General features: G+C 35.2%; 7 protein-coding genes and 2 long non-coding RNA genes across 19 annotated transcripts; 3 read left to right on the top strand and 6 right to left on the bottom strand.

Annotated features, from left to right (window-relative positions):
• Positions 1–1583: 1583 nt before the first annotated feature.
• LOC130463479 (uncharacterized) lies at positions 1584–3555 on the bottom strand. The gene is made up of 4 exons (XM_056832619.1): positions 3396–3555; positions 3121–3305; positions 2537–2819; positions 1584–1885 (listed from the first exon to the last, which is right to left on the bottom strand). Exons 1-4 carry the CDS (start codon positions 3553–3555, stop codon positions 1584–1586), a joined length of 930 nt encoding a protein of 309 aa, XP_056688597.1.
• A 39406-nt stretch (positions 3556–42961) lies between these two features.
• LOC130463906 (uncharacterized) lies at positions 42962–45259 on the top strand. Its single transcript, XR_008924125.1, has 2 exons — positions 42962–43499; positions 44809–45259. It is a non-coding gene; the product is annotated as an uncharacterized lncRNA (long non-coding RNA).
• A 5795-nt stretch (positions 45260–51054) lies between these two features.
• Positions 51055–51943, bottom strand: LOC130464249 (uncharacterized). Its single transcript, XM_056833723.1, has 2 exons — positions 51450–51943; positions 51055–51162 (listed from the first exon to the last, which is right to left on the bottom strand). Exons 1-2 carry the CDS (start codon positions 51904–51906, stop codon positions 51128–51130), a joined length of 492 nt encoding a protein of 163 aa, XP_056689701.1. The 5' UTR covers positions 51907–51943; the 3' UTR covers positions 51055–51127.
• Positions 51944–53387: 1444 nt separating this feature from the next.
• Positions 53388–62156, bottom strand: LOC110784703 (receptor-like protein kinase HERK 1). Of its 9 annotated transcripts, none has more exons than XM_056831626.1 (8): positions 61654–62156; positions 60691–60787; positions 56913–59389; positions 56743–56807; positions 56147–56311; positions 54919–54990; positions 54292–54395; positions 53388–54193 (listed from the first exon to the last, which is right to left on the bottom strand). In XM_056831626.1, exon 3 carries the CDS (start codon positions 59360–59362, stop codon positions 56921–56923), a length of 2442 nt encoding a protein of 813 aa, XP_056687604.1. In that variant the 5' UTR covers positions 59363–59389; positions 60691–60787; positions 61654–62156; the 3' UTR covers positions 53388–54193; positions 54292–54395; positions 54919–54990; positions 56147–56311; positions 56743–56807; positions 56913–56920. The 9 variants fall into 9 exon arrangements, with proteins under 9 accessions (XP_056687604.1, XP_056687602.1, XP_056687603.1 ...); XM_056831624.1 differs by having other exon boundaries at positions 56147–56308; XM_056831625.1 differs by having other exon boundaries at positions 56147–56282.
• A 4520-nt stretch (positions 62157–66676) lies between these two features.
• On the top strand, positions 66677–70256 carry LOC110784715 (uncharacterized). 2 transcript variants are annotated; one of them, XR_008923644.1, is made up of 6 exons: positions 66677–66816; positions 66969–67874; positions 67989–68020; positions 68122–68270; positions 68463–68533; positions 68750–70256. It is a non-coding gene; the product is annotated as an uncharacterized lncRNA (long non-coding RNA). The 2 variants fall into 2 exon arrangements; XR_002532348.2 differs by having other exon boundaries at positions 66686–66816; positions 66978–67874.
• Positions 70257–85236: 14980 nt separating this feature from the next.
• On the top strand, positions 85237–87634 carry LOC130464153 (uncharacterized). The gene is made up of 3 exons (XM_056833586.1): positions 85237–85392; positions 85859–86972; positions 87389–87634. The coding sequence occupies exons 2-3, from the start codon at positions 86148–86150 to the stop codon at positions 87500–87502; spliced, it is 939 nt and encodes a 312-aa protein (XP_056689564.1). The 5' UTR covers positions 85237–85392; positions 85859–86147; the 3' UTR covers positions 87503–87634.
• An 88-nt stretch (positions 87635–87722) lies between these two features.
• On the bottom strand, positions 87723–91565 carry LOC110794666 (uncharacterized). Its single transcript, XM_056833583.1, has 10 exons — positions 91433–91565; positions 90538–91181; positions 89817–89972; positions 89448–89678; positions 89292–89350; positions 89091–89206; positions 88863–89003; positions 88467–88610; positions 88154–88357; positions 87723–88073 (listed from the first exon to the last, which is right to left on the bottom strand). The coding sequence occupies exons 2-10, from the start codon at positions 91131–91133 to the stop codon at positions 87957–87959; spliced, it is 1764 nt and encodes a 587-aa protein (XP_056689561.1). The 5' UTR covers positions 91134–91181; positions 91433–91565; the 3' UTR covers positions 87723–87956.
• On the bottom strand, positions 91477–97117 carry LOC130464152 (uncharacterized). 2 transcript variants are annotated; one of them, XM_056833584.1, is made up of 7 exons: positions 96531–97117; positions 94602–94787; positions 94421–94516; positions 93973–94090; positions 93792–93887; positions 93031–93612; positions 91477–91740 (listed from the first exon to the last, which is right to left on the bottom strand). In XM_056833584.1, exons 2-7 carry the CDS (start codon positions 94784–94786, stop codon positions 91516–91518), a joined length of 1302 nt encoding a protein of 433 aa, XP_056689562.1. In that variant the 5' UTR covers position 94787; positions 96531–97117; the 3' UTR covers positions 91477–91515. The 2 variants fall into 2 exon arrangements, with proteins under 2 accessions (XP_056689562.1, XP_056689563.1); XM_056833585.1 differs by having other exon boundaries at positions 93792–93884; positions 96531–97115.
• A 5221-nt stretch (positions 97118–102338) lies between these two features.
• Positions 102339–105417, bottom strand: LOC110784737 (ankyrin repeat-containing protein At5g02620). The gene is made up of 4 exons (XM_021989187.2): positions 105080–105417; positions 104373–104846; positions 103869–104278; positions 102339–103514 (listed from the first exon to the last, which is right to left on the bottom strand). Exons 2-4 carry the CDS (start codon positions 104710–104712, stop codon positions 102627–102629), a joined length of 1638 nt encoding a protein of 545 aa, XP_021844879.1. The 5' UTR covers positions 104713–104846; positions 105080–105417; the 3' UTR covers positions 102339–102626.
• Positions 105418–144179: the final 38762 nt, after the last annotated feature.

The following is a 144179-nucleotide window of genomic DNA, read 5'->3' as shown; positions in this document are numbered from 1 at the left end:
GCTTAGGCTAAGGGTTGGAGTCAATACTCAGAATATGAATTGTGTTGTGTCTTTCACGTCGAATTTAGGGCTGTATTTATAGGGAAGAGTTCGTGGAAAGATAGAATTGCAGAGTTCTAATCCATAAAGAATTAGGAAAAAACACGTACCCAGGTATTTTCAGCGCCCAGAGCCAGGCGTTGAAAATAGGGTCTGGGCTGTTTTCTTAGTCAGATTCGGATTCCTGAAATCCGTAGAGTTTGAGACTTAATCGAGTCTTTTAGTGCGTATTAACCTTGCGACGAGATGCGTCTGGGCCCGTTACAAACTCTAGGCTCGTTAGGATTTTAATTAATACGTAACTCTTATTTCCGAATCATATTAGGAATAGGATTCTCGTAGTTTTCTATCTCATTTAGGATTTATGTTGGAATGCAACACCTAATTCTGACAGGTTTCTATCCTTTATGATTTGCCACTTTTAGAAGCTACCTTTTACGGCAGTTACTATTTTTAGCAGGTTTCCATAAATAGCAGTTTTTTATAAATATCAGGTTTCGGGTGAAATGAAAAGGGGAATTGAGATTCGTTTATTTTAAGGAGATGCGTTGTCAAGTGGAGATTTATGTTTTCATCATCGAACCTTTCCCTTTCGGGAATGGGGACAAAAGTAGGTGTCTACACCCTGGGTATCGCAAATCCGGGGATTCTGGACGGTACCTTGCTGGTTGGATTGAGTCAGCTATTCCTTGGGTTTTAGTCTCCAAGGAGTAGTTACCTCGGATTTATTTTAGCTTCGGATTGATCAGATCCGAAGTTGCATGCATGTATATATATATATATATATATACATATATATATATATATATACATATATATATATATATATACATATATATATATATATATATATACATATATATATATATATATATATATATATATATATATATATATATTATAGTAATAGAACAAAATACATTAGAGATATGTTTAATGAAACACATGGTGCCAGTGGCTTTCCTCTTCTTATTAAACTTACTCGTTAAACTTACTTGGATTACAAAGGGGGTAAGGTCATACAAAATATTTCTTGAGAACATCGGCATTCCAATGGTTCTTCAAGATTGTTCTGTCTAACTGTTTAAGCATAAAGGTGCCAGTCCTCTTTTCGAAGTGGATGATGTATGACCCTTCCCATGTTGCCGAGAGTTTCCCATGGATCCTTCCCTTTTGAACTGCAGCAGCATTCCTGAGCACTAGGTCGCCGACCTTTAGAGGTCTGGCATTGACTCTTCGGTTGTAGTGTTTGCTAACCCTCTGCTGGTAAGCTGCGTTGAGAGTTCTGGCTTCGTCCCGAGCTTCATCTAGTAGATCTAGGGCTTCGGTCAGAAGTTGATCATTGCTTTGTCCGTGGGTCCATCATACTTGTTGTATGCTTGGACCCTCAAGCTTTCTGTTCCGATCTCTATAGGGATGACAACTTCGGAACTGTATACCAAGTGGAAGGGCGTCTGTCCCGTGGCTTCTTTCTCGGTGGTCCGAAGGGACCAGAGTGTTCCAGGGAGCTCTTCTAGCCACTTACTCTTTTCGTCCTCGACTCTTTATTTGAGTGCGTTGAGTATGAGCTTATTCGCGGCTTCGGCTTGGCCGTTACTCTGAGGATGGCATACCGCCGAGTAGGCGAGGTGGATACCGAACTGTTTGCACCACTTCTGCAGTGGTGTGTTGTCAAATTGCTTTCCATAGTCGAAGACCATTAGCCTCGGTATACCAAACCTTGTGATGATGTTTTGCCAAATGAATTTGCGGACTTGTGGCTCAGTGATGGACGAAACTGCTTCGGCTTCAATCCATTTGCTGAAATAATCGACTCCTACAATCAACCACTTCTTCTGGTTCACAGCTGAGGGGAATGGACCGATGATGTCCAAGCCCCATTGTGCAAATGGCAAGGGATAGAGTGTTGATTGTAAAGTCTGAGCTGGCTGATGGATTGCTGGTGCGAACTTCTGGCATTTCTCGCACTTTCTTGTCAGCGCTTTTGCCTCGGAAACCATGGTGGGCCACCAGAACCCGGCTCTTAGTGCCTTGTGTGCCAATGCCCTGCCTCCGATGTGATTTCCACATATGCCGAGGTGGATTTCCCTTAGGATGTAATCGGCATCTGTTGGGCCGACACACTTCAGCAGTGGGGCTGAGAATGACCTTCTCATGAGTTCTCCGTTGGCATCAATGACGAACCTTTGGTTAAATCTTTTTAACTTTCTTGCTTGCAGCTTGTCTTCAGGAAGTTCTCCCCTTTCCTTGTATGCAATGATTGCGTCCATCCAGCTTGGTTCGGGACGTAGATTGCAGACTGTGGGGGGTGGCATGTAAATGCTTCTCTCTTGGTGTACTTCCACATGGACCGACCTGTTTAGGTCGATGAGCGTTGAGCTTGCAAGTTTGGACAGTGCATCCGCTTGTGTGTTTTGACCTCGGGGAATGAGGATGACTTCAAAGGATCTTAACTTTGACGTTAAGGATTTAATCTTTGCTAGGTAAGTTGTCATACTTGGCCATTTGGCTTCATACTCCCCTCGGATTTGGTTGGCTACGAGTTGAGAATCGGTTTTGAGACAAACATGTTCGGCCTCCAGGGATAAGCATAACTCTATCCCTGCGATCGCAGCCTCATACTCGACCTCATTGTTGGTTGCCTTAAACCCGAACTTCAGGGCATATTCAATGCTTTTTCCTGCTGGAGGTATCAGCACCACTCCGGCTCCTGAGCCATTCACTGTGGAAGATCCGTCAGTGTAGACTTCCCATGTTCTTTTGGTGTCATCCAACATTTCCTGATATGAACATTCGGCCAAGAAGTCAGCGAGTGCTTGTGATTTAATGGCTGTCCTCGGCTGATACAACCAATCTTCCCGACCTCTCTATCTTGTCCAGCACTTTCTCCAGTGGTTGGTCAATTAGCACCACTACTTGATGGGAATCGAAATAGGGTTTAAGCTTTCGGGCTGCCACCACCACTGCGTATGCTACTTTCTCAATGAGTGGGTACCGGTTCTCGGCATCTGTTAGGGTTCGGCTGGTGAAGTAGATTGGCTGTTGCTTTTTCTCTTCTTCCCGAAGGAGTACTGCGCTTACTGTCCCGGGACTGACTGCGACGTATAAGTAAAGGGTTTCCCCTTCCTTCGGCATGGCTAAGGTCGGCAGTTGGGCCAGGTGAGCCCTGAGCTGTTGGAATGCATCCTTCTTCTCTTGTTCCCACGTTAGCTCGGGGTCCACTTTCCTTGGGACGCCTTTCTTTTTGACAGGTTCTACTTCTCCTCCTGGGAGGGTTTTTGGTTTGAGAGCTTTGAAGAAGGGTGCCCCCTTGTCCGAAGCTTTCGATATGAATCTCGAAAGTGCGGCTAACCTGCCTGTTAGCCTTTGCACGTCTCTCTTTGTCTTCGGCTTGGGTAGGTCTAATGCAGCCTGGACCTTGTCCGGGTTTGCATCAATTGCCCTTTCGCTCACCATGAATCCGAGGAACTTTCCCGCTCTTACCCCCAAGACACACTTCTTCGGGTTCAACTTCATTTTGTACTTCCTCAGGTTGGCGAAGGTTTCGGCCAAATCTTTGATGCGATCTTCCTCCTTCACACTTTTTACTATGGAATCGTCCACATAAACCTCGACGTTCCTTCCTTTTTGATCGGCGAAGACGTGATCAACTAACTTTTGGTAGGTGGCCCCGGCATTTTTCAATCCGAAGGGCATCATTCTATAATTGAACACTCCCGCGCTTGTGATGAAGGCGGTTTTTGCTCTATCATCGAGGTGCATGAATACTTGATGGTACCCCGAAAAGGTGTCCATGAAGCTAAGCAATGCATGGCCACTGGTGGAGTCCACTAGCTGATCTATCCTCGGGAGGGGATAGCAGTCTTTCGGGCAAGCTCGATTCAGATCCGTGAAGTCAACGCACATGCGCCACGAGCCGTTTGCTTTTTTGACCAGGACCATGTTGGCTAGCCACTTGGGGTACATGCACGGTTCAATGAAACCTGCTTCTTGCAGTTTCTTCACCTCTTCGGCGATAGCTTTGTTCTTCTCCGAGGAGTAATTCCTTTTTTTCTGTTTGATTGGTCAGGCCTCGGCATTGACATCTAGCTTGTGACATATCATCTCCAGATCTATCCCTGGCATATCGGCTGCCGACCATGCAAAAATATCTTTGTGATCTCTCAACAACTGGATTAGATCGATTCGGAGTCCCGAGCTTAGGCCTCTGCCTATTCGGACACTTCTGTCTGAATCATCTTCTAGGGGGACGTCCTCCATTTTTTGATCTGGTTCGGGAGAGGAAGTTTCTGGTCGAGCGTCAACCTCTGCGGGTTTTATCAGACTGCTCGGCACCGCTTTTCTCCTCTTTGCATCGTTTTCCTCTTTCAGGGGGATACTTTTCTCATCCTCCTCTTTGTGACTGTCTCCTAGCTTCGGCTTTCGAATGGCAGTGTGACAGGTTGATCTTGCCACCTCCTGGTCACCTTTTATCCATTCGGCAAAACCTGCGTCCGAGACGTACATCATCATCTGGTGGTACGTGGATGGGATTGCTTGTATCTTATGGATCATGGTTCGTCCCATGATGACGTTATATACCGAATCGCAATCCATCACTAAGAACTCTTCTCGGATGTTTCTCGCCGCTAGGCCTTAGCCAATGGTAACGGGGAGGGTGATCTTTCCTCGTGGAATTGCTGCGGATCCGTTGAAGCCGATCAGTGGGTAACTGGCCTTAGTCAGTGACTCCTCTCCCTCCTTAAGGATGAGTTGCTCGAAGCAGTTTCTGAAGATGATGTTGACGGCGCTTCCTCCATCGACCAGTACTCTGTGAACGTTGTGGTTATTGAGATCGATTTCAATTACCAACGGGTCGTCATGTTTGTACTGGGTTCAGAGGCAATCATCAGCAGTAAAAGTCATGTTCGGGGGTGTAGGCTGGTTCTCCCCTACAGTGTTGAAGTTGACTCGGTGGGAGAGAGCCCTCAAGTGTTGCTTGCTGGCGTGGCCGGATCTTTGTCCTCCGAACACCACAAGAATTGGCTTTTTCTTTTGCCCTTCGGTCTCATGGACTCTTCTCTGGGCTTGCTCTTGTAGTTTTCCTGACGTTGCTTTTTCTTTTTCTTCCCTCTCCGTTCTTCGGTCGAGCAAGTATTGCTTTAGGTAGCCTCGGCAGATGAGGTCCTCGATGTTGTCCTTCAGCGAGTTGCACTCCTCGGTGGTATGGCCGAAGTCATCGTGGAACTCACACCACTTGTTCTTGTTTCTACGAAGGGGGTTTGATCTGATCTTGTCTGGTAGCTTCCACTTTTCATCATCCTTGTGGAGGCTGAAGATTTCTCTTCGGGGTATGGTGAGTGGAGTGTAGTTGGTGTATTTGGGTTGAAATTCACCCTTCTTCCTGTCTTTCCTTGGGCTTGCCTCTCTCGCGCCCACCTTCTCTTTCCCCTTTCTCGAGTTGCCCTCGGACTTACTCTGATTCATCTTGGTATCCCTCGTATCCGAGGGACCTCTCAACCTTGATGTTGCCTTGTTGAACTCTTCCGTTCTGATGAACGCATCTGCTCTTTGAAGTACGTCGGCTATTTTGGAGGGGTTTTTCATTGACAGTTTATCTCGGAATTTCCCCTCCCGGAGTGCGTGCTTCAAGGCGAAGATTGCTACGTCTGGCTGCAGGTTCGGGATATTAGTTGATTCTTTCATGAATCTGGCCATGAAGTCCCGAAGACTTTCATCTCGTTCCTGTTGTATGGAGGTTAGCTCTGCGGTAGTTCGTTCAGGGCGATTGTTGCTCACAAATTGTACGCAGAACCTCTTCTTCAGCTTTTTTCAGCTTTTGATCGATCCCTTCGGCAGCGACCTGAACCATTCTCCTGCAACTCCTGTCAGCGTGGTTGGGAAGTATTTGCACCAACAAGCCTCGGAGTAGGGGCTTAAGAACATTTGCTGCTCGTAGGAGATGACGTGATCCCTCGGATCCGTAATCCCGCTTAATGTTAAGTGTGCTGGTAGCCTAACTTTAGGAATCTCCTCCATACCAATATCATTTGAGAACGGGGACGATGCTGGGGTCATGATCCTCTTTCCTAGCCTCGCCCTGATACCTTTGCTCCTCGAGTTTCCTCTGTGGGATTGTTCGTGGGCGTGTAGGGGGCTAGGAGTTCGATCACTCCTCCTTCTCCTTCTCGACTGGCCACTGGCTTCGGTTTGCCTGCTGGATCTACTGGCACTGCCTAGCCTATCATGGACCGAAGGGTGTTTTTCAAGGCTTTGAAGTGTTCTTCCCCCTAGACGGCGCCAAATTGTTCAGGTGTTGAAGTGGATAGAACAATGGGCTTCGAATGAAGGCCCTTTCGAGTGTGTTGAAGATCTTGCTAGCTTGAGTGAGTAGTGTCCGAATTCACCTGCACAAAGACAATATTACTAGCCTCGGGGGTGTTTCCGAGGAAAGCCCCTCTGATGCCTAAGTAAGAACAATGCTCGGATTCTAGAGAGAGTAGTCTTAAGGCAATAAATTGGACGTACCTTGAGGTGTGAGCCTTGGCGGCCTATTTATAGTGTTTGCATAATAAATGCCCATAGGTCATTTATTGCTATTGGGCCTTGGGCCTTGGTTGACGGCTGAATAGCCTTTTGGTTGTGGCGGGTTTGATGTTGTTGTTTTGAGCCATTGGGCTTTGGACTTAGTCGCCCAATTGATATTCAATTGGGAGCCCAAACAGTAGGTTTATCAATAGTAGAGGTGGTTTATGTTAGCATTGCTGTTGTAATAAGTAATTTCTTGAAGTTATTGAATAAGGTTGTCAGTAGAAGAGGATTTTTTTTACTCAAGATGTTTTCGATGGTATTGGTTTCAATATCTACAGGCACCACATTGTGGATGACAAAATTAACAAGGCTGACATTCATTTCCCTGGTGTCATTTTCTTGTTGCTGTCATTTTGGGTTCATTTGTTCACTCATCTAGTGCATCTGACAACAAGAAAAAGCTATGTGATCTGCCAAGTGGTTTTGAAGACAAGGCAGAGTACACTTTTTTTCTTGTATTGTTTTTCATCTTATAAAAAAGTTACATTTTTATGAAATAGAATAGAGGTTTTCATTCTAAGACAATTTTATCAAAACAATCAAATTTGACGGCAAAAATTCCCTAAAAAAATTTGATGTGTACTGAATTTCTGATTATATATAACTTCAAAAGAAGGTGTGGTTACCTTCCTGAAACCATCACAAACCTACAAACTAAAGCAATACAAAGAATAAAATAAAGAGGGAAAATGTAAACCTTGATCCAAACTCCAAATCTCAAAATTAACAACTAACAAATACATGAATCCTAATTTAAGATGTCAACATCAATTAAAGATAAATTACTAAAAAGAAAAATGAGAAATTTGAGATACCTTGCACGAAGAAGAATCAAGAGCTCGCAAGTTTTCTGGTTTCATTCTCTTTCTTACTTCTGTAAACCCCAAAGGCAAACAGTAAATTTCAAAAACATTTCATAATTTATTTGCTTAAATATTGCTCAAATTAAAATAGTCAAAATAAATAATGGGAACCTTAGTTGTGTCTTGAACCCCACAATTGGTTATCCTGGATGAGTAGAAGGCCCAATCCAAGTAGAAAGACTGCTCGGACTTCCTCAAAGGCAAACTCTCTCTCAAAGCGGCCTCATCAATGTGGATGACAATGATATCAGATTTCTCAAGATCCCCAACCTCATCTTTGATGGCCAGGGCAATCTGATAGCAAGTCTCGAACCTGGAAGAGGTGGAACAGAAATGTGTTTACATAATAATTAACATACAACAGTACTCTGTTTGAAAAAATAACATAAATGCATGAACAAAACATTGTGTCAGGAACACATTGTTACCTAGGTTGATCTTTTCGGACAAAAGACCAGTTCAAAATCGTTACAGGGCCAGTAAGCATCCCCTTCATGGGCCTCTTAGTCATGCTCTGGGCCATTGTAGACCAGAAGACTGTCATGGCATTCGGCCGACTTACATCACCATAGATGATGGGAGGCTTGAAACAACGAGACCCATAAGATTGGACCCACCCGTTAACAGTGAAAGAAAAACCAGATAGTTGCTACCCAAAGTACTCAACCTTTTTGTGTTTGGATTTTGATTGTTTCGACCTTTTCGTAATAAATTTCGTTATTTTACCAAAAAAAAAGATGAACATAATAATATGATCCTCAAACCTCAATATATTTAAAACCAGTACGCATATACTTCCAGTATGATATACACTGTTCAAAACGCTGGATTCCTCACCAAATGAGGGCTACTCCATAGGCCTCACACTGCCTGCCTCACACTGCCTGCCTCCCCCCCCCCCCCCCCCGTCCAGTTCGAACCACATAGTTTGTATTTTTTTTTTTAAATTATACATACTGGTCAACAAAAGGTCATATGGTTAATAACATTAAACACATGCTAAAATTGCTAATGATACCTGTTTCATTTAAAAAAGGCCACATTCATTTGCACTTAAGATTGGTAATTAGTTTGTAAACCCTAAAAAAAGACAAAAATCTAGGGACATTTGAACCAAGAACACAAAAGTTCATAAACATTCATTTGCACTGAATATTAGTAATTAGTTTTAACCCCCCCCCCCCCCCCCCCCAAAAAAAAAAGACAATAATTCAGGGACATTTGAACAAAGAAAAAAATCGGAAATTTGAATGAAGCAGTTGAACTTAGAACCCAAAAACCCAGACATTCAAGTCCAACCAAGATCAAATCTAAAATCGATAATTCATATGAAAAACAAAAACAACATCCATATCAAAGAATAGCATAGAAAAAACCCCAAAATAAAACATCAAACCACAGAAATAACGTCCAGATCAATGAATCAAAGCATATAAAAGATTTAAAAAACACCATATTAAGCAATCTATAGCCGACTTACTTAAATGGAAGGGAAAGAAAGACCCTCCATGGAAAAGAAGGGAAGACACCATCCAGCTGATCAAAAATCCGCGAACATCTGATTGTTTTCTGAAAAGCTAAAACCCTAAATTTGCAGAAATCTCCAGGAATTCATGCCCTAAATCCTAGAAATATATTTCCCGACTCACCTTCAGTAGCAATTGAGGGGAAGGATGCTTCGTTGATGCTTGGTGAGTGGTGACTTCTTCATCGCCATTGTGAGAGTGCGATTTCAGAGAAAGTGAGGAGAGAGAGTAGCAGGGTAGGAGAAGAGGATGAAGAAAAACGAAGAAGGGGCCATGGAAAAGAAGAAGGGGTAAAACCATGCTTACACTGTCTGTAAGCTAAAAGACAAAAACGAAATAGGCAAAAAAATGGGGGCAAAACCGTAAATTGACTATTGTATGAATAGTAAATGGGACTTCTCTCTTTTATAAGTGTTAGAATATGAAACTATGTATATCTTTTGTTTTTAAATGTGTGGATATAGTTGCATTAAAAGTTAGATATGATTCAAAGTCTATGCAGGTTCATTTAATACGAAATTGCTTCATACGAGTATTTTCTACCCTTTCTAAAAAAAAGTTTCTTTTGCGAATTACGATTACACAGTCTAATAATATTGCAAATTAGTTTTAAACCCGTGCGATGCAAGAATTTGTATTTAGTATTTTGTAGCATTATACTGTACTTCGAATATGTTAAACATTTATAGCAAATAAATTACTATTTCTAAGTCCACTTAATTAAACTATTTAAGTATTTGTTTAATTGATAAGTTTCTATTGTAGATCTCATTATTACGCAGTCGCTTTTCATCGGCCGAAATCATTAGAATTTCCTACGTGGCTCTCTAATATTGGACTTGTGTTTGATTTTGGATAGAATTTTATTTTAATTAGATTACTGTTTGATTTTGGATTGAATTTCATTTTAGATTTCTTTTTTAATTATTAGATTATTTGATTTTGGATGGCGGAGTATATTATTAATTATTTAAGTAAAATATCTACGTGGCACCTAATTATTTATCTACGTGGTACTCGCCTTTTTTAATTCAAAAATAAATAAGAAATCTTATTTTTCATTGGCCGAAACCAATAGATTTCCTACGTGACGCTCTAATAATTTAGCAAATATGCCTCCTTTATGATTTTGGATTGAATTTCATTTTAGATTTATTTTTTTAATTATTAGAGTATTTGATTTTGGATGGAGCTGTGTATATTATTAACTAGGTTTAAAGCCCGTGCAATGCACAAAACTATTTTTTTTATTTAAGATATTATTTGTTTTTGAAGGATAAGATATTTTTTTATATCTTTGTGTTAAGGTGATAGACATTTTTTTTTCTAGAAATCAAGTCAAACCTTAAATCATTTCCACTAATATCACTCGTTTTAAAGCACCTGATAAAAATGTAATCCACATAACCAATTCCTATTAAGAATATAAACTATGTACAATATATATCTTCAAAGAATTACACAAATTCAGCTTGATTATGTTCGAAAGGTGTTACTCCTTAAATAATTATTTAAGATAACAAAAATCGTAATTAAAGATAACACATACCCCACCATCACATATTCACCAAAGTTCCTTAATTACCGTGCAGATAGTAACCGTAAAGATCACTTTTATCTCAATTTCCCTTATTTTATTCATTTTTCCTTACATCACCCACATTTTTACACTCCGTCACTTACTTTATCCATTCTTTATTACATTCACCCATCTTTTTACACATTTTTTCCTTTTTCTCTTAATATTTGTGCAAATAGTAACCATAAAGAACATTATGAAATGATTATTTAAGATAACACATACCCCACCATCACATATTCACCAAAGTTCCTTAATTACCGTGCAGATAATAACCGTAAAGATCATTTAGGAACGGATCGAGGTAGTATATATTAGTGTTTGATTTTGGATGGAATTTTGTTTTTAATTATTATAGTGTTTGATTTCGGATGGAGTTGTATATTAGTAACTAATTAATTAAAATATCTATGTAGCACCTAATTAATTATCTACGTGGCACTCTATGTTTTAAAATTCAAAAATAAATTAAAAATCTTATTTTTCATTGGCCGAAACCATTAGATTTCCTACGTGGCGATCTAATAATTCAACAAATATATATATACATATATATATATATACATATATATATATATATATATATATATATATATATCTAGTGGATTAATTAATTAAAATATCTACGTGACACCTACCTATTTATATACGTGTCACTCGAGTTTCAACATTCAAAAATAAATTAGAATCTTATTTTTCATTGGCCGATACCAATAGATTTCCTACGTGGCTATCTAATAATTCAGCAAATATGTCTCCTTTATATATATATATATATATATATATATATATATATGTATATATATATATATATATATATATATATATATATATAATCGGGATCTGGTGAGAACGACCCCTTAAGATAAGAACTGAGAACTAATCTCAACCGTCGATCAAACCAATCCTACGACTCACGATCTACCCGACCAAGGCAAGAATATTAAGGGTGAATAGGTAATTTCGCGAATTTGAATGACATCCCCTTTCAGCTGATTCACACCTTTTTTCTCTCTCTTCCTTTCGTTTTCTCTCCCCTCCTTCAAATCCTCTCTGTAGACTTCATCTTCTTCCATGCTTCGATTTTCGCTGTTCCTGCAATTCGTCCACCTTCTCGCGATTTCTTCTCTCTCAATTCGAGCAGGTAAATATTGAACTTTAGAATTATTTTTTCCGGTTCTTGTTCTTTTGATTAGGGTTTGAATTTTGTTCGAGTTTTTGGATTTAGGTTTACGTATTGTTTTTCAGCAAAATTTGGTCGATTGTTTTGGATTTAAGTTTTATTTTGGTCGAATTGATTGAACATGGAATTAATTTGGGCTTTTAAATTTCTGAATTTGGTACATTGTTTGTGATTTTGATTTTTAAAATTGGGGTACTCAAATTGCGATTTCGATTTTATTGTTGATATTAGGTGTTTTGTGATTCAGAATGGTGAAACTTAGGTGTTATAGCTTCTACTGATGCTCTTCTAATATCAGAAAAACATACCTGAATACTTGAATTTAAAGCACTAAGTTTGTTTGGGTTCCTTGTCTTCCTTATATACTCGAACACCTCTGTTCGGGGAAAATGAATTTCAACATCTCTGTTTAGTTGAAGCTCCCAATTTAGGAGCTAGGAAGCAGGATCACTTTTTTGTTATGCAGGGTGTTCATATGCAATCTGAGATAAAAGTACCATTATTTCACTACTAGCCTTAAGTCTTAACCTTAGGTCTGACAACTGCCAGGATTCAGACTAGATGCCGTGAATGGATGGCTAGTGTAGCAGGTCTGATCAGGCTAGTAAGCTGGGATGTTGTATGGTGATGTTGGCTTGATGTTTTTGAGGCTGCGTGCTGTCTTTTCTTTGTTAATTATGGTCAACTTTACCAGAGTTGACTTGTTGTTTGTATGCATTGTTTTTTAGCATTATGAATGTGGTTTCAGGGGATTTGATTGGTCAGTCGATACGAACCTCATTGTTGCAGGTCAGTCGAGGATGGTATGCTGAATTGATTGATTGTTGACTAGTTGTCCTGTTATTGTGGTTTTCAGTGCTTGCTATTTGGGTTGGTTTGCTGGCCTTTGTGGATCCGGGATGCCAAACACACGAGGCTCTCATTTTCCAATGAAGTGTGGGAAGTTATTCAAGCAGAGCTAGGTTGCTGTGGAAACAGTCGTGGGTGCAACATCAGTTAGTTTGCACCACCAGCTCTAGGTCTTCCATTACCCCTGAACCAAACTCAAAATAGTTTCGCATTGAGTTGTACCAACAGGCAAGTAATGCTTATTAGTTCAATTGGTAGAGCGTTGTGCGATTGCACAATGATGTAGGTTCGAATCCTACATAACAACTCTCCTATTTGATTATTAATTCTCCTATTTGATTATTCTTTACTTTTGAATCAAATTTATTTACTTTTACAAGTTTTTTATTTACTTTAGAATTGAATAAAAGGAAAATTATTTTAACTTGGTTAGTTTTTCCTGACATCAGGCTCTTATAGGCTGTTGAGAGAAGCACACCACAACCAATGAATTTTTTTACCTAAGGGCTCAAGAAGTTACTGCCAAAATCAAGTGGAGCCGATATTAGTTCTACTACTCAATGGTTCTGTACTTTTGAACTAATTTTGTTTACTTTTACGAGTTATTTATCTACTTTTAAATTGTACAAAAGGAAAATCATGTGAAATTATTTTAGAGTAAAGAGATTAACTATATTTATTTGATTTCAACTGTTTGTCTTGTTTTATTTACTTAAACAGGAAACCTTTCTTTTAAGGGGTGGTCGTATTTGCAGCTACCAAGTGAGTAGAGTGAAGCTAGATTGTCGCTCATAATTCTTGATAACACCTAAAAAAGTTGACCACTAATTAATCAAAAAAGACTAAGAAAGGTGTCTCTAATAAATAGAAAGAGAAGATTCCCAAAACCTTATACCATACTCCAGGCACACACACACATTGATATCGGGATAAACTTTTTGCTGCTGTGTTGGTTACGATCCATTATTCCATTCTAGAGTACTATGTGAAGAGACTACATTTAGGTTATGCCCGTTCCCTACATTTACTACCCATTATTCCATTCCGTATAGGTTTGTCTTTGTATGAATTGACTAATTAGTTTTCTGCTTTTATTATTTACTTTTTGTATGTTTTTATTTGCTTTAAATTTAAAAACCTTTACTTTGAATTTATTTAAGGAAATTTTGGTAATATTAATCCAACCTTTTGCCGATTTTCTTTTATTAAGCCCACCTACGACATATTTTTTAATAATCCCACCTTTACCACCCAACGTCTTTTATTGGGCCCAACACGTCATAAACCTATTGTCGGCGGTAATATATCCCTACGTGGAAGTACTCTCTCTAGATGTATTCAGTCATCATCATCAATTCATCACCATCTCGATGATTTTTTCACCAGTTATCGGTCACTTAAGCCCAATAAAAGTCGTTGGGTAGTAAAGGTGGGATTATTAAAAAATATGTCGTAGGTGGGATTAATAAAAGAAAACCGGCCAAAGGTTGGATTAATATTACCAAATTTTCCTTTATTTAATTTACTTTTTGTTCTAATTTAGAGATACATTTACTTTTTAGTTATTATGATTCACTTTCGAGGTACTTTGATTTACTTTTTAGTTTCTTGTATCAACTTTTGAGTTTTTTTTTAATTTACACTAACAACCTATGTAGGAATCGAACCTGCATCCCCTATGCATAGTGCATAGTGCTCTACCCGTTGAGCTAATAGGTTTTCACAAAACATTTAAGCGAAATTGTAATTGACATTTCATTGTTATTTAGTTTACTTTTAAAGAGATTATGTTTACTTTTGGAGAGATTTAGTCTACTTTTAGAGTAACTGCTAGCGAAACCAGAAGCTCGACTGCATAGACTACTAGAGCTAACAACCACAACTAAAGCTCTACACAGCAAACAACAACTACTGCTAGACTCAAACCAACAGACAAGATTCCCCAATTTAGATCAGACTGCAGCACCAAAACATCACAATCAGCATGAACGTAACCATCAATCAACAATGCAGCAAAACATACTTTAATCTTCTCAACAAACAACAACAACAACAACAACAACAACAACAACAACAACAACAACAACAACAACAACAACAACAACACAATTCAGAACACAAAAGAGCAGAAGCAAGCAGAGCAACAATCACAAATTGTTACAACATTTATCTTTCAAAAAGACAGCAGACACCAAGCCAATACGATTTTATTTACTTTTAAGTTTATGTTATTTACTTCTGAGTTTATAATATTTTCTTTTGGGATTTTTTTGAATTGCTTCATATGTTTTCATTTATTTATATCAAATTTACTTCATCCTACTAGAGAACGTATTTCATATCTAAAACCCTAATCACATCGACAACAACACATTGACTCCCTATGTAGCTAATAAACTTCAATAAAGTATTTAAAGGGAAATAAACACGTAACTATAGGAATAATCTAACCAAGAATAAGGCTCCAACGCAGGTATGACTTGTATGAGTAATTAACTAAGTACATGAGGCTTGACAAAACTCAGCCATAGCATCGAATAGGGTCATTGCACCCTTTCTCAGTGGATTGCCTGAAACCAACTCGGCCTCCCTTAGCAAGGTACTGCTGGCTGTACTCTTCAGCTCTGTAGAACTTCTTTGCCGGCAGAATCTCGGTCACGATTGTCCTGTTCAATATCTTTTGTTGAAGGTCCCTTGATTCAATTGCAGCTTGTTCTTGCTCAGGTGTATAAAAGTATTTTCCTGATCTGTACTGTGTCCCTGCATCATTCCCCTGATACGAAAAAGGTCAAGCAGTTAGAAGCAGCTCATCTGCAATCCCTTCCCCCACTTCAAATGTAAGAAAAATATGATCTTAATGTTCATGCAATATGATCTTCTAGCTTAATATTTCAGTAGGATACATTTACAAAGTACTCTGTATGTTAGACTAGACATCAACCATATAGAACAAACAACTTCCAAAACACAGCTCAACACTGGCAGCAGATCACCCATACCAACATCTCAAACTACATCTCAAACTAGCAATCATAGCACAAAAAAAAGAACCAGGCTGCAAACCAGACCCTAAAAGTAAACAGAACAAGTTAGGGTAAAAACTAATTGAACACACGACTAAAGTTCAACACAATCTTGTCATAGCCTACATACATCTTAAGTACAAGCCATCACCTACCTCAGCACACAGTCTCCCAAAAACCACTAAGAAACACCACAACCTTACTGCATTCACACATGACCAAGTTTGACAACGACTGCAGCAATCAAAAGCTTCCAACAACTCTAAACCTAGTCCCGAGATTGATTTTAAGCCACCAACACTTAACAAACTCACACTGACGTTGGCCTGCTGCTAAGCAGAAACAAACCAAGCTCACAAAATGTACACTCCAAACTCAAGCCAGAAAAAAAACAATTCCCAGCCACGAGCACTTACCTCTATCTTTGAGAAATTTTATCAACATGTCTAAACATTGTTACACTTTCTAGTGTTTAGTTTACTTTTATAGAGATTTAGTTTACTTTTGATTGAGCATTTTTATAGATTTGAAATTCATAGAGAGCTGCCATTTAAATCAACGCAACACTTTCTAGTGTTTGTTCCAAAATCAAAATAACCAGAAGAACAGGAATAATATTATTCATTCATGAGTTAATTGTAAGTCTACTTTTCAAGCAGCATTGTAGAAGTAATTTCCACATCAAACAAATTTACATAAAACAATAAGTTAGAGATTAGTTTCTTATCAATTAGGCCTAAAACTGAACTTGAAATTCACTCGCAACATTCTTAAATTCGGCAGAAATTAGAACACAAAAAAACTCAACAAAATTGGCTAACAATCACTAAATTCAGAATTATAGGTTGTGAATTTCAAGCAATTGTTTCAAAAATTTCAAATTAATCATCACTAACAACAAAAAAAAACATCAAATATTTAGCTAAGATTACAAAGGAAATTTCGAGCTTAAGCATATCATATAATACCTGCTTTTGAGCTCCATTTCGTAGACTCGCGTGACGAATGAAGGGCCGCAAATAAAATTTGAAGTTAAATCACCAGATTAAACAAGAGTCCTTCGAATTTGCAGTAAATTGTGACGAATCCAGATTCTTTTTTGGTGTTGAAGAGAGAGATTGGAGAAGTTTTAGAAGAGAGAGAAAGTATCGATGTTTGTTTTTGAAAAATTAGAAGGGTAGGAATAGCTGACGGTTTGGATTAGATCATGTCCGTTGATTTCGATTCAATCCGACGAATGAGAGAGGTTCTCATTATAAGTAGGTTCTCATCTATATATATATATATATATATATATATATATATATATATATATATATATATATATATATATATATATATATATATATATATATAATGAGAACCTCTAATAGTTGTTGGATTAAAACAAAACGGACGGAAAGTAAACATAAGATCAAGAAAAGTAAACACAATATCGACAAAAAGTAAACACAAGATCGGAAAAAGTAAACACAACATCGAGTAAAAGTAAACACAATATAATCAAAAGTAAACGCAACATCGACATAAAGTAAACACAAGATCAAAAAAAGTAAACACAACATCGAGTAGAAGTAAACACAATATAATCAAAAGTAAAATATCGACATAAAGTAAACACAAGATCAGAAAAAGTAAACACAAGATTAGAAAAAGTAAACACAACATCGGATAAAAGTAAACAAAAAATAATGAAAAGTAAACACAACATCGACAAAAAGTAAACACAACATCAGAAAAAGTAAACACAACATCAACAAACGAATAAGAACTAAAAACCCTAATTTCAATTGTTCGAAAATAAAAATTGAAAAGGGGATTACTTGGGCAATGGAAGAAACGAAAAACAAATCCCAAAATATGAATTTAGAAGAAGAAGATATGAGAAAGAAGGAGGAAGAGATTGAAAGAGAGAGAGAGTGAGAGAATTCGTAGGGGAGGAGGGAGGAAGAGAGAGAAAGAAATTCTGAAAATTGAGGGGTTGGGGGAGGTCATTCAACGCAGGTAAATTACCATTTTACCCTTACTAATTTTGAAATTGCGGGTAGCTTTACAGCCATTAGATTCAATTGATCAACGGCTGAGATTAGTTCTCAGTTCTCATCTTAAGGGGTGGTTCTCACCAGATCCTGATTATATATATATATATATATATATATATATATATATATATATATATATATATATATATATATATATATATATATATATATATATATATATATATATATACTAGATTTTAGCCGGTGCGCGAATTAATTCTATTAAATTGTTAAGTTAAAATAGAACTCCTATATATACCAACTATTATATTTTATATATTAGATTAGATTGGTTTCTTTAAATTTTGGATTGAATTTCCTTTTAGATTTAATTTTCATTATTAGAGTGATGAAGTTATATATGTGTAATATTAGTAATCAATTAATAAAAATATATACGTGACACCTAATTATCTATCTACGTGACACTCGACTTTTTTAATTCAAAACTAATTTCAAAATCTTATTTTTTTCGGAATCATTAAATTTCCTACGCGGCTCTCTAATATTGGATTAGTGTTTGATTTTAGATTGAATTTTATTTTAGTTTAGTGTTTGATTTTTGATTTATTTTTAATTATTAGAGTGTTATGAAGTTGTTTATGCATAATCTTAGTAGTTAATTAATAAAAATACCTACGTGACACCTAATTATTTATCTATGTGGCACTCGACTTTTTTAATTCAAAACTAATTTCGAAATCTTATATGTCATTGGTCGAAACCATTAAATTTCATTGGTGGGCTCTAATATTGGATTAGTGTTTGATTGTGGATTGAATTTTATTTTTGATTAGTGTTTGATTTTGGATGAATTTTATTTTAGATTTATTTTTTAATTATTAGGGTGTTTGATTTTAAATGGAGTTGTATATATTAGTCATTAGTTAATTAAAATATCTCCGTGGCACTCGGATTTTCAATTCAATAAATCAGAAAGCTTATTTTTCATTGGCGGAAACCAATAGATATCATACGTGGCGCTCTAATAATTCAGTAAATATGCGTATTTATATACTACCTCGGCTCCGTTCCTGAAAGTTCTTTACGGTTTCCGTTTAATTCCGTTCCTGAAAGTTCTGTACACTTATGTTTTATTCTGTCTTTGGACATTAAACTTTACTATCTTACCCCTCTTACCCCACAACATTTATCACTTTTATCTCAATTTCCCTTATTTTATTAATTTTTCCTTACATCACCCACATTTTTACACTCCGTCACTTACTTTATCCATTTTTTATTACATTCACCCATCTTTTTACACATTGTTTTTCTTTTTCTCTTAATATTTGTGCAAATAGTAACCATAAAGAACATTGTGAATTGGAGGTAGTATATAATATTAGATATTAGATGAGAATAAATTTGGTGAATGAACTCTTATAAATTATGAATATTTTCATAAATAAAAAATAACATATTCAATTTGTAAATTAGGATATTAAAAGTTTCCTCCTTTTTCATAACATGTAAAATACTGTATATAGGTTGAAAATCTTGTTTTCCGATTCAAAAATACGACACGTTAGCGTGCCACGTCACACTTAAGACACGTTAAAGGTCGCAAGTTGCGACCTTTATCACTTTATGTTGCGAAATAAAGAGAAGGAGAGGAGAAATTGGGAGAGAACAACTGTGTGTTTTATTCCATGAACAATGGAGTATATATACATATAATAGAATAGGGTTTGTTTGGGAAACAATAAACCCTAAGATCTAAAATATTCTGGAAATATACTAGGGGTATAATGGGCATCCACATAATATTCACAACACTCCCCCTTGGATGTCCATTATTGAAGATTATGCCTTGTTAAAACCTTACTAGGAAAACCCCGTGGGATAAAAACCTAGTGAAGGAAAAAGAGTACATTATTTTTCATAATACGCTTGAGATGTTGCCTCATTAGAAACCTTACAAGGAAAACCCAATGAGACAAAACCTTGGTTAAGGGAAAAAGAGTGCAACGCGTATTTCTCCCCCTGATGAATACATTATTTGAGATCTTCTGGTGCAATCGATCCAATATTGTTGAGTAGCTTCTCAAATGTAATAGAGTTCCTTGAAAATTGATTCTTCAAAGTTTAACTTGAAATCTCCGATTCTCCACTTGAACAGATGTGGTGAATATTTATATCACCGATGTTTTGAAAATAATACATGTTAGATCATGTGCTTTTCTCTATCTAATTCGATACATTTGTTTTCGAGTTTTTCGATGCATAATATTTTAGCTTCACCTTAGATAGATACATTTTCTTGTACAAAACTTATCCATACATATTGGACATATATACCTTCTTCTGGAGGTCATAAATTGTAGTTTTCAATCAATAATTATCAAAGTTTCTTTGGTCATGGAAATACATGATAAATAACAATATCATCGTCCAACTTAAATGTATAATATAGCTAATAATGTTATTTATACTATGGTTCTTCTGGACCATAAAATAAAATCCATCATAAGGACATTACATACTTTTATCTTATATTTTAAGATGATTCATATTTGTACAAGAATTCTTCTTTGAATAATTGAGTATGTATATTTCATAACTCTTACGTATTCAAACTTCAGGTTGAATTGTCATTTCAAAAACACTCTTTTAAAGTTTTGATAAAATCTCATCAATGTTGTGATGTTCATATGCAAACTCACAGAGCTAGATGTTTAAGAACATCATGTAAAAGTTTTTCAAGAACTTTTCTTATTTGCATGATTCATAACATACTATTAAATCAATATTATATTTCTTTTGCAACTACTAGGCCAATGAAGCAAGAATCTCATCTTATAAATTTCCATAAAGTTGCAAATCCGTCTTACCATTCTTTGGATTTATATTTCATATAAGACATCATAATAGTTTTGAAACATGTTATATGAAATTATAACTAGAAAATTCTATATCATACCATGATAAAACATAAAACAAACTAAATGTATGATGAATGATGCATTTACCTATTAACTACACATGTATATGAATGTAAGACTCAAATGCAAAACACTGTACATTGTGGATATTTGAAATCCATAACTTGTTGGACTTCAGGTCCATGAGCTCATTTGATCATTATAGTTATGTCTACCTCTAAACAGATATAGATTTACGATCCCCTATTCAAAATCCATTATTTCTCGCATATGCATTATATTTCGGTCACATCATCTACCGGTATCATCAAAATTCTTCAACATATAGTTTGCATGCTATTCATCAATGATATCTGAGTACTTATTCAATAGGTACCATTCATTTTTTTCTCACGGACCATCTATTATTGTTCAGATATCTATACCACTTCAAGGGTATTTATATACTATATAAAGTGTTTTCTTTATTTTCAAAAATATTATCAACTGCATTATCTTGCCATCCTTTTCATATAATCACTATGTTGGAACCGTATATATAATCTACACTTCAGGTGTAGAGATTTAAATAAATATTGGCAAGATATATATTTCTCAACACTTACTATATGTAACATAGAGCATTATGACTATCATATACCTTTGTGTTTCTAGACATTGTAAAACTTAACATAATTAAGTCATAGATATTAATGTCCAAACATATTTTGAGGACATAAAGTTGGCATGTACACACTTACTCATATGGGGATCAATCTATTATCTTCCAATTTTGCCAACTTATTATAGCTCGTCTATCCCCTAAGTTGGGAAAATATTTTCAATATATTATGGGGCATAAAACCTTCACCAACTAATAATACATTTTTCAACGTGTATTTTAATAAATGGTTCATACTTTCATTATCTTCTGTAGATCAACCTTGATCATGGGAGTAGATGCATTGTGCGGTTGTATTTTTTCATATTTTCTCATTTTGTACTGACGTATGATTACCCCAATCAAGAGATTTATGATACTTAAATCAATTACAAAGCACTTGTAAACTTTTTGGTGATATTTAAGCCACCTACTATTATTCTGGTGAATTTCGGGTCACTTACTATCATGGTGAATTTCAAATCACCTATCATCATACAATTTTCAAAATCATTAATATCGCTTGTGTTTATTTTCTCAATCGATTCATTATAACTATTCGATTGAAATACAACTCAACCTCATCATTTTGTCCTGCCTTTGAATATATACGACGTATGAGGGAGTGTCAGCACATAAAATTTTATTTGACAAGAATTTTCAAATTCTCATAACGGGTGTTCTTAAACCCGGATGGCTTGGATTATCACATCACTAGTATATAATATCATACAAAATATTTCATTCGATAACTGCTGGTTATCTTCTCAAAGTGATCACTGTAATTATAGAATACTATAATTTGGACATATTGTGATGTGATATAACGACACAAACTGGTGTCTCAATTATAACGGCAAGACAATCTAAACAAAACTTATGAAGATAGTTTGTACTCTTCAAGAGTATCCATTACAACTTTGGTACATATCACAAAAGTATACATCTTCAGAATGTAGTATAGTACTCATGCTCATAGAGCGAGTCAATAAGACATGATCAAATATTTGTACCAAGTTTAACATATTGTATTATAATTCTGATCATATACTACTAATTTTTATTATTTGAGAGCTATTTCCCATTAATCCTTGCATGTATTCATGTATAAATTTGGTTCGGAGATCGCACTACAATCAATGTCTATTAGACATATGCTTCACTATCTTTATACACCATGTTTATCTACAATTTATTTCCTTGTGATGAGTACTAATAAAACTCAACAAGATGTTTGGGTGTAATGGGCCCACTATATTTTCTTTTTCCGCAACCACCCAAAATATAAAATTTGAGTCTTCTCATCATTAACTTTTACATGATTTTCATCATTTACAATCTCACTTCTAGTGTGTATATATGTATTTTGAAATTACATTCATACTCATTTATTCACCCATGACATACTATATTTTACTTTCACATTCACGATCATTGTTATTGACACTATCTTCACCATTACTAGTCATACAATTTCTTATTCACTTCTATGAATGATTTACCTAGTTGAGCGTGATCATAATATTTTTCTTCAAAATTTCTTTATTATATTCATCCACAAAAAGATAAAATATGAACTAATTAAAAACTCTCTTAAATCTTTCTCAATATTATCATGTTTGCAGGACAACACTAGTTTAATGAAAGATATATAGGGCATCTTAATTGACAACATGATTTAGAAACTATTATAGTTTTCTAGGTCATATTTTATTGTACTTCTCCAAAAGGTATGTGGGCATTTAATGGTCAAATGTCCAGACTTAAGGCATGAACCTATTTCGATTTGTAACCAAAAGTCAATGGTATATTTGCATTTCAACCTGTAACACCCTTGATAAATAACTTTATTCAAGGAAGAGCAAGACCACATATTTAAGTTTTTCAATATTATCTAGTAAATTCTATCATAAATTCTACTTGGTTCAATAGACCAATGCCTTTTATTCTCCACAGCGGTAACATACATTGGTCACATTCTCTTTTTATATTTTTTCTTGTTTGTTACCATCTTTGTCCCACTTCTTGTGGGATTATGAGTTCCTTGAGAGAACCACATCGACCTTGCCCTTATCTGTATCCATGCTCACACCATTACCACGTCCTCGATCACTATTGTTGTGTGGTATTTTTCTTTCCCATTATGAGATATCACATTCGCTTCAGGGAAAGGAGTAGAACCAGTTGGACGTGATTCATGATTTTTCATTAATAACTCGTAATTTTTTTTTTCAGTCACAAGGAGACAAGATATATGTTCGAATATTTCTTAAATCTATTTTCACAGTATTCTGTCTGCATGACAACATTATTTACGTGAAAAGTAGAATAAGTTTTCTCCGACATTTCTACATCAGTGACTTCCTCTTCACATACTTTCAACCGAGAAGTAATTGTATACATTGCTGAATTATATACATTGACATACATTTTCTTTAAATCACGTAGTCTTTATATGCAACCAATAATGACTAGATTTTGATAATATCAAAGTCATACATTCTCTTTAGATAGCTCCAAAATAGGCCACAAATTGAAAAGAAAATATAGAAACTAAAGACAAAAATAACTCAAATTGACATTACACTGTTACTCGAAAAAAACAAATTAATTGACCAAAAAAACAAAACTAATTCACGTCACAATATCCTATCACGAAACACCAAAGTCGAAGAGAAATGTTGTATCATTTTTTTCGGGAAGTAGAGGGCGAAAATTTGGTGATCAACACGGTCAAATTGATGCATAAACAACAACTTAATTATAAATAATTAGGAGAAATATAATTTTACCAATAAAATTTGACCGAAGAAATAAATCAGGGAGTTTCCTAAGGACTTGTATATTGATTACCATATTCCTCAAGCCAAAGGAATAAATATATATTTACACTAATATAAACCTGGTCCATGCTAACTTAGCGTGGACCAGGGCAACGGAGTAATTTGTATGGGTAATATATGTAACTGTCACGTGACAGTTATTTTGTAATTTTAAATAGTAACTATATGCGTATTACAGTAACTATGTGTTTTAAAGAGTTACTATGTGTTTTGAAGAGTTTTAATGCGATTTGTGTCTAGCCCACTTTATATACGTTTTAAACTTTTTTATTTTTCAAAATTTCAGATCTACATTCTGTTCATTCTCTTTCATTTTCTCTCTCTTCATTTTCTCTCTATGCTTTTCAAAATTTAGCCCAAATTTCTAGGTTTTGTTCGATTTTCTTCGTAATTATCTTAATTCTTATGATTGGATCTATTAGATGAGCAAAAATTGGAGGAAGTAGTAGATCAAGAAGGAGGTGCATCGTTGCCGAAATCGAATCGAAGAATTTGCGCTCGCCTACAAATCTTCGCAAGAATATTTAAAGATTTTGTTGTTTTGAAGAAATTAATGTTTGTGTTTTACCGAAGTATCGTTTTCACTTCGCGAATTCGATCAGTGACTTCACGATTTTAAATAGTAACGATATGAGTAATACAGTAACTATATGGTTTAAAGAGGTACTATGTAATTTTATTGGTTACAATATGTGTACAATAGTTACTATATAATTTTAATGGTTACTATATGTGTACAACAGTTACTATATGTGTACAATAGTTATTATTTTGTTGAGTGATTCGAAATGTTTGTTGTTTTGTTGAAATTAGGGTTAGTGTTTCACATAGTTAGTATATAAATGATATAGTCACCTTTAATTTATGTTGCGAAATAGTGTTTTTAATAGTCACTGGAATGTTCGTTGTGTTTATGTTAGTAGTAGTTTTTAGAGTAACTATATTTTTTTTAAAAGTTACTATAACTTTAAAACAGTAACTATGTGTTTAAAATAGTCACTATATTTTTTAGAAAGTTATTATAAGTTTAAAACAGTAACTATGTGTTTAAGATAGTTATTATGTTATGAACAGTTTATAGTGACTTTTTGATAAATAATAGTTACTATACGATTACATTATGTACTATGTTATTTAGAGTATGCATGTATTTGTCCGCTTCTTAGATAGTGACTATATAATTATAATGGTTACTATATGTGTTCAATAGTTACTATATTTTAATAATATTCACTATATGGTTTATATAGTTACTATATATTTGATATTTGTATAAGAAAATAATACGAAGTATCAATCACATGTTATTCCAGGTCCTAAAGTTGCACTAGAAAAAAGAGACAAAGGCTGTGAACTTTAAGAAGTGATGCAGCAAAGCACAAGAGGTAGAAATAATGTTTGTTGTTTGTGTGAAATTAGGGTTAGTGTTTCATATAGTTAGTATATAAATGATATAGTAACCTTTAATTTATGTTGCGAAATAATGTTTTTAATAGTCATTGGAATATTCGTTGTGTTTATGTTAGTAGTAGTTTTTAGAGTAACTATATTTTTTAAAACGTTACTATAACTTTAAAACAGTAACTATGTGTTTAAAATAGTTACTATATTTTTTAGAAAGTTATTATAAATTTAAAACAATAACTATGTGTTTAAGATAGTTACTATGTTAAGAACAGTTTATAGTGACTTTTTGATAAATAATAGTTACTATACGATTACATTATGTACTATGTTATTTCGAGTATATTTTTGTCTGCTTCTTAGATAGTGACTATATGATTATAATGGTTACTATATTTGTACAATAGTTACTATATTATAATAATAGTCACTATATGTTAAGCTAGTTGTTGTGTGATTATAATGGTTACTAAATGTGTACAATAGTTACTATATTATTATATTAGTTACTATATGTTTGAAATAGGTACTATGTTTATTTTATCATGATTTGTTACCATATGTTTATTTTCTTCAATAGTTACTATATTATTTATATAGTTACTATATGTTTGAAATAGATATTATGTTTATTTTATCATGACTTGTTACCATATGTTTATTTTCTTTAATAGTTATCGTACATTTTATATAGTTACTATATTTTTGAAATAGGTACTATGTTAGTTTATTATGTTATGTGCAGTTTTTATGTTATTCTATATTTTTAATGATATAGTTACTGTATTATGGATAGAGTTACTATATTATTATCACATCAACTATGTCTGCAACTATGTGACTAAATGGCCATCAATAATGTTTATTGGTATTATATCTTGTATTATAGTAACTATATGTTTGGTATAGTTTTTTATGTATATTATAACGTTCTTTTTATGTTCTTTGTTGTCTTCTATGTTATTAGTAATAAGAGTTACTATGTTATGATCACAACACCTATATGATCATAACAATTACTGTATCTACAACCTTGCTCGTATATGACTATCATTAATATTAAGAGTTACTATATCATGTATAATAGTAAATATATATTTTTAATAGTTATTATCTTATCATTATGTTCTTTTAATGATCTTTCTTTGTATTCCATGTTATTATTAATAAAAGTGACTATATTATTTTGACAGTAACTATATGACTATAACAATAACAATAACTATATATGCAATTCTGCAAGTATTTTACCATCGTTAATTGTAAGAGTTACTATATGATGCATAATAGAAACTACACGTTTTACATAGTTACTATGTTATTTTTTCATATTTAAATGTTAAATTATTAACTTAGTTTAAATATTATTGATTCAGAAATACAAAGATGATGCACCCAAAATTGAAATCGTGCAAAGAATAAATTCTGCAAGGAAAACAAAAGCAGGAGGAGAAGAATAAAATCCTGACAACAATGGAAACCAAGAACGTGGTAGAGGAAGGACATGATGTGTTGGTGGAAAAAAGAGACGTGGTCCACGTGGACGTGTCTGAAAATATAGTTACTATTCTGAAAATATAGTTACTTTACAGAACTTATAGTTTCTATAATTTACTCTTTTTGTCTGCAAGAATGAATATATAGTAGTAATTGTTTTACAGTTAAAATTACTTTTCTATATGATATGGTTACTCTTTGGATATAATAGTTATTCTTATCATTATTATGTTTATAGTTATTATTCGGGAGATATAGTTACTTTTCAGAACCTACAGTTTCTATAATTTACTCACTGTTAAAATTACCTAATTACCCTGGTCCATGGTAATCTTATAGTGGACCTGGTCCATGCAAGTGGAATTGATAAATATAAGTATACTGCTGGACAATATAATCAGACAAAACATATCTTTCGAAGCAATTCAATGTGATACACGTTTATTTGATATTATGAGCAGTAACTAAATTAATTTATGAAAAGTTAAATTTGCGGCAACAAAAGAAACTTATGAAGATATGAAGATATGATAAAGCAATACATTATTGTTGCCATGGATTGCAAGCCCCAAAACATGTGAACTAATTATAATCGCAATCCCTAAAATATTATCGAACCATAATATAAATTTACCAAGTAAGTATGGATCAAATTTAAATAATCAAAACAATTAAAGTAGACTTACATTAGTAGATAATTCCCTTTGTTTTCCTTTTGTAATTCTTGTTGTTATCCTTCCTCGGTTAGCGATGGTGCTGATAACGTGTTGCGAAATAAAGAGAAGGAGAGGAGAAATTGGGAGAGAACAATTGTGTGTTTTATTCCATGAACAATGGAGTATATATACATACAATAGAATAGGGTTTGTTTGGGAAATAATAAGGGTCTTACTATTCGTCGCCCGCATTTATGCAAAACGCCCACCTCTATTTAAGTAAATATCCCTCTTGTCCTTCTCACCCCACCTCACCCTCACTCACCCCACTTCCCCACCCACTTACCCCACTTACCCCACTTTCTCTCACTAGACCCACCATAAAATTCCGGCAACCACTATTTTTGTCGTCTCCACCTTAGCCACCGCCATAATTGGCTGGGCCACCACCACCACCTCAATTCATATTATTGTCACTTTCTCCACTCAGTGAGCTCAACCACTAGCACCACCACCGTCGCCGCCACAGCCACCACCACCACCGATGTCGTCATCATTGTGATTGTTGTGAAATTTAGGCTGAGAACGTAAATGGACGACGACCTTCCTTCAACACCTCTGTCGTCGTCGGCGGCTTCAGCAACAACTTGGGAGGTAAAATAATTTTTTTTCCAAGAAAGCAAAGGAATAGGGCTGGAAATCTCATTCCTCCTAGGCATAGAAGTAGTATTACCAACCCTATTCCATGCATAAGAGGGAATCTAATTCAATGGAATGAGATTGTTTTTCCAATTCTTCCTGGACAAGGAATAGGGATGATAATCCCATTCCAGAAATATAAAATTCCTTTTCCTTATTTTCTTTAATTAGTTTTTAATTTAGTTTTGTTAATTTGTTGACTAGAATTAAATTATTTGTTTATTTGTTGACCATGATTAAAATTGTTTGTTTATTTCTTGACTATAACTACGTTAATAATTAGATAAGTAAAAAATGTTCAGTTTTATTTATTTGGATAAATTATTTATTGATGATATAATTAATAAATGACTTTTTATAAAAATAACCTATTTAATAATAAATTATGAAAACATAATAAAAAATATTAGAATATTAACTATAATAAATTTGACAAAGAATTAGTTAAGGAACGCGAGGTAGCAAAAATGAAAAACACGGAATAGGGTTGATATCCCTATCTTGTTGTCCTAGGGTGGGAATAGGGTTGGGAGCCCTATTCCGTGTTTTGGATAGGAACAAAAAAATGTTAAACACGGAATAGGGATGAGATCCCTATCTTGTCCTAGGGCTGTAATTGGAATAAGAGCCCTATTCCGTGTCGGTTGATGCGACATAAATGATAACACGGAATAGGGCTTAGATTCTCATTTTGTCCTAGGGTGGGATTGGGAAGTGAGCCCTATTCCGTGTTGGATAATGGGACAAACAAAAGATGGAATAGGATTCAGATCCCTATTCCAGCCTAGGATTGGAATAGGGTTGAGACTCATATTTTGTCCTAGGGAAGGAATAGGGGTCTGAGCCCTATTCCATGCATTTTTATGTTTTATTCGTGTGTCCACCGACATACTTGTTTAAGATTCTTGGATTCTTGGATATTCGTGTGTCCACCGACATACTTGTTTAAGATCCACCGACATATTTTGGATTTTTGGCTTTAATTTTTGGCTTTTTCTTAATTAGGTTGTAACATTTAGTTTGTTTACTCGGTAACTAGAATTAAGTTTTTTGTCGACTAATATGTATTACGTGCATCATATTGGCTTGTTTTCAGGTAAATAAAATAAAAAATTATTTAATATAAAAAATATTAAATATGTTTTGTTAACAAAAAAAGTAAATTGATTTTATTAATGAATGCAATTGTCAATTAATGTTTAAATGTTTAATATTGAATTATATAGTTTAGTTATTGTGCATTATAGTAACTTGGGTTATTAATTATTTAATGCTCAGATTCCGTTGCCTGATGATTATGGTGGTGATGGTAAAGACTATTCTGATCATTTTGTTACAAATGACATTTTTTCGAGTTTTGAAGAAGCGGCGGAATGGGCTAAACAAGTGGCTATTAGGTTGGGTTTCTTGTTGACAAAAATTTCGTACAAACAATTCAAGGATGGTCGAGGGTATCGTTATTTGAAATGCGACCGAGGAAGGAGAAAATGTGCTCGAGATATGGAGGCGGCGGAACGACTAAACACAAAAACTAAGGCGTGCGGTTGAAAATTTGAAGTGAAATGTGTCCAACGCATGGATTTTGCGTGGCAAATTGTTAAGCGTGAAGGTCATGGCACGCACAATCATAGTTTGGTTGTGTATGAAGAGGGTCATCGAGGCATAAGTGGTCTAAGTCCAGGAGCTAAGAATCTCATTCTTCAGATGAACAATGCGCACGCCAAGCCAAAAGTGATTATGTCCGCCGTTCAAACAGAGTATCCAGATGATCATCCTAATATGAGGCACATTTACAACTACAAAGATAAAATAGACGGGATGCAAATGAAGGAAGAAATCCCGCTCAACAATTCTTGCACCTGGCGAAAGAGCACAAGTATGTTCAATGGATCGTCGTCGAAGAGGGGAGTAGGGCGATAACTCACGCGTTTTCCCACCCTTCAATGGTGGAAGTTCTACGTACATACCCATTGGTCATTGGCATGGACATGACGTACAAGACTAACAAATATGAATTTCCTTTCTTGGAGATTGTTGGTGTGACAAACTCCCACCTCAGAGCTCGAGGTCTCCAAGCTGTTATCTCCTTGACTGTTGCGTGAGGCCGGGAGAAAACAAGAGAAATACTCATAAATCCACGCCTGAAGATGCGTGAGACAACCTCCGATGCTAGCACTATCAGCCCGTGTAGCCACACCGATCTGGCGAAAAAGATAAGCTAAGCAAGCCGATCCCCAAGAATAACCACGGTGTGTGTGAAGCTGTGCAAAGGTCGATTTACGGGGGAATTAATTGGAATTTCGGCAAACAACGGTAATTTAGGTAACTTAGTACTCTTGTTTTCTGGGTTAAAGATTGAGAATTTAAAGCCAATATTTTGGGTTAAAGATAGATAATTTATGGTTTTAGTTAGATTAGTTTTGTTTGATTACACGATTTAGTGGGCAAGCATGTTTGATTATTTGATTAACCTTTACAAGGTTGTCAGGACTCAAGTGTTAGACATGGATCTAGTGGGTAACCTTAATTAGTCTAGTTAATTGGTTTAATTTATTATCACAACTAGCTCTTGAGCCCGTTCCAAGAACGGGTAATTAGTGGTTATTGAACTGTCTTTTAAAATTCTAATTTTTGTAGGGCTTGTATTTGAGTAGAAATACATGATTTAATAGAGGTGAGAAATTTGAAGGTTAAAAGAATATATAAAATTAAATTATAGATGAATTAATAATAGTGTTAAAGAAAGAGATGAAGTGGAAAAGATTGAATAATGTTATATGAATTAAAATTGAATGGAGAATATGAAGTGAAAGAGGTGCTAGTGTTGTAAAATATAAACATGAGAAACAATTGAAAAAATAAATGATGGATGAAAAAAAGGGATGCCACATGTCAAAGGATGAATGAAAAAGGGGGATACCACATGTCATCTAAACATCTATGGTTTTGCTTTTTATAGACTAGGTATAGATTACATAATTGCAATTAAACTAATATGACAAATTTGGTAATACTCTGCTGCCCTTTACTTGTTATTGTTGTTAAGGGTTGTAATCGCAATTATTGTTGTTAAGGGTCACAATTGATGTGGATTAGGGGTTGTAAACACTATGAAAATAAATTTGATAAATTTCATTTTTCTATCAAAACAGTTATGCTGATATAATTGTACTTGGCTTATTGTAATGTCGAACACTGTTGTTACGCTTCGATTTTGGCACGGAGGAAAGTTTAAGAAAGATGGAAGAGGATTCCAGTACGTGGGAGGTAAAATTAAAACTTTTCCAGTTGATGCAGATGAATTATGTTGGTGGTATCTGTTAGAATTAGCACAAAAATGTGGGTACAAAACAATTGATAGTATATTGTACTCAATTCCAGATTTGAATTTGGACAGTAGTTTAAGACAGGTTTACAATGATACTGAAGTACTAGAAATGGGTGCTTTAGCTCTTAAATTTAGGACCATTGACTTATATGTTGTTGATGAAGTGAATGTACCAAACCTTGTAAAAACTCCCCAACCTACAACAACAAATCCTTCTTTTATGGCTAAAAAAGCTACCCAACCTAAAGAGTCTTCCTTACCAAAGAATATCACCCAACCTAAAAAGCCCACTCCACTTTGGAAAAGTCAAATTAAGAAAGTGCAAAATAATCCTCCCCTTGCACAAATCCCTTCACCAGTAACCACAAAATCCCATCCATCTAACATCAAATACAATGATATACTACCTATACAAAGCCAAACAAAGTCCACTAACCAAACACATCTTGATGACTATCACACATGGTATGATGATAGGCCAGAAAGTCCGATTCCATGGAAAGATCTAATAGGTGAGAACGAGGGTGACTTATCTCCAGACAGAACAAATCCACTATATGAGCCAGAAAGTGAAGAGTATGATGGTAGTGAATCTGAACCTAATGATGATGTTGATGAGATTTACATAGAACAAGAGGAGTTGGAGGAGATTGAAATGAATTTACGTTGTTAGGGTAATATGTTACTGGGCCTCGGCTCACGATGTTGCTTTTGTTTTAGGTACGAACAAGATCATGGGATGCCTTAGAGTGAGGATGCAACCATCAAATTCACGATCGTTGTTTAGTAAAGATAACTATGTCTCACTAGTATTAATGGATGTATTAACTAAACTCTAAGTTTAATTTCAAGTATCGAGTTAGATTTTATTATTAATCTTTAATCAATGTTAGGATTATTTGTTAAGGCTTATTTAGATTACAATGTAAATATTAAAGAATTAATCGAAGCTAAGTATATTTACTGTTACTAAACCATATTTAGTAAATTAAAAAGGGTATGTCGCCTTGTGTTTCCCACGAGGGAGATACGACATGTGACGCTCCGACTAAATTAGGGTTTCCGCTGCTAATTAAAGATAATTAACCTAATTAATGGTGTTAGAAGTCGGGGCGTTACATTTACGGTTTATAACTTCAACGTTTGGATAACGAAAGCCCACCATCTAATATTAAAAAGGTATTTATTAAATAGTGCATTATTGAGCATTAATCGATTTAATAATTTATTCTAATTACCATATTTATTATTACAAATTATTAATTACTAATTTTTTTATTATATATTATTTATTATTAATTTTTATCCATTACTTAGTTTTTATTTATTACTAATTATTAATTACTTATTTTTTGTTATATATTATTTATTATTCATTATTCATTACTAGTTTTATTTTTATTTTTTATTACTTATGTCATTTATATTATTACTAATTTTACTTATGTTCAAAACTACGATTATTGTTTTGAACCGTAATATAGATTATTTCTTAATTATTAGGCAATAATTGTTTAGAATCGCACTTTAATCCAAATGCCGGCATACTAGTTTCCTTATTAGCCGACATAATTCATTTCTAATACTCCGTATATATTTGATCCATTTTTCAATCTTAAATAAAACAAATTAGTGGGTGTTTATGATTACTAAATGCCTATATATTAGGCCATTGTCATAAATATAGTTGGGCAAACAAATAATAAAAGAAAATGGGAAATAAAAATCTGATAGGATAAACAAGTGTTGAATAAGCAATTGTCATAAATATAGTTCATTCATGCAATATGTACAAACAACAAATGGACACATTTTTTGAACAAAACCACACGCAACTTTAAAGAAGAAAGCAATTAAAGAAAATTATAATAAAATAAATAAAAGTAGGTACTCCCTCCGTCCCAAATTAGTTGTTACACTTTCCTTTTCCGTCCGTCCCAAATTAGTTGTTACACTTCTAAATTAGGAATGACCCCACAATTATTATATTGTCTCTCTCTTCCCACTAATTTTTTTTGTCCCCACGCCCTCTCACATTCAATTAAAAAAAAATACACCACTAACTCCTATCACATCTACTTTTTCAATAAAATAACAATTGATAACCAAACAACCACTTATCACCTAAAACTTTGTGCAAAGGTAAGTGTAAAAACTAATCTGGGACGGAGGTAGTAATTGATAACACCCATCTAAATTCATGGACAACAAACTGACATGTGCATGCAACAAATGCATGGAATAGGATTGAGATCCATATTCCATCCCTAGGTTGGAATAGGGCTAGTATTCCTATTTCCACCTAGGAGTTGGAGTAGGAATATTAACCCCATTCCATTGCAAAAAAGTAAAAAAAATATTCTTACTGCTATTCATATAGGAACTGACCCACTACTCCACTAGGTAGGAATAGGAATTATGACCATATTACTATTATTAATTACTTACTTCTTTTTTTTATTATTAATTATTTATTTTCATTATTTATTATCACTAATTATTAGTTACTCCACTAAATTTCCGTTACTAATCATTTATTATTCTTATTTATTATTGCTAAATATTAATTATTTATTTTTTGTTATATACGATTTCATTATTATTCACTATTAATTACTGTTTTTTTTATTAATTATTACTAATTATTAATTCATAATGTTGCGTTTTTATTTTGATGTCAGAGAAAAAAAAAAAACAAGAGTTAGCGCGCGTGTTGGATGCAATCCCTATCAATGTTTGATGCCAGCGAAACAAAAAAAAACAAGAAACATGGAATAGGATTGAGATCCCTATTCCATCCCTAGGTTGGAATAGGGCTAGTATTCCTATTTCCGCCTAGGGGTTGGAGTAGGAATATTAACCCCATTCCATTGCAAAATAAATAAATAAATAAATAAATTTCTTACTGCTGCTCAAATAGGAATGATGGCCCTATTACTATTATTAATTACTTACTTTTTTTTGTTATTTAATAAACATTACTATTATCATTTAATTATTTAATAAACATTACTGAATTTTTATTAATCCGTATTAATTATTTATTTTCATTATTTATTATCACTAATTATTAGTTACTAAACTTTCGTTATTAATCATTTATTATTACTAAATATTAATTACTTACTTTTTGTTATATATGATTTAATTATTATTCACTTTTAATTAGGTTCGATTTTTTATTAATTATTATTAATTATTAAATCATAATTTTGCATTAATTAAAACAAGAGTCAGCGTGTTGGCAATCCCTATCATTATCAATGTTTGATGCCAGCAAAACAAAAAAAAAAAAAAAAATGGAAAAAGGCCATGATCCCCATTCCATTCCTAGGCTGAAATAGGGCCAATATTCTCATTCCTACCTAGGAATGGAATAGGATTCTTAGCCCTATTCCATGTAAAACACGGAATAAGGTCGAGATTCCTATTCTGTGTTTTACATGGAATAGGGTTGAAATTCCTATTCTATACCTAGGTAAGAATAGGATTTCTGGCCCTATTCTGTAAAAAAAAAAATCAAAAGAAAATAATTCATACCTGTAACTCGGCTGTAGACGACGGTGGAGGCGGCATCCCCTCTAGTTGACCCGACGAGCTAGCCTTTGACTTCTTCTTGGGACCCTTTTCTCACTACAAGAAAATTTAGATACAGAGGCAACACCTTGAGGCAATTCATTTTTTATGGCCTCTAAAAGTGCCTTTTAGCATTAGTTAATTATGGTAGCCTCTAAAAGTTATTTTTAGGGTCGGTGAAATTTAGCCTGCCCCTAAAAGTACTTTTTAGCATTAATAAAATAATGGTTGCCCCTAAAAAGTTTCTTTAGCATCAAAAGAAATTAAGTTGCCCCTAAAAAGTACCTTTTAGCATTAATGGAATAATATTTGCCTCTAAAACTATTTTTTAGCGTCAATGAAATTTTCGTTGCCACTGAAAGGTACTTTTTAACATTAATGAAATAATGGTTGCCTCTAAAACATTTTTTTAGCATCAGAAAATAATGGTTGTCCCTATAACCTTTTTTTTTTAGCATCAATAAAATTTACGTTGCCCCTAAAAAGTATTTTTTAGCATTAATGAAATAATGGCTGCCTCTAAAATATTTTTTTTTGAATCAGAAAATAATGATTGCCTCTAAAACTTCTTTTTTAGCATCAATTAAAAATTTGTTGCCCCTAAAAAGGTTTGTTTAGCATTAATGAAATAATAGTTTCCCCTAAAAAGTATTGTATAGCAGTAGGATTCCGTGTACAATAATTAAAAAAATAATTACTATGTCAAAATTAAAGAAATAATGTTATAATAGAGAAATGTTATAATTTTAATTCATGGTCAACTCTAATTAGACTTATTAAGTCAAAATTATTGAAATAATGTTATATTAGAGAAAACTTAGATTACTAAGGCTATTTTAGAGAAAGTGACAAAATATTTGTTATCAATGAGAATTTGCAAAAGTATAATGCTACCAAAGAGAATTTCCCTATTTTTTTTTATTGTTTTAATAAAGTAATATTTGCCCCTAAAACCTTCTTTTTAGCATCAATGAAATTTATGATGCCCCTAAAAAGTATTTTTTAGCATTAAAGAAATTTTCGGGCAAGTCTTTGATTTTTATTGTTCGTTTTTTGCTTTTTATCCATATTTTGTGCTCGTAACCGTGATTTTTATATTCTTTTGTTCATTTCTCCGACTTATTTTTCATGAATTAGGTTTCTGATTTTTTTTCCCCTTGGATTAATAAGGGTATAATAAACTAAAGTAAACGATCAACCAATAGGAGAATTAATAGTAGCATATGTAGGATTCGAACCTACATCATTGTGCAATTGCACAAAGCTCTGCCAATTGAGCTAATAGACTCTTTTTATTGGTATAGTGTCATGGTAGTTTTAAGAAGAATAAATAAAGTGTAGTGACATATTAGTTTACATAGTCTTTTATTATCTTAAGTGAGCCCATGCGAACCAGAATTTTATCTAACCCAACTGATCAAAATAACGAGCAATGATCAACAACAACCCCACATACATTGTTAATTACAGTTGGACCGGGATCTACCAACGTGAGATTCTGACTGTCTCCAACAGTCATTATAAACTATAAAATGAAATATATATCATGTATATACTCAGTTGCAAATGGAAATGAAATATTTTATGCGTCTATATTCTACTCATCACTGAAATCCTGAATGTATGACCTAACAAATGGCCAATAGTGTCCAAACAAGATTAATCCACACATTAGACCCAAAAAAGGATACCGTATGGAAAGAACACCAAAGACCTACCCTCATAGCTTACATACTATCACGTGTGTCAGTGACCGGCAATGTGAAGATCCGTTGACTTCAGTGAGCTTTTAGATCTTCGACTTGTTTGCAGACTTATCAAGAAATTTTGGTTTCTCATCTATTTGGCTGCTGTTATCATCATTTTGCAAACCAATTAAAAGGAAAAGTTATTGCAAGGCATATAATGTTCAAATAAGAGTGTTCTTAGCTATAATGATAACAAATTTGAAACGGAAAACAAAGTCTAAACATAAGACATATACCATAGCAAACATGGACGGCACAACATCAGTTCGATCTGGAATACTGGATCCTATCGCAGCACTTGCAGCAGGAAATATGCCAAGTGTAGGGCCCTGGATAAGCAAACAGCCAAGTGAGCCAGCCATACTTTAACTTAGGAACAAAAAACATTTTCTTTCATTCTGTTTTGGTACGAAGTAAAAGGAACTCAAGAAGCATATTGACCCCTCACTAGAGAGAGAGGTCGAAGAAGAAGAGACTGTAAATGAGTAAAACCAGAGTAAACAAGAAAATGACATCACAAAGTACCTAGAATATCAGTGAATGAACAATTAACAACACAATAGACCTCATCCAGCTAAACACAACGATTTCATCATAGATAGTTTTAAAGTTAAATTTTGTACTAAGCAGCATAACAAAATTGAATATTGTACTGAAATTCCAACTAAAAAATTGATCGAGAAAATAGACTGCCCAGGCAGATAGCAAAGGCAACACATGGGATAACATGCTAAAGCAGGCAGAATTACAGGGCAGTATATATTATAGATGATAATGCAATAAGGATTTACAGCAACCAAGAACAGTTAACAGCATAGGTTATTAATTAACAAAAATCTGGAAGGCGTTAGATCAAATGAAGTGAACTTACAGTACCGAGAGTGAAGAACAATGCTCAAGAGGAGGTATGATCCCCTAAATGAAGTTCTTTTCTAGTATCAACTCTTGTATAGAAGTAGCTTTTCCAACTTCAGCAGGGGTTCTCCCATTCAGCTTGATTTCGCTTAAATCAAGAACATTCATCGCCCTTAATTCCACAACATTACTTGGAATAGTGCCTGTCAAAGTTTCTTGACAAAGCCAAGAACTCCAATAGCACAATCAGCTGCTGCACATGCAATTGTCCTCCCAAAATCATTAAATGCAGATGTAAAAGTCTTAACCAGAGATATGTAATATGATCTACATTGTTAAATAAATCAACAAGACTGGAACGGACTTGCCTCTATTTTCTTGGTCCCTAAGACAATATCTGATCCGATAAAGTCATCACTGGAAATCAGGGTATGGTCACCTTCAAATTCTTACAACACATAGCGTGTGTGATCTACAGCCATAGCCGCAGGATCCTACAGCCATACAAAAATCAAATCAGGAAGAAAGTGGTAGGTTGCTTAATAAACAAAAACGCAACACAAAAAATAAGATGCACTCGCTTATTTGTAGGTTCAAATGGATAGCGGAAAGCTCATCAATGTGCTTACGCGATTTGATAATGTCATGCACCACAGTCCTCTAGCTAACTCAAAAACTCTAAACTTTCCTAAAACCAAACTGATCAGAATAACAAGAAGCAATGTCAGCAATACCTCTACAACTATTAGACCAGCAGCAGTTGCGGCCTTCAAGTCAATGTAATCGTTTCAGCCTTCAAGTCAAGTCAACCATTCCAAGTGTTTCTAGCACCTTAACAACAAGTAGTAGTGAAGAGTTTGATAATTTCTTCTTGCCCAATTGTTAGAATGAAAGAGTCTTACCTTGCTGCAATACATGTTCTGGAAATAATTTTATTTGTGACATCCAAAGGCTCAAATCAGACATAATTTTACATAAACAACATAACTTTCAGGCAATGTATAAAAAGGCTCAAGGGTCACCGAGGCAATTTAACCTCTATGACAACACTTGATAATATGTAGAATTGTTTTAACTGTGTCAGTGATTAGATTGAGCTATACTTGATAATATGCAGGATGCTATACCACGCATGGATCCATGATCTTTATACCATCAATATTTTCATTTTTAAAGTGTAGTCTAAATGAATTCACCTGCCATAATTTTTCAGATGAGATAATGATATACACAAGCGAAACAAATACAACAAATAGCAGAAATTCAACTATGGTCAACTCTGATCATATAGTTTGACATTCAAATTGAATAAATCAGTAAATAGCTTCAAAACCTAGTTGAACCTTCAACTGTAATGAACTTATAACGGATTTCATCGTCATTTCCAACACAGTTGTAATTCATGAATTGATAAGCAAAACCCTAAATAACTGAAATTCAAAGTCGAGTAGTTCTGTTAATTGCAATAGATACCAGTAGAACCTTCAGAATTGGTGAACTTTGTTGTATTTCTGATAGCATTCTAAATGTAAATTTAAGCAAAAACCTAAAGTTTGAAATTCAAGTCGGTCAAATCAATAAATTGCTTCAGATTCTAACTAAACCTTCAAAATTAACAAAAACTAGAAACAATTGAAACATGAACCTTTGCATTTTCAGAAGAAAAAAAATCAACAACTTCAATTTGCTCAAAGATCGATAATACAGTAGATCTTATTCAATCAATAACAAAAATCAAACTTCAAAGTTGGAAATCGACTCACCTGCTCGAGGCCCCGATAACAACCCAGTATATATAAAAACTCATTATAATTTTTACATACACAAAATTAAAACCAGAAATCATGACAATAAAGCAGAAAACGTATTTCCTCACAAATAAGAATCAAATTCAAACACAGAAGACTAATCAAACTATAATCAGCGTATTTAAACCCTAGAAATTCATGGTCCGAAACGAATTTGAGAAAAGCGGAAAATTAGATAAAGTATTCAATGATAAAAGAAGAAATACCTCATCAGAGACTTGCCGCTAATAAAATTACCGATTGATCTTCTTCAATAGGGCAGGACAGTTCACAAGAGAGTAGGAATTGAGGGAGAGGCGCGGTGACCTGAAATTTCTGGCGCTCAATAGTGTTTTAACTCCCACTTTGGTGAAATGTTGGGGAAATATCTTGGATTAAGGGTTTAGGAAGGAGTAGAGGAAGAGCGCTGAATAGCTAAAGAGGTTCCTTTGAATTCTTTTGGGAATTTTATGCCCGCGCTCTAATCCCGCGTCTCTTGTAGAAATAATAACAACAAATTTATTTTATTTTAATTTTAACCTATTTTTTTTGTTGGAATGTATAATGACTAAACATGTCAAAAATCGACCCAACCCGTACCCGACCCAAAAATAATGGATCATGAATAAGTTTTTGTGATCGTAACCCGATTTTATCCGAATCTGAGCAACCCGAAAAATAATGGGTCAAAACCCGACCGAACCCATTTTGGACCCGACCGATTGAAAATCATTATATTTATAGTATAAATGAGATTTTGAGAAAATTTAAGCAAAATAAACATGTTGTTTTTACTATTGTTCTGTGTGATATGATTTTAATTTGAATTATACGACATTTTATGGTTGAATTTGACTAACTATAAACTTGTGTAGGAAAATTTGTTAATTTGTGCCCATATTTTGTATATTAATCACCTACGTTAATGAAAATATAATGAGCATTTCAAAATCTCTCAACTCGTTGGGTCGACCCGGACCCAAAAGTTCTGGGTCTTGAACAAGCATTTGTAAACCCGGAAAGTGACCGACCCGATATAACTCAAACCCGAAAATATTATTTTACAACCCGACCCCACCGACCCATTTGACAGGTATAATAATGACGGTTGAATTTAGTAACAACAACTATTGTTTGTTTCGTTCGGATATTGATCGGTCTTGGTTTGACATGGTTCGCCAAGGTAGAAAAAATTAAAGACGTGAAAACAATCAGTCATACGTTGACCGTCCCTTTTGACGGTCCCTTATGTTTTAAAAACCGCTCAACCTCAGATTGTCGCGCATCATATTTCAAGTTCCTAAATAAGATGGCCCTTGTCTTGGAAAATTTTCAAATTAGGGAATCGCCTAATACCTCTATGACGAGGAATATACAGGTGTAAGGAGCTGCAGTGCCACAGGGAGTGGAAGTAGAAGAGTTATCTAGATTTCTATTGGTTTTGTGCTTATTTTTTTCAATATTTGGTAAGCTAACCACAAGCTATTCTAAGAACCATTTGTAAACTTGAAGAGTTGTTACACTCATAATTTTGTAAAATGATTACAGTATACTCTAATCACTCATACATTGTATCATGTAGGAAATTTACAGCCTTTTTAACTTCTATGAAATTCCTCGTCATGGCAGCCACATATTGCATTCTCTATACCTATGTTTGTAAGTACTTCAACACTGTAAACCAAATAGCAATTCAACTAGTTAATAATATCTTTCAAAACATTAGTGAAGATTAAAAGTAAGATACATTTTTTCTTTAAAGTATATATGTAAACAAATTTACAGCCTCTGCAGGTCTGAATCACCTTCAGTTTTGCAAATTGAACAGTTTTATAACATCTATTACTATATACTAAAAGAGACACCAGGAATGACACGTGTCAATTCCTGGTGCGATTTTTTCCCGCCAAAAACCCTATCCTAAAAGAAAATATATCTACTTTATTCTATTTTTATTTTCTCTCCTTTTGTATAAATGTTTATAAATAGAAAATATTGTAGGATTATTCAATATTTATATGACATTATTAAACAATTTTGGTAATATTAATTTAGTCTGGTCGTCATATCAATAATAGAAAATATTCTTACTCAATATTTTGTTCATATTAAGCATATCAAATATTAATTTGGTCAAACAATCATATAAAATATATAATATATAATAGAGAGAAAATAGTATATTATATGATAAAATGAGTACGTTCGAAATTTATTAATTACACAATAGATTTAAGGAATAAATATTTCAGTTAAAAAAGATGGTCAATTAATAATTTTAAAATAACCGTGCGTGCACGGGACCTAATCTAGTTATTTATATTAGGCTTTTGTTCATTCACGGCTATTTTCGTGCCACATCACTTCAGAGATTATCTAATCGCATAAAATTCAAACCCTCTTCGTCTCCAAATGCCCTGAACTCACCCTTCATTTTTTTCTCAATTTTCAAAACATGAAGCAACAATAACCTCGTAATTCTCCACTTTTCTAAAAAGTGCTTGATTTTTGAGGGTGAGGATTTTAAAATAGAAGGGGTAATAATTTGATTTTATATAAACGAAGATCGTAAAAATGTAAAGATCAATTGGGAATAATAAAGTTATAATTTTTCTGCGAAAATTTTGATGTCAAGAGGAGAATTTTTTTTTAAGAAGGGACATAAAAAAGAAGGACAGAGGAGAGAGAAATTTTGATCTTATAGTCTTGAATATGAGCTTGTTATTATTATAACTAGATTTTAGCCCGTGCGATGCACGGATTCTATTAAATTTTTATGTTTAAATAAAACTCCTATATATATATATACCAATTTATATATATTATATTAGATTAGTTTTTTTATTTTTCATTGAATTTCATTTTAGATTTTTTTAATTATGGAAGTGTTTATTTTTTGATGAAATTGTATATACGTAATATGAATAATTAATTAATAAAAATTTCTACGTGATACTTAATTATTTATCTACGTGGCACTCGACTTTTTTAATTCAAAATTAATTTTGAAATCTTATTTTCATCGGCGGAAACCATTATATTTCCTACGTGGCGCTCTAATATTGGATTAATGTTTGATTTTAAATTGAATTTTATTTTATTTTATTTTAGATTAGTATTTGATTTTGGATGAATTTTATTTTAGATTTATTTTTTAATTTTTAGAGTGTTTGATTTTAGATGGAGTTGTATATATTAACAATTAATTAATTAAAATATCTACGTGGCACCTAATTAATTATCTATGTGGCAATTGATTTTTTCAATTCAAAAATAAATTAGAAATCATATTTTTCATTGGCCGAAACCATTAGTAATCCTAGGTGGCGCTCTAATATTTCAGCAAATATGCCTCCTTTATATATTTGCTATATAAATTGTATACTCCCTTTGAATGCCTACTACATATTTGATGAAATGCCACTTTGAATATCTCCAGCTTTATTGGCTAGTCTATTCTTTATAAATTCAATAGATTGTCTGACTCTTTGCTGGTAATTGATTCTTCTAACTTTCTTGTTAGTTTAAAGAATTTCATCTCTGGATGCTTGAATTTTGAACTCTGTTGTAGAACCAATGCAATTAAAGAGAGTGTAGTATGATGTTAAATTACGATCATGATTTGTTTGAAGGGATGTAGTTTTCTAGTAAAAGGTGTTATGGATTCATTAGTGCTAACTCCTATAGTAGGTTACTGGGCCACAAAGTCTAGGCTTGACCATCTCTTGTGCCAGTTGTTAACTATACAGATTCCTAACCACTGCAGGCTGAACTACTTCGCTCAAGTAAAGCCAGACATTGTACAGCGCGTGTATGGCATCATCAATGTAACATCCATTACGATTATTAGTTAGAAAGGGCGGCATAGTTTCGCAAGTCAAGGGCAAGGTGACTTGTGGCTGACTCGGTAAGTTATAACTCCTTTATGTTGGCAATTTCATCACTGAGAAAACTCCTAACAAGCTCTACTATTTTTTGACCAGTGCATCTAAATTCTGCCTAAATGTCTTATACATATTAATGATTGCTTGAATGGTTTCAGAATTTGATAACTTAAGCAATAAAGGATAGGAGATAGTGTGTTGCCCGTATCCAACTTTTGTTTTACTTCTGATTGATGAGTTGTCTTTGCTTAGTGTCAGAAGGCTTCCCATGATTTCATTATTAGTTGTGTACTTCATGGCTTGTTGTTAGGCACAATTTGAGAGTGACATGGGTTCTGATAGTTTTTGGTGCAGGCAGTTGGGGAGTGTCTTGTTTGTGATCCTGCAGTATTCTGGAGTCAAAATTATTTATTCCTGCACTGCTGGTCTTGTGGTTGTTTTGAAATCATGGATCAGCTAGGTGGTTCTGAGATTTTGTTGATGCAATCTTGCTTCAGTGTTGACCTGCATTGACTGATTAGCAGCTGCATTATATTGACTATTCTCAGGAGTGTGGTTGCTGCAGGGAGGGGGAGTGGGTACTAATGCAGATTTGGTTTAGCCTGGATTCCTAGTAGTGGTTTCAGTTCGTCTAAGTAGTAGCTTTGGGTAGCTCACTAGCTGTAGCATTAGGTATTCTGGTGTGCGATATTTAGAGTGTTTAGGTCTTTGAGTGTGTTAATATGTCAACTTAGGAGCCTATATTAATCCTTAGCCTCATGAAGATGGTAGGAAAGCTAACTAGTTTTTTTAGTAACATAACTGAAGTAAGTAAATTAATCGAACTTAGTAGTAAATAAAAAGTTGCAGAAGTAGATATACAATTAAATGGTCAAAAGTGATAAATGAGTATAGAAACTTCGAGTAATTAAGCAAGAGTTGCAGGCCCTTAGTTCAAGTATTACTTACACAAATAAGCTTCTGGTGAAGCAGATAGTGGAGCCAAAATGAGCATATCCTACCACTGACTATAAAAGCATCCATCATTTAAACCACCAATCCAACTGCTTCACAGACTGCAGACCACAATAAAGCAGACCACGTAAGTACAAACCCTCAACAACTACTAGAAATGAACTAGGAAAACCCTGCCTGACATGAATCATACCACCACTGATATGAGCAAACTAAACAGACCTGTCGTAACTAACTCAACACTTCAAGGAATAGAAGATGCAACCTTGCGTTAGTTCATTTCCTTTAAATTTTATTAATTGAGTTCATTCTGCATTGATTATTTAATTATCTTTTATTTTAATTATCTATGTAAATGGGTGGGTTCGGGGATTGCAGAGTATTTGATTGAGTATGGATGATTAGTTCTTTTCCTTGTGAGTAATTATGGCTGATTGATGTTGGTTGGAGTTGAATGCGCCACAAAGATAGAAGCATATATGAAATCAGATTGGTATTCTCTTATCTCAATTCCTTACTTTCCTGTTATTCTTTCTCAATTGTGAATCTTCTGTTCTTCCTCCCTCTTTTTGCAGATACCTGAAAATTTTTGAGTGGTGCAGGAAGATAATTAGAAGCGCATAAAGAGAATAACATCGTATTTTTATATTTATATTTTTAAATGATAATTTTTTTTCTCATCTTAATAATTCGTCATTTACTTATTTTGATGTAAAGTCATGTCGTTCGACAATGAGATTTTTGAGAGGTACTAATTATGTAATGACTTAAATTATTTGTAGATACATTTTTTTTGGAGTTAATAATACCAATATTGATTTTCATGAAATACTTTTTTTTACTTTTACTATTCGATCATGATTACTTCTTATAGGTTATCGTACTTGGAAATGTATGAAGTAAAATTGTGTAATTTGAAGCAAGATTATTTCTTATAGGTAACAGTGCATACAAATGTATGAAATAAATATGCTAGCTTTATTTTCGGTGCCTTTAAACACCTTTTATGACAATATCAGATTGCATCTAAATATCATTATTTAAAAATAAGATATTGACTCTAATTATATATAGAGGCATTAAATGGTTGCCCCAAAATATACGTCGTTTTAGAAACAACTGTTTATACGGCCTCTATTTATATTTCGAGGCAAAACCATATGATTGCCCCCGACTTTTTATTTTGTCTCTTATTATATTTTGAGGCAAAATTATATGGCTGCCCCTAAATATATAGTGTCTTTAGAATCAACTTTTAATATTGCCTCTAAATATATTTTGATGCAAGAATATATGTTAGCCTCTAATTATATTTTGGGACAAGAATATACGGATGCCTCTAATTATATTTCGAGGCAATAATATGTGGTTGCCTCTAATTATATTTTGAGGCAAAGATATATGATTGCCTCTAATTATATTTTGAGGCAAGTATAAATGGATGCCTCTAATTATATTTTGGGGCAATAGTATGTGGTTGCCTCTAATTATATTTAGAGGCAAGGATATATGGTTGCCTCTAAATGTATGGGATTTTAGAGGCAACACATTATGTTGCCTCGAAAAGGGGCCTTTAGAGGCAACCAGTAATTAGCGACGGACTTATTAGAGGCATCCACTTTTTTGCTTCAAAAACTCATTAGAGGCTAAATCCCCATTTTTAGAGGCAATTATGACTTGCCCCTGTATCCGATTTTTCTAGTAGTGTCTAACTCGTTCATGGTGGGTGGGTCGTGGATGACGGTGGTGGTGGGTGGGTCGTGGATGACAGTGGTGGTGGGTGGGTCGTGGATGCGGTGGTGGCCCCGGTGGGAAGGGGGTGGGGATATTATGTAGAGAGAGAAAGTGATGTATGAGTTGGGGTGGGGTGAATTTATAAGGGTAATATCGGGTTTTCACCATAAATAAAACGGGCGACGTACGTAAAAGCGGGCGTCGAATAGCGTGGCACAATAATAAACCCTAAGATCTAGAATATTATGGAAATATACTAGGGGTATAATGGGCATACACATAAAATTCATAGCACTTTCGTTTTTCTTAACGATTTAAATAAAAATGTATTATCGAATTTAGTAAGAAGGAAATGGTAATGAACAGATGAACTTATTTAAGTGGTAATCCTTCATTTTTATTATCATCATATATACTCATAAGGGTGAGTTTATCCCTAGTCTTGAAGGGAGTCTTAAGGTGAGTCTCGAGTTTAAGTCTTGGGATAATGTGGTAAAAGTTTACTCCAAGTCTTGAAGTGAGTTTGAAAATCCAAGACTTACTCAAGACTCCACTTTTTTCTCCCCCAATCAAATCATGCCAAATCATCAAACTTAATTTATCTTATTTCACCCTAAAAATAAAAACTAATTATATTTTTATTCACTTTTACTTCAAACTTCATTTATCTGATTTCACCCAAAAAATAAAAACTAATTATATTTTTATTCATTTTTGCTTCAAATTTAATTTATCTTATTTCACCCAAAAAAAACTAATTATATTTTTATTCAAAAAAAAAAAATTAAATCCCAGAATATAAGAAATGAGCAAGTGGAAAATTTAACCCAATTTATCCAAACGTCAAATTCTCAATCTATTCATACTAGTCAAAATATCGATCATCCTTTCATTACACCCGTTAATTAGTGTTGAATCCACTTCCGACATCCTAGACCCGATCAAAAGCTGGGTCGGGCAGAGAGTATAAAAATCTACCCATAATGTCGGGCCGGGCCGGGCCAATGTTCGGGCCAATTTTGTGTGCCCAAAACCGGCTATTTCGGGCCAAAATTAGCGAGCTTTTTGGGCCATTTTCGGGCCAGGCCAAATTTATAACTAAAAATGTTGTTTTGCATTGCCCAAAGCCCGCAATTTTTTTAAAAGTTCGGATCGGGCCCAAAATTTGGGCCGGAATAATCTGCCCAAAACCTGCTAATTTTTAGGTCGGGCCAGCGGGCCGGACCCATGATGATCAGCACTACGACATCCTATATACTTTGTTCATTTGTTGTATATAAGAAAACATAATTTCAATATAATTTAGAAAATGTACCCAAAAAAAATATATATACATAAAGTATTATTTTAGGAGTTAGGTGAGTCTGAGGTGAGTTTGGGGATAATGTGTAAAAATAGGGAGAGTATTATGTTAGTCCGAATAATAAAAAAGTTAGTGGAAAACTGATGTGGCAGAGTCTGAAAATTGAAAGTGAGTCTGGGGATAAACTCACCCTAAGTAATCTCGTAGCAAGTAATTGATAAACTTTTCATTGAAACCAGTATTAGCTTCTTCAACACCGTGGTCAAGTAACAGCAGCTGATGCTCGAGATATATGAGAAAACCAACAGGGAACACCTTGGAACTTAAAAGAAAGGTTATACTTGGTATAGATTATGTTACAAGTCTGCATTGCCAACTGCTGAACCCATCCTACAATCCAAGTATCCAACAACTATTTCTTTTTATCAAATGATAGTATGATTTCCCTATATAAACAGCAATGCTATACTGTCAAATATTGTGCAATCTCGTATCATTCTCATTAATAACACACGTATATATAGTACAACTCAGTTACCTAAACCCTAGGTACACATTAGGTAACTTACCATAGTTAGGACTCTACAGAATATTCACAGAATAATATCTAATATCTTAACATATCTTAACATCCCCCCTCAAGGTGGAGCATGTAGATCTCGAATGCCCATCTTGTTCAAAAAAAACTCAAATTGCGCCTTCCCCAACGCTTTGGTAAAGATATCTGCTAACTGAACCTTCGTCGACACGTACGACGGACTGATGATCCCTTCCTTGATTGCATCTCGAATGAAATGACAATCTGACTCGATGTGTTTTGTCCTTTCATGGAACACCGGATTCTGTGCAATATGCAACGCAGACTGACTGTCGCAATACATCCTCATGCCTTGGTCGTGTGTCACCCCCAAGTCGCGTAGTAGTTGTTTCAACCACTTCAACTCACACGTCAGAGCTGCCATCGACCGATATTCTGCCTCAGCAGACGACCGAGAAACAGTATGCTGTTTCTTGGTCTTCCAAGAAACTGGCGACATACCAAGTGACACAAACCATCCAGTCACCGACCGACGCGTCATTGGACACCCTGCCCAATCCGAGTCGCACCACCCCTCCAACTGCAACGCACTGTCCGACCGAAGTAGTATACCTTGACCCGGACACTTCTTCAAATATCTCACTACTCGCAAAGCTGCTTCCCAATGTGCCTCCTTTGGTGCTTGCATAAATTGAGATAGGACGTGTACAGAGTAGGCAACGTCTGGTCGCGTGACAGCCAAATAAACCAGACGTCCGATCAGACGCCTATACTGCTCACCGTCCGACAGGTCTGGCCCGTCTGCCAATGCCAACCTATGATTCTGTTCCATGGGAAAGTCCACAGGCTTTGCTCCCAACAATCCGGCCTCTGAGATGATGTCGAGGGCATATTTTCTCTGACATACATAGAACCCTTGACTACTTCGTGCCACCTCTAACCCAAGGAAGTACTTCAGAGCCCCGAGGTCTTTCATTTTAAAACACTCCTTCAAGTATGCCTTAAAACTCTCAAGCGCAAACTTGTTATTGCCCGCGATAATCATGTCGTCCACATAAATGAGCACACTCAGCTGCAACGTACCTTTAGACAGAGTAAAGAGCGAATAATCGGACAGCGACTGTCGAAATCCATAGTGCGTCAATGCCGTCGACAACTTCTGGAACCAACATCTAGGTGCTTGTTTCAACCCATACAACGACTTTCTCATTCGACACACTTTGTCAGAGTGATTCTTCTGGAATCCAGGAGGAATCTTCATATAGATCTCTTCCTCCAAGTCACCGTGCAAGAACGCATTGTGGACGTCCATCTGATGCACGTCCCACTGTTTGACAGCCGCGACAGCTAGGAAAGTTCGAACTGTCGCCATCTTCGCGACGGGAGCAAATGTCTCATTATAATCCAACCCTTCCTCCTGATGATTCCCTAAACATACCAATCGAGCCTTCAGTCTCAACAAATTCCCATCCTCATCACGCTTCTCAGTATACACCCATTTACTCCCCAGTGCTTTCTTCCCTTCCGGTAAATTTTCCAACGTCCATGTCCCCTGTTCCTCCAACGCGTCGATTTCAGCAGCCATTGCCTGACGCCACCCCTCATGCTGCATCGCTTGTTTAAAACTCTTAGGAACTTGCCCTTCTTGCAATGCTGCTATATAATGCCTGTGCTTTGACGAAAAACGCTCATAATTAACAAAATATGTGATAGGATAAGGAGTACCTGAGAGTGATGACGTCGTAGGTGTTTTGTCGGAAGTACTATATTTTTCCCGTATTGTATGTATCACACAGTCTTTCAGATTTGTCGACGGAAACTTCGCACGCTTCCCCCTTCCTAACTCCGTATCCTCCACACACTGCCTTGTCTCACTCTCGTCACTACCCGTCGTCTCCTCTACACCTGTCTGTGAGGAGACTACGTCTGAATCCACTCGACTAGGTGTTTCATGTTGTTGTTCCTCCCTCACAGGCGACGACACTCCCCTGTCGTCGCCACTGGTCAATGACACCCCCTCATCAGCTCCCGGATGCGACAACACTCCCTCAGTATCACCTGTAGGCGGCGACACCCCAGCAGTATCACCTGCAGGCGACGACACGGTCTCAGGACCCGTAGTCCCACTCTCATCCAAACTCCAATGGTCAAGCCCCCCATGACCATCATGCACCAGTGGCAACACATCCGATTCATCTACAAAAGGAAACGTCCCTTCATGAAACTTGACATCCCGTGAGATGAAGAACTCATGTGTCTCTAGATCATAAAGTTGCCACCCCTTCCTGCCAAACGGATAACCCAAAAACACACATCGGCGACTCAGTGACTCAAACTTATCCCCTTTACACCGGAGATTATATGCATAACACAGACACCCAAACACGCGGATAGGTACATACGATGGTGGTTTACCAAACAACATCTCATAAGGTGTTTTATTGTCAAGGATCGGGGTAGGTGTACGGTTTATCAAGTAACAGGCGGCCAAAATACATTCCCCCCAAAATTTTATTGGAAGATTTCCTTGAAAACGTAACGCCCTCCCAACATTCAAAATATGTTGGTGTTTTCTCTCGACTCTCCCATTTTGTTGAGGCGTCCCAACACACGACGACTCAAACAGAATCCCATGTTGACGAAAATAATTTTGTAAGCAATTGAATTCAGTACCATTATCACTGCGTACTACTCGAAGGGATCTATTAAACTGACACTTAATCATGGCAACAAAATCAAGAAATGTCGATGCAACTTCCATTTTATTACTCAGTAAATAAATCCACACACCTCTAGAATAATCGTCAACAATGGTAAAAAAATACTTTGCCCCACAAGACGAGGGAGTCTTGTAGGGTCCCCATAAATCAAGATGAACCAATTCAAATGTGCGACTAGCACGACTAACACTAACTGGAAAACTCTCCCTACATTGTCTCGCCCGCGGACATACATCACAAATTGTTTTATTCTTCCTAATCTTATGACTCACATGAGGAAGTAACTGCAACACTTTTTCCGACGGATGCCCCATCCGTTGATGCCACAAGTCGACCACACACTCCACTGCTAGCACACGAACCTTTGGAGCCCCACGGAAAAAATATAGTCCTTCCTGTCGATCACCTACGCCAATCACCATCCTCGTCGAGCGGTCCTGAAGAACACACATTTTGTTAGTAAATTGAGCAGCACAATGTAATTCGTCACTTAATTGAGTTACAGAAATTAAATTGCAGTTCAATTTAGGCACAAATAGAACATTATCGAGCACGAAACCATCCTCCAAGACCACCGAACCATATTGGTTTGAATTTGCAGGTTGACCGTCCGGCAACACAACCTGTTGATTTCTTGATGTCTTGATATTTCTCAGGATTGAAATATCACCCGTCACATGACGTGATGCCCCACTGTCAACAATCCAACGTAAATCAAGATTACCTTGCAACTTGTTTGAAGGTCGTGACAAGATGTCAACTATTTGCTGGACTTGCTCCTTCGTCACCCCAACAAGCTCATGATTGGTTGTCGTCACTGCACCCTGCGATCCGTCTCCACTCGTCACAGTGGTTGTCGCCCCTCCTGTGGCATTGCTCACGGCATTGGCACGAGCGACACCACTGGTCGACGACGCTGCCCCGCGAGCTACTCTGCCTCCTCTAATCGACGTCCTGCCTCCTCGACCAGGCCCTCGTCCTCCTCGTTTCTTCTCATCCCACCATTCAGGAAATCCAATCAGCTGATAACAAGTTTCTTCCTCATGACCCTCACGATTGCAATGACCAAAAAATCTGCCACTGACATCTCCCGACCTCGACCGAGCCTTAGTCTCGACCTTGAACGCCATGACACTCTCCGGACCTCTCGCAGCCTTGGCGCGCATGGTCTCGGTATTCATAACCGTCTGGTACGCCTCGTCGAGTCCTGGCAACGGCGATCGTGCTAACAGTTGTGCACGAATGGCTTCATAGTGATCATCCAGGCCAATTAGGAAATAGTGCAGACGATCTTCATCGTGAATTTCCCCCACCTGCTTCGCTATATTACACGTACAACCCGCACATACACACCTGGGAACTCGTGCATACTGTACGTACTCCTTCCATACCTTCGACAAGCGGCCATAGTACTCCATGACGCCCTCAGACGTGCCCTGCTTGCAACCACTCAGAGCCATCTTAATATGGCAGACCCTGGTGCCCGACACGACGCAGTACCGCGTCCTCAAATGACTCCACAACTCGTGAGCAATATCAAAGTCCTCCAGATTCGAACGCAAACTCTCGTCAATGGTGTTTGTGATCCAAGACACCACCATCGAATTGACCGCAATCCAATGTTTCATCTTCGTCTCGTCCGTAATGGGCTCCTTCACAGACCCATCAAGAAAACCAAATTTGAATTTTGAAATCATCGAGCGACGAACCGCTTTGGCCCACTCATCGTAGTTCGACGCTCCTCGAAGTTTTACAGGGGTGATGACAATACCGGGGCCGTCACCTGACCCAAGATAGTAGTCCAGGTCGACGGCGGCGGCGATTGTCTTTTGTGGTGGCTCCTCGTCATTACCCATTGTTATGCCCTAGGAATTTGTAACTCCTCAGAACGCAGTACTCAACAAGCGAAGGAATTCGCTGTTCTCAAACTCTCTCAAACTCGTGCGGAAAAAAAATCTAGGGTTTTTAACCTAGGCTCTTGATACCATGTCAAATATTGTGCAATCTCGTATCATTCTCATTAATAACACACGTATATATAGTACAACTCAGTTACCTAAACCCTAGGTACACATTAGGTAACTTACCATAGTTAGGACTCTACAGAATATTCACAGAATAATATCTAATATCTTAACATATCTTAACATATACTGATAATCTCAGAACTTAAAAGACAGGAGTAGATTGTTTTTCTTTAGCTACTTCTTAAGTCTGCATTCCCAAATCCCAAGTCCCAACTGCTGATCCCGTCATACAATACAACGACTATTGTTTTGTCACATAATAGTATAATGAACAATGCTTAACTGATAATTATGAATTAATCAGACAAAATTGAAAAATTGTCACACCTTGACATTAGAAATCATTTGCCTCCTCACTTGAACATCTTGCAAAACACTTGAGTACGTAATCCCGAAGTACTCCCCTCGCTGCACATCCGAATTTGGATATGAATAAGTATATCTCCAACCTCCACGCTATTTTTGGATAATAGTTTACTAAGCTCTCTTAAAGCAATACAGTATCATTATTCAAGCACATAGTATAGGCTAACCCAATACAGATAGGCTTTATTCAAGCACATAGTATAGGCTAACCCAATACAGATAGGCTTTAGTTGTAATGTTGTATAGAATATTGCAGCTTGCACAAAATATCAGTACCTTGCAAACAATTAAGCATGCAACCATTGTAATCAGTTTCCACCATTTTATACATATAAAAAGGAACAAAAGTCACAGATGATAAAAATACTTATGGCAATAAGTGAGTTATGATTCATATGAAAATTAATAATTACACATTTACACTCACTAACAAAATGTAGGCAGAATATCATCTTTATCTCTGAAGGTTGAAGTCCACAGAATACAGGAATGTCTCTCGAAATGCAACTCTGTAAGCTCTTGATATCCTTTCCACCAGGTGGAAGAAAAAAACAATGTTGAAAACACAGAGGTCTTGGACAGAAGCAAAACTCAACAATCAATTACTCATGTAGCTGTCTCCTTATATTCACGATTATCATTTACCAGCACTTAGTTTTACATCATTATTTTCAGCAAAACCAAGCCAACAATATGACTTCAGTCGTTATTGATGCTTACTATGTGACATATATATTACACTCAGATCGAGTCTCTTTTATGTCGTAAATACTACTCAAGTCTGTGAAGCATAGCTAGTGTTTGATCCCTACCGTATGCCAGAAAGGATCCAGCATCCTTTTGACCACAACCATGAGATTTTCTAAAATCAGAGGCGCGTTTCTCAGATGATATAAGCACCTTCATCTCTTGTCCCTGACAACCATACTGCAAAGTTGTGATAACATGTCTGAATGTCTGATTTCACCTCAACTTGCATAATTGCATTGGAGGAGCACACTGATTTCTTGTCTACACATTCTAGAAAGTCGCGCACCAACTTTGTTGAATTCACTGTTATTGGACTGGAGGCCATCTGAAATTTAGAAGAAATAACAGAACATGTCACAATTTGCACATATTCACCTACACCGAAGCCCTAACCCCTCAACCAAAAAGTAAAGGCAACCTTACCAGGCACCACCACTCTCTAGAGATGATGAAAGTTCTTCCAGATGATGCATGCCAACATACGCAGAGATGAAGAAAGTTCTTCCAGATAAAACATCCCATGCTTCCTAGTCAGTCAATAAAATTCACAAACTCATCCAACTTTGAAATGTAATGAATCCCTAGAGGCAGATAAATGATGTCTTACATACTTAACGACAGGATTAAAAATGCAGCCTAAGAATTTTTGAAAACAACAGTTGCATGTAGATTGATTTCTAATCCACTTCTAAAACTTCAGAACCCAATTTCCTGCTTAGTTTGATAGCAATGAGAAAGAAAAAGAAATAAAGCAACTGCCTTTTAACAAAATAAAATTTCCTCCAGCATATTTAATTAATAGAACACGTTATTTCAAAGATTATCAACTAGCATTCTCAACCTTCCACATTAATAAATCATCAAGGTTAATTTCTCTGTTGAACCTTAGAGTTATGTCAACTTGTTCTTATAGAAATTCCTACATCCTCTCCCCAAGCATATAAAACAGTACATTTCATCCTACATTTGTGGAAAACCATCAACCTGAGGGTAAGTTGAAGCAAAAAGCACTACTATAGAAATAACGTTGGGCATAATAGAGAAAGTTACCCGGGTTCAAGTTTTGAACATGTTTCTGCAAATCGTAGTTGGTGTATTCCATTCACAGACTTCGGATCCAAACTGAGATACAAGCATACAACAACACGTAGAGTTGCCAAATCATTAAATTAGCACATTGTAAATAAAATTTGACGTCCAACACCACAGACAGATGGAGCAGATGGAGGAGGTCCACAAGTTCGGCTGAACAACAAGGCTAAGTGCATTCACATGCATTAAACAAGGGAAGTTGAACAAGACCATTCGCAAGAAAAAAAATTAAGGAAAATTTCAAGGATTCAACTATTGTAAAATAGTTAATGTAGATTGAGCACCGTTTTACTTAAAAGCAGACACATATCATATTACAGTAGAATGTGCAGGCATTCAGCTTCATTGATAAGAACATGTCCGAGAACTACGTGATGCAACAACATGGACAGTTGCCTGCTCATAAAATTAACTGATCAGCACATGATTAAGGAAAATTTGGCATCCAACGACACATACAGATGGAGGGCGTCCACAAATTGACTGAATAGCAAGACTAAGTGCATTCATATACACTACAAGGAGTCAACTACTGACTAACAGAAGGCATAAGCTGGGCACAATTTTGCTAAAAAGAAAACATGGATAACAAGAATGTGTAGGAACTCAGGTGAACTGATAAGTTTCCAGAGCTACAAGACGTCTAGAATAAGTATCAAAAGAGAACTAATGGCATCCAGCCCCAAAAAACTTCAAAAATAACATGCTTTTAGACCGCACTTAGAATATGACAAGTCTTTTCTTTATTATCCTCCTTCAAGGCTTCAACAAAGCCTTCCATGATCTACAACCCCAAATTTGAGTGCACACATATAGACCCCACAATTTGAAGACATCACACATAAAGGAATTAGCAATGCAATAATGAAGAGATTAAAAATGAAATTTCATAATTTACCCTATTCCTATCAGCTAGCATAATGATTAATTATTCTCCCCATTTATCAGAAAATCACACCATTGAAATTTAACAATTCACCACCGAAGTCAACTTTGAAAATAAACTTTTACATATTTTAAAATTGAAAATTTCCAAACCTACCAAGGCTATCATCATAGACATCCAAAGCAACAAAATCAATACCCGGAGGTTCAAAGCCTCAACTTTAGCTTCTAGGTAGTTCTCCAATCAATAAAATAAAACACTAAGAATCCAAAAAAATAAAAAGTTTCCTTAAAACCATACCTCCAAATAGTTGAAAAAATACAGGACTTCCATCCCCATGCGCAATGTCTTCAGATTCACCACAGAAACTGCATCACCGTCCGTGAGCACATTATACAAATGAAGTATCATACAAAGAGTTTTAGCATGGTCCTTCCTGACAGTGGTTTGATAAAATTCAACCTGCTTTAGCAAAAGTCTACAATTCAAATAGCTGCTATCACAACACGTAAAAGAGAGTATATAATTTCTTCATAGATTTTCAACACATAATTAGGTCAAGACAGAGATAGTAATGACTAATGAGTTAGACATCCATTACAAACTCATTATCATAACTTCAGTTTATAACCATGTCCCTAACAATGTAGCTTATTCACATGGCCAACCTGGAAAATAGTTAAAACAAGTAGAAACAATCACGTTTTTTTGTCTAGATAACTCACGCTGACAACAATAAACTATATTTATCCAGATAAGTGGATCAACTTTTAAAAAGAACAGGAAGTAAAATCGACCTCGACTACCTAATAATACATAAAATGTAACAACTGCAAACATGAAAGCATGAAGGTACATATCTAAAGACAAATTTTAGATAACAAGATATGACTTACTAACACCAATAGCCATTCCTTTTCTTCTTCTTGCTTGTATGGTTGCTGTTGTCAAATTTCTTCTTCTGTGAAAATTACAATTAGAAAATTAGCAAGGGATAACAAGGGTCATCAAAATATAATGAGTTTGTCAGGGACAAAACACAAATTATAAAACTTTTACATTTTACCTGAAATATCAGTTAGCTCCACTAATTGGTGTTTTTCCTTTGCTCTCCCTTGTTGAACTAGTATTACTGGCATCTTCAAGCATCCATTTTGACAACAAGGCAGGTAAAGTTAAGTCCGCGGAAATAAGAGGCTCTGTTCTTGAGCTACTGGCAGCTTCTGGAGGAATATATGAGGTTGTAGTCTTGCTCAACACTTCATCTAACCTTATTAAGATTTTTAACATTGAAGGTCTTTTCTCGGTTGCATCAACCAAACAGTCTTCAACAACTTTTAGATAACTTTCTAGACAGTCTGACTTTATCTGTCCTTCAAGTGCCACATCAATGAATTGATGTGATTTCTCTCTGTTGTCCTTAACCCATTTAGTTATATGCATCTTGTCTACAACAACGGGTCTTCCACACAGAACCTCTAGCAGGACCACCCCGAATGAATAAACATCAGTCTGATGACTAATTTTCCCACTAATGATAGAGGAAGGATCCATATATCCAATAGTACCCTTTGGACCTGCCGTAATCACATGGGACTTGTTGTCAACCGGAAACCTGGAAAGCCCAAAATCTCCAATTTTGGCCTCGAAACCCTTATCAAGCAAAATATTTGCAGACTTGATATCCCGGTGAATTAATGGTTTTCCGGTCCCCTCGTGAATATATTGCAAGCCCTTGGCAGCGCCTATGCAGATATTGAGCCTCTGCTCCCAACTCAGGCTTGGTTTCCCCTTGCCGTAGAGATGACTTTGTAGAGTCCCCTCTTGCATGTACTCATACACCAAGATATTCTCTTGGTGTTCATCACAATACCCTATGAGAGTGACCACATTCTTGTGTCGAAATTTTGTGAGATACTCAATTTCAACACGAAACTCATCATCATCCTGCTCAGAGTTAGGATGGCGTCGTTTAATGGCAACGTCTCCTTCACCAAAGTTACCCCTATACACCTTTCCAAAACCACCCTGACCAATGATTTGATCTTCGGCAAAATTGTGGGTGGCCGCTTGAATGACTGCAAAAGAATAGTGCTTGACAAGGGTAGAAGATGTAGAGCTGACCATGCTTCCGGTTGTGACAGAACCTGTAGCAAGTTCAACCGAAACCGAGGTCCTAGATTGACCTTCACCAACAACACTTCTCCTTTTGTGGACAACAAACAAAGAGGCCAAAACAAGGAGAACAATAACCCCAATAATTGTCCCCACTATAACACGAGTCTTATTCTTGGAACTTGACTGCAATTGGGGTGGACGAGTCTTATTGTTGAAACTTGATTGCAATGGGGGTGGAATAGTTGGTCGACTTAAGGTGTCGATATCACTCATTTTCATTATCTCCAACCCGTTCAAGATAGCATCGGCTTGGTTCCCATTGTCTGTGGTTGGTCCAATGCTTACATGAATTTTGTTATGAACAACGACCGGGGTGACAAAATCTAGGTAAATAGGAGTATCCAATTTCCCATTACTTAGATATGTAAGGTCCAAGTTTGAAGAAACTACCCATGCATCTAAAGCCACATTGAAATACAGTTCGTACGGAGATGTACTTACAATATCGCAAAAGTGAAATCTGAGGAAATATCGGAAACCTGGATCCACAACAAATGTCCACGAGACATTGAAATCTACCACTGGACTAACATGAATCTTAAGCCTTCTGCAACTTCCATATACGTCAGGAGGTGCGTCATCTCTGGTAGCTAGTCCTCTCTCGGCATAACGAACCACTGTGGTGTTGTGGATCGACGTCGAAAAATTCTTGTTGTCTAAGAATTTCTCATCTAGGACCCATGTTCTCCAAAGAGCGTCAACAATATTTGGTCCTCCCATATTCACTCGATAAAGAGTTTCGAAAGCAACATCTACGAGTCCACTGTAGCTTCTACGTGGACTAACAAGGGTGGCATTGTCTTTGATCAAATCGTTGGGGAGTAAGAACACTTCCAACGCGTTCAAGAAAGCCACTGAATTCGAGGTAGAATTCAAAATAATCTCAATATCAGAGTTCACATTAACATAATATTCTTTTATAGTAGGGAATCGTGAAGGCCTAAAATCACGAAGAAGCGTGAACTGTTGAGCAATGACTGTGAAACGTGCGGTGCTTAAATCATGCACACCATAAATGAAAGGGTGGAAGTAAAACCTGATGAAATACCTTCCCGTCTGACTAATTGGAAACTTGTACTCGGCTTTCCCACTAAAAACCCTTGCTGTCTGGTACAACCCCAAATTATTACCGGCATAATTATTGGCTATTGTAGAATTCGATATCGTAGCAAGATATTCAGAGGCATAAGTATCGGCGATGAATACCCTATTATTAATACTAATGTTACGACGTGATCCACAATTTATCCTGAAACTGTCCCCGTATACTTCACACGAAAGAAAAACCAGAGACGGTAAAATAAGAACCCACTTAAATAAACTGTCTCTATAACCCATTTTGTATTGATTAACCGTAAAATTTTCCTGCAAATTAAACCAGAAACCATACTTTTATTACGGCAAGAACCAAGAAGAAGGTATATAAGTTAGCTCGATTATATACCAAAAGTTATGCACAAATGCACCTATTATATATTTCTCAAACGGTAATATATACATATGAATGATGGAAGACTTGGGAAATTAATCAATGCAGCATGATTTCATGGCTATTTGTAAAGTAAATCACTGCCAGTCTGCCACAAAGTATATTCTTGCCTTCCTTATAAATGTACTTGATAATTTAAGCTTTAACCACATTTTAAATGCGACAACGAGTAATAAAATAAACATGATAATTAATATGCCGGGGCGGGCTTTGGTCAAACTCTGACCCTATTTGTTTCGGGCCAAAATATTTGACTCCAAAGCCGGTAATTTGGGCAAATATAGTAGTTTTTTAGGTCATTTTCAAGCCTAGAGGCAGAATTTGAATCAAAACTACCTATGATCAGCTCTATGATAAACTATGTAACTATGTTAACCAAGAGAAAGAACAATAATTTCCCATAATAACCAAAAAATTATTAAACCATCTTAATTAATCGGTATTTTCAAACATAATCTAAAGCTTGAATATAGTACGGAGTAGTGGTTTAGTAGTATTCTTTTCTTTCACCCAAACAAAACTTAAGCAGAAACTAAAATTTTCAACACATTATTTTCTACTCAACTCATAGGTAGACTTATTTTCCAATGCTAAATTTCGTGATTTCTAAAATTCATTTAAGCTTACAAGAAAATACCAATAAGCAAACCTTAAATTATGATTATCCTAATCAAATTTAAAGTCCATCTCTTATTATCTGATGTTGACATTTGGTATGACCTTGACTATCAAAAATAATTAAAAAAGTGGTATACCGAGTTATGTTAATAATGATTATTTTATTAATTAATTTTAACATGTTTTTATCATAATGTAAACATTTTAAGAAAAATGTCAATCAGTTCGCCGGAAACTCGAGAGACGTAATTTACTACTCAGAACAACCTTTGTATTATTATGAGCTCCACTAAAGGATTTCCAATCAATTCTATAATTTACCGTATTAAAATTACACTTTTCATCATATTATTAAGCAATTAAACCAGCAACACACGAGGTAATTAATTTAAACATTATGCACGTACTAGTTAGCAGATTCCGAACAAAATTTACCATTAACCTTCATTTATTACGATTTGCATTAGATATGATGGTTAAGTTAATTAATACCTATTAATTTCAACTCTTTTTTTCATGAATTTTTCATCAAAATAACTTACTTAAGCATCATAAGTACCTTTAGAGATGTAGCTGACAATTAAAATGCTCCGAATAGTAACCTGAAGAATCCAGGGAGATAGTATAAAAAGACGATGAGCTTGATCACTTGAGAGCTTCGAAGCATAAATGAACTCAATTAGTATATACCAAAATGAAAACAATAATATACCAAAACTATGAAACACCTGGGAAATTAATCGGTCTATTTTTCACACAAATCGATGCAGCGAATAATTCATCATACCATCTTAATTAACCGGTAATTCAACTATTTAGTCTAACATTATACCCCTCTAAACGTACAAATGCTTCGTATAAATCTTGAATCCTCATCACATGATTATTTTTTAATTTTCACATGATTATAAATGGATAAAAGGTCTGATTGTCTTAATAATTAATTTGAAGAATTTCAGAATAAAAGCATGTAGAATTAACCTTCTTCTTTAGGTAAGGATTCAGCCCAATCACATTCATGTACGGAGTATGTCTAATTTGCTTGAAAATCTCCCCCGAATATTGGAATCAATCTACTTCATGTCATTTTAAAATTTTGATGGTATAAAATTAAAAGTATAGTTAGAAAAACTAAAGTAGTGGGTCAACCTTTTATTTAAGAAACTAATTATAAAATATCTAATTATCCTAATGATTAATTGAAGTCCATCTCTTATAATTAATCTGATGTTGACAAGTGATAAACTAAAATTTAAAAACTTGCCTAAAATTACACTTTTTGTCATATTATTTGTTCAACGAAACCACAAATATGCCGCAACTTAGCTTAAAAGTGATGCACACACTTAGCAGATTTCCCAGCAAATATACCATGAAATTTTATTAATTAAAATTTCCATTAGAATGTGATAATTAGGTTAATTAATGGAAATTAATTCTAGTTAATACCCAACTCCTTTTTTTCACGAACTCATTGAAAACCACTTAATTAACCATGAAACAAGAACAAGACTTTACATACCTTTCACAATAATGAATAATGAATAATGTAGCTCCTATAAGTAAAATGTGCGCTCCGAAGAAATGAAGAAGAAGACGGATCGAGATGGTGATCGAGCTGGCCTGATCACTTCACACTTAGCCACTTAGGAGTGTTGTTGAGACCGTGTGAGCTCAATTCGAGGGCGTATAGTGTTTTTTGATTTAAACTAATCAAGAAATTAACAGGGAAAAAGAATGTGAAGTAGTAAGTAGTAATTAATTGACAAAGAAGAAGAAGAAGAAGAAGAAGAAGCTAAGTGAGGGAGATGAAGTGATGAAGATATGCTCTAAATAGTTTATAGAAGTGAGGAGATGAAGGGAAGAGAAACTATTATTTTGAAGAGGAGAGCTAGAACTGATAATGGAGTCTAGATAAGCAATTTTGGGTTATTTGTAGAAGAAGAGAACGGCAGGGAGGGGCCAATATTTATCACAAAAAATCAGAAGGAATGGCTGAAACCAAAAGGCAAAGCACACTACTACACAGCAGAAACTAAATTACTTACGTAAGAGCAATATCAAGTTTCTTAATTTAGGAAGTAGAATCTTTCTATTTTGGGTACCATGAAATAACAACCACTAGCTCCATATTTACTTTGGAGATGGAGTATTAAATGAAGGGCATCCACGATACATCAGTGGAATTCATGAAAGTCTAACTTTAAATTAAGTTATTCTTAGCTAGCAATCTAGCATGATTATTTTCTTAGCTAGCATATATGCATGGTAATTTTCCGTATACCTAGGCAACTAGCTAATTTTAAAAAAGCTTGTGTTAATGGGAGTGCATAAGTTTATCTAATAAGTTTACCTAAAGTTAAAAATAAAATTTCAAGGACAGACATTTATTAAGGACCAATAACATGATTTATGTTCTCAGCTATTGTTTCGTTTAAAGTAGATATGCTGGTGGAGAATAAATACGAATGAACTTTTATATTCCCAATTAACTTAAACCAAAGAAATTATCTAATTAAGTTTAATCCACAAACATCAGATAATTAACGAAATAATTAATTTCAAAAAAAGAATTTAGCAAATTATTTGTTCAACCAAACAACAAATACACTGCAACTTTTCCATATTCTTTTCTCTCTCAATCACATTTAACTCATACTACTACAGATTATCAAGTTCAAATCATAATATGACATGTAAATACTTAACGAATAAAGTAGAACATTAGACCACATGGTGGAATTCTACGTGGGATATATAAGTTCAATAATGTTCCCGTACTTATACTTTGATTTATAATGGGTAGAGCTGTCAAAACAGGTTATCAGATCGGGTTTGGGTCGGGTTCGGTCAGGTCATCTCCGGTCTCTGATCACTACAAAAATTAAGAGATAAGAGGGTGGTAATTTTAAGCAAGGAGGACGACTTTAATATCGTATTCATATAAATAGTCAAATAGAGTGAAATGAGATCGTCCTATTACGATACTATCAAAGGGGGCGATATCAAAGTCATCTTTTTAACTAATAACAAGGGAGAAAATTGCTAATTAAGACCGTAAGTTGCCCTCTTTGATAAAACAAAAAGGCGACAACTTTAAATCGTCGTTTTTAAAAAAAATCACTTTATGAGAATATAAAAATAAAATACACGCCTAAAATCCTCCCTATTAACCCATACTCCCCAAAATGGAGAGGAAACCTAAAATCCCAAATAATTGCATCTTTCTCTCTCCTGATTCTCCATCTCTAATTAATGGAAAATTGGTCAACTTTTCTCAATTTTTCGTGTAATACCCCGAATTTTTAAAACTCGATTAATTATGTTTAATTATTTTTATTTAGCTTAAAATCGTTTTAAATCCTAATTTTTGAACTTTATTTTGATTAACGGAGTTTTATTTTGCTTGAATTTTTAATATTGTTACACGATTTATTATTTTTCAGATTTTATGATTTAATTTCAAATTTACGGGCTTACCTACCTTTTTAAATCTTAATTATTTCGTAATTAATAAAGGATTTTAATAATTCGGAACGTTCTTATTTTATTCGAAAACTAAATTTTTTTATCACAATGACATTTTATAAAGAACTATTTCAAAACTTTGTTTTAATTAAACATTTATATTCCAATTAATTTCCTAAAAATAGCACCAATTAGATTAGGGTCAGAAAATTCGAATTTCCGACACTTTACAAATTCATAATCACTTTCTACGACTTATCCAATAATGCATAAACAATTCGAAAATTCACGAAAAAAATTCAGAAAATTCGACAATAATCACAAACATATAAACATGCTAATAAGTACTTTGAATACATATAGCTCATGATACCACTGTAGAGGTTTACAGTTAAATATATAACATGATAGCGAAATAACCCCAAAGCCAGGAAGCATGTATAAAATACAGATCAAGCATTACTTAAGTTTGTAGCGTGTTTTCCCTTAGTTCAACGAACACGAACACAAACACGAACTCCAAATGTTGTTGCTCTACTTGGTTCACCGACACGTTCAGGTCTGTCTTGAGATTGATGGCTTAGACCTCACTCAAGATAGTTTAGCTTTTGGGATGAACACTCTAATGGAGGCACAGAGAGAATTAGGGTTTCTCTTGCCTTAGGTTAGAATATGATGTGAATTGGAATTATAAAAACATAGGTTTTAGGTTATTAAAATAACCTTTTAACCAACCAAGCTAACCGGCCAAAACCGCAAGGCCTTGACCGGCCAGTTTGGCCCACGACAACAACACGCATAGTAGCGCAGACAGCTTTTGGGCCGCGGGCCTTGGTTGCTACTGTTGCTGCCCTTCTTTGTTCCTGCATGGCCAAGGCAGCAAGGCCATGGGCCCTTGTGCCTTGGTGCCTTGTTGCCTTGCTGGTGGGCTTGCTTTCGTGTTTTCTTAATTATCATTCGATAATTCATTTATCGTTTCGTATTTGACGATCCATTGTCGTACGATACGATTATTCGTTTCCCCTATCTTACGAATATACGCAACACGACACGATCCAATGTTAAATCGTATAATTATGTTTTCCGAACTAATTTCCCGAAAAGCTATTAAATGAATTTTCGATTCATTTAATCCGATGATCTTTTACGTGCGAATGGTGTGACCTTATAGGTTCAGTCAAGAGTAAGTTGTGAGCCTAATTAGGATTAGAACTCATTGATCGGAAGCATTGCTCCAGCCAACTGTTCCGATCACTTGATGTCACTGAATTAATTGTTTGTAATCCGAGAAACACTTATGGACCTAATAAGGATGGCTTGGATCTAACCTTATGTTCAGCAAGTAACAGTAAGTGACAAAGGAATGTGAATGAACACTTGTCTGAATGACAAGTGGGAGACTGAAGGAAATATATCCTTCACCCAAGGTACATTAGTGTAGTAGCGAGGTTCAGATTAATTACGAACAATTAATTCAGTGAGATCAAGTGATCGGAACAGCTGGCTGGAGCAATGCTTCCGATCAGTGAGTTCTAATCTATATTAGGCTCACAACTTACTCTTGGCTGAACCTATAAGGTCACACCATTGACATGTAATAGATCCCTGGATTAAATGAATCAGAAATTCATTTAATAGCTTTTCGGGAATTAGTTCGAAAAAACATAATATACGATATGACGATGGATCGGAATCGTATATGTTATTACGTATATTCGTAATCTAGGCGAAACGAATAACCGTATATGCACGACATTGGATCGTCAAAGCATTATACGTTAACGTTAAATAATTGCCAGAAGGCATTAGACGCAAAATACGAGAAGGCACATTGCCGGCCCAACGAGCCAAGCGCGTGCCAGCGCCAAGCAAGGCCCTTTCTTCGGCTGGGCGCGCGCGGGGACAAGCAGCAGCAGCAGCAGCACAACGCACACGGCAAGGCCCAAGGCCCAGCTCGCGTGGCTGTGTGCTCGTGGGCTTATGCGGGCAATGCTGGTCGGCTATAGGCCTTAGTGCCTTGGCCGGTTGGTGTTATAACCTTAAGGTTATAACACCACCCCACCCCTTATGTTTTTCCATACACTTTTACGTAATCAGTTTAACCTAAAACAAAAGAGAAACCCTAAACTATTTTGAGCATCCGTTCAAACTGTTCTTCCCTAAAAGCAAATATCTTGAGTGACTTCTAAGCCATCAATCTCAAGACGGATCAGAACATGTCGGTGAACCAAGTAGAGGAACGACATCTGGAGTTCTTGTTCGTGTTCGTGATACGTTGAATCTAGGGAAAACACGCTACAAACGTAAGTCTGCTTAATCTGTACTTTATACATGGTTCCTGGCTTTGGGGATTATTCCGATGCGTTAATATGTATTTAACTGTATTCCTCTACACATATCATGGGAACTTTACCAGTTCTTACACTTTCATTTATCATGTTTACATTTCTTTTAATGGAACATTAATCAGGAAAAACTCATTCATTCAGGGTAGTTCAATAAAACCATTAAATTTCATTATTTCATAAAATCATTTCTTTCAGGAATAGTAATTCATTAAATCAATACTTTTCATAAAGTTGCATTATCATAAAACAATTCAATCAAATCATACTTGTAATCCCGTAAATCATAAAACAACTTTATAAAACACCAATCGTTGATAACATCATTCATACATAAATACATTTCGAAGGAATTGCGGGTACTAGCAATAACCGTTACCTCAATTTTGCGATTTGCTAAGCCTTTTTCCTTGGTTTATTCATCCTGAGATCTGAGTCCGAATTCTTTCAAAAGGTCCAATTGTTGAATTAATATTAAAACGATAAATAATTTAAAATCAATAATTCCAAAATAATAAATTTATAGATAAAGAATTTAGAAATAATGAATTTAATAAAAATACATTTTTATAAATTAATGAAAATATTATCAAACTCTTAAGATGAGAACCTCTACTATAATGAGAACCTCTAGCCACCGTTAGATTGAGATGAAACGAACGGCCAAGATCATATCTCGCGAATTGAAACAAAAATTCGGATGCGTGGTTCCTTTTCCCTCTCTCCATTGAACTAACATTTTCTCTCTCCTCACTCAATTTCTCTCTCCCTCACTCACGTCAATCTCTTTCTCCTCAATGAATTTGCTTGAAAATACACTTGAAAAACCGAAAATTATATCGTAATTTCGCGAAGATTGCAAAGATTTTGAGGTAATATTACTTTCTTCTTTCGATTTCTTTCGTTTTTGTTCCTTTTATTATTTTTTTGGTCGAATTTGCTTGAAAATAAACTCAACTATCTGTGAATTTTGCTCAAATTTCTGCAAATTACACCACATCATGTTAATCCTACTGTTTTGAAGAACTTTCAGCTTGAAAATTGCATTTTCTGGTGCCGGAGCTTCGATTTTTCCGGGGACTGAACTACTAAGGTGTTTTCTCTCCTCTCTTTGTTTACTTTTGAATATGATTGTGAGTTGATAGTCAATTTTAGCTTGATTTTACTGATTTTTGGAGCAAATTCAGTCGAAATCAATTTCTAGGTATAAGGCTTGATCGAGTTTTATGTGTTTTATGCTTCATTGAGTTTTAGGTACCTTATTCAACTTTAAATTATCACTCAGCTTCTAATTTAGCAGAGTTATTCAAATCTGAATAAAGTAAACTAACATCTCTTAAAAGTAAACTAATATCTCTGAAATATGAAGACACTGCAGTCTAGGGCCCTTGACAGATCCAACTTATTGATGTAACCTTTTCCGAAATGTTAGGAGAGTTAACCAGTGGTAATAATACACTGTGCTGTTAAAGAAATCAGTCTTGGAAACTAGCTAGCAAAACCTGTACAGAGGAAAGCGATAAAGAATAGCAAATACACCTCACAAACAGTCTGCTAATCGTTGCTCAAACACCCTGCAATTTGAACTTTTCCTTTCTATAAGGTTGTGTGCTTATCATCTGCAGGTCTGCAACTCTATGGTCCTAGGAACTATAAATAAATACGGGCAGTTGATATCATCTATGATTTAAGTTGACTTTTAAATTAGTTCCATTTACTTTTCTGAGTTGTTTATCTACTTTTGAAAATGTGATACAACTTGAGATTTTGTTTATGAGATTTACTTTTAAATTAGTTCCATTTACTTTTCAGAGTTATTTATCTACTTTTGAAAATGTGATGTGTGTGTTGTTATTTACCATGTGTTACTAGACGAGATAGGCTCTTCACCAGATGATCTGCAAGAGTTGGTTCACCCTTTATACTATGTGTAAGAACTAAGAAGCCCTTTAACTTCTAGGAATATTTTCAACATACTTCTGCGAACCCTGTCTTAAATGTTGAACATGCATAAACAAAAGACCTAAAATTCAATCAATTTCAGGTGCCAGAGAAGCACCACATTTGTATCAATAGGTAAATCTAATTGCTACTCTTAAATACAAGTAGTAAGTAAGCTCACTTCCACCAAGATAAGTGTTTAAATCTCACTTCTTTTTTCTTTTTCTCCCGTGCAGTTGCACCAATTCGATATGCTCACCTAGCAGCCAGCCAAGTATCACAGTTCCTCAAGTATGAGGACCTATAAGAAATATCATCAGGTCATGGATGTGTGACATCTGCTGGAAGTCTTCCTGTGCCTGAGCTCCCCAAGCTGCATGACAGAGTATGCACCTAAATGTTCTTCTGTTAACCATACTCGTAAAAGAACAATCTAGCCCCTCAATAAAACCATGAAGTATGTAGGATAGTAGGATATTTTGAATTTTATGCATACGGTTAATATTTATGTTCAAATGAATGTGGTGCATTTTTTATGTCTAGTGAGCTCTAATGCGTAGTTTTGTCTGTCTTGCAGATGAACCTGGTAAGCAAGTTAGGAGTGCTAAAAAGATTAGAAATACAAGCAAGTCTCATGTAGCTTTCAAGGTATGGATGCTGCTTTTGTATATATATGTTCCCTGGAAACTTGACAAGTGTGATATGTGGCAATAACTATTTATGTATCTATCTGCTATTGTATGAAACCGTTGTGTGGTTTTATATATGGATGAGTCCTGGAACGCCTGACTATTTATCTCATTTTAATTTCTTTTCTTCTGTTTCAAACAACTACACCTAAAAGTTGTTTCATGCGTCCTCCAGGAGCTATTCTGCACTTGTGATTCAAGCTGTTTCGTGATTTCACTCCAAAGTTTCTCAAAGATATAGGTAAGATTTCTAGATTTTAATTTCTGTAAAATTTTTCTTTGAGCTTGATTCACATAGTGCTTGAATATAATATAATGTATGTTTCTCATATGATTATCTGATTGAACTTATGATCGGTTTTAAGCTTCATAGAAGTGAATCAATTAGCTACACAAATGTGTTAAAAGTAAACCAATTTTTTGCAAAAGTAAACTAAAACTTAATAATATTATCAAATTTTATTTTTAAAAGTAAAGTAGTTAGTCTCAAAAGTAAATAAATATTAGTAAAAGTAGATTAATTAAACTAGCTTAAAGTAAATATTCTAAATTATATAAGTGTCTGTGCAACAACTCTTTTACTCCTATACTTGGCTTGATACTTATTTTCTTAATGTTATCACAGTTTGCAAGAGGAAATAAGTTAGCCTAATTATTGTGAGTTGCTGCCTCTGGTGCTTTTTCTCCTCTGGTGCTTTTTTTGTTATAGGTCAACTATGCCAGAGTTGACATTTTGATTTGCAGAGCTTGTGAATAAATTAGCTAGTTAAAGACTTAAAGTAAATAATTAGGAGTAGGTGTTGCACTTAGTGATCTCACATGTTATCTAACTCAAAAGTAAAGCAAAAACTGAAAAAAAAAAAGAATAAAAATGATACAAAAGTAAATAAAATATATCCATGTTCTGGTTGTTAGGTACTGTAGGTCATGTGACGCAAGTTGATTAGGTTGACTTTGTGCTATTAGTTTCTATTTCAGTCAGGCTGCTGGCTAGTTGTTGGCCTTAGTTGACTAGGGATGGTGCACAATCTGTTGTTGGTCTACAGAGGTTGTAGACCATGTATGTGGATGGCTAAACCTCTTCCCTCCTGCACAGTGCAGTAGCACATTTTGCTGTTCTTTTTGTTGATGCTGGTGCAGGCTTTCCTAATGTGGTTGCAGACCAATTGTTGATCTCTTACTTTCACATGTCTTACATTGCTCTTAACTTGGTACCTTGGGAATGACTTGGGCTAAAAAAAATTAACCCTTTTCGTTCTCCGTCTCTCTATTCTTGAGAAGGCAGCTAGTGGGTTAGGGACTTTAGGCTTTATCTGGGCAATTGTGGTTCTTCTTGGCGGGTTTGCTATAACTTTAGCTAAATCAGATTTTTGGATTACAACAATCACACTGTTGACTGAAGTAACAATGATTTTTAGTAGATGCCATGACTCGAGTGGCAGCGCCAATCCACATGGTCGCTTACAGGTGCTAGGATAAACAATTTCCTACTACTGAAATCGGGCTCCATTAAAATCTGGACCGCACTTAGTTCAGTCTTCAGAGCTCGGAGTTTAGATGGCAGGCGAATAAATGCTAGCAGAGGAGAAAGTAAACTAAATCTCTCTGAAAGTAAACTAAATCTCTGTAAAAGTAAACAAAATGATAATGGAACTTTGGTTGTAATTTTTTTCTTAAATATTAAGCCGAAACCTATTAGCTCAAATGGGAGAGCAATGTGCCATTGCACATGGATGTAGGTTCAACTCCTACATAGGTTGGTGATTCACACGCGTAAAAAAAAAACTCAAAAGTGGATAATAAACTCAAAAGTAAATTAAAAATACTCAAAAGTAAATAAAAAGTACTCAGAAGTAAATAAGAAAAAATAAAAGTAAATATCAGCAGATTGGTAATTTTTTTTTGTTTGTTTGAGAAATGAAATCAGTATTTTTTGCGTTGGTATGTTTAGTGTTGCAAAACATTTTGAGGGTCTGTAGACTTGTAGTAAGCACTCCAGTGCTATAGAGTAAAAATTAAATAAATGAAACTCAAAAGTAAACAACATAGACTCAAAAGTAAATAAAGGAAACTCAAAAGTAAATGAACCTACATGGGATTCGAACCCACATCTTTTGCGCTTTTGCACAATGCTCTACCAATTGAGCTAGTAGGCTAGTGTTTTTAAATATAACAAATAAAAGTAAAGCAAAAACCAAAAGAAGTAAATCAAAATAATTCAAAGTAAAGGTCTCGATTACTTTCTACTTACATTGTTTCTACTTACATTGGTGTGTTTGAGTTGGAATGGGTTCGACTAACATAGACACCCATATACACTCTAGATCAAAATAAACAAAAGAATAACTTGATCCCTATTTTGTAGAGACAGATGTTACTCAGATTGAGTAGTAGGTGTCTGAGATTGGTACATGTCCAAGAGACTAGGCTGTTTTATTTCAGTAATAGAATTCCATGTTTTAGCCGAAGATCCAACACGAGTGCTTGAAGTTAGAATAGGATAGGCACAATTCACAAATACAGTTTCAAGATCCATAAGCATAAAAGCAAAAGGCAATCATCAAAAAACTTGAATGCTACAGGCCAATGATAGCAATAAATCAGAGTCCTTGAAATAAAGACACTTTCTACTTACATTAACTCATTCCACTCTCCACTTCTCATCTTCAAGCAAAGATAGTTGTGCAGCAGAAGTCCAATGGATACAATCAACTGGGCTGTAAATCAGATATCCAGTCAATTGAAGAAACCGGGACTCTATCTCTAATGCATATGACAAGAAAATACTACTATTTGTAGTAACTTGAACATCATTTTAATCAATACACCAGAGCCATTGAAAAAGTGGCCATACCAGCTCTATATTTCTTGTTGAACAAGATCAGACATGCCACATTGCTTATAGGCTCGACTGCTCGAGCCCTTCTAAAGTCTTTCTCGATTTTAAGAACATTTGGTTCCACCAGCAGCTGCCACTCAACAGAACATGAAATGCACACCATTTGCAGACCTTACCTGGACCATACTGCAGACAAAATATGCACAAGACCCCACCAAACCAACTCAAAGTAAAACATACCATTTTTTATGGTTTTAAACATACAAGAAATCCTCCCTTTTTTAAATATCAGATCTTCATTGGCTCTAGAGTGGTGCTAAGATGACTCAATTATTGCTCTTACGAATATACATTAGATTTAAATAATACAAAACTTAGTCAATTGAAAACACTAATTTAACGGAATTAAACAAGCAAACACTAATTCAAAACCCTAATTTGTAAAATCAGTCAAAATTATCAATAGAAGATAAGGAACATGAATAAGGGAACAAAACATTATTCAAAAACCTAATTGAACACAAATCAAATACATATGTAGAGAGAAATGAACATAAAAATCGAAGAACAACCAAATAATCAGCAAAATCGAAGAACTGCGTTCTAATTGAATGAAGAGAGAAATTAAAATAGCAAAAACTGAAACAAAATCCAAAAAATCAAATATGTACCTGGCAAATTAATTAGAAGAGAGTCGCAAAAAAGGTGAAGTTATTTGCAAGAACAACGAGAATCAACGAAGTTGAAGAAGATGAAGCCCGAGTAGGAGAGAGGATTTGCAGGAGGAGAGAGGAAACTGAATGAAGAGAGAGAAAGAATTATGGGAACCGCTAATGTGTGTGAAGGAGGTCATTCAGCTCCGTATATTAACCAAAACACCCTTAATGAATGATTTGAGCGGGTGAAATATGACGCAAATTCGATTATACAGGCGTGTGTATGGTGCAATTGGTGCACCTGTCCCAAAACGACACGCGTTAAAATATAAAACGCGGTTACGCGGGTTTCTGAAGAAGGAAAAGAACAAACGTTGTTTTTTGTTAATGAAAAGAACAAACGTTGTTTTTTTGTTAAAGAAAAGAACAATGACTGCTCTGTTTTATTTTGATTTGGAAAAGAACAAACGTTGTTTTTTATTAATGAAAAGAACAAACGTTGTTTTTTTGTTAAAGAAAAGAACAATGACTGCTCTGTTTTATTTTGATTTTTTTTTCGTTTTTTTTTCGCTCCATTTTTCTGGTATATATATCTTCCTTTTTATAATTTCGAATCAGAAACTATGAAGAGGAGAGAGAAACTATAAAGAGGAGAGAGAAACTGTGAAGAGGAGAGAGAAAGTAATGGAAAATTTAGTTGATCTTTGTACTTCAATTTCAAATTCTATTGATTCTTCTTCTTCAAATTTGATTTCCTCAGCTGATAATCTGATTTGTGAAGGTAATTTTTCAATTTTTTAAAAACGAATTACTTGTTTGTGATGATTTTGATTTCGATTTTCGTTATTTGATCATTTGAATTCATTTTGATTTTGTTGATCATTAGATTTCTGCATATCTGAAATTACTCTGATTAATGTATTTTATTATATATTTTCTTATACATTTTCAGAAATTTTGAATAATGCGTTGGATCAATCGAAAGAAAATGATGTTGATGATGATCCAGAATCTTATGTGGTTGTTGGTCAAGGTATTAGTCCTGTTCTTTTTTTCGATTTTATATGTTCTTTTAGTCTAACGTTTTGTTCTTATATATATTGGTTCTGTAATAAGTGATTGTAAGTAATGTAATAATAATAATTGGTTGTAATAATACAGAAAATAATCATTGAACATGTTGTTCTTTTTTGCTTTAGCTTGTTGTTCTTTTGATATTACACACATCATTTCAAATTGTTCTTTTATCATTTTTGTTGTTCTTTTATCATTTTTGTTGTTCTTTTATTTTTTTTCTTGTTCTTTTTACATTGTTAATAGGTGTTCTACATGATATGTTCTTTTCTGTTGTTTATAATGTTCTTTTTCTTTATTTTATTATGTTCTTTTATTTTTTATCTTGTTGTTCTTTTTTGCTTTAGCTTGTTGTTCTTTTGATATTACACACATCAGATCAAATTGTTCTTTTGTCATTTTTGTTGTTCTTTTATTTTTTTTTTCTTGTTCTTTTCACATTGTTAATATAAGTGTTCTATATGATATGTTCATTTTCTGTTATTTATAATGTTCTTTTCATTTACTTTATTATGTTCGTTTATTTATAATGTTCTTTTCTGTTATTTATAATGTTCTTTCTCTGTACTTTATTATTTTCTTTTATGCTCTATTGTTGTTCTTTTTGTGTTGGTAATGTTCTATTATTTTTGCAGATTTTGAAGAACCAGTTTCACTTGAGGGTAGTGTAGTTAAGGATGATGATGAAGCGTATGAGTTATACAATAGTCATGCTTTTAGGAATGGTTTTGGTACTAGGAAGGGTAAAAAGGAGTATAGGAATGGTACCAAAATAGTTCGGCAGAGGTTCTTTGTTTGTGCATATGAGGGTTTTAAAAAAGCTGATGGTGTTGTGCCTAAATGTTACAAAAAAATTGATAGGAGAACTGGATGCAAGGCATCAGTTCAGTTTGATGTTGATAAGAAAACTGGAGTGTATGTTCTTTCTAAACACTCTCGTGTTCATAACCATTCAATGGTTCCTGCCAATAAGAGATATCTTATTAGGTCACATAGGAACATATCAAAAGAACAGTTGGCCTTCCTTACTACGTTTAGTTGTAGTGGTACTAAGCTTGCTGATGTTCTTCGAGCAATGAGGAAAGAAGTAGGTGGTGAAGCTAATTTAGGATTTACTATTCCTGATGCATATGATGCTGTCAATGCAGAGAAAAAGAATAAGTTGGATGGTTGTGATTCAAATCAATTGATTAGGTGGTTTGCAATTAGACAAGCTAATGAACACGACTTTTATTATGATTTTCAACTTAATGAATTTAATCAATTGACCAACTTTTTTTGGAGAGATGGGAGAATGCGGTCTGATTATGAAGCATTTGGGGATTTATTGATTCATGATACAACATATCGTACTAATAAATACGATATGATATGTGGTCCTTGTTATTCCAGTAGGAACACGCACAAGAGGGGGGGGGTGAATTGTAATTAGAACTTTGATAAAGTTTCTTGCGGAACTTAAGAAACAATCAAGAAACTGAGAATAGAGAAGACAATAACAACAATTGTGAAAACTTCTTGATACTAATCAAGAAGAGAATTCTTTTATTATGGTAATGCCTCGATTACAATAATCTCTCCAACACAAGTTCCTCTCAAACTCGTGTTCCTCACAGTAATCTACTTCGATTACAACTCCTTAACTTCTCTCTCTCAGACTTAAACTCTAAGTCTAAACAGGATAACTCTATCCTTACTAATACAAAATATGATTCGTGTTTGGATAACTCTAGATATTAATAATGCTTTTGTGAGGATATAAGAAACTTAGGAACTTTGAATTAACTAGGACACAAACTGTTTTAGAAAATCTTAGACAAAACGTTTTTAGGAAAGCAAAAACTCTCAGAATGTTTGTGTACTTTAAACCAAAAACGATTTCCCTTTTATAGTGTTTATCCTTAGGGTTAGTTCCCTTCAAAACCTCAACTGCTAACTGCCAGCACTTTGGTCTCCACGTCCCTTGACTTGAGGAACAAGGGGAAGACCACTTCCCACGTTCAGCCATGAAGCAGTTGGAGATTTGACTCAATCAAACCCTAAAACATTTCTTTAAAACAGATTTTATTTATCTACAAAAACTTAGGAGTATTTTTAGGAAAATAAGTTTTGTTTAAATAAAATAAAACGTAAATTTATTTTATATTAAATATGCAAAACTTGTTTTTATTTATGAAATGTTTTCCATAAAAATCGCTTCCAATAAAATAAATGGCCTAATTAAATCATAAGTTCCTTGAGTACTCTATATACCATTAGCATAATTAATATTTACATAAAATTCTAAGTACAGTGGACTACCTAGACTTCATGTCTTCCCTTTGTCTGGAACTTGCAACTCAGAAGCTTCAGACGTTCCAGCCAAGGAACATTGATGAGTTCCTCTCTAGCTAACACAGGAACTCTTGGCTATGAGTCTGTAATAGTTCTTGTGGATATTCGGAACTCTTGATATGTAACTGTGTTGCTCCTCTTGTGACTTCAAACTGGAACAGATACAACTTCCATCTCTGAAACTCCATTGACTGTTCCAAGTGTACCTCAGGAACTTCACCAGTTTATTCAAGTTCCTATCCTAATAGAAACTTGGGCATATGCCTGTTCAAAGTCATTTAGCAACCATAATCAGGAAGTTTGCAATATGTGTGTGTCATCAACCAAAACATAGGAACAACAATATTCCCCCTTTTTGGTGATGACAACACTTGCAAACTTTTTACAAAGAGAGTAAGTACAAACAAACAAGAACTTATACAGACTATTGTGAAACAGAACATAAAAATTGAAAAACAGAAGAGAAAGATTAGAGAGAAGAAAGAGGAGCACCCTTGGCTTACAGAGAGATTCAGAGAGATTGATTCAGGAACTGGATTGAGTGTGCCTTGGAAGTTTGCACCCATGACTTCCCCCTGTTGACATCAACAAAAAGCATAGCACGAAATATAGCCATTCCAAACACAGTGCCCCACGATCAACGTTTGGCAAGTTAAGCTAGCCTCAAAGTATTAAACTAACTCATACAATAAATTGAAAGCAAGCAGTAATGATCAAGACTAGAAAGCATAGATATGTGTAACCAAGCAAGTCAAAATAAGATGGAACAAATACCCAAGTTTAAAAATTATACAAACCGAAAGAAAAAAAATTGTTCCATGGCAAAAGATAAAAGAAACATGGGATAGGGTGATTTAGGCTTGGGATGGGGAACCAGAACCAGCAGTTTCTTCTATCACAGTCTCCTCAAAAGATTCCAGATTGTTGATCTTGGTGAGGATTGTGGCACGAGTTGCATTGGCTTGTTCTGAGTAGTGGTGAAGATCGTTTTGGAGAGTCTTGACACTTGTAACCAATGCACCTATGTGGGCCTGCATTGAGCTAATCCTGTGATTTGTTCCCTCCTGTAGTTCCACCAGACGAGCAACTGTTGCCTTTAGCTCCAATATCTGATCATCCTTTGTGTTCCAGGCACCCCCATGATCTTGAACATGTTCCTGTTCAGATGGAACACAACGAGCTTTGGACTTTTTGGAGGATCTGGGTGTCCTTTTTCTTGGCCTAACAGTTTCAGGCAGTTCCTCTTGATTCAGGGGAACAGCATCCTCCTCTATGGGCATCTCCTTGACATCTCCTTCCTCATTTATTTCCATGAAGACAGGCCCTCTTTTCTTGTTCTCCTTCATTGCTACCCTCATGCTCTTTCTTTTTCCTACACTCTTCCTGTTCCCTCGAGGTAAAGGGACCTCTATTTGTTCGAGTTCCTCCTCCTCCTCCACTTCTTCTTTATCTGCAATTCCTTCCTGATCTTCCTCATCTTGTTTCTCTTCCTTTCCAGCCCTAATGACTTTACCCTGAACCACTTTAAGATTTAATAGATGGAGCATTTCAAGTTGAAGGATTTGGGTGGATTTTAAGGGAATCACAAAGTATGGGCTAAGGTCAACTGAGAAGCTTTTGAAGATTTCTGTGAGAAGGGAGGAGTATGGAATTTTGAATTTGGGGATACATGTGGATAAGTGTTTGATCATGATTGCAGGAAAGTTTATGGGAATTTTCCTTTCAAGACAATACATGAGACATGCATCAAACAGACTTGCTATGTTCCTTTTCTGAGTTCGAGGAACTACACCTCTCCACACAATATTAAACAGTAATTTTTGAAGAGGTGAAAAGCAGTTGTGTGAGGTGGAGGTGGATACTTTAGAATCTCCTCCAATGGAACCAACTATATCTTTCTCATCTACATTATCTATGGTCACTGTGATTTGACCTTTGAGCCACATATCAAAACCCCTATTGGGTGTACCAAACAGCTGTTCCAGATAAGAGGCATCAAATTCGATGCGAGTTCCATTCACTTTACTTGAGCAAACATTATCAACACATGCAAAGTTCTTGCAGAATTCTTTCATAGCTTCAGGAATTAAGGGGGATTTGGCATAGGTACTCAAGAGACTTACCCACTTTTGTTGTTCAAGGATTTCCATCAACTCTTTAAATTTCGTGGCTTCACACCATGTTGAGTTGATTGCGAACCCCTCGACCAGATTGTTTTCCTTTGCAGTGAGTTTCTTGGACCCTTTTACTTCCCCCTGAGTTTGAGCAATCTCCTCTGTTTCCTCGATGTTTTCACCAGAAGCTTCCACTCGTCGTTTTTTGGATTTTCTTGTGGAGGATCTAGGGTTTGAGATTGGGGATTTCATTTCGATGTCAGTGTTGGCTTGTTCCCCCTGAGTGATTGCGAGCATTGGATTGTGGGATCGAAGAGGAATTGGCGATTGAATGGGTGAGGTATCCATGGGAACAGGAGATGAAGGGTTTCTCTTTCGTTTGAGGGATGTGAGATCAGTGTTGTTGCTTGTGAGAACCATGGTTGAGGTTTTATTTTATAGGTGGAGGGAGAGGTGATGTCAGTGGAGAAGGCGTGTGTGAGAGAGAAAGGGGGTTGCATGGATTGATTGTGGAAAGTGAAGAGTTTCTCCTATTTATTGCCAATGGAACCGTTCCAAACATTCTTTGAATATGGGTATTCGGTTTTTAATTAAAAAAAAGATAAAAATAAAAGGGAAAAAAAATTGTGTTTGACTTTGACTTGCTTAATTTCATATTTCTGACTTAACTAGTTTGAAAGGAACTGCTTACCTTGCTCATTTGAAGTGTGAGTGAATTTGCCACGATGGTAAGCTTCAACTATGTTTGCACACAAGATTTTGTGTTTGTAATAGTCTATATGTACCATGATTTTTGCTTTTGCCTTAGAGGAACTCCAATTTGGCAATTACCTTAGCTTGATCATTCCGAGTTCCATTCTCATTTTCTCATGTTTCTCTCTGTTCAAAGGCTTAGTTAAAATATCAGCAATTTGGTGATCAGTTTGGCAAAAGTCTAATTTGATCAAACCTTTCTCAACATTATCTTTAAGGAAATGGTGTCTGATGTGGATGTGTTTGACTCGGGAATGATGAACCGGATCTTTTGAAATACAAATAGCACTAGTGTTATCACAATAGATAGGAACACAATCATAGATAATACCAAAATCTCTTAACTGTTGTTTTATCCATAGAATTTGTGAGCAACAAGCTGCAGCAGCTACATACTCAGCTTCAGCTGTGGATAGAGCAACAGTATTCTGTTTCTTGGAACCCCAAGAAACCATGCATGGACCTAGGAACTGTACCATACCTGATGTGCTTTTTCTATTCACTAAGTCACCTGCATAATCAGCATCTGCATATCCTCTTAGCTCGAAGGATCCACTTCTTGGATAGTAAAGGCATAGGTCATCAGTTCCTTTGAGATATCTTAGTATTCTTTTCACTGCAGTTAGATGGGACTCCTTTGGATTTGATTGAAATCTTGCACATAGTCCTACACTAAAAGAAATGTCAGGTCTACTGGCTGTTAAATATAATAGAGATCCAATCATACCTCTGTATTTTGTTTGATTCACACTTTTCCCATTTGGATCAGTGTCTAATCTGGTAGCAGTTCCCATGGGAGTGTGATTTACTTTGGCTGACTCTAGCTCATATTTCTTTAGGAGTTCCTTCACATACTTTTGCTGGTGTATCATGATTCCCTCCTCGGTTTGCTTGATTTGTAAACCAAGGAAGAAGTTGAGTTCCCCCATCATACTCATTTCAAATTCACTGCTCATCAAGCTTGCAAAATCCTTGCACAAATTTTCATTAGTTGCTCCAAATAATATATCATCAACATAAATTTGAACTACTAACAAGTCAGTTCCTCTAGATTTTAAGAATAAGGTTTTGTCTATTCTACCTCTTTTAAAATCATTTTGAAGGAGGAACTTTGATAATCTCTCGTACCAAGATCTAGGGGCTTGTTTTAGTCCATAGAGAGCCTTATCTAATTTGTAAATGTGATTTGGAAATTCGGGATTTTCAAATCCAGGGGGCTGTTCCACATAAACATCTTCCTCTAAGAAACCGTTTAAGAAAGCACATTTAACATCCATTTGATAAAGTTTAAAACCCATGAAAGCAGCAAAAGCAATTAAGATTCTAATGGCTTCTAATCTAGCAACAGGTGCAAATGTTTCTTCAAAGTCAATGCCTTCCTGTTGATTATAACCTTTGACCACTAACCTTGCTTTGTTCCTTATGATTGTTGCATGTTCATCTTTCTTGTTCCGGAACACCCATTTTAGCCCTATCACCTTCTGGTGCTTTGGTTTGGGTTCCAAGTGCCATACCTTGTTTCTTTTGAATTCATTTAATTCTTCTTGCATGGCAATGATCCAGTCAGCATCTTCCAGAGCCTCAGTGTGATTTCTTGGCTCAAATATGGAGAGGAACGCGTGGAATGCGCAAAAGTTCCTTAGTTGTGACCTTGTCTGAGTTCCTTTTCTGATGTCACTCACAATGAGTTCCATTGGGTGGGACTTTAGATGCTTCCAAGGTTTAGGTTGAAATTGAGCTACTGGTGTTGTGGTATTTTCGTCAGTTCCTTCTATGGCCTGAGTTCCCTGTTGGGGTTCCTCTGGTGTTGTTTCTGGATCTTCTTGGTTTTCTGCTTGTTCCTCTAGTACGGGAACTTCTTGATTTTGTTGAGCAGTTCCTCTTGCTGTGTGTTTGCTTATTTGAAACTCCTCATCATTTTCTGCAGCACGAGATAAACCAATCTCGAAAAATTCTTGTTCCTGTACTCTGTCAGTTTTGTTAGATTCATCAAATATTATATGTACACTTTCCTCAACACACATAGATCTTTTGTTATAAACTCTATAAGCCTTGCTATTTAAGGCATATCCTAGGAACACTGCCTCGTCGCTTCTTTCATCAAACTTCCCCAAGTTCCTTTTTCCATTGTTGTGGACAAAGCATTTGCTCCCAAAGGCTCTAAAGTAAGAGATGTTGGGTTTTATACCTTTTAGTAGCTCATAGGGGGTTTTGTTTAGGATTGCTCGAATCATAACTCTATTTATAATGTAACAAGCTGTATTGACTGCTTCAGCCCAGAAGTTCCTAGGCAAGGAACTGGCTATTAGCATGGTTCTTGCCATGTCCTCTAGGGTTCTATTTTTCCTCTCAACAACTCCATTTTGTTGTGGAGTTCTGGGAGCTGAGAAATTGTGGTCCATACCTTGTTCCTTGCAGTATTCATCGAATTTGTAGTTTTCAAATTCTGTTCCATGATCTGATCTTATATGGATCAGTTGGTGACCTGTGGTTTTCTGGATTTTCTTTGAAAATGTAACAAACTCATCAAACGTTTCATCCTTGCTTGTTAGAAATATGACCCAAGTAAAGCGAGAGTAATCATCAACAATAACTAATACATATTTTTTCCCACTTCTGCTTTGAATTCTCATTGGTCCACATAAGTCCATATGGATGAGTTCCAATGGTTTTGTGGTGCTTACCAATTTCTTAGATTTAAAGGAACTTCGGACATGCTTGCCTTTTGCACATGCATCACACACTTTATCAGTTAGGAACTTGATTGAGGGGAGTCCTCGAACCAGTTCCTTTGATCTTAGTTTGTCAAGCAGCGAGAAACTAGCATGTCCAAACCTCCTGTGCCATAGTAGGGAATTTTCTTCAAAGGCACTGAGGCAGGTTAGATTGTTCCTGGGAACTGTATTGAGATCCACAGAATATGTGTTCCCTTTACGAGTTCCTTCCAAAATAACCTTCCCAGTGTTATTGTTTATGATTTGACAGTTTTCAGAAGTAAAACTTACAGAGTTTCCTTTGTCACAGAATTGAGAGATGCTTAGTAGACTGTGCATCAAACCCTCGACTAAAAATACATTTTCAATGGCGTAGGAACTTGACCTTCCAACTTTTCCAATTCCAATAATTTCTCCTTTCATGTTGTCTCCAAAGGTCACAGTTCCTCCATTGTAGGCTTCTAGTGAGAGGAATTTAGATTTGTCTCCTGTCATGTGTTTGGAACACCCGCTGTCGAGATACCACGAGCTGTTCCCCTTCACTAGAATCTGTAAAGAGATCAAAGGTTAGTTACAGGAACTCGGGTTTCCTCGAGTTCCTTTTCAACTATAACTTCAGACTTCTTAACCCATTTTTGTTTTACATAATTTATGTTTCTTTGATCCTGTTCCTTCATCTTGGAACACTCAGTACTTATGTGACTTCCACTTCCACATGAGAAGCAGACTTTTACACTAGGAAGATCCACATACTTCTTCTTATGACTATTTTTATGGTTAAAGCCCAATCCTTCTGTTCTCTTAGATTGAGCATTCTCAATCCATTTGGGAGGAACTTTAGGTGGTTGTCTCTGTGCCCTGGCCATGGATAGTTCCCTTTCCAGTTTCTCTTTTTGTTCCTTTGTGGTGATCAGATCTTTGTTTAAATTTTCTAAGTCGATGTTAAAAATTCCCATGTTGATTTCCAAGGATTTTGTAGGATCTAAACTTAAATTAAACATCTTATATTGACTGAGTTGAACTTGTAGAAGGATGTTTTCATTTCTAATTTTTTCGAATGACTCATTAATAGAGGTATTTCTATCTAGTAATTCAAAGAACCTGCCTTGGACATCAGATCTAATATTGTTCAGATAATTTATGTGGTCTTTACTGAGTTCCAAGGCTCTATCACTTTGTGCTTTTAATATACTTAGCTTTTTGTAATCATCTAGAGTTTCTAGCAACAGTTCAATTAGTTTTGACTTTGAGAGACACTGAAGAGTGGAGGAACTTACTTCTTCTGATGGAACTTGGTCAGTTCCTTCTGTTCTAGCCATAAGGCAGAGATTTGCAGTTTCTTCATTTGGTTGTTCCTCATCGTCTTCTGAGTCTGTTGCTTCGCCCCATGCAGCTATCATGGCCTTTTTGAAGTTTGGTCTGTTGAAGGTAGACTTGTTAAAGCGATCTTTGACCTGTTCCTTCCCTTTTCCTCTGGTCTTGTCGTTCTCCCACAGAGGGCATTCACGAATTTGGTGATCAGTTTCTCCACATTTGAAGCAACCTTGCTCAGTTTTGGAACTAGTGATTTTCTTGGCAAAGTTCCTTCCTTTCTGGTTTCCTGGTTTGAAGTTCCTATAGAGCTTTCTCATTCTTCTGACCAGCATGGCAGCCTCTTCTTCATCTGGTTCAGATTCATCGAGTTCCTCAGCCTTTAGAGCAAGTCCTCGATTTCTTGAGCTCTCGGGAACAGCAGCTCCAAGATGCAGTTCGTGTGTCATCAAGGAACCAGCAAGTTGTTCAATGTTGAACTTGGTGAAGTCCTTGGTCTCAAACAGTGCAGTGACCTTTGTTCTCCAGCGATCATCTTGTGGCATGCTTCTTAGTATTTTTCTTACCTGTTCATCTGTGGGAATGATTCTACCAAGAGAAACTAATTCATTGGTTATGTTAGTAAATCTAGTGAACATTTCTTGAATAGTTTCTTTTGGAAGCATCTCAAATCTTTCATATTTAGACATCAAAAGGTCAATTTTGGAACGCTTAACTTCATTAGTTCCTTCGTGGGTTACTTGAAGTAGTTCCCAAATCTGTTTTGCGTTCTTGCACCCCATGACTCTGTTGTGTTCATGAGGTCCAAGCCCACAATGCAAGATTTTGACAGCCATGGCATTCATCTCATATTTATCAAAGTCTTCTTTAGAAAATTCAGACATTGGTTTAGGAACTACCTCGTTTTCAGCATTGGTCTTTGTTACCTCGAAGTCTCCAACTTCAATTACACGCCAAACTTGGTAATTTTCAGCTTTGATGAATATCTCCATTCTATTCTTCCAGTATGAGTAGAACTTGCCATTGAACATAGGTGGCCTTTGTGTCGAGTAACCTTCTTCCAGTTTCTCTTGTGAGTTCATACTTTCAGGAACTTGACTCAAACAGGGTTTCCTGTGTTTTGGTGAGTACTGGCTCTGATACCAACTGTTATTCCAGTAGGAACACGCACAAGAGGGGGGGGGTGAATTGTAATTAGAACTTTGATAAAGTTTCTTGCGGAACTTAAGAAACAATCAAGAAACTGAGAATAGAGAAGACAATAACAACAATTGTGAAAACTTCTTGATACTAATCAAGAAGAGAATTCTTTTATTATGGTAATGCCTCGATTACAATAATCTCTCCAACACAAGTTCCTCTCAAACTCGTGTTCCTCACAGTAATCTACTTCGATTACAACTCCTTAACTTCTCTCTCTCAGACTTAAACTCTAAGTCTAAACAGGATAACTCTATCCTTACTAATACAAAATATGATTCGTGTTTGGATAACTCTAGATATTAATAATGCTTTTGTGAGGATATAAGAAACTTAGGAACTTTGAATTAACTAGGACACAAACTGTTTTAGAAAATCTTAGACAAAACGTTTTTAGGAAAGCAAAAACTCTCAGAATGTTTGTGTACTTTAAACCAAAAACGATTTCCCTTTTATAGTGTTTATCCTTAGGGTTAGTTCCCTTCAAAACCTCAACTGCTAACTGCCAGCACTTTGGTCTCCACGTCCCTTGACTTGAGGAACAAGGGGAAGACCACTTCCCACGTTCAGCCATGAAGCAGTTGGAGATTTGACTCAATCAAACCCTAAAACATTTCTTTAAAACAGATTTTATTTATCTACAAAAACTTAGGAGTATTTTTAGGAAAATAAGTTTTGTTTAAATAAAATAAAACGTAAATTTATTTTATATTAAATATGCAAAACTTGTTTTTATTTATGAAATGTTTTCCATAAAAATCGCTTCCAATAAAATAAATGGCCTAATTAAATCATAAGTTCCTTGAGTACTCTATATACCATTAGCATAATTAATATTTACATAAAATTCTAAGTACAGTGGACTACCTAGACTTCATGTCTTCCCTTTGTCTGGAACTTGCAACTCAGAAGCTTCAGACGTTCCAGCCAAGGAACATTGATGAGTTCCTCTCTAGCTAACACAGGAACTCTTGGCTATGAGTCTGTAATAGTTCTTGTGGATATTCGGAACTCTTGATATGTAACTGTGTTGCTCCTCTTGTGACTTCAAACTGGAACAGATACAACTTCCATCTCTGAAACTCCATTGACTGTTCCAAGTGTACCTCAGGAACTTCACCAGTTTATTCAAGTTCCTATCCTAATAGAAACTTGGGCATATGCCTGTTCAAAGTCATTTAGCAACCATAATCAGGAAGTTTGCAATATGTGTGTGTCATCAACCAAAACATAGGAACAACAGTCCTTTTGTTGGAATGAATCTCCACACTCAAAATATCATGTTTGGAGTTGGGTTTCTTTTGAATGAGAAGTCAGGTTCTTTTGAGTGGCTTTTTAATTCTTTTTTGATATCTATGGGTGGGAAGCAACCGGTTACTATCATGACGGATCAGAGTTCTGCCATGGACAAGGCTATAAGGTATCGTCGATTATGATCCTATTATGTTCTTTATTGTACATTCATTATGTTCTTTTTATTACTTTTAATGTTCTTTTTATTAATATTATATATATATATATATATATATATATATATATATATATATATATATATATATATATATATATATATATATATATATATATATATATATATATATATATATATATATATATATATATATATATATATATTGCTTTTTGTTGATGTGTTTTAGGGAAGTTTTTCCTAAATCAAGGCATCGGTTATGTACATGGCATATAGGAGAAAATGCTATTGTAAACATCAAAGGTGTTATGGCTAAGGATGGTTTCAAACGTAGATTTGATTATGTTTTGAAATATACTGACACAATTGCCGAGTTTCAGCATTATTGGAATAGGTAATATATATTTTCCTAAATACACTTTATAATTCTGATAGTGTTTTTTTTGTTCTTTTGTTTTCTTTATGTGTTCTTTTATTTTTCTTCTGATGTTCTTTTTATTTTCGTTGTTCTTTTCTATATATTGTTCTTTTTATTTTCGTTGTTCTTTTTTTTATATATTCTTCTTTTTTATATGTTACGCGTTTTTTGTGTGTACTTTTTGTGTGATTTATTGTTCTTTTTTTTCCTAAATACACTTTATAATTCCGATAGTGTGTTTTTGTTCTTTTGTTTTCTTTATGTGTTCTTTTATTTTTCTTCTGATGTTCTTTTTATTCTCGTTGTTCTTTTCTATATATTGTTCTTTTTATTTTCGTTGTTCTTTTTTTTATATATTGTTCTTTTCTATATTTTACGCGTTTTTTGTGTGTACGTTTTGTGTGACTTATTGTTCTTTTTTTTGTTATATGTTCTTTTGTAGTCTTATGACTGATTACAATTGCAAGACACACAAATGGATAGAGAGAATATATGATTTGAAAGAGAAATAGTGTCCTGCATATAACAAAGACTGGTTTTCTGGGGGTATTTTATCTTCTCAAAGGAGTGAGACGACAAATCATTCTATTTCTAGGAGGTTGCATAAAACGAATGGTTTATGTGATTTTTATAAGTGTTTTTTAGATGTAATTGATGAATGGAGAAGTAAGGAGAACAAGGGAGATTATAATTCTTCTACTGGAAATAGATATTACGCATGTGCGGATAACATGTTATGTTTGCATGCGCGGGATGTGTATACCATTGCAATATATTTGATATTTGAGCAACGATTCATCAAAGCAATTGGTTTGAGGTGTCAACGCATTTCCTATGAGTTTCCAGTTTCTAAGTACATTGTTGGGCATCCTACAAAGGATTTTATTAGACATGTTGTGATGTTTAATGAGCAAGAGATGGTTGTTGATTGTACTTGCAAGTCATATGGAGAGATAGGAGTTCTTTGTTCTCATATTCTTCGAGTTTTCATTGTCCATAATGTTGAAGAGATTCCCAAAAAATACATTATGAAGAGATGGACCAAAAAGGCTATGAACACGGTTGTTGAAGAAGGAGAAGATAGAGATAATGAAGTAAGTGTTGTTTCTGCTTCAGTTTGGAGGATGCAAAGCATAAGAAATTGCATTAAAGTTATAAATGAAGCTCAACATTGCCCGGCTGCAAGGAAGCTTATTGATTTGGGTGTGTTGGATATGTCATGCAAAGTGAAGGAGTATATTGGTGGTGTTGAAGGGGATGGTAATGTATCAAACAAGTATGTGCGAGATGAAACTCTACTCGATGTTGTTGAGCCTTCAACAGACACAGTTTTGCCGGATGTTGTGGAACCGATTGCTGAAAAAGTCATTCCAACAATGATTCAAAATCCACCAAAGCGAAAGAGGAAGATTAAGAACGGGACTGAAAAGGCTAATGAGAGGAATGTGAGACCTAAAGGAATTGTTGAGAAGAAACGCAATAAACTGAAAGGTTGGAACAAGAGAAGAGAAAGACATGTTGATAATTTGAGGGAGGAAACTCAGTCTACTGATCAGGTACACTGTTCTTTTTAAACATTTATTTGTTCTTTTATTACTTTAGAATGTTCTTTTTTTTTTATCATTGTTCTTTTTTCCATTTTTATGTTCTATTTATCCTTTTTGTTAATGATCTTTTAGTTTACTTTATTATGTTCTGTTGGAAAATTGTTCTTTTTAATAATCTATTTGTTCTTTTATTCCTTTAGTTTGTTCCTTTTGTTTATCATTGTTCGTTTTTCTTCCTATATGTTCTTTTTGTCTTTTTGTTTATGTTCTTTTGCTAAACAGTTCATTTTTTAAAACAACATCTATTTGTTCTTTTAATGTTTATTATGTTCTTTTTTGAACTGTTCTTTTTTAATATCTATTTTGTTCTTTTTTCTTCCTAATCTTGTTCTTTTTTTCCTTACTGTTTCTTTGTTCTTTTTCAGTGTATCATAAATTTACCTGTTGGTGGGGTTTTGGTTCATCCAACATCTTCAAATTCACAATTGGAAGCATATGTTCCAGATGATTATTTTGGAGTACACATACATCCTTTGTAGATTCTTTTCGTGATTGGTAATTTGTTCATTTTTTAAAAGAACATATTCATATTAGTTGATTGCAAGCTACTGTTGTTTGTGGAATCAACAAAATGTAGTTTTTAATATGAAGTTTTATATATATAATTTGAATTCACAACATAATACCTTAAGTATTTACATCCTGATATTCAAAAGAACAACAAACAGCAACATTAAAAGAACATTTACAAACAACCAGTTCAAAAGAACAATTGTTTCTAAACCAATTCACAAACTACTAGTTCAAAAGAACAATCAGCAACATTAAAAGAACACAGATACTATCAAACCATTGTTTCTAAGGAACACTATCAAACCATTGTTTCAAAAGAACAATAACAAACCATTGTTTTAAACCAAACCACAACCAACTCATGCTTGTTTTTAAAGAACAACAACATCCAATATCAAACCATTGTTTCAAAAGTAATGTCTATTCTACTTGATTTGCTTGTTTCAGTGCCAGATATCTCAACTCATGCTTCTCGTTCTGAGCGCTTGATAAGATTTGTGTTGCATAATGTATCCTTAGCTGCCGAATATAGTTTTTCTGAAAATAAAATAATAATGTGTTATTTAAATAACATATTTACAATTTTCGAAAAAAAATAAGATTTAGGAACTACTTACATCATCTTCATAGTTTGTAAATCCACAATCCCAATTCGGGTTGCCTTTATATGTCTCCATATGCCGCATTGCATACACCCCACAGTCGACTTTGTTTTCTCGATTTTTCCATGTCATTGAAGGTAATGTGATTTCATATTGCTTGATTTGTGTGTTTTTTAATGGATACCCTTCCAGCTCACAAAACTTCAACCATGCTTCAAACTGCATGGATTATAAAGAACAAAGATCAAAATATTAAACAACCCGAAAATAAAAAAGAACAGAAATACTTAAATATTATTTTGAGATGAAATTTACTCAATAGACTTACAGTCTTTTGGGGATTCTGTTCATATTTGTTCTCAAAAGGTATTCCCTCCGGTAGATCGAGATTGTCAAGAATTTCAACTTTCTTTGTTTTATTGTTTATCACAATAAGGAAGAAATGTGCACCAGAACAAACAGGAAAGAACAACTACAAAAACAAAAAAGAACATTAGGCAAGGAAAAAAGAACATCAACTTAGCCAAAAAAAATTAAAAAGGAAAGAACAACTACAAAAACAAAAAAGAACATTAGGCAAGGAAAAAAGAACATCAACTTAGCCAAAAAAAAAACAGGAAAGAACAACTACCAAAACAGAAAAGAACATTAGGCAAAGAAAAAAGAACATCAACTTAGCCAAAAAAAAAAAAGAACATTTAGCAAAGAAAAAGAACATTTTTACCAGATGGTATCCCTTTAGAGATGAAACATTTGCAACTGACATTTCATGCTTAATGGAATCCATAAAATTCTGAAACCTCTTCTGCTCAGTTCCTTGGCTATCCTGTGTCCCACCATATGCGTCGTTTTGTAACAGCATATTCTTCATATAGAAAATAATTTTAAGTATACACTAGTATAAAATAATAAACAAATAAAATAATAAGGTTTTGGATGTTTTAAATCTTACATAAGGAATTGTCGAAAAGTAGAATTTCATGTTCGTCTTTACGCACTGGTTTCGATCATCATTCAACAGTTTTGCGAATGTGTCAATGATATTATTTTCCACCCAAACATCCCCACCTATTGTAAAAAAAAAAAAAAGAACAAACTTTAGTACAAAAGGAACACCTATGTGTTGAAAAAGAACAACTGAAATTAATTTTACCTAGGGTTTGCATATTTTCTCTTGTAATTAGGTTCCATTTGTCATAGTACACCAACTCACTGTTTTAAACAATAAAAATGATATCAATATAAGAACACTATAAATTTAAAAAGAACAAGTAGATTGAATTAATTGCAATTATGTTAAAATATTTACCTAGGATCACCCTCTCCAATTGCATAATCAAGAATGCATTTCAAATCCTTTTCCTCTTGGCTTAGTTTGTCACTAGCCTCAAGTAAATCTGAATACTGAATTAAAAACGGTGACCGTAACACTATAGGGACATTCTTGATTCTCTTCATCCTCATTGTGGCAGGGATTTGACTTGTAGTTGGAACATCCTCTTCATCTTTTTGTGTTTTTGTTGGAACATCCTCTTCATCTCTTAGGAAAAGAACACATTGATAGTGAATAAATTAACAGTCTTAATATATGAAAGAACAGAGTCAAAATTAAAAAGAACAATTCAAAGAAGAAAAAGAACACCAAATCATATCTAATAGAACATAAGAGTGTTCTTACCTCAGATAGACTGATGGAGTAATCACATCACCCTGGGAATCCGCTACAGGAACTTTTGGGGTCTCAAAATCTTGTTCTTCTCGATTAGGGATTGGTGTTCCTTTTTCGCTGCTTTTGTTCAAAGCATCATCATTGTTCTTCAAACTCTCAGGTACTCTGTGCAGAGAGAAAATATATTTTGAACATTCTAAAAGAACAAAATCATTTATAATAAAAGAACAAATGATCATTTAAAATAAAATACGATTAACATTAATGCATTAAGACAGATAAGAACACAATGACAGTAGAAAAAGTACCAATAAAAGAATAATATTTTAATAACAAAAAACAAATAATATTAAAGAACATGCAAAGATAGCAAAAAGAACATTAAGTACAATATAAAAGAACATTAAAGAAACACATGAAAGAGTGATCAAAAGAACAATGATAGTTAAAAAAAGCACATTAACTTGATATCATTAGAACACAACTTAAATCCATATTAAGGTAAGTACACAATAGAAGAATCATGTCCACAATTAAAAATCAAAAGAACAACTAAAATAAAAAAGAACAGCAAAGATAGGAAAAAGAACATTAAGTACAATATAAAAGAACATGCGATATAGAAGAAAGAATAATGCATTAATAATGAAGGAACATAGTTAAAATTGAAAGAAAAAGTCTCATTTTTTCTATACATGTGTAAGGTGACTGTGTTTAAAAGAACGCATACTCGATTTTCGGTGGAGACTGCTGTTCTTTTTCTGAATAATCTTCCTTCTCCCCTGAAATCGTTTGAAGGTCACGTTCTGTTAAAGAGTTGTTCATCAAGAGTGCTTGGATCCTCATCTCCTCTTCATAGTCATGTGTAGGGGTAATTTCTGAAATGGACGGTAGTCCAAGCTTCAAAGTCAAATCATTAACCCCATCATTTTCAGAGTCCATAGTGGGAGGTGTGAGAAATGGAGGTAATTCTGGTAGACTTTCCTCTGATAGAGGCTCCTCTGACATAGGTTCCTCTGTTTCTTTTTCCATAACAGTTTCTTTTTTCTTCCCTCTAGTCGCTTTCTTGACTGCATCATCAAATAAAATGGAGAAGTAGTCCGAGCTGAAAAACTCTTTGTCTTGACTCAGAATGGAACCCATCTCCTGTGAATCTTTTCTCTCCTCATTCGATGCATTCTTGGCGTTATCAAACACGGTTGGAAGTTGTGTTTCTGAACACTTGGACCACATCTCTGCCATATTAAATGACATTGTTTCTTTTACATCAACAGTCGTGTCAAAGAACTTCTTTGACAACGACAAGAGGTTGTTGAATTTGTTCATCACACCACTTAATTCAGCTGTGGTCTTCAAGAACTCCTGATGAAACTCCTGATGAAAATAACATAGTAAAAGAACATAAGAAAGACATGGGATAAAATTAAAATGAACAAATAAAGAAAAAGAACATGTTAAAGGATCAAAAGAACATATTAAAGGATTAAAAGAACATTATATCAGTACTGAATAGAACATTAAAAACAACATAGGGTAAAATGAAAAGAACAAATACATGAAAAAAGAACATCTTACAAGAATAAAAGAATATTAAAAATAAAATCCTGTTTCAATTTTATTTTTACCTCAACTGTCGAGGGTAGTTTGACTTCCTCGGGTTTGGAGTGTGTTTGTTGCTCTGGTATCTCCTGATCTTCACCGAGTTCAGTCACCGGTGAACTTTGATGTGCCTGTTGTTGTTTTTGTTGTAGTGGTGGTGGTGGTGGTACTTGTTCTTGTTCTGTTGGTGGTGGTTGTGGTTGTTCTTGTTCTTGTTGTGGTGGTGGTGGTACTTCTTCTTGTTCTGGTGGTGGTGGTTGTGGTTCTTCTTGTTGTGGTGGTGGTGGTTGTGGTTGTTCTGGTTCTTGTTCTTCTTGTGGTGGTTCTTCTTGTTCTTTTTTCAAAAGAATATCTCTCCTATACTGTATTAGCTCTGGTGGGCTTTCAATTCTGTCAAGAATGATACCATGTCCAAAGCCACACTCATTATCATGCTTAACCCTGCTGCTTATCATTTGTCTTGACCAGCATCTAATGATGGGGAAGCTCCTTGGAGGATATTCTTTTTCAATTTGCACTCGATCAAAATAACACACCTAATTTCAGAAAAACAACATAACTTTTTGGTCAGTTAGATGAAAAAAGAACATGAAAGTAAAATGGTAGCTTAATGTTTAAAATATACCATTAAAAATGGTAGCGGACCAGCAAACCATCTGCTTCGGTCCTCATTCCAGTATTTAGCTGCTGTCAAAAGACTGGTATAGGCATAATGGCACCAATTCAGATTCCTTACTCGATTCAGATTAACCGTGCTAGCAAGGAATTTGAAGTTTGGCTTTGGAAATAGAAAAACATAAAAAATAAAAAATAAAAAAAAATTAGTCATTATTCTTCATTGAATAATAAAAAAAATATTTAAAAAAAGAACATTAAAGTACATTACAGGAAGTAAAAATAATAAGAAAAGAACATTAAAGAAACACATGAAAGAGTCACTAAAAGAACAATGATAGTTAAAAAAAAGAACATTAAATTCAACACAAAAGAACACAACTTAAATCCAAATTAAGGTAAGTACATAACAGAAGAATCATGTCCACATTTAAAAATCAATGGAACATCCAAAATAAAAAAGAACAGCAAACATAGGCAAAAGAACATTAAGTACAAAGAAAAGAACATTAGAGGAAGATGTAAAGAAAACTTATAAGAAAAGAACATTTAAGAAACACATGAAAGAGTGATCAAAAGAACAATGATAGTTAAAAAAAAGAACATTAAATTCATCATAAAGAACACAACTTAAATCCATATTAAGGTAACTACACAACAGAAGAATCATGTCCACAATTAAAAATCAAAAGAACAACAAAAATCAAAAAGAACAGCAGAGATAGGTAAAAGAACATGAAGTACAAAGAAAAGAACATTAGATCAAGATTTAAAGAAAAATTATAAGGAAAGAACATTTAAGAAATACATGAAAGAGATATTAAAACAACAATGATAGTCAAAGAAAAGAACATTAAGTTCAAAAAGAACACAATTTATATCCAATTAAAGATAAGTACACAACATAACAATCATGTCTACAACTAAAAATTAAAAGAACAAAAATAAAAAAGAACAGTAAAGAAAGTTAAAAAACATTAAGTATAAAGAAAAGAATTTTGAATTATACCGAAATGTTGGTAGTGGATTTGATCATTGTGTTAACAACAACCACGAGGAAAGATCTCTTCCAGTTATCATCAACTTTGGTGGTTTCTTTGATCAATGTTTCTATCATTTTCACCAACTTTGGGCATCCAGATTGCACATCCCAATATTTCCAAAAATCTGAAAATACTTTCTTCACCGCTGGATCTGTTTCATCTGTCAATTCAATCACCTGGTCTCCTCCAATAGGGATACCATACACAAGGTATATGTCCCCTATTGTAATATGCAAGGAAGATTTTTGTAAATCTAGGGCCCGGGTTAAAGAGTTGAAATGGGAAAGCAACTCGTACGGGAATGGATTTACATTTGGTGGTATGTCAAGGTTTAGAAAAGACCCGAACCCTAACTCTGTGATAGCTTGTTGCTTTTCCCTATTAATAGGTTTATCAGATGAAATTCCCTTCAAAAAGCGCATCAGCATTTGAGGAGTTTGCCTCACATTCAGTTTGTGCTCATGGGGCTTTTGTTTGGGATCAATCACAGGTTTTTCTTCTTCCTTCACTTCCATTTCTCCATCAGCAATCATTTTGTCATTACCTCTCTGAAAAAAGAAACAATAGAGAAAAGATCATTAGTTAGAGTTTAAAAAAACAGTAAATGTACGAAATAGAACAAAATAAGGAACAATTTTTTGGTTATACCAGAAAAGAACATTAGGTATATTTTAAAAGAACATTAAAGAAAAATAAAAGAACATAGATATAGAGTGAGTTATTTGACCTTCTTTATGAAAAAGGCAGAGGAAGATATTGATTCTTCTTCCACTTCTTCTTCATCTTCTTCATAATCTTCACGAAGAACAATCTCTTTTCCCTTCTTAACATAAAAAAAATTATATTATCATATTTTATTCTATAAATGTGTTGAATCCGTTTTCAAAGAAGAATATTTGTAGTTTTACCTTAGAAGTTCCTTTGCGCTTCTTATTCACTGGGGCAGATTTTTTCTTTTCTAGAGCTTCAAATTCCTCCTTGACCTCTTTCATCGTCTGAGGGAATTCTTTTTTATATTGCTGTAATCTGTGTAGAAACCAAAAGAACATTAGTTATAAAAAAAAGAACATTAAATTCAACACAAAAAGAACACCACTTAATTCCAAATTAAGGTAACTACACAACTTAAGAATCATGTCCACAATTAAAAATCAAAAGAACATCAAAAATAATAAAGAACAACAAAGATAGGAAAAAGAACATTACGTACAAAGAAAAGAACATTAGAAGAGTGATTTAAAAGAACAATGATAGCCAAAGAAAAGAACATTAAATCCAAATAAAGGTTAAAAACATAATAAAAGATTAAAAGAACATTGTCAAAAAATAAAAGAACAATAAAATTTCAAAAGTTACCTTGTTCTGTTTCGATTTGGAATAGTTTTGACTCTTGTTCCTTTTTTCTTTGTTTCAGGTTGTACATCAACCTTCTGTGCATCATCTTCTTGTGCACTAATAATCAAAGAAATATTTTTTTAAGAAGAAAATAATGATTATAAATGATATGATATGTAGAACTAAAAAATATAGAATATACCTTGATCGAAAAGTTAACTTTCTCTTTTTTGGTTGGGGTTTTGGATGTTCATCCTCGTTTTCATCTTTCGAGGCATTGGTCTGTGCATTAAGCCTGTCTTCTTGTGCCTTCAGCTGTTCTTGAATGTCTAACAGCATTTGTTTCTGTTGAAGTATTTGCTTCCGTTGTTCTTCAATACTTAACATTCTGAAAAAAGAACAAACATAAAAGAACATTAAGATTTATTTCTAAAAATCATAAAAGAACAGAACAACAAAACCCAAAACAAAAAAACAAGTGCACCGTTCTTAGGATGAACATGGCTTGTATTTCTTCTCCTTCTCCCTTTTTTTATTTTTTTTATTTTTTTTATTTTTCATTTTCTATATATATAATATTTCTCCTTTGAGATTCATAACTTCTAATTTTAGAAACACATTCTTGAGAGAGAAAAAGGAGAGTTTTTGGTTTCTCCCAACAGAGGAGAGATTCTATGAGAGAGAAAGTTCAAAACCAATTTTCTCCTTGTTAATTCTATGAGAGAGATTCTACTAGTTTTTGGTTTCTTCCAACAGAGGAGAGATTCTATGAGAGAGAAAGTTCAAAACAAATTTTCTCCTTGTTGATGAAGGTGCCTCGGGTGATTCAGGTAAATTTTCTCGTTCTTAATTCTATGTTCTTTTCCTATTTTAATGTTCTTTTTTTATAACTTTGTATTTCTATGGCATCAAAATAGTGTGTTCTTTTATAGAATGAGCAATTGTTCATTTTACATATTTAAAGTGTTGTTTTCATATTCTTTTTGATGAATAAAATAACATAATTAAAGCATATTTTTAATATCAAAAAATAAATTGTATCAAAAGTTCAGTAACAAATATTAAAATTCAACGTCGTGTTATTTTTTTAATTAGAACATCTGTTGGCTGGAAAAGAACATTTGAAGAACTTAAAAGAACAAGAAAAAATATAGATGTAGTTTTATATTTGTACTTTTGTCTTTTTATATAAGTGTTCTTTTGTGTTTTTGCTACTGTTCTTTTTGTGTTTTTTATATAAGTGTTCTTTTGTGTTTTTGCTAGTGTTCTTTTTATGTTTTGCTATTGTTCTTTTTTAATTAGAACATAAATTAGTTGGAAAAGAACAATTCCAGCAGTTAAAAGAACAAGAAAAAATATAGATGTAGTTTTATATTTGTACTTTTGTCTTTTATATAAGTGTTCTTTTTGTGTTTTTGCTACTGTTCTTTTTGTGTTTTTTATATAAGTGTTCTTTTTGTGTTTTTGCTAGTGTTCTTTTTATGTTTTGCTATTGTTCTTTTTTAATTAGAACATAAATTAGTTGGAAAAGAACAATTCCAGCAGTTAAAAGAACAAGAAAAAATATAGATGTAGTTTTATATTTGTACTTTTGTCTTTTATATTAGTGTTCTTTTTATGTTTTTGCTACTGTTCTTTTTGTGTTTTTTATATAAGTGTTCTTTTTGTGTTTTTGCTAGTGTTCTTTTTATGTTTTGCTACTGTTCTTTTTTAATTAGAACATAAATTAGTTTGAAAAGAACAATTCCAGCAGTTAAAAGAACAAGAAAAAATATAGATCTGGTTTTAAAGTCCATAAAAAATTCGTCGTTTTATTTACTAGTTTTTTTGTAATTTGGTTGGAAAAGAACAATTTCATCACTTAAAAAGAACAACACACAAATATAGATCTGGTTATAGTTCATCAAAGTTTCGTCGTTCTATTTATAATTAGAACATTAAACGGTTGAAAAAGAACATCTAACATTTTACGAATTTTACTCCTAAATTGTTACGGAATTTAAATATAAAATGCATAAACTAGAATAATATCGCCATTTTGGTGGTTAGAACACAAATTCAATGTTAAAGAACAATTTAAATTTAAATATAGATCTGGATTTTCAAATTGAAATTGAACCAAACAACTTACTTGGCTTCCGGATTTTCTTCTTCTGGTTTTGAAATTTCTTTGTTTTTCCTTTTCACAAAATCCTTGAGAGGAATCTCATCACTTCTGTTTACAATTGCAAATTTTTAGTATAGTTGCCAAATTAATTAGAATTTGAGTTAAAATAAACCAAAATTGGAAGAAGAAAAAAACCAACTTACTCAGCAGAAGCTTTTGGTTCGTCGGATTTTTTCATTCTACCCATTTTCTTGTAGGAATTGAGTTTGAATTGAGTTAGAAATGCAGTTGAGAGTAGGAGGGAAGTTGATTAGTTTTTTGGGGAAATCGGTTTTGAGAATTGCATGTAACAGGGTACTTTGCAATTTGGGTATTTATACCAATCCTTTTAAGAGGAGAGATAAATAACTGTTTCTTTTTGAATTTTATATTTTAAAACATAACTGCTTTTAATATTTTTACTTTTGTCTTTTTATATTAGTGTTCTTTATGTTCTTTTGTTATTGTTCTTTTAGTATACTTGTTGATGTTCTTTTCTGATTTATTTTCACTGTTCTTTTCTTTTTTTTCTGATGTTTTAGTGTTGTTGCGTTTTATTGTTTAATTTTTGCGTTTTTGGACAGGTGCACCAAGAGCACCGTGCACACCCCTGCACAATCTGAGCGTTGGAAATATGAGCTCTTAGATTGATTTGATTCTCTCTCTCTGTGTATATATATATATATATATATATATATATATATCATTTAAAATCTTTATTATTAACCTAAGAGTAAATAACAATTATCTAGGGCTTAAATTAAATGGTGGAACTCACTTAGGAAATTGGGCCAAGGGAATTGGGACTTGGCTTGAAAAATAAAGGAAAACAAAGTTCCAAATTGGAACTTTTTTTCTGTGGAAGGGAAGCACGGAGCAGGGGAGGGGGCACGAAACAGGGGAAAGGTAGGAGAGAGGAAGAAGGTGGTTGTGGTCTGGGTGTCTTGGTGTCGTCGGGTTGCGCCCGTGAAGGCGCCGGCGGTGGTGGGTGGTTTATGGAAGCAAAACGTCGAGAGAGAGGGAGAAAGGAGCACGAACATGGCGAAAAACAAGGGAGTTTGGTGGCGTTTTTTGATCGGTTTGGGAGGTGGGAGGGCGGTTCGCCTGAATATACGGGGGCGGAGGTTTATTTGGAAGATGGTGCGGTGGCTGGGAAGTGGTGGTGGTGTGACGTTGGTGGTGCAGCAAGGGAAAGAAAGGGAGAGAGACAGGGGGGGCAGAGGGTCACGGCGAAGGAGAATATAGAGCGGTAGGTACGGTGGTGGTGCGTGCGGTGGTGGACGGTGGTCATGGTTGGGTGGTGTTGGACAGAGGTGGTAGACGGTGGTGGTTGCAGTGGTTGTTCGTTGTGGTGGTTCGAATCAGAGAAGAACAAAAAAAAGTGAAATTGAAATTGAATTTGGTTTTTGGTATTGAAATTCAATTATGAAATTGAAATTGAATTTGTAAACAGCTAGAGTGAAGGAGAAACAATGAACATGGACTGAATTGGGGGTGGGGAGGAAGGAAGGAATTCCTTCATTCTTGTCCGTGAAGAGCAAGGAAGAGAAGGCAAATGGAAATTTTGATCCTTTCGTGGCATTTTAGTAATTTCACTTAGTTGCAAATTTTAGAAACTTTGGTTTCTATTTTAGGAATTGATAAAAATAGAAATGTTAATAAGAATGTTTTTGAAATAATTCTTTATAAAATATCATTATCATAAATAAATTTAGTTTTCGAACAAAATTTGTCGTTAATAAGAATGTTTCGAAATTATTAAAAATCCGAAATAATTAAGATTTAAAAAGGTCGTTAAGCTTGTAAATTTGAAATTAAATTGTAAAATCTGAAAAAACAAATCGTGTAACAATATTAAAAATTCAAGCGAAATAAAACTTCGTTAATTAAAATCAAAGTTCGAAATTAGGATTTAAAACAATGTTAAGCTGAATAAAAATAATTAAGCATAATTAATCAAGTTTTAACGTTCTTAACAACCTTTATTAGCGAGGCCTACACTTAACCCAAAACTATGCATTATATTAGCAGTGTATATTAGTAAACACTTTTGAAATCTTCCCTAATTTTAATAGCTATAGCACACAAACAATCACAGAACATTTCATTTTGCAGAGATTGTCTATACCGTCTTTAACTTAGGGAAGTCAGTTTTATATTACACTTACGTAAGTCCAATATCTTAATCATAACTGCATCCTGATTCAGGGCTTTTTGTTAACATATACTCCGTACTCACAATTGCAAGTAGAAGAATACATAATTTAAGTAATTTCGTTCACTCCCGACATATATTTTTATCTCCACCTTTTGTATCATGCTCTAAACACCAAAACTGAATAAATAAATTTCTCCCGTTTTAATCCTCTTTTAGGAGTACCTCGTGTAATTTACAAATGTCGATAGGGAATTTAAGAAAAATGAAATTGTTAGGTTATGAACAATCCAATTGAAATGCGAAAAAACCATATAATTGTACATAATCAATTAGCATAGTTTAGTATACATACTTTGTGATGCGTGTCTTCCCTAGTTGCTCCCGAACCGAACAAGACCAAGTTAGAACGCCAAATGTCGTCCCTTTGTAGAAAGTCCACATCACGTCAGATCCGCCTTAAGTCGTACCAACTAGGGTTTAAACTAAGGTTTGTGATTTCGGAATCTCACTTTTAGGTGATAGGAAAAGTGTATGTATTGATGTATTTAATTCATGACCCTACGCCATATATTTATAAGAAATAGGAAAAATCCTAGGAGACAAAACCCTAGAGCGAATTAGGCATCTTTGGGAAAATCCCTAAAACTAAAACCCTAAGGTGTTGGCCGGCCAGCATGCTTGCTGCATAAGCAAGCCTTGCGCTTGGGCTTGTTATGCGCACAAGCCTTGCTGGCCTGCTGCCCAAAGCGCTAGCTCGCTTGTGGGTTGGCGTTGTGCGCAAGGTTGGCACTGGGAGTTGGCCTTCTGCACAAGCGCTGGCCTGTGAGCTCTAGCCCATGGGCGTTGTCTTTGTGGGATGGCTCGCCGAGCGATGGGCTGGCCCATGCGCTGGCCTGTCGATCGTCGAGCTTCCGATTTATTTTTCCGATTCCGAAATTATTTCCGATTCGAACAATATTTACGTTTCCGATAATATTTCCGATTCCCACAATATTTCCGATTTCAACAATATTTCCAATTCCAATTATATTTTCCGTTTCAAACAATATTTCGGATTCAGGCAATATTTCTATTTCCGAAAATATTTCCGATACGAACCATATTTAGGTTTCCAGCAATATTTCGACTTCAATAATATTTATATATCCGTTATGAACCATATTTCCGTTTCCGGTAATATCTTCATTTTCGGCAAATATTCTTTCTTTACCTTTTGATGGTTTGTTTAGCTCCCCAACATCCATTATTTCCAAACATCCATAATTAGAGTATTTACTGAATATATATTCACCTAAATACTTGATCGTCCTCATACTATTTTTGTGAACCTACGAGTTCAGTCAAGAGTAAGTTGTGGCATTAATAATATTAATTCCACTTGAACTGAATCGACGTCTAGCTAGGCATTCAGATCACTTGATCTCATTGAATAATTAACTTGCTTAATTAATATTGAACCGCATTTATTAGACTTAGCACTAAATGCATTAAATGCAAATTCGGACCAAAGACATTATTTTCTTCAATCTCCCATTTGCCCTCAGGGACAAGTGTGCATTTCTTAATTCCTTTATCGCTTGATGCATACTCATGAACATAAGATAAGGCTGGTCTTCCTTATTACGTCAAAGGTATTCCTCGGTGTCATCCTTGTACAACTTTTGGCATCTCATCCCGATTTATGGGAGGAAAATCCAATCTTGCGATCTTGAGGTTAGACTTTGTTTGATTGGTGATTACCCGAGCGTTGCCATTATAGCTTCCCTATACGGTGCGACGCTTGACAACGTCAAAGTAACTAGTTCTCAAACAAGCAGTCTCAAATCACTTAGGTATTGAGGATTAGTGTCTAATAAGATAATGAAATTTACTTATGACAGATTTTCATCTCTTACAGTAAAGTTTCTCCGATACTAATCTTATAAAGTAAGTATCTATGCAAATGATTGTAACATTACCATATCCACATAGTTCAAGAAACATGACTACTAGTCATCTTGCAATCTAGTCGTCCAACGTTTTCTATGCGTCCACCTTTATAGAAAACTTCCGACCAGGTACCATTTTCAACTTTTGACATTCAAGTTCACTAGATAGACGTTTCTTAGTCACATGATTGGTCCTGACAGTGTATCTTGAATATTGTCAAATTGAAAGGACTCATCATTTAATAAACCATCATTAAGATTTTTCACTACGGCTCTCGCTACGCTTAACCAACAAACACAGGTTTATACTTTATATTAATATGTTAACAAATATTGCTCGACCTTAACCAGGGGCGGAATTAGGGGGGCTGGCCGGGGCCATGCTCCCCCCCCCCCCCCCAATGATATGTTTAAGTCTTAAATATGTACAATAATAACACATGTCTCATATAGCTCAAGTGGTTATTTTACGTTAATAATTGAGGATGTTGGAGGTACATGGTTCAAATCTTGGCTCCCTCATTTTTATACTTAAGTTTTGGCCCCACTATATATAATAAGTTAAGTTTTGACCCCCTTATATATAACTAGATTTTAGCCCGTGCGATGCACGGATTTTATAAATTGTTAAATTAAAATAAAACTCCTATATACATACCAACTACTATATATATTGTATATATTAGATTAAATTATTTTTTATATTGGATTGAATTTCATTTTAGATTTTTTTTTTAATTATTAGAGTATTTGATTTTGGATGAAATTGTATATGCGTAATATTATTAATTAATTAATAAAAATATCTACGTGAAAATAAAACTCATATATATACCAATTGCTATATTTTATATATTATGTAGTAGATTATATTAGTTTTTGATTTTGAATTGAATTTTATTTTAGATTTATTTTTTAATTATTAGAGTGTTTGATTTTGGATGAAATTGCATATGCGTAATATTAAAAATTAATTAATAAAAATATCTACGTGGAACTCGACATTTTTTAATTAAAAAATAATTTAGAAATATTATTTTTCATTGGCCGAAACCATTACATTTCCTAAGTGACACTCTAATATTGGATTAATGTTTGATTTTGGATTGAATTTTAGTTTAGATTACTGTTTGATTTTGGATGAATTTTATTTTAGATTTATTTTTAAATTATTATAGTGTTTGATTTTGGATAGAGTTGTATGTATTAGTAATTAATTAATTAATTAATTAAAATATCTACGTGGCACCTAATTAATTATCTACGTGGCACTCGATTTTTTTAATTCAAAAACAAATTAGAAATCTTATTTTTCATTGGCCGAAACCATTAGTAATCCTATGTGGCGTTCTAATAGTTCAGCAAAAATGCCTCCTTTATATATATATATTAGATTTCTGGTTCCGCCCCTGACCTTAACGTGGGGATGGCGCGCGAGTATTTTTAAAAATCAAATACAGTCTGAAACTTGCGAGAGCCTCTTTGAGGCAATGGGGTAATGATAATGAAATGCAGTCTGAAATCTGATTTGAAATCATCAGGCGAATTCAGATATAGGAAAATGTTTACTTTAGGTCTCATTTTGGCCTGTGTGTTTAATTTTCGAATATTAAGGTTTTTTTTTTCTCTTGTTCACATTTTTAATGTAAGTACAACATTGACAAGTACTTCGTACTACGTATAAACGTAATATATCCACACTCAAAGTGGAGAATAAACAAAATTACATAAGACCTGAAGATTTTATACAAACATTAGGAACTTTGACAAAAAGGCTCTTATTAACCCCCACTATATTCTGTCACCTCCTAAGTCTGTAACCACCCTGGTGGTTTTGAATAATAATTATAAACAGATAAAAATCTGATGCAGAAAAATGTGACAAAAAATTTACAAGTGATCGTTGAGTTTGTAAGGATTTACAAAGGATGGTGATTGGTGAAGCTGCATCAGGAAATTGGACAAACAAATAGAAGATATATACCTTTGGACACTTCATATTGCGTACATCTTTTTGAACTTCTCAGCATTGAGAATCTCTGTATCTGACATTGCAGCAGAGACAGACCAAGAGCGAGACCTGCTTTCTAGGGAGGATTTCCTAAGGCTTCTTAAACTTCTTGCCTCCATCCTATGTTGAACCACCCAATAACACATGGTACCCAAAGTAGTCACCATTATTGTTGTTCCTATGATTGTCACCCCAATGGCAAGCCACCTCTCCTTAACTCCTACTACAATAAAAGAAAGAGCCAAGAATGACACTGATATGAGAACACATGCCAACCACATCAGCTTGTTAATGATCGCCATCATTTGCTTCTTTGCTTTGCTTTCTATAACAACTACAGATGTTTGAACTACGACAACAGCAAGAGAGATGAAAAGGGCAACTGAGTCGAAAACAAAGAAGATTAAAAATGCTGCTTTTGGGGCAATGTTTGCTTCTCCGAGGGAACTTCCCGGGGGAATATTACTCGGGTCATCAACATATTGGCCTGGAACGGTAAAGATAGCTGCAAAAGCAACTGTTGCTATGAGCACCGCAACCACTGTGGTTGAGTTGATTGCATTGTTAAGGCCCTCAGTGTGCATCTTGTTGATCCGTTTAGCTATTCCTTGGACACGGCGTCTTGTTTGGCGAGTGTGTTCTAGTTGGTGATGGACTTCGTGTTTTATGTCACTCACGGTTTGCTTAAGTTCACGAGCATTATTGCTGGTTGCCTGAGGCTTGATGACTTTGGCACTCTGAACCCCATGTTCCTGAAGGGTTTCTAAAATCTGGGGATGTGACATTTTTTCAGCTGTGTCAATGGCAGTTTCACCTGCCCTGTTGACAACTGTGGTGTCTGTTCCATTTTCAGCTAACAACCGCGTTACAATCTGCACGATGGAATATACCAATCAGCTTAATTCACCTCACACTCTTCTGGAACAAGCAGCTCCTTTTACCAAATAAAAAAAATAAAACAGATAATGTTTTGCCCATTGACTATTATCAATCTATTTCGCGATGCCTAGCTGAAGTAATTACTTCGTATATCATAATGTCACTCACGATGCAGCTAGTTCAAAAATTCTTTAAGCAAGATTGGAAAAAAATAGACCTTGGTGACTATTCTAATTGTAAGTTTCATACATCAAAGTGACCAGAAGTATGCAACTTCTATTGCAATGCACTTATCCCAACAAGGCAACAATGTTACTTGTATTAAAAAAAAAGTGAAAAAAAGCTACCTGACGCCTGCCTTTTCTTGTGGCTATATGCAATGCTGTATTGCCCTTGCTGTCGGTCATATTGATCAAAGAAGGACCAGCCTTAATCAGCTCCTCCACCACCTCAAGATTCTGACCCTTGACCGCCATATGAAGTGCCGTTTGTCCCTTCTTGTCAGTCCGTGTAGTAATACCAGGTTCTTTCGCCAATAAAGCTTTCACTACATACACATGTCCATTCCTTGCAGCAGCGTGCAAAGCGGTCTTACCATTACTTCGAGCAATCGTGGCCAGCCCACTTCCCGACTCCAAGAGAAATTCCACAACTTCAGTGTGCCCTTGTGTTGCAGCAGTCTGCAAAGCTGTAGTGTTGGATGTATCACAGGTCATGGAGAGATCAGGGTGTGTCTCCATCAGTACTTTGAGCATCACTGCCACATATCAACCACAGACAATATCAGAACCATATTTTTCCGAATATCTGCAAGTCTACTTATCCTGCAAAATGATGTAAAAAAAACATACCCAAATCCCCTTCTTTCGCTGCGATATGAAAAGCATCATACCCATTCTTAGCCTTGATGCTGGCAGCAACTGGATCATAATACTTTATCATCTCCCTAACTACATCAATATGCCCGTATTCTGCAGCTGAATAAAGTGCTGTTTCACCTGCTTGGTTCTGTTTTATCAGGAATTCCTTCAATTCATCCTCCCCAATACCATTCAATATTTCTAACACCTCATCCAAACTACCAGCTCTTGCTGCAGCATGAAGCTTTGTATCATCCCTTTTCCCAGTCAACTGTTTTCTCATCTTTTTCTGGAGACCTTTTGGCTGCTCCTGTGTTTCTTGGGGTTCCATTTTTATCAAATTTCACCCAGAAACTTGTAACTTTTCACAAATTCATACTCTACCCTCAAAAAAACCCAGATCAATAAACCCTTCAGAATTTATTCAACCATCTCCCCAAAATCAATTTATGAGGTACTAATAATCTGTAAAAGGGGAAAAAAAATAAAATCAACCTAGGGAATCAATAATACAAATTGGGGTAATGTTTCATAAAAACATAGGAAATTCTTTAATAATAACACTACGGATGCATTAAAAGATGAAAACCAATAAACATTAAATATAATGATTGGTTTATTAATTTCTGATAATGGGTTATATAATAAAATTAAATTGAATTATACAAAAAAGCACGAGAAAAAAAAAAAAGAATCACCTGAATACGAAGTAATCACCTACTTTTGCTCTCCTCCATCAAAACAACATACCCTTTTTTCAACTTTTCTTACGGGGATGAATTTACAGGGAAAGAGAGGAAGAAGAGAATCAATAAAAAATGTTGTGTGCACATGTTAAGCTTTTTTCCAACTTTTGGGTATAAAAATTATCTCAAACTGTACAATGGAACCTAAATTCACCAAAAAAAAAAAGATGGATTCTCTTTTTGAAAGCTTAGATTGCAATAAAGAGTGGAGAGAGAAAATCGGAGCAAAAGGCTAAAAGAAGAAGTGGGGTGTCTAGAGTGGTGGTGGTGGGCAAATGCTGGGTCTCAACTCTCAAAGGCAATTCTACAACCACGCGCTGTATATGTCACGTCTTGGTCGTTTAGATAATTGACATTCCCATGATAAGCATAATCGTTTGGTTTCAGCACCCGGATATAATAATAAATACCCCTCCGTCTCTTTTTGTTTTTTACGTTTTCCTTTTGGGTATTTTAAAATCAAAAGGTCTTGTGCGGTGTACAATAAATTTATTGTACACCAAGATAATTTTAACCTTTTTTTTTGTAACTTTAACCTAATTTTAATTTTGATTAAATTTTATATTAGTAAAAAAAAATTGATAGATAAATATTTTAAAGGGTTAAATGATTAATTTTATACATTATTAATTATTTTGAAGAAATAAGTTTTACTAAAATGAAAAAAAATTATCACAGAAAAATAGATCACTTTTATATATATATATGTTTAACTTTTAAGCATTTTGAGTTAACTTTTACTCCGGTGTACTATATTTATTGTACACCCATTGTAAATAAGAATTTGTGTTTTAAAATTTTCTTAACATTTCCTTTTATATTATCACATAAATAACTTAGTATTCTATCAAAATTTGTGTCCAATTATTATTTTAACCAATCAAATTCATTGAGTCATTTAATCTCTCACACTTTTCCATTTGGACATTAAATTTTTCTCATTTCTCAATATTAGAATTTTGGTAAAAGTGAAAACATTATAAATAAAAGTAATTTATTTCGTTTAAAAAAAAATTGAGGAATTTCAATACAAATTAATTATTCGTTAAAATGCGTGAAAAATACCTAATGTAAAGAACAAAAAGAGACGGAGGGAGTAATAATTATATTTTAGTCCGTGCGATGCACGTATTTCATTAAATTGTTACGTTAAAATAAAATTCTTAAATATACCAACTGCTATATTTTATATATTAGATTAAATTAGTTTTTTTTTATTTTGGATTAAATTTTATTTTAGATTTATTTTATTAACGGATTTTTCATGAAATGCCCCTGAGGTTTGCAAAAACGCACCAAATACCCTCGCGTCTTTTGAATCACATAATATACCCCTATTTTTTTTTCCAAGTTTGCACTAAATACCCCTAAACCAACCTTCCTTTAGTCCTCCGTTAAGTCATGTTTATAATTCACCAAATGCCCCTATTTATAAACTTATTGCACAATATACACCTATTTGTAAACTTATTTGCACCAAATACCCAAATTGCAGGAATTGAATCTAACGGCTAGTTTTATTACACCTAGGGATCAAAATATAGTCGTTCACTTCACTTGCATATTTCTCACTTGGTAAGACAATTTTTATTGCCCTAATATGATAAATGAGGATCCTTGTTGGTAACCTGGAACAACAAAGAAAGATTGGGTATGTGATGCAACACTATGCTGGTAGGCATCATAAATATGTTATCAAGGTCACTCCTTTGTTGACTATGTGTTAGAAACTAACTTCCCCTGGACCCTAACAACAGGAAGCTGTTAGGTTATGATACATATGACAATTCATAAATCATGCGGAAAAACCATAAAGCCAGGAAAGCATATTATATTCACATAATCATTTAGCATAGTATTGATGCATACATGTTGTAGCGTGCCTTCCCTAGCTGCGCCCGAACCGAACAAGAACAAGTCTTTAGGACTCCAAATGTCGTCCCTCCGTAGATAGTCCACAGTACGTCCGGATCCGCCTCAAGTTAGACCAACTAGAATCGCCCTTAAGGTTGCTAGGATTTTCGGCTAGTGTTTGCAAGTGTATGGCTAATTTTATTTCAAAAACTTACCCTTTGAATACTTCAATCGTCCCAACAAATAATGACCCTAGGCCCTTATTTATAGAGGTATGGAAAAGGAACTGGAATCCTATTAGGATATTAATTAGTTAAACTAGAATCCTAGTAGGACTCTAATTAATTAATATTTATCCTTTTAGGATTAGGAATTTAATCATCAAACAAATCCTATACAATTTAGGTTTCGTATGTGAACACAAACTCTACACGAGCATGACCTACGAGCGTGCAGGCCATGCCCGCGCACAGCCCACACGGCTGCTCGGCCCACACGGCTGCTCGGCCCACGCGAGCCGCAAGCCCACGCGAGCAGCAGCACAGCTCGCAGCCCATTGCTGCGCGCGCTGTGCGCGCTGCCACGGCCTGCTGGGCCTGGCCTTGCGCTGGGCCTGGCGTGGCCTTGGCTGTTTGTGTGGCGCGCTTGGCTTGCTGGGCGATGGCCTGGCTTCGTGCTGGGCCTTCGTCCGGCAGGCCTCGTCCGATGCTTATTCGTACGATACGCTTCCGATTAAATTCCCGGTTCCGGAATTCATTTCCGATACGAACAATATTTAATATTTCCGATTCCGGAATTAATTTCCATTTCGAACAAATATTTAATATTTCCGTTTCCGGAATTATTTCCCGATTCCGATAATATTTCCGATTCTGACAATATTTCCGTTTCCGGCAATATTTCCGATTCCGGCAATATTTCCATTTCCGATAATATTTTCCGATACGTACCATGTTTCCATTTCCGGCAACATCTACGACTTGGATAATATTTATATTTCCGATACGATCCATATTTCCGTTTCCGGAAATATCATCGTTTCCGGAGTATTCATTTCTTGCTTGTGACGATCTCAGCTCCCACCGAAACCAAGATCCGTCGATTCCGAATATCCATAGATAGAGTATTTAATGCCATTAAATACTTGATCCGTTTACGTACTATTTGTGTGACCCTACGGGTTCAGTCAAGAGTAAGCTGTGGATTAATATCATTAATTCCACTTGAACTTAAGCGGCCTCTAGCTAGGCATTCAGCTCACTTGATCTCACTGAATTATTAACTTGTTAATTAATACTGAACCGCATTTATTAGACTTAACATAGAATGCATACTTGAACCAAGGGCATTATTTCCTTCAGTTTCCCACTTGTCCTTAGGGACAAGTGTGCATTTCCTAATTCCTTTGTCGCTCGATGCTTGCTCTTGAACATAATGTAAGAGTTGTCATCCTTATTATGTCCAGAGGTGTTTCTCGGTTTCAGAGTTCAACTGATCAAATAAACAGATAATCATAGCCTATGATTCATCCGAGCACGGCCATGCATTTCACAGTTTCTAGCTCTCCGAGTGGCCTTGTACAACTTTTAAGCATCTCATCCCGATTTATGGGAGGACAATACCAATCTTGCGATCTTGAGATTAGACTTCGTTTGATAGGTGATTACCTGAGCGTTGCCTTTATAGCCTCCTTTTACGGTGCGACGGTTGGTCAACGTCAAAGTAACCAGTTCTCAAACAAGTAATCTCAAATCACTCAGGTATTGAGGATTTAGTGTCTAAAAATTTTAATGAAATTTACTTATGACAGATTTTCATCTCTTACAGTAAAGTTTCATAGGTCTTGTCCGATACTAGTCTTCCCAAAGTAAGTATCTATGCAAATGATTATGACATTGCCATGTCCACATAGTTCAAGAAACAGAACTACTAGTCATCTTGCATTCTAATCGTCTAACGTTTTCTATGCGTCCAATTTTATAGAAAACTCCGACTAGGGACCATTTTCAACCTTTGACATTCAAGTTCACTTGATAGACATTTCTTAGTCACAGGACTGGTTCCCGACAGTCTATCTTGAATATATCGTCAAATTGAAGGGACTCATCATTTAATACTAAACCAAGATTAAATGGAATATGAAAATACATTTCATATATGATAAATGTTCAACCCCATTGTTTTACAACCATGGGCCTCAAACCCATCTTTAAAACAGTTCATGGAATTCAAAGCTATGCTTGATTTCCAGTGCTACAACGTGAGTGTTGCTTCTCACTTGTTGCATAGGTTTAGTTATCATGCTTTGCCAATCTTAATATCCTCTTCATCGAATGTTCTTCGAGATATGATGATAAGATCTTTTCGAGTTTGTTTATTATGTGATCTAGTCTTTCTTACTTTGATGGTGGTTTTACTCATTTTGCAATGAAGAACCATCAAGTTAGCAGACGTTTTTCTTGCTTCAAGAGTGGTTCTACGCATTTTTCAATGAAGAACCATCAAGCCAGCAGATAGGTGATCTACCCAAGTTCAGTGAAGAACTTTAAACAACCCTGTTTTATTGCTTCTTAGGCAATAATTACTTTTACTTCAACTGTATAGGTTGCTAGTGATGCTTTGTTTGGATTTACCTATCCAAGCAGTTCATAGATATGTGGAAGACTCTCCAACTATATCTTAGAACATAGAAATTATTATTTTAATTTCCCACGCAACAACTCATGGTCTCCAATCCATGTTGCCATTTCAAAACACGATGCTCTATAGCTCGTCCTTATCAATGGTTAACTCCAAAGGGTCTTGCTTGATCCTTTGCCAGTGTTTATGCGTGTAGCATCAATATTTAGCATATCTTTATTTCCTTGAATCAAGAACTATTCCTATGTACCTTTTCAAGTACCATAAGTATTCTTGATCTCAATCTAGTTGATCTTTACTTAGATCAATAGAGATTGGTATATGTTCGTTATGGCTAAAGTCATACGATACGTTTTTGGCGATCCTCATATTATATCATACATGATAAATTCTTTTGCAGAATAATTCCCAATTGAATTCTATTCATGTAACTTTAGCTCATCTAGTTTCAGTAGATACTAAATCCAGCTAAATTCTTTGACATATAATATAGGTTTAAGAATCTTACTTAGATTCTTTGATGTTTAACTTAGTAAATGCTTATACATAGTTCAAACATCCTTTACTTAGATTTATTCATATGGGTCGAATATCTCCAATGGAGTCTTTCGTATTTGATTCAGTAAATGCCATTACTTAATCCAAAATAATATCATAAGATCTTTGTGAATAGATCTTAATACCTAGTATGTACTAAGTTTCGCCATGGTCCATCATTGATGAATAATTTCAAATCTAAGTCATTAGCATTTTAATGTTATTTCACAATAGAGAGATATGTGTGTGATACACATAGGACCAAATAAGTTTTTATGTACCCCCACTAAACTTCTTATACATCTATAAGAATCATGCATATTTTATGAAACTAAAATGCTTATTAGCTTCACTTAAAATACAGTTCCAATTCCCAATTGCTTGCTTAAATCTGTACTTAGATTTTACGGTTTTTTCATGAAATGCCCCCGAGGTTTGCAAAAACGCACCAAATACCCTCGCGTCTTTCGAATCACATAATATACCCCTATTTTTTCCTAAGTTTGCACCAAATACCCCTAATCCGACCTTCCGTTAGTCCTCCGTTAAGTCATGTTTATAATTCACAGAATGCCCCTATTTTAAAACTTATTGCACAATATACACCTATTTGTAAACTAAGTTGCACAATATCCAAACTGCCTTTTTTTTTTCTTTTCTCTCCACCCTTTCCTTCTCTTTTCCTGATCCATCTTCTCCGGTGCAAACAATCAAATTCGAAAAATCAATTACTTCCATTCACAATAATCGCCCACAAATTGGACTAAGATTGGAGAAACAAGAAGGGCGGACTCAGAGAAGAACACACGAGATTGAGCTACTTAAAACACAAAGACTGCAAAAATTGAGCCACTTTATCAAAGATATTCAGATCAACAACACTTGCAACAACACTTACAGGGAATTCCTTAACTAAGAGCTTCATACTATCTTAGTAGTAAATGTATTTTAGCGCTAAGCATAACAAACTAAAACTAACAATTAATCATACACAAAGGAAGATCGTCAAATACAGTGGGGGACTCTTTAGCAAAACAAGGCATCCATCGTAATTCAGAGTTTATAGCCTGGTTGTAATTGATTTCCCATCCTCAACCTCCTATGCTGCCAATAACTGGAATGGTTTTGGTTTAGCTAGGGGAAGTGCAATTGTAATCTCATTCCCAAGTAATAAATGAGAAGATTAACTATCAAAAATAAATAAAAAGCTAAAACTAACAATCAGCCCCTGAATTTGTCAAGAATTCCCAAATACAAAGCTAAATGCCTAACTGTATTTGATGCTTATACCTGGCCATTAGCGACGAATAGCAAGTGCAGAATTCAAAGCTAAATTCCCAAATTGAATGTATTTGATGCTTCTCTGATATTGCACCACCTGGATAATCACATAACCCCTTCAGCCTCCCACCATCACAACCCCGAAAAAAGGAAAAGGAGGCTCTCTTCTCCTACCCCCCCCCCCAATATAAATCCTATTTTTGAATCACAGAATAGTAGAATACCCCTATTTTTCTCTCCCACCTCATTTCTTTTTTTCTCTAGAAATCATTGGAGCCAACACCAATCGATCAACAAAGAAACAACACAACAAAATCCAAGCCAAATAGCAAAACCAACACAACAACGACTAACACGGAGCAACGGTGTCAGGGCGAGATACAACCAGTAGCGCGGTAGGCCGGTGGCGGAGAAGTGAGGGCCACAATTCACGAGCCGACGACCGAGCCGACGACCGGTGGTGGGTCTCCGACAAGGCGACAACGGTTGGAGGTGGGCGGCGGCGATCGACGTTAATTTAAGAGCAAAGATTTGAAGAGTTGATAGGGGTTTGCGTGAGGTTTCTAAACCTTACTCGCCGGCGACCAGAGAGCAGGAGGAAGAACATCTGAGAGGAGAGAGAAAGAGAAAGAAGTTGAGAATTTTTTTTTTTTTTGGAATTTATGTCGAAAAACATGTATTAAGGGCAAAATAGTAAAATGTTACTAACGGCAGACTAACGTCTGTTAACTGAAGGTGCATTTCATGAACAGTACGGAAAAATAGGGGTATAGTATGTGATTCAAAAGACGCGAGGGTATTTGGTGCGTTTTTGCAAACCTCGGGGGCATTTCATGAAAAAACCGTAGATTTTATAAACTAGCTTTCCTTTTCAAGCATTTATTTGGATCCACAAATTCTATGACATACCATGTACATATTTTATTCCAACATTTGATTGAGGAATACGTTTTGTCATCCAATTGCTATATGTACCAATATGCAATCATTGCTTGAATATAGACTTGAGCATTACGATTGTGCATGAGGTTTCAACACAATCCACACCGTGAATTTGCTTGTAACTTTTAGCAACTAATCTAGCTTTGTGTGTGAACACAATTCAATGTTTGATGGTTTTTATCCTTTAAAACAAACTTGCAACCAATAGGTGTGAAACTATTCTTGCAAATCAACAAAATTTCAATTTTGTCATCAAAACATTGAGTATGTTTTATGGCCTCTAACCATTTAAAACATTGAGTCTATATATGGCCTCTAACCATTTTAGGGAATCTGGGTTTCGTCATAGCTTTCTTACAGGTCACAAACTCATTAATCTTCATGATAATAGTTTGACTGTAAGTTGTAGGTTTCTTCACTATCTAATAGAAGAATTGCATAGTTTCAGTGACTTGAACTCTATGCCTACTTGGGCATGGAACATCAAACAATAGAATATCAATAGCCACTTGAAAGTCCTTTGAATATTCTGTTCTCCTTGAAGCACTTGTAAAGTCTTCTAAGAGATGTCTATTCTTTAAAAGCCACTTCTAAAGTCCTTAAAGAATACGTGTTCGGATTTTCTAAAGAACTTCGAAAAGCCTCCGGAATGTCCGTTTATGTTTGTTGTTCGCCTCGAAGACTTTCGAGGTCTATTTTCTCCCACTTGTCATTTTGGAAACGAATCTCCAAAAGGACATCATTTCGAGCAAACAAACATTATGTTCTCAAAAATTCGTGGTAGAAACAATACCCTTGTGTCTCATTTGAATAAATCACAATGAAACATATATCTATACTTGGGGCCTTAGTTTGTTGAATAACAAACACTAAGCTCCCACTGAGTTTAGGAACTCTTTAGATATATTATGAAAAGATATTTTGAAATTACTTTTCAATAGCTTTGACGAATTTGGTTTAGTTTGGTGGTAGTTGAGCATTTTGTTTTAGAAATTATAGGAAAAGTCTTTATGATCCATCATTGATCGAATCAAGTACTATTTGACTTCGATTATTCCAACTAAGATATGCCATATCTTATGGACCTAGATTGTGAAATTACAACACACAATCATTGATGATCATATTTGGTCTCAAGTAATCATCAACATGATCTAACCTAGATCTTTATGATTTCTTGCCAAGTGGATTTTATACTTCTGAATCTTTGAACTAGCCAAACAGATTCAACTTATATCACATTTGAGTAAATAAACCTATATTCACTCAAATCCATGTGAAATAATAAAGTCATAAAACCTTTCTTTAGCTTTGAACTCTATCGTCTAGGCGTTCTAACAATAGTTCATATTCTTTGTTACTTTCAACAAGTAAGACTAGCTTGTCTTAAGTTGATCTAGAAATCAACCAACTTTCAAAAGTCCATTAAAATAGAGCTTGTGAATGTTAACTTGTTGACATGGTCTAAGCAACAATGCCAAAGATTAGTGGAACTCAAATCAAGGGTTTGATTTGAACCTAGTAAAGTTATTATTGTTAAAGAGTTGTTTGTTTTAATCAAGCAAATTGACTCAACCCGTAAATGACCATTTCATTCAAATAAACAAACAAACAAGAATTGTTTTTGTTCTTCTGAATGTGAGTCTTTCTGTGTTTGAAGCAAAAATTTAGGTATGTTGATTATGGAATAAAATAGCCATTTAGTTCCAGCCTTGAAAGGACTTAAAACAACCTAGATGACCCTACAGCTAATGTAGCATTGCCATGCTTCATTTCCCACTTGTAGGCCATTAGTGTAGCCTAGCTTCCATTATTTGAGTTATTACCGAAGTAAGAACCTCAAGCGGTATATGATACCAAGGAAGTTTGATTCCTAGGTCACTTCTCTTTAAACATAAACTTATAGGTAGAAACGGAATTGTAAATTCCTGTCATCTGTTCCTTTGTTTTCCTATTTCTTGTACCCTTTCTTATAGTCTTAAGAATTGAATTCTTTAGTGTTGACTTTTATACTTTGTTAGACATGTCCAATGTCACCAACAAGGTTCTTTACCATTTTAATTTATGTTGAATATTTTGTTTCAACTAGATGATCTTACTAGAAGCTTCTAAAGTTCTCTAAGCGTCGATCTACTCGAATGTCTAGGGACTAGACTCATTCGAGAATTAAATGGAAAAAATATTTTAGGTTGTTAACCATTGGTAAAGCTGAGCGTTTAAACTCAATGCTTTATGATCTCAAAACTACATTGTATTTTGAATTCACAAGCACCAATTGGGTTGCCATTCGATTTTGATATTCAAAAACAACCATAAAAGTCGCTAAAAGAAACGTACATTTTAAATTGCTCATTTTCTCTCATTTCCGTGAATCGTTCTTGGATTCACTACCAATCGAGGAAATTTACTGTTACCTTTCTAAAAGGATTTACTGCAGTGCAAGATATTTAATTATAAACAATAATTAAAACATACATTGAAGCATGCAAAGTCTAAACATTTATCATGAGTAATAACTTGAAAATTAAAGCAATCATGCAATTTCAACAAGTTATTAGCATTTTATTCGAATTTATTGTTCCGCTAGGTGTGAATAAAATGATTCCAAGACCCTAAAACCATTGAAGAATTAAGCACAGTTTGTCGACTCAATTCTAAAACATTTTAGGTAAGCAAAAGCCTTTTTGCTAATAGTCTAGAAACTACTCTTGGTTGATAGGTACGTCTAAGAACTTATTAGGTAAACCTATCGATTTTGCCACGACATAAAAGGACTCCTTACTTATATCGTTGAGTTTCACCAAAACTAACATGTACTCACAATTATTTGTGTACTTTGCCCATTTAGGACCAATAAGTAACACCTCGCTGAGCGAAAACTATTACTATATTGATGTAAAGGATATCCAAGCAAGTGTATATTTTGGCATGGCACCTTTTAACTCAATTTTTAAGTTTGGAACTTAAGGCTCTTACTATGTTGGTTAGATTTTAAGTGAACTAAAATCCTTAATCATGCAACATAATCAAGCTTTGATCTCATGCATTTTAAGACATATTTAAAAGCAATAAATAACTTAAAACATGCATAAGATAAATGTGATCTAGTATGGCCCGACTTCATCTTGAAGCTTTAACTTCAAAGTCCGTCTTGAAAATCTCCGTGGGAGGCACCATTTTCTTCAAATAGGATAAGCTATAATTAAAACTAATTACAACTATTTGATGGTACGCAGACCATATTTGAATTGAAAAACAACTTTGGTACTTTAGACGAATTACATTCAAATTAATGGTACGCAAACCATATTTTCTATCCTATTTGGGCCATACTAGTCACTTCATAACCTGCAAAACAGTACATATACAATATATACCATTCACCCATTCATTATCATGAATGGCCCACATAGCTGGTTAGTAAAACACATTATGCATCACATAAACATTTGCAGCAATTAATCAAGGGCACCAATAATCTACAAATTATTCAGTCCTTATTAATTCTAATCAAGTTGTTTTAACCTTAAGGATTTGTAGACCTAATCAAGAGTTTATGACTAAAAAGGGCTCCCACTTAAACCAATAAATTCATATGCTTTACTAATTTTAAACATAAAAATGTATTTCTAGTCTAACCGGAAACATACAAATTTAATTAAAATTTAAAGCTCATATAAATTTATAATTGAATCCAAAAAGTTTAATTGAATTTCAGTCGTATTTAAATTAATTCATGATTTTAATTTTAGTAAAATAATTAGAATAAATAAAATTTATTATAATTACAATATTCAAAATTAAAATCCAAGAAAATAATTTAAATTATTAATTTTAAAATTAATTAAAATTAAGTAAACTGAAAATTTCAAATTAAAATTTCAAAACGATCTAATCGCAACGCAACAATCCCACGCAACGCACGCCCATGGGCCACACGCACACAGCCATCGCTGGCCATGTGCGCGCAGCCCATGCGCTGCGTCGCATCGCTGCTGCTCACCATCGCAAGGCATCAATCGAACACGCGAGCTGGTGCTCGCTGCGCGCGCCAGCGCTCGCTGCACGCGAGCCATCGCTCGCTGCGCTCGCTTGCCAGCGCTCGATCCATGCGAGCCATCGCTCGCTGCGCGCCTGCCTTACCAGCACGCGAGCTTGCGCTCATCGCACGAGGCAGCAGTATGCGAGCTGACGCTCGCTGCGCGCGAGCCATAGACGCTGTGCGTAGCGCTCGTGGCACGCGAGCTTGCGCTCGCTGCGCGCGAGGCTTCGCATGCTTGCGCGAGGCAGTGCGCGCTGTGGCGCAGCACGCTTGCTGCCCACACGCGACTGCTCTTGCCTTGCTCTCGCCCCTGCCCATACGCCCATTGCTCACAGCCTACGACACAAGGCAGAGCTGCTGCCTTGTGCTCGTGCACCATGCCCTTGCTCGCTGCATTCGTACCGCATGGGCGACGAGCTCCCTTGCTCGTCGTCGCACGCCCGCACTATTCAACACCCCTTAAGGGTAACACGTAGCTGAAGGAAATAATGCCCTTGGTCCAAATATGCATTCCATGTTAAGTCTAATAAATGCGGTTCAGTATTAATTAACAAGTTAATAATTCAGTGAGATCAAGTGAGCTGAATGCCTAGCTAGAGGCCGCTTCAGTTCAAGTGGAATTAATGATATTAATCCACAACTTACTCTTGACTGAACCCGTAGGGTCACACAAATAGTACGTAAACGGATCAAGTATTTAATGGCATTAAATACTCCATCTATGAATATTCGGAACCGACGGATCTTGGTTTCAGTGGGAGCTAAGATCGTCACAGGCAAGAAATGAATACTCCGGAAACGATGATATTGCCGGAAACGGAAATATGGATCGTATCGGAAATATAAATATTATCCAAGTCGTAGATGTTGCCGGAAACGGAAACATGGTACGTATCGGAAAATATTATCGGAAATGGAAATATTGCCAGAATCGGAAATATTGCCGGAAACGGAAATATTGTCAGAATCGGAAAATAATTCCGGAAACGGAAATATTAAATATTTGTTCGAAACGGAAATTAATTCCGGAATCGGAAATATTAAATATTGTTCGTATCGGAAATAAATTCCGGAATCGGAAAATTTAATCGGAAGCGCATCGTACGAATAAGCATCGGACGAGGCCTGCCGGACGAGGCCCAGCACGAAGCCAGGCCATCGCCCAGCAAGCCAAGCGCGCCGCACAAACAGCCACGCCAGGCCCAGCGCAAGGCCAGGCCCAGCAGGCTGCGCAGCGCGCACAGCGCGCACAGCAAGCGCAGCGCGCAGCACGCGCGGGCGCTGCGTGGGTTGCTGCTCGCGCGCACGCATGGGGGCCCATCGTGGCTGCCGTGCGTGTGTGTGCAAGTGTTTGTGTTCGTGCACGTTTCCTAAAACATGCAGAGTTCGGTTAATGATTAAATTCCTAATTCTATTTGATAAATTAATTAAATTAGAGTTCTTGTAGGATTCTAGGTTTAATTAATTTGTATCTGAATAGGATTTCGATTCCCTTTCCATACCCCTATAAATATGAGGCTAGGGCTCACAATTTATAACAAGTTTCAAAGTATTCAAAAGTGAGTTTTTTGAGAGAAAATTAAAACACACATCTTGCTCATAAAGTGCCGAAATTTTCTAGTACCTTAAGGGCGATTCTAGTTGGTCAATCTTAAGGCGGATCCGGACGTGCTGTGGACTATCTACGGAGGGACGACACTTGGAGTCCTAAAGACTTGTTCTTGTTCGGTTCGGGCGCAGCTAGGGAGGGCACGCAACAAAGAGTATGCATCTAAATTATGCTATATGATTATGTGTAAATAATATGTTGTCCTGGGTTAATGGTTGTTTCCGCATGATCTATGTAATGTCATATGTATCATAACCTAACAGTGGTATCACGAGCCCCTTATTATTTTCATAATCTAAATTGCATGAACATGGTTAAATATTACAAATTTGCAAGAATTAAAAGGGGTGATTAATTTTCGTAATTGTTAATTAATTGCAAATTGCGTTTATTTAATTATACGTACGCAGTTTTTCGGCAGTTTCTTCGTTACTCATCCGAATTGAGTGATTTTTGTGTTAATTCCGCATGTAAAAGGCATTCTAAAATTTTGAGAAAAAAAGTTTTTTTCTGCCGAACCCAGAATTCTCAAATTCGAAGCCTAACTATGACTTTTCGAAGGTTTTAGTTTTTCGAATGCAAAATTTCGTAAATTTAAGATGTTAAATTAAATATTTGCGATTCTTGTTGATAAATCTTGAATTTTTGATTGACCTACTGCATATGTTTAACAAGTTTGAATGCCTAGTCTTGTTAATTATGCAATCTAATTTGTAATTATGATTAATTTGTTGAAAATTAGAATAATTTAGAATTAATTTGATTTTCATAATTAATTGTAATTTAATTAGAAACCTATGATTAAAAACCACCATAAAAATTGTAAATTTATGATAAATTTTAAATTTTTATGACCTAGACTTGAATCCATAACAATCGGAAATCAATTGGATAATAAATTTTCGATTTTTCGCCCTAAAATTATGAAATTAATATTATTTATTAATTTGTCATTAATTTTAAATATAAATTTTAAATTTTTATGCGATTCGTTCATAAAACTTGCACGCACGAAGCAATGGACGCTTCGTGTTACCCTTAAGGGGTGTTGTATAATGCGGGCATGCGACGACGAGCAAGGGAGCTCGTCGCCCGTGCGGCACGAATGCAATGAGCAAGGGCGTAGTGCACGAGCACAAGGCAGCAGCCCTGCCTTGTGTCGTGTGCCACGAGCAATGGACGAATGGGCATGGGCGAAGGGCGAGCCAAGGCAGTCGCGTGTGGGCAGCAAGCAAGCTGCGCCACAACGCGCGCTGCCTCGCACAAGAGCGCGCAGCCTCGCGCGCAGCGAGCGCAAGCTCGCGTGCCACGAGCGCTGCGCCTAGCATTGCTCGCGCGCACAGCGAGCGATGTCGCCCGCCCAGCGAGCGATGTCGCGCGCCCAGCGAGCGATGGCTCGCGCGCCCAGCGAGCGATGTCGCGCGCGCACTGCGAGCGATAGCTCGCGTGCGATGAACGCTGGCGCGCGCAGCGAGCACCAATGCGTGCGGAGGCTTGCGATGGGGATGCAGCAGCTATGCGACGAGCGCATGGGCTGCGCGCACATGGCCAGCAATGGCTGTGTGCGTGCGGCCCATGGGCGTGCAACGCGTAGGGTGTTTGCGTTACGATTAAAGATCGTTTTGAATGTTTAATTTGAAAATTCCAGTTCACGTAATTTTAATTAATTTTAAAATTAATAATTTAAATTATTTTCTTGGATTTTAATTTTGAATATTGTAATTATAATAAATTTTATTTATTCTAATTATTTTACTAAAATTAAAATCATGAATTAATTTAAATACGACTGAAATTAAATTAAACTTTTGGATTCAACTATAAATTGATATGAGCTTTAAATTTTAATTAAATTTGTATGTTTCCGGTTGGACTAGAAATACATTTTTATGTTTAAAATTAGTAAAGCATATAAATTTGTTGGTTTAAGTGGGAGCGCTTTTTAGTCATAAACTCTTGATTAGGTCTACAAATCCTTAAGGTTAAAACAACTTGATTAGAATTAATAAGGACTGAATAATTGGTAGATTATTGGTGCCCTTGATTAATTGCTGCAAATGTTTACGTGATGCATAATGTGTTTTACTAACCAGCTATGTGGGCCATTCATGATAATGAATGGGTGAATGGTATATATTGTATATGTACTGTTTTGCAGGTTATGAAGTGACTAGTATGGCCCAAATAGGATAGAAAATATGGTCTGCGTACCATTAATTTGAATGTAATTGGTCTAAAGTACCAAAGTTATTTTTCAATTCAAATATAGTCTGCGTACCATCAAATAGTTGTAATTAGTTATAGCTTATCCTATTTGAAGAAAATGGTGCCTCCCACGGAGATTTTCAAGACGGACTTTGAAGTTAAAGCTTCAAGATGAAGTCGGGCCATACTAGATCACATTTATCTTATGCATGCTTTAAGTTATTTATTGCTTTAAATATGTCTTAATTATGCATAAGATTGTGGCTTGATTATGTTGCATGATTAAGGATTTTAGTTCACTTAAAATCTAACCAACATAGTAAGAGCCTTAAGTTCCAAACTTAAAAATTGAGTTAAAAGGTGCCATGCCTAAATATACACTTGCTTGGATATCCTTTACATCAATCTAGTAATAGTTTTCGCTCAGCGAGGTGTTACTTATTGGTCCTAAAGGGGCAAGGTACACAAATAATTGTGAGTACATGTTAGTTTTGGTGAAACTCAACGATATAAGTAAGGAGTCCTTTTATGTCGTAGCAAAATCGATAGGTTTTCCTAATAAGTTCTTAGACGTACCTATCAACCAAGAGTAGTTTCTAGACTATTAGCAAAAGGCTTTTGCTTACCTAAAATGTTTTAGAATTGAGTCGACAAACTGTGCTTAATTCTTCAATGGTTTTAGGGTCTTGGAATCATTTTATTCACACCTGCCGGAACAATAAAATCGAATAAAATGCTAATGACTTGTTTGAATTGCATGGTTGCTTTAATTTCAAGTTATTATTCATGATAAATGTTTAGACTTTGCATGCTTCAATGTATGTTTTAATTATTGTTTATAATTAAATATCTTGCACTGCAATAAATCCTTTTAGAAAGGTAACAGTAAATTTCCTCGATTGGTAGTGAATCCAAGAACGATTCACGGAAAAGAGAGAAAGTGAGCAATTTAAAATGTACGTTTCTTATATCCACTTTTATGGTTGTTTTCGAATATCAAAATCGAATGGCAAACCAATTGGTGCTTGTGAATTCAAAATACACTGTAGTTTTGAAATCATGAAGCATTGAGTTTAATACGCTCAGCTTTACCAATGGTTAACAACCTAATATCTTTGTCCATTTAATTCTCGAATGAGTCTAGTCCCTAGACATTCGAATAGATCGATGCTTAGAGAACTTTAGAAGCTTCTAGTAAGATCATCTAGTTGAAACAAAATATTCAACATAAATTAAAATGGTAAAGAACCTTGTTGGTGACATTGGACATGTCTAACAAAGTATAAAAGTCAACACTAAAGAATTCAATTCTTAAGACTATAAGAAAGGGTACAAGAAATAGGAAAACGAGGAACAAATGAAAGGAATTTACGATTCCGTTTCTACCTATAAGTTTATGTTTAAAGAGAAGTGACCTAGCAATCAAACTTCCTTGGTATCATATACCGCTTGAGGTTCTTACTTCGGTAATAAATCAAACAATGGAAGCTAGGATACACTAATGACCTACAAGTGGGAAATGAAGCATGGCAATGCTACATTAGTTGTAGGGTCATCTAGTTTGTTTTAAGTCCTTTCAAAGGCTGGAACTTAATGGCTATTTTGTTCCATAATCAACATACCTAAATTTCTGTTTTCAAACACAGAAAGACTCACATTCAAGAAAAAACAAAGACAATGTTTGTTTGTTTATTTGAATGAAATGGTCAATTACAGGTTGAGTCAATATGCTTGATTAAAACAAACAACTCTTTAAAGAACTTTACTAGGTTCAAATCAACCCCTTGATTTGAGTTCCACTAATCTTTGGCATTGTTGCTTAGACCATATCAACAAGTTAACATTCAAAAAGCTCTATTTTGATAAACTTTTGAAAGTTGATTGATTTCTAGATCATTTTAAGACAACTAGTCTTACTTGTTGAAAGTAACAAAAGATATGAACTATTGTTAGAACGCCTAGACAATAGAGTTCAAAGCTAAAGAAAGATTTTATGACTTTATTATTTCACATGGATTTGAGTGAATATAGGTTTATTCACTCAATGTGATATAAGTTTGAATCTTTTTGGCTAGTTCAAAGATTCAAAAGTATAAAATCCACTTGGCAAGAAATCATAAAGATCTAGGTTAGATCATGTTCATGATTACTTGAGACCAAATATGATCATCAATGATTGTGTGTTCACAATCTAGGTCCATAAGATATGGCATATCTACGTTGGAATGATCGAAGTCAATTAGTACTTGATTCGATCAATGATGAATCATAAAGACTTTTCCTATAATTTCTAAAACAAAATGCTCAACTACCACCAAACTAAACCAAATTCGTCAAAGCTATTGAAAAGTAATTTCAGAATATCTTTTCATAATATATCTAAAGAGTTTCTAAACTCAGTGGGAGCTTAGTGTTTGTTATTCAACAAACTAAGGCCCAAGCATAGATATATGTTTCATTGTGATTTATTCAAATGAGACACAAGGGTATTGTTTCTACCACGAATTTTTGAGAACATAATGTTTGTTTGCTCGAAATAATGTCCTTTTGGAGATTCGTTTCCAAAATGACAAGTGGGAGAAAATAGACCTCGAAAGTTTTCGAGGCGAACAACAAACATAAACGGACATTCCGGAGGCTTTTCGAAGTGCTTCAGAAAATCCGAACTTATTCTTTAAGGACGTTAGAAGTGGCTTTAAAGAATAGATATCTCTTAGAAGACTTTACAAGTGCTTCAAGGAGAACAGAATATTCAAAGGACTTTCAAGTGGCTATTGATATTCTATTGTTTGATGTTCTATACCCAAGTAGGCATAGAATTCAAGTCACTGAAACTATGAGATTCTTCTATTAGATAGTAAAGAAACATAGAGATCAGGTCAATGAAACTATGAGATTCTTCTATTAAATAGTGAAGAAACCTACAACTTGCAGTCAAACTATTATCATGTAGATTAATGAGTTTGTGACTTGTAAGAAAGCTATGACGAAACCCAGATTCCCTAAAATGGTTAGAGGCCATATATAGACTCAAATGTTTTTAAATGGTTAGAGGCCATAAAACATACTCAATGTTTTGATGACAAAATTGAAATTTTGTTGATTTGCAAGAATAGTTTCACACCTATTGGTTGCAAGTTTGTTTTAAGGATAAAAACCATCAAACATGGAATTGTGTTCACACACAAAGCTAGATTAGTTGCTAAAAGTTACAAGCAAATTCACAATGTGGATTGTGTTGAAACCTCATGCAAAATCGTAATGCTTCAAGTCTATAATTCAAGCAATGATTGCATATTGGTAAATATGGCAATTGGATGACAAAAGTATTCCTCAATCAAATGTTGGAATAAACTATGTACATGGCATGTCATAGGATTTGTGGATCCAAATAGATGCTTGAAAAGGAAAGCTAGCTTATAAAATCTAAGTACAGATTTAAGCAAGCAATTGGGAATTGGAACTGTATTTTAAGTGAAGCTAATAAGCATTTTAGTTTCATAAAATATACATGATTCTTATAGATGTGTAAGAGGTTTAGTGGGAGTACATAAAACTTAATTGGTCCTATGTGTATCACACACATATCTCTCTATTGTGAAATAACATTCAAATGCTAATGACTTAGATTTGAAATTATTCATCAATGATGGACCATGGCGAAACTTAGTACATACTGGGTATTAAGATCTATTTACAAAGATCTTATGATATTGTTTTGGATTAAGTAATGGCATTTACTAAATCAAACACGAAAATCTCCATTGGAGATATTCGACCCATGTGAATAAATCTAAGTAAAGGATGTTTGAACTATGTATAAGCATTTACTAAGTTAAACATCAAAGGATCTAAATAAGATTCTTAACCTATATTATATGTCAAAGAATTTAGCTGAATTTAGTATCTACTGAAACTAGATAAGCTAAAGTTACATGAATAGAATTCAATTGGGAATTATTCTGCAAAAGAATTTATCATGTATGATATAATATGAGGATCGCCAAAAACGTATCGTATGACTTTAGCCATGACGAACATATACCAATCTCTATTGATCTAAGTAAAGATCAACTAGATTGAGATCAAGAATACTTATGGTACTTGAAAAGGTACATAGGAATAGTTCTTGATTCAAGGAAATAAAGATATGCTAAATATTGATGCTACACGCATAAACACTGGCAAAGGATCAAGCAAGACCCTTTGGAGTTAACCATTGATAAGGACGAGCTATAGAGCATCGTGTTTTGAAATGGCAACATGGATTGGAGACCATGAGTTGTTGCGTGGGAAATTAAAATAATAATTTCTATGTTCTAAGATATAGTTGGAGAGTCTTCCACATATCTATGAACTGCTTGGATAGGTAAATCCAAACAAAGCATCACTAGCAACCTATACAGTTGAAGTAAAAGTAATTATTGCCTAAGAAGCAATAAAACAGGGTTGTTTAAAGTTCTTCACTGAACTTGGGTAGATCACCTATCTGCTGGCTTGATGGTTCTTCATTGAAAAATGCGTAGAACCACTCTTGAAGCAAGAAAAACGTCTGCTAACTTGATGGTTCTTCATTGCAAAGTGAGTAAAACCACCATCGAAGTAAGAAAGACTAGATCACATAATAAACAAACTCGAAAAGATCTTATCATCATATCTCGAAGAACATTCGATGAAAAGGATATTAAGATTGGCAAAGCATGATAACTAAACCTATGCAACAAGTGAGAAGCAACACTCACATTGTAGCACTGGAAATCAAGCATAGCTTTGAATTCCATGAATTGTTTTAGAAGATGGGTTTGAGGCCCATGGTTATAAAACATTGGGGTTGAACATTTATCATATATGAAATGTATTTTCATATTCCATTTAATCTTGGTTTAGTATTAAATGATGAGTCCCTTCAAATTTGACGATATATTCAAGATAGACTGTCAGGACCAGTCCTGTGACTAAGAAATGTCTATCAAGTGAACTTGAATGTCAAAGGTTGAAAATGGTCCCTAATCGGAGTTTTCTATAAAATTGGACGCATAGAAAACGTTAGACGATTAGAATGCAAGATGACTAGTAGTTCTGTTTCTTGAACTATGTGGACATGGCAATGTCATAATCATTTGCATAGATACTTACTTTGGGAAGACTAGTATCGGACAAGACCTATGAAACTTTACTGTAAGAGATGAAAATCTGTCATGAGTAAATTTCATTAAATTATTAGACACTAAATCCTCAATACCTGAGTGATTTGAGATTACTTGTTTGAGAACTGGTTGCTTTGACGTTGACCAACCGTCGCACCGTAAAAGGAGGCTATAAAGGCAACGCTCAGGTAATCACCTATCAAACGAAGTCTAATCTCAAGATCGCAAGATTGGGATTGTCCTCCCATAAATCGGGATGAGATGCTTAAAAGATGTACAAGGCCACTCGGAGAGCTAGAAACTGTGAAATGCATGGCCGTGCTCGGATGAATCATAGGCTATGATTATCTGTTTATTTGATCAGTTGAACTCTGAAACCGAGGAACACCTCTGGACGTAATAAGGATGACAACTCTTACCTTATGTTCAAGAGCAAGCATCGAGCGACAAAGGAATTAGGAAATGCACACTTGTCCCTAAGGACAAGTGGGAGACTGAAGGAAATAATGCCCTTGGTCCAAGTATGCATTCCATGTTAAGTCTAATAAATGCGGTTCAGTATTAATTAACAAGTTAATAATTCAGTGAGATCAAGTGAGCTGAATGCCTAGCTAGAGGCCGCTTCAGTTCAAGTGGAATTAATGATATTAATCCACAGCTTACTCTTGACTGAACCCGTAGGGTCACACAAATAGTACGTAAACGGATCAAGTATTTAATGGCATTAAATACTCCATCTATGAATATTCGGAACCGACGGATCTTGGTTTCAGTGGGAGCTAAGATCGTCACAGGCAAGAAATGAATACTCCGGAAACGATGATATTGCCGGAAACGGAAATATGGATCGTATCGGAAATATAAATATTATCCAAGTCGTAGATGTTGCCGGAAACGGAAACATGGTACGTATCGGAAAATATTATCGGAAATGGAAATATTGCCAGAATCGGAAATATTGCCGGAAACGGAAATATTGTCAGAATCGGAAAATAATTCCGGAAACGGAAATATTAAATATTTGTTCGAAACGGAAATTAATTCCGGAATCGGAAATATTAAATATTGTTCGTATCGGAAATGAATTCCGGAATCGGAAAATTTAATCGGAAGCGCATCGTACGAATAAGCATCGGACGAGGCCTGCCGGACGAGGCCCAGCACGAAGCCAGGCCATCGCCCAGCAAGCCAAGCGCGCCGCACAAACAGCCACGCCAGGCCCAGCGCAAGGCCAGGCCCAGCAGGCTGCGCAGCGCGCACATCACGCGCAGCGCGCAGCGCGCGCGGGCGCTGCGTGGGCTGCTGCTCGCGCGCACGCATGGGGGCCCATCGTGGCTGCCGTGCGTGTGTGTGCAAGTGTTTGTGTTCGTGCACGTTTCCTAAAACATGCAGAGTTCGGTTAATGATTAAATTCTTAATTCTATTTGATAAATTAATTAAATTAGAGTTCTTGTAGGATTCTAGGTTTAATTAATTTGTATCTGAATAGGATTTCGATTCCCTTTCCATACCCCTATAAATATGAGGCTAGGGCTCACAATTTATAACAAGTTTCAAAGTATTCAAAAGTGAGTTTTTTGAGAGAAAATTAAAACACACATCTTGCTCATAAAGTGCCGAAATTTTCTAGTACCTTAAGGGCGATTCTAGTTGGTCAATCTTAAGGCGGATCCGGACGTGCTGTGGACTATCTACGGAGGGACGACACTTGGAGTCCTAAAGACTTGTTCTTGTTCGGTTCGGGCGCAGCTAGGGAGGGCACGCAACAAAGAGTATGCATCTAAATTATGCTATATGATTATGTGTAAATAATATGTTGTCCTGGGTTAATGGTTGTTTCCGCATGATCTATGTAATGTCATATGTATCATAACCTAACAGTAGCGTCCATTGCTTTGTGCGTGCAAGTTATATGAGCAAGTCGCATAAAAATTAAAAATTTATATTCAAAATTAATGACAAATTAATAAATAATATTAATTTCATAATTTTAGTGCGAAAAATCGAAAATTTATTATTTAATTGATTTCCGATTAACATGGATTCAAGTCTAGGTCATAAAAATTAAAATTTAACATAAATTTACAATTTTTTTATGGTGGTTTTTAATCATAGGTATCTAATTAAATTATAACTAATTATGAAAATCAAATTAATTCTAAATTATTTCAATTTTCAACAAATTAATCATAATTACAAATTAGATTGCATAATTAACAAGGCTAGGCAATCAAACTTGTTAAACATATACAGTAGGTCAATCAAAAATTCAAGATTTATCAACAAGAATCGCAAATATTTAATTTAACATCTTAAATTTACGAAATTTTGCATTCGAAAAACTAAAACCTCCGAAAAGTCATAGTTAGGCTTCGAATTTGAGAATTCTGGGTTCGGCCGAATTGACACAAAAATCACTCAATTTGGATGAGTAACGAAGAAACTGCCGAAAAATTGCGTACATATAATTAAATAAACGCAATTTGCAATTAATTAACAATTACGAAAATTAATCACCCCTTTTAATTCTTGCAAATTTGTAATATTTAACCATGTTTATGCAATTTAGATTAAGAAAATAATAAGAGGCTCGTGATACCACTGTTAGGTTATGATACATATGACAATTCATAAATCATGCGGAAAAACCATAAAGCCAGGAAAGCATATTATATTCACATAATCATTTAGCATAGTATTGATGCATACATGTTGTAGCGTGCCTTCCCTAGTTGCGCCCGAACCGAACAAGAACAAGTCTTTAGGACTCCAAATGTCGTCCCTCCGTAGATAGTCCACAGTACGTCCGGATCCGCCTCAAGTTAGACCAACTAGAATCGCCCTTAAGGTTGCTAGGATTTTCGGCTAGTGTTTGCAAGTGTATGGCTAATTTTATTTCAAAAACTTACCCTTTGAATACTTCAATTGTCCCAACAAATAATGACCCTAGGCCCTTATTTATAGAGGTATGGAAAAGGAACTGGAATCCTATTAGGATATTAATTAGTCAAACCAGAATCCTAGTAGGACTCTAATTAATTAATATTTATCCTTTTAGGATTAGGAATTTAATCATCAAACAAATCCTATACAATTTAGGTTTCGTATGTGACCACAAACTCTACACGAGCATGACCTACGAGTGTGCAGGCCATGCCCGCGCACAGCCCACACGGCTGCTCGGCCCACGCGAGCCGCAAGCCCACGCGAGCAGCAGCACAGCTCGCAGCCCATTGCTGCGCGCGCTGTGCGCGCTGCCACGGCCTGCTGGGCCTGGCCTTGCGCTGGGCCTGGCGTGGCCTTGGCTGTTTGTGTGGCGCGCTTGGCTTGCTGGGCGATGGCCTGGCTTCGTGCTGGGCCTTCGTCCGGCAGGCCTCGTCCGATGCTTATTCGTACGATACGCTTCCGATTAAATTCCCGGTTCCGGAATTCATTTCCGATACGAACAATATTTAATATTTCCGATTCCGGAATTAATTTCCATTTCGAACAAATATTTAATATTTCCGTTTCCGGAATTATTTTCCGATTCCGATAATATTTCTGATTCTGACAATATTTCCGTTTCCGTCAATATTTCCGATTCCGGCAATATTTCCATTTCCGATAATATTTTCCGATACGTACCATGTTTCCGTTTTCGGCAACATCTACGACTTGGATAATATTTATATTTCCGATACGATCCATATTTCCGTTTCCGGCAATATCATCGTTTCCGGAGTATTCATTTCTTGCTTGTGACAATCTCAGCTCCCACTGAAACCAAGATTCGTCGATTCCGAATATCCATAGATAGAGTATTTAATGCCATTAAATACTTGATCCGTTTACGAACTATTTGTGTGACCCTACGGGTTCAGTCAAGAGTAAGCTGTGGATTAATATCATTAATTCCACTTGAACTGAAGCGGCCTCTTGCTAGGCATTCAGCTCACTTGATCTCACTGAATTATTAACTTGTTAATTAATACTGAACCGCATTTATTAGACTTAACATAGAATGCATACTTGGACCAAGGGCATTATTTCCTTCAGAAGCATCTGGGAAGGACAATGCAAGTGATAGAAGCAATGAAAACTATTTTGTTTTAGCATAGATCATTGACATTAATTGTTTGGTTTAGATAAATTAACTTCATCGATAAGGCAAAATGCAGAGGAATCAGAAGATGTATAATAAAGTTTGATCAATCTGTATCATATAGCTCGTACATAGCTCATGACATATCGTCACAAGATCAAAGAGCTGTTTAAGTAATTGGTTGCTATCATACATCACATTGCACTCGTTAATTAAGAAGACATACCCAAGGAACAGACTAGCTAGTACTAGAATGAACAAAACGAAATCGTATTACTATTTTTGCTACTCCAGAAAAAGAAAAACAATACTGGAGATTGAATTTTCACCATGAAAATGACTAATCAGTCCAGAGAAAGTTAATGATCGATCTAAAAATGAATAAACTGGATCACACTACTCCCTTTACCCACATTCAAATTCCTTCAACGTACAAGTTCAAGCAACCAATTAATGAATAATTAATACAAACAAATACCTAATCAGATATTTCTAATTAATTAGTCAGAGCAGCCATTAATAACTGATCTTCCTCCGCCTGCTTCCGCTTCCTCCGCTTATAGAAAAAGACAAAAATGCCCACAGCAATCATAACAATTAACCCTCCAAGCCCAATTCCAACCACCGAATTAAGCAGTCGATGTATCCTTCGACATCCCCGAAGTCGGCAACGACGAAACAGAACTCACGCCCACCGGTGAAACAACCGCTGGAGGTCTAGGCGGTATGGCGGCTGTTGTTTCCGAAGGAGGCGCTGGCGGCGCAACAACGTCATCTGCCGAAATCAACGGCGAAATCTCCGACGACGACGTAGCCATCGGAAAAACGTGCGTGTATGTCGATTTTTGGCTGCAAAGATAACCCTTGCAAAAAAAAAAGTAGGAGATAGAAAGTGTGAGTTTATGTCTAAAGTTGCAATTCTTGTAGATCTACCCAGATTTTTTAGGGTTCCAGTAGCATTCAAGGAGGAGGAAGAACAGGGGAGAGGAGAGAGAAAGAAAAGAAGATGATATATATTTTTTTTTTGAATTTCTGTAAAACAATTTTAGGTAAATCGTGCCAAACCCAAATTAAGGGCAAAATGGTAAAACGTAACTAACGGCGGACTAACGTCCGTTAACTCCAAGTGCATCTCATGAACAGTACGAAAAAATAGGGGTATATTATGTGATTCAAAAGACGCGAGGGTATTTGGTGCATTTTTGCAAACCTCAAGGGCATTTCATGAAAAAACCGTTTTATTAATTATTAGATTGTTTGATTTTGGATAAAGTTGTATATGCGTAATAGTAGTAAACTAGTATAGAAACCGTGCGATGCACGGTTTACAATCTAAATATAAATTTATATGAAATCTAAGCTATATTGGTAGACAATTATCATCAAAATAGAGTTTGTATTCTCCTAATGAAAAATAATTAATTATGTATAAATTTGTTATTGTCTCGTTTCGGTGTCAATATTAAAAAAAAGTACATAGAAAAAATTATTTTCATCCTCATTCATCATTTTTTCAAACATAAGTTATTCTCATCCACAATATACACATGATAGTTAGTCACACCCACTCAATACTCGTTGCATCTACCTTATTACCCGATCATTTACCACCTAGCACCACAATTTACTTTATTCGGCTATATATGACTTTGAGGCGGGGCGGAGCATCCACACCCGTACCCACCTAAAATTATCATCCTATCCCCACCACCCATGATATATAGGAACAACACTCTCCCATGATAGGAACGATACCAACCCCTCCCAATGTCTGTCTCGAGGGGGTGAAAAATAAAATTCATCCCTGCCTTATCACCTACCCGTGTATCCACACCCGCCTTAAACCTACCCCTGTACTCAACCTTTTTTTTAAGAGAGTTTTGAATTTTAAAACTCTATTCTAGAGTCTTTGAAAATTCGGTTGTCTAATTAAAGTAATTGAGTAAAATAAACAATACATTACAATATGTTGGTTAGTAGTAAAAAATGTTGATATATTTATAATCATTATAGGAAAGATAAGCAAGGCAGGCGGTTGCACGACGAATACATTTTTAACCCCTGTCACCCAACAAAATAAAATAGATCGTCGCCTCATCACCCGCAACGAATACATATCTTAACCTTATCACCCACCAAACTTTCCTTCATCTCATCCCGCTTGAGGCAGATGAGTTGGGGATCTCCCTAAAACCCGTCTCACTGATAATTTGTTATCCCTATATTCAGTAAATAATTAACTTAATTTATCTTTCAGCTAACTTTGAATTTATTCACATAAGTTTGCTATTAAAAAATTTTGTATTAGGTATAATATTAATAAAATAGTTAAATGTAATATACATAATTAAATTAGGTGAGTGTTCTTAATTTCAATAAATTCAAACTCGCCGGATCTCGAAGGTGGGTACATGTCATCCTTATAACCGCTCACCAACACCAAATATATATTTATTAATCAATATTAGTCAATCATATTTGTTTATCTTCGTCGCCGATCCAATTTAAAGACAAACTCGCTCCATCATCAAGTGTGATGCACGATTTACATATCAAAATGTTAATTTTGCATGAAATTTTATATATAAGTGATATTGCTATTCTCTACATTAACATATAAATATATTTATGTTGTTGCAAACATATTAATTATAATAGTAATTTATAATATAAGATACTACTCCGTACTTCGTAAAATATAAACCCTTATAAGATATATATAACCATTATAAAGTCTATGGCTTATGTAGAGGATTAGTTTATAATGGGCACCATAATTATTCAAATAATGTTTTTTTTAAGGTAATTATTCAGTTAAAAGTGCGAAAACTTTTAACCACAGAGCGACATATATCAGTTTTGATTTTATGGACCTTAGGTTTAGTACAACATACATAGATATAGATGTCACGTTGCAACACTAAATTATTATGTTTCCACATTTAAGTTTTGCATTATACTTATATGTCAATTGTATTCTCATCACATTATAGATTGTTATTATTTTAGTTACAATTTATTACGTAATACAATTGAACTAAAAATACATTTGTCATTTTCTTCCTCTATATTTTATATTATGTTCCTTGTTGAAAATATAGTTTAATAGTTTTGCCTAAAATATTTGATAGGAGCTTAATCAGTGAAATCAGGTATATAGAAAATGCTCCATATAAGTTGGTAAAAATATTGCTAGTAAAATCTTGACGAATCTTTAATTATTTAGGCAAAAAGTAATGAGTTACTTCCTCCGTTCATTTTTACTCGCAATGTTTGTCACTTTCACTCATGCCAATGCACAACTTTGATCATTATTTTCTTTAATTCTCTTTAAGTAAAAATTATAAAAAGTTAATATTTTGAAAATACACATTAAGACAAATCTAACAAGATGCCGCATGACTATGTTTTATCTTACGTGTAAATCACTAATAATAGTCAAAGTAGAACATGTGAATAGTATAAAAATCACAAACGTTGGAAGTATTAAAAATCGGAGGAAGTATAATTTATTACGGAGTACAATTGAACTAAATATTCATTTGCCATTTTCTTCCTCTATATTTTATATTATGTTCGTGGTTAAAAATATAGTTCAATAGTTTTCCCTAAAATATTTGATAAGAGCTTAATCAGTGAAATTAAGTATATAGAAAATGCTCCATATAAGTTGGTAAAAATATTGTTAATAAAATATTGACGAATCTTTAATCCTTTATGTAATTTTCCATATTAGTTATCGCTACCATAAATACAGTAAGTTAAATATGACAAAAAAATATCTATGAATTAATTAATAATTTTAAAAGAGAGGCAAATCACAGAGTGACACTTGTCAGCTCCACATTGATTTCCTCTCTTTTAGTATAATATATAGATAGATAGATAATTAATAAAAGAAAAGACGCGTAACATTAACATAATGCATTATATTAAATAGGAAAACCAATATGACAATTACTTAATAACTGCCCTTGGTATTATCCTATTTAAAATAAATAATTAATTAATACCGAAATATTAATTAATTAATAACCGCAAGAAAAAATAACGTTAAATGATTAATAATATATAGCTATTATATATCCCAATACTTGCCTACCAAGCCCAATGCTCCACTTGGCCGAATAACTCAGTGAGGTTAATTTGGTAAATACACTTTTGGTGTCCCCCTTAAATTACTATACTACCTTCTACATACAAATAATTAAATTCAATAAGATTATTATTTAATGATTTAAACAACTAGATAATTTAAACAGCTAAATTCAATTACACAAGTGAAATAAATACAAATTAGTAACACAGTATATGAACAAACCACCGCCCCCTCTTTTTCTTTTCTCTCTCCTCACTCTTTCCCTGCTCTTCTACATCTAGATCATTTCTCTATCATCTTTTAGATTTTTTTTGAAAGGTCTCTCCTCTTTTAGATCACAATATGAATTTTAGGAAAGATCAGATAATTTTGCGAATCAATTCAATGCAGCAAGTTCTATCTTTCTTCGGTCAATTCCACGGCAAAAAAAGTTTTACCCATTTTTCTTATGTTTATTAATTTAAATATAGACATTCATTTTAATCAAGCAAAAATATTCAGTTAGATTGAAAGAAAAAATATCTCTATTGATAGTGATAAAGAAGAATACATGAAGATTGATTTTGTGGATTGTCCGCGAAGAAGATGAAGGTGAATCGAGGTGCATTGTTTGATTGGCCGCCCAAGGCCATCTCGAAACTGATTTTACCCATTCTCAATTGACATGTTACTTTTGCTGGGTTGTAGGAAGAATGGTGGGATTTTGTGGCTTTCATTGTAATTAAGGAGTACCGATTTCATTTTTGTGCTTAATTTCTTGTTTTTTTTGTGTGTGTGCTAATTGTATATTGTTAGGACAAAATAGTGTTTCAGGGAGGGTTGTATACTACAAATTAGGCTTATAGCAACGACAATAAACTGTTAGCATAGATCAATTTACCGTTGTAATAGCCCTATAGCAACGGTTTAAAAACTGTTACCAATAGGGGGCGTTGCTATAAGTCTATGGCAACATTTCCCCGGATTTAGGCAACAGTGATGATAAACCGTTGCCATAAATAACTATGGAAACACTTTTTTTAGGCAACACTTTTAACCTATGGCAACTGTTATTCAACAACTTGAGCCAACACTTACATGTTTAAGGCAACAGTATTCGCCAACTTAAGGCAACACTTAGTAGCTTGATGTTGGTTGAATTTTAAAACTAAGGCAACACTTTCTTACACTTATGGTAACACATCCAATTGTATCTATAGCAACACTTTCTATTGAGTTTAGGGCAACGCTTTTAGTTTTGATTATGGCAACACTTACAACTGAGTTTATGGCAGCGCTTTCATTTGAGATTATGGCAACGGTTTCAATTGAGTTTATGACAACGCTTTCAATTGAGCAAATGACAATGCTTTCACTTGTTCTAAAGCTACGTTCTCAAATGGATTTAGGTATCCATATACATGTAATAACTATAAACTGCGTATAATAAGAGTTTCATAACAAAAAATTTATACACTTAAAATTGCTTAAATTCATACGCATAATATCTATTACAACTATTTGAATAATAAAACAAATATGTTCTAACTACATCCATAAAAAAAAAATCCTGCAATAACGGTTTAATAGCTCTATACTTTAAAACCCATCTAACATATACATGCCAAAAACCCTTTATATCATTACATATTTAAAGTAGCTTGTATTTCTTAAATATATGCACCATCTTGCAAAACAAACAAAAGTGTCACAATTTTATAAGAAACTTGTTATCAATTAATAAAATCCAAATACTTAAGGAAAAGAAGCTCAACATGAATGACAAAAGATAAACCTTAAGAATAATGGGTAAAGGACAACTTTTTTCAATACCCAATGATTCGGGTGAATTCATCAAGACTCCCGTTGTAGGCCCTTATCTATTACAAAATTCTGTAACATAAACTGGCAGTGAAATTGGAAAATTCAGCAGAGTTTCGTTTAAAAATGAACTATCCACAGAGTTGGAACTAAATCAAACCTGTTCCAAATCCATAAGACAAATAATTTCAATCCAGCACAAGAAATAATGAAATAATAAACAAATCGACAATATAGAAACTTGAACAAATATATCTCCAAATCTGATTTGTTTGGGATAAGAACTATATAATTTATACGAACAGGTCTAAATTTTGGTTCATGATGATATATTCTTTGGAGGTTTTCTGACATGCACCAAGATCTACTTCAGCTTCAAAATCTTTGGAGACGGTAGCTACAAACATAATGTTTATGTATTCCACAATATATTTCCTAATAACACATGGTGAAATAAACCAAAAAACCACGACAACTCTACAATCATAAGTCAATAACACAACCATTCACAACTACACACATAAATATGAAAAGGAATAGCAAAACATGTGAAGTTGCGGCAAAATGCGAAGGCTATTAATCATTAAGCATACTCCTGCCACCCTGAGACACTATCATATGTCCAAAACTCCAAATCAAGACTGATGTACCAATAAATGGTAAAGCCTGCAACTAATCGTGTAGAAATTGTAACTATGTAAGTACATAGTAAGAAAATGGACATCTCATATGGAAGCAAACATAATAACTCTCCAAATGGAAAGACCTCGGTTTTAAAAGACATGCAAAGGATGATGAAAAGAAAATAAACAAAATTGTAGGCGTCCATATGCAAAAAAAACTTCTAGAAGAAGAGATAGAGTAACAAGCTAGCCTAAAAGGTACGCAAAAAATGACAAATCCAAGCTGGAAGCTTAAAAGAATAAAGGTAGCATAATAGCTATACAGACAATATCAAAACCAACCAAAAAAACAAGCTAGCTAAGTCAACCAAGGTCAATATTGGACTACAACTACCTATATATATACAAAAATGAGACTGGTACAAAACATATGCATGCTTCCTCAAATAAACTTTGCAGCCACTATTAACCTTTATAAGCATCCACTTAAGCAAACTAGCCAAAACCAAACAACATCAACACAAACGAAACTGGCGCAGATTAGATTTTGCCCCAAAAAATAAATTACTCGCATTACACAACAAAAAATTCACAGAAGAAGTTATATCTTCTTATAAGAGAAGAAGAAGAAGGATCACAACTCAGTACTTGAAAGGCTACATTCTGATGTACATTATTAAAACTTAATTAGGGAAAAAGTGTTTGTACTTCGTAGGATAATATGAAAAAGATGTTGTCATTGCGTTATGTTCATGAATCACTAACCTCAGATATCGATTATACCTAATGACAGACCTGATCAACACTACAAAGCCAAACAACATAGAAAAAAACCAGATAAAAAAGCAGCAATTGAAAGGCAACATGGTCAACTTTGGAATAGAACACAAAAGTCAATATTTCAGGTTATAAACAGATAGAACATTATTGAACAAACAGAACTGAGAAAACCAGGAATATCAGAACAACAACAACTAAAATATTAACTCATTATGCCACAAGGCCAAACCTCCAAAGCAGTAGCAACAAGTACAAACTTCAAATTGCATGCACGAAGCAGATAAAACACAATGACCAACAGAAACTTCTAAAAAACAAAAAAATAATCAAATTTGGACACCGACCCAAAATGCTGGTAGACTAAGTTATATGAAGGAATTAAAGAACCATCCACTATAGACAATAGTTCCCTGATTATGTAACAAAAATGCTTCCTCGTATTTTCCATACGTGTACTTGTCTTTAAGCCTTATTTTATCTTTATTGTTTCTCCTTAGTAATATTTCCCATGACATTATTAAATTCCAAAGCTTTATTGATAGGGGTGTTACTAGAACAAAACACTTTTGTTTCGGGTTACTGAACTTTTACTTATGTCTTATTCAGGTTTTCATTTAACAACAGCCTCGACAGGTTCCTGATCTTTCTTCTTAATTAGTTGCTTTCTTTTTAAGGCAGTGAACGTACCGAGGATAAAGGCACTAGTGTTGGAATAATTGGTGATACTACTAAACCATATAAGTATCTATTTCTTGGAGTGGCAATCAAGGAACTCACTTTATGACATAGTTTTTTTTAACACATAGGTGTATTATAAATCTATTACCTTAGAACTTTAATTTATTTATTTGTGTCATATGTTAGATAAATACATAAATTCTTCTTACTGAAATTGATTCATAGTTGGTGTATATTAATTATAAAGTTAACGCGTATAGTCCTACAGTGTGGATATCATTTGCATAATAACATGCCAGTTATCATGCTTAGTTATGCTTTAACTGCCTTTATGCCTATTTTTTTATTACTACGTCATTTATGATAGATATATTGTTTTCCTTTGCTCTATGCAAGTTTTAAGCATCAGGAGTGATAGTAGCATTGGAGTACATCCACATGATGGGTATATTACACTAACACTTACTTTGGAAAGTCAACCAAATTTATCCCATAATACTCATACAACAAGTTATGTAAAAAAAAGCACAGATAGACTAGGTGCAGTGAATAACTTACGACATATTTTCCATCAAAAAGAAATTCAAAGTTATTGATTTTAATTGTCTATAACTATAAGAGAAAAAGAAAATAGTCTCAAAGATGGAAGGAAAATGGCCAAATAAGTCTAACATACGACATATGTAGCTAGCAATCCAATGCGTACCTCCCTCCCAACCCGCACACACAAAAATAAGTCTTTTTATTGGTGATCCTACCTCAAAGTCAACCATTACTTACCCATATTTAAAATACAATAGGACAAAGGAACAATCAAAGTTCAAACAAGATGACCTGATTAATTGCACAAACAGAAGGCACATTTCATGTCAAAAAGTGATGAATATATTGCTCGATTTGCTCCTTTTAGTTTCCTTCTTGAATCTTTAACAAACTCAATGTCTGCATATTACAGGAAGGAGGACACAATATGAAACAATTACTACATTTCCTCAAGAAAGACACAGCATACTGCAAATGGAGTCACCATCATAATGACATATAGGGATAAAAACAACAATGGTTGAGATGTAGATTTCACATGCATCCAGCAACAAAAAGGAGCATCAGACACAATGACAATTAGCATAATTCCAAAGTTATGAGAGGTAGTACCTGGTTTACATGGTGGCGTAAAAAAGACGGAGTCTAGAGAACATCGGGGCTTCAATATTATCAAATTCCTGCAAACAAGTGATATATGCTATAAGTACATCTAAATAACAAGTGATGAATGCTCTCCATTGTCGTACCACAAAACAAACAATCAAGACTTACATACTCTTAATATTTCTCAAAGATCAATCCTTACAAATTTTAAAATGAGAGATCAGCTATTCTATCAAATTAGGCTTGTATATTTTGTTAGAAAAATTTCAATAGAATTCCCCAATTACCTGAATTCCCTAATTAAGAAACCCTAATTTAGGCCTCAAAACCACACAAAAGAATTCCAATTTTAACCGGGTAATAATTTAAACAACATAATTATGAAAATTTAGATCGAATTCGAAGAGATATATACCATCTAACCTTGTTCTTATCTCCAATTTGACAATTTGTCCTTATCTCCAATTCGACAATTTGTTCTTATCTCCAATTCAGTGACCTTATTTCAATTTCAGAAACGTCAATCTCCATTTTGCCGCCTTGCTGGAATAAATTATTACGAAAGGGATCAAGAACGACGATGATGAAAGAGAAGAAGAACGAAGTGTTAGGTTATGATACATATGACAAAACATAAATCATGCAGATGGGCCTGGCGCTCGATGCTTGCTGGGCCTGGCCTTGCGCTGGGCCTGGCGAGGCTGTGGCCTTCGTGTTGGGCGCTTGGCTTGCTGGGCGCGGGCCTGGCTTCGTGCTGGGCCTTCGTCTAGCAAGCCTCGTCCGATGCAAATTCGTACGATGCGCTTCCGATTAAATTCCCGGTTCCGGAATTCATTTTCGATACGCACAATATTTAATATTTCCGATTCCGGAATTAATTTCCGTTTCGAACAAATATTTAATATTTTCGTTTCCGGAATTATTTTCCGATTCCGATAATATTTCCGGTTCTGACAATATTTCCGTTTCCGGCAATATTTCTGATTCCGGTAATATTTCCATTTCCAATAATATTTTCCGATACGTACCATGTTTCCGTTTCCGGCAATATCTACGACTTGGATAATATTTATATTTCCGATACGATCCATATTTCCGTTTCCGGCAATATCATCGTTTCCGGAGTATTCATTTCTTGCTTGTGACGATCTCAGCTCCCACTGAAACCAAGATCCGTCGATTCCGAATATCCATAGATGGAGTATTTAATACCATTAAATACTTGATCCGTTTACGTACTATTTGTGTGACCCTACGGGTTCAGTCAAGAGTAAGCTGTGGATTAATATCATTAATTCCACTTGAACTGAAGCGGCCTCTAGCTAGGCATTCAGCTCACTTGATCTCACTGAATTATTAACTTGTTAATTAATACTGAACCGCATTTATTAGACTTAACATTAAATGCATACTTGGACCAAGGGCATTATTTCCTTCAGTCTCCCATTTGTCCTTAGGGACAAGTGTGCATTTCCTAATTCCTTCGTCGCTCGATGCTTGCTCTTGAACATAAGGTAAGAGCTGTCATCCTTATTATGTCCAGAGGTGTTTCTCGGTTTCAGAGTTCAACTGATCAAATAAACAGATAATCATAGCCTATGATTCATCCGAGCACGACCATGCATTTTAAAGTTTCTAGCTCTCCGAGTGGCCTTGTACAACTTTTAAGCATCTCATCCCGATTTATGGGAGGACAATCCCAATCTTGTGATCTTTAGATTAGACTTCATTTGATAGGTGATTACCTGAGCGTTGCCTTTATAGCCTCCTTTTACGGTGCGACGGTTGTGAAGGAAATAATGCCCTTGGTCCAAGTATGCATTCTATGTTAAGTCTAATAAATGCGGTTCAGTATTAATTAACAAGTTAATAATTCAGTAAGATCAAGTGAGCTGAATGCCTAACTAGAGGCCGCTTCAGTTCAAGTGGAATTAATGATATTAATCCACAGCTTACTCTTGACTGAACCCGTAGGGTCACACAAATAGTACGTAAACGGATCAAGTATTTAATGGCATTAAATACTCTATCTATGGATATTCGGAACCGACGGATCTTGGTTTCAGTGGGAGTTGAGATCGTCACAGGCAAGAAATGAATACTCCGGAAACGATGATATTACCGGAAACGGAAATATGGATCGTATCGGAAATATAAATATTATCCAAGTCGTAGATGTTGCCGGAAACGGAAACATGGTACGTATCGGAAAATATTATCGGAAATGGAAATATTACCAGAATCGGAAATATTGCCGGAAACGGAAATATTGTCAGAATCGGAAATATTACCGGAATCGGAAAATAATTCCGGAAACGGAAATATTAAATATTTGTTCGAAACGGAAATTAATTCCGGAATCGGAAATATTAAATATTGTTCGTATCGGAAATGAATTCCGGAATCGGAAATTTAATCGGAAGCGTATCGTACGAATAAGCATCGGACGAGGCCTGCCGGACGAGGCCCAGCACGAAGCCAGGCCATCGCCCAGCAAGCCAAGCGCGCCGCACAAACAGCCACGCCAGGCCCACCGCAAGGCCAGGCCCAGCAGGCCGTGGCAGCGCGCACAGCGCGCGCAGCGCGTGCAGGTGCTTGCGTGGGCTTGTAGCTCGCGTAGGCCTCGCTGCGTGGGCTGCTGCTCGCACGCACGCGCATGATCGGCCCATCGTGGCTGCCTTGTGTGTGTGCGTAAGTGTTTGTGTTCATGCACGATTCCTAAAACGTGCAGAGTTCGGTTAATGATTAAATTCCTAATTCTATTTGATAAATTAATTAATTAGAGTTCTTGTAGGATTCTAAGTTTAATTAATTCGTATCCTAATAGGATTCCAATTCTCTTTCCATACCCCTATAAATATGTGGCCTGGGGTCACAATTTATAACGAGTTTCAAAGTATTCAAAGTGAGTTTTTGAGAGAAAAATTCAGCCACACATCTTGCTCAAAAGTGCCGAAAATTCTAGTACCTTAAAGGCGATTCTAGTTGGTCAATCTTAAGGCGGATCCGGACGTGCTGTGGACTATCTACGGAGGGACGACACTTGGAGTCCTAAAGATTTGTTCTTGTTCGGTTCGGGCGCAGCTAGGGAGGGCACGCAACAAAGAGTATGCATCTAAATTATGCTATATGATTATGTGTAAATAATATGTATTCCTGGGTTAATGGTTGTTTCCGCATGATTTATGTAATATCATATGTATCATAACCTAACAGTGGTATCACGAGCCCCTTATTATTTTCATAATCTAATTTGCATAAACATGGTTAAATATTACAAATTTGCAAGAATTAAAAGGGGTGATTAATTTTCGTAATTGTTAATTAATTGCAAATTGCGTTTATTTAATTATACGTACGCAGTTTTTCGGCAGTTTCTTCGTTACTCATCCAAACCGAGTGATTTTTGTGTCAATTCCGCATGTAAAAGGCATTCTAAAATTTTGACAAAAATAGTAATTTTCTGCCGAACCCAGAATTCTCAAATTCGAAGCCTAACTATGACTTTTCGAAGGTTTTAGTTTTTCGAATGCAAAATTTCGTAAATTTAAGATGTTAAATTAAATATTTGCGATTCTTGTTGATAAATCTTGAATTTTTGATTGACCTACTGCATATGTTTAACAAGTTTGAATGCCTAGTCTTGTTAATTATGCAATCTAATTTGTAATTATAATTAATTTGTTGAAAATTAGAATAATTTAGAATTAATTTGATTTTCATAATTAATTGTAATTTAATTAGAAACCTATGATTAAAAACCACCATAAAAAATTGTAAATTTATGATAAATTTTAAATTTTTATGACCTAGACTTGAATCCATAACAATCGGAAATCAATTGGATAATAAATTTTCGATTTTTCGCCCTAAAATTATGAAATTAATAATATTTATTAATTTGTCATTAATTTTATAAATTTTAAATTTTTTATGCGATTCGTTCATATAACTTGCACGCACAAAGCAATGGACGCTTCGTGTTACCCTTAAGGGGTGTTGTATAATGCGGGCATGCGACGACGAGCAAGGGAGCTCGTCGCCCGTGCGGCACGAATGCAATGAGCAAGGGCGTAGTGCACGAGCACAAGGCAGCAGCCCTGCCTTGTGTCGTGGGCCACGAGCAATGGACGAATGGGCATGGGCGAAGGGCGAGCCAAGGCAGTCGCGTGTGGGCAGCAAGCGAGCTGCGCCACAACGCGCACTGCCTCGCGCAAGAGCGCGCAGCCTCGCGCGCAGCGAGCGCAAGCTCGCGTGCCACGAGCGCTGCGCCCAGCGTTGCTCGCACGCACAGCGAGCGATGTCGCGCGCCCAGCGAGCGATGGCTCGCACGCACAGCGAGCGATGTCGCGCGCCCAGCGAGCGATGTCGCGCGCCCAGCGAGCGATGGCTCGCACGCACAGCGAGCGATGTCGCGCGCCCAGCGAGCGATGTCGCGCGCACAGCGAGCGATGGCTCGCGCGCACTGCGAGCGATGGCTCGCGTGCGACGAGCGCTGGCGCGCGCGCAGCGTGCGATGGCTTGCGATGGAAATGCAGCAGCTATGCGACGAGCGCATGGGCTGCGCGCACATGGCCAGCGATGGCTGTGTGCGAGCGGCCCATGGGCGTGCAATGCGTAGGGTGTTTGCGTTACGATTAGATCGTTTTGAATGTTTAATTTGAAAATTTCAGTTCACGTAATTTTAATTAATTTTAAAATTAATAATTTAAATTATTTTTTTTGGATTTTAATTTTGAATATTGTAATTATAATAAATGTTATTTATTCTAATTATTTTACTAAAATTAAAATCATGAATTAATTTAAATAACGACTGAAATTAAATTAAACTTTTTGGATTCAATTATAAATTTATATGAGCTTTAAATTTTAATTAAATTTGTATGTTTCCGGTTAGACTAGAAATACATTTTTATGTTTAAAATTGGTAAAGCATATGAATTTATTGGTTTAAGTGGGAGCGCTTTTTAGTCATAAACTCTTGATTAGGTCTACAAATCCTTAAGGTTAAAACAACTTGATTAGAATTAATAAGGACTGAATAATTGGTAGATTATTGGTGCCCTTGATTAATTGCTGCAAATGTTTACGTGATGCATAATGTGTTTTACTAACCAGCTATGTGGGCCATTCATGATAATGAATGGGTGAATGGTATATATTGTATATGTACTGTTTTGCAGGTTATGAAGTGACTAGTATGGCCCAAATAGGATAGAAAATATGGTCTGCGTACCATTAATTTGAATGTAATTGGTCTGAAGTACCAAAGTTATATTTCAATTCAAATATGGTCTGCGTACCATCAAATAGTTGTAATTAGTTATAGCTTATCCTATTTGAAGAAAATGGTGCCTCCCACGGAGATTTTCAAGACGGACTTTGAAGTTAAAGCTTCAAGATGAAGTCGGGCCATACTAGATCACAAATATCTTATGCATGTTTTAAGTTATTTATTGCTTTTAAATATGTCTTAAAATGCATGAGATCAAAAGCTTGATTATGTTGCATGATTAAGGATTTTAGTTCACTTAAAATCTAACCAACATAGTAAGAGCTTTAAGTTCCAAACTTAAAAA

This window comes from Spinacia oleracea, chromosome 6 (assembly GCF_020520425.1).
Source record: "Spinacia oleracea cultivar Varoflay chromosome 6, BTI_SOV_V1, whole genome shotgun sequence".
In the NCBI taxonomy this organism is placed as follows: domain Eukaryota; kingdom Viridiplantae; phylum Streptophyta; class Magnoliopsida; order Caryophyllales; family Amaranthaceae; genus Spinacia; species Spinacia oleracea.
Note: the sequence above shows the minus strand (reverse complement) of the source record. Positions and strands in the feature narration are given on the sequence as shown.

Bases quoted from the DNA above. Each gene is read 5' to 3' on its own strand.
- LOC130463479 (XM_056832619.1), bottom strand. From the start codon at position 3,555: ATGAAGTTGAACCCGAAGAAGTGTGTCTTGGGGGTAAGAGCGGGAAAG. The intron at 2,820-3,120 runs GTAAGCGCAGTA...TGTTCATATCAG, and splicing joins TCGCAGTCAGTCCCGGGACA to GAAATGTTGGATGACACCAA. The intron at 1,886-2,536 runs GTATGACAACTT...CATTCCCCTCAG, and splicing joins GTATGAAGCCAAATGGCCAA to CTGTGAACCAGAAGAAGTGG.
- LOC130464249 (XM_056833723.1), bottom strand. From the start codon at position 51,906: ATGAATACCGAGACCATGCGCGCCAAGGCTGCGAGAGGTCCGGAGAGT. The intron at 51,163-51,449 runs GTAATCTTGATT...TGTGTTCTTCAG, and splicing joins ACCTTCAAACAAGTTGCAAG to GACCGCTCGACGAGGATGGT.
- LOC110784703 (XM_056831626.1), bottom strand. From the start codon at position 59,362: ATGGGTTATAGAGACAGTTTATTTAAGTGGGTTCTTATTTTACCGTCT.
- LOC130464153 (XM_056833586.1), top strand. From the start codon at position 86,148: ATGTTATGTTTGCATGCGCGGGATGTGTATACCATTGCAATATATTTG. The intron at 86,973-87,388 runs GTACACTGTTCT...GTTCTTTTTCAG, and splicing joins AAACTCAGTCTACTGATCAG to TGTATCATAAATTTACCTGT.
- LOC110794666 (XM_056833583.1), bottom strand. From the start codon at position 91,133: ATGAACAAATTCAACAACCTCTTGTCGTTGTCAAAGAAGTTCTTTGAC. The intron at 89,679-89,816 runs GTAAGAACACTC...TCTTTTCCTAAG, and splicing joins ACTCCATCAGTCTATCTGAG to AGATGAAGAGGATGTTCCAA. The intron at 88,074-88,153 runs GTAAGTAGTTCC...TTTTATTTTCAG, and splicing joins TTACAAACTATGAAGATGAT to AAAAACTATATTCGGCAGCT.
- LOC130464152 (XM_056833584.1), bottom strand. From the start codon at position 94,786: ATGTTAAGTATTGAAGAACAACGGAAGCAAATACTTCAACAGAAACAA. The intron at 94,091-94,420 runs GTAACTTTTGAA...GTTTCTACACAG, and splicing joins CCAAATCGAAACAGAACAAG to ATTACAGCAATATAAAAAAG. The intron at 91,741-93,030 runs GTATAATTCAAA...TTTTGAAAAAAG, and splicing joins AATCCACTACCAACATTTCG to AACAAGAAGAACCACCACAA.
- LOC110784737 (XM_021989187.2), bottom strand. From the start codon at position 104,712: ATGGAACCCCAAGAAACACAGGAGCAGCCAAAAGGTCTCCAGAAAAAG. The intron at 104,279-104,372 runs GTATGTTTTTTT...GATATGTGGCAG, and splicing joins AGCGAAAGAAGGGGATTTGG to TGATGCTCAAAGTACTGATG. The intron at 103,515-103,868 runs GTAGCTTTTTTT...TCCATCGTGCAG, and splicing joins CAAGAAAAGGCAGGCGTCAG to ATTGTAACGCGGTTGTTAGC.